At 40.7% G+C, this 144,179-nt stretch overlaps 4 protein-coding genes and 1 long non-coding RNA gene across 9 annotated transcripts in view; 1 reads left to right on the forward strand and 4 right to left on the reverse strand.

The window, feature by feature from the left end:
* The first annotated feature begins 1,244 nt into the window (after positions 1-1,244).
* On the forward strand, positions 1,245-67,878 carry ACOT12 (acyl-CoA thioesterase 12). Of its 3 annotated transcripts, XM_082621258.1 has the most exons (15): positions 1,245-1,627; positions 6,449-6,518; positions 11,423-11,483; positions 29,223-29,324; positions 34,028-34,163; positions 38,446-38,602; positions 40,378-40,497; positions 41,358-41,508; positions 42,015-42,070; positions 42,356-42,419; positions 43,088-43,171; positions 61,015-61,148; positions 62,896-63,024; positions 64,397-64,523; positions 64,787-67,878. In XM_082621258.1, exons 1-15 carry the CDS (start codon positions 1,495-1,497, stop codon positions 64,934-64,936), a joined length of 1,674 nt encoding a protein of 557 aa, XP_082477384.1. In that variant the 5' UTR covers positions 1,245-1,494; the 3' UTR covers positions 64,937-67,878. The 3 variants fall into 3 exon arrangements, with proteins under 3 accessions (XP_082477384.1, XP_082477385.1, XP_082477386.1); XM_082621259.1 differs by lacking the exon at positions 29,223-29,324; XM_082621260.1 differs by lacking the exons at positions 1,245-1,627; positions 6,449-6,518; positions 11,423-11,483 and adding an exon at positions 11,498-11,628.
* On the reverse strand, positions 40,501-67,990 carry LOC309804130. The gene is made up of 5 exons (XR_014294082.1): positions 67,872-67,990; positions 64,796-64,881; positions 60,023-60,236; positions 56,541-56,886; positions 40,501-41,452 (listed from the first exon to the last, which is right to left on the reverse strand). It is a non-coding gene; the product is annotated as an uncharacterized lncRNA (long non-coding RNA).
* A 6,009-nt stretch (positions 67,991-73,999) lies between these two features.
* On the reverse strand, positions 74,000-83,663 carry ZCCHC9 (zinc finger CCHC-type containing 9). Its single transcript, XM_082620460.1, has 6 exons — positions 83,584-83,663; positions 82,048-82,454; positions 79,006-79,156; positions 78,614-78,706; positions 76,420-76,488; positions 74,000-75,149 (listed from the first exon to the last, which is right to left on the reverse strand). The coding sequence occupies exons 2-6, from the start codon at positions 82,429-82,431 to the stop codon at positions 75,031-75,033; spliced, it is 816 nt and encodes a 271-aa protein (XP_082476586.1). The 5' UTR covers positions 82,432-82,454; positions 83,584-83,663; the 3' UTR covers positions 74,000-75,030.
* Positions 83,664-104,674: 21,011 nt separating this feature from the next.
* On the reverse strand, positions 104,675-132,399 carry CKMT2 (creatine kinase, mitochondrial 2). Its single transcript, XM_082621621.1, has 10 exons — positions 132,365-132,399; positions 117,278-117,449; positions 115,627-115,825; positions 114,100-114,195; positions 113,420-113,641; positions 111,429-111,514; positions 110,354-110,477; positions 109,185-109,319; positions 107,649-107,774; positions 104,675-104,921 (listed from the first exon to the last, which is right to left on the reverse strand). Exons 2-10 carry the CDS (start codon positions 117,427-117,429, stop codon positions 104,802-104,804), a joined length of 1,260 nt encoding a protein of 419 aa, XP_082477747.1. The 5' UTR covers positions 117,430-117,449; positions 132,365-132,399; the 3' UTR covers positions 104,675-104,801.
* Positions 132,400-138,025: 5,626 nt separating this feature from the next.
* Positions 138,026-144,179, reverse strand: part of RASGRF2 (Ras protein specific guanine nucleotide releasing factor 2) — a 245,172-nt gene continuing 239,018 nt past the window's right edge. For all 3 annotated transcript variants that reach the window (XM_082621256.1, XM_082621255.1, XM_082621257.1), the window contains 3 exons: positions 143,767-143,884; positions 143,093-143,161; positions 138,026-139,849 (listed from right to left, as the gene is read on the reverse strand). In XM_082621256.1, coding sequence (XP_082477382.1) covers positions 139,757-139,849; positions 143,093-143,161; positions 143,767-143,884 — 280 coding nt within the window. In that variant the 3' untranslated portion in view covers positions 138,026-139,756. The remainder of the gene's footprint in view (positions 139,850-143,092; positions 143,162-143,766; positions 143,885-144,179) is intronic.

The following is a 144,179-nucleotide window of genomic DNA, read 5'->3' on the forward strand; positions in this document are numbered from 1 at the left end:
TCTTAACTGCTCCTTTTACATCAGCTGCCTGCCTGACACATGGTTTTCTCTCCAGGCGTCCATTCCCTCACCCATCCCAGATGCAGCCAGCCCTCACAATATGACATCTATGGCTCTATTACATGCTGGAGGTTTTCTGGTGTCACTGTTTCCATAATGGGAACTGCTTTGTAGAATCACTGATTTCAGCTCTAGAAAGTGTAACAGCTTATATGTGCTAAAATTTGACAATGAGAACTCTTATTTAATGTTCTAGATTCTGTCTCTCATAAAGAATAAATTCTCTTGGGATTTGTTGGGCTCATTTGTCATGAGTTGACCGGTTTTTTGGTTTTGTTTAATTAGTTAATTAATTAATTAATTTATTTATTTTTGGCTGTGTTGGATCTTCGTTGCTGCACACAGGCTTTTCTCTAGTTGCGTTGAGCGGGGGCTACTCATCGTTGAGGTGCGCAGACTTCTCATTGCAGTGGCTTCTCTTGTTGCAGAGCACGGGCTCTAGGCGCGTGGGCTTCAGTAGTTGCAGCACATGGGCTCGGTAGTTGTGGCTCGCGGGCTCTAGAGCGCAGGCTCAGTACTTGTGGAACATGGGCTTAGTTGCTCCGTGGCATGTGGAATCTTCCCAGACCAGGGCTCGAACCCGCGTCCCTTGCATTGGCAGGTGGATTCTTAACCACTGTGCCACCAGGGAAGTCCAAGTTGACAGGTTTTAACTGTAAATTCTCTATATTAAAACCAAAAGATTGCCTTCCCTTATTGGGTGACTTCTGATGTGCCAGCAAAGATCAGCCCTTTTTAAATTTTTCTCTGTTTGTTTGGCAGTGGAGGTAATTTCATAACAAAAAAATGAATAACAGGGTTTTTTTTTTTTTGGAGCCATTATATTATCCTAAGACTCAGAAGGTGAATTTTGAACTAGGGATGGGAGGAGTGAGTGTCCACCCTACCTGGCAGTCTACAGCCAGAAAAAAAAGAAAATAAGAAGTTAAATACTTTAAAATCAACTTCTAAAGCAAAAGGTCTACATTTCTCTGGACAGCATTTAACTAATTAATTATTAACTCCCCATCACCTGTCAAGTTCTTCAGACGGATAATAACCTCACTATTTACTTGGCAAACACCTATGTCACCTTAGCCAGGCACACGCTATGACTTTTGTACTTTACCTCATTTAATTCTCTGCACAGTCCTCTTGAGATAAGTACTGCTATCCCCCCTTTATAGGTGAGAAACCCGGTCTGGTTCCAGCTTTGCCAACCTCGGCCTCCCGAGTCACTGTCTTCTGAGACAGAAGAGAGTTCCCTTTCGCCCTCCTCGCGGTATTCCTGGCCCCTTAAATCTCACCTCCCGGTGCACCAGCCGGCCCAGTGGCCAGCAGGGCGCGGGGTGCGGGGCCGGGGTGGCAGCGGCTCGGTGCCCTTTGGAGCGGGGGCGGGCCCAGCTGGTGGCCGGGCGGCGGCCAGGCCCGGTTGCTTCGCACTCTTGACCGGCCATGGAGCTGGAGCGGCCGGCGCCCGGCGAAGTGAGCGTGAGCCAGGCCATCCAGCCCGCGCACGCCAACCTCCGCGGAGAGCTGAGCGCCGCTCAGCTGCTCAAGTGGATCGACGCTGCCGCCTGCCTGGCGGGTAGGGGTGCTGGAAGGGGAGGGTAGGATGGAGGAGACGCAGGGTGCCGGGGGTCTGGAGTGGAGGAGCCCTGAGTGGGGGCGGGGCCTGGTGTGTGTTGCGGAGGGGTGTGTCTGGGAACTGGGAAGTGGGCTGGGATGTGGGGATGCGGGGTGGCGGGGGTCCGGACGGCAGAGGTCGCGATGCTGACACACCAGGACCCCTGATCGGTGAGGAGGGAGAAGGAAGGAGAGGAGGGTACTGACAGAGCTTTAAGCCCTGTGCAGCTGGGAAGTAATGATTGAGATTGTTCATCCAACACTGGAAATGACCTAGACCAGTGGTTCTCAAACCTTTTAGTCTTAGGACTCCTTTACCCCATAAAATAAACGAGGACCCCCAGAGAGCTTTCGTGTTGGTTCTTTTATCCATATTTACCATATGTGAAATTTTAAAAAATAATTCATTTGAAAAGAAAAACCCGTTACATATTTTTATTGTAAAATAACTATATTTTCAACAAGAACAAAAATGTACTTAGAGAAGTGGTATTGGTTTACATTTCTGCAACTCTCTTTAATGTCTAGTTTAATACATCACTCACCTCTTATATCTGCTTCTGAATTCAGTTTGTTACCTTCCACACCGTCATGTAGTCTTTGCAAAGGACCTTTGCACCTGCTGTTCTTTTTGCCTTTACACTTTTCTCTTGGCCCTTTCCATACATTCCGTCTCCACTAAATATCATTTATGCAGAGCAGTCTTTCCTAACTACCTGCTTTACATTTGCACCCTTTCATCACAACACCCTTTCCAAATTCCTCCACACCACTTAACACAATCCGTAATTACTTTGTGTACTTATATGTTCACCTTTTATTTCCTGCCTGGCCAATTAGCATGTAAACTGAAGCTTAGTAAGCACTTAATAAGTAAGCACTAAATAAAAACTTCCTGATTATATGGATGGGTAGTTGGATGGATGGGTCCAGAACTTGGAATCTCATTTCTTAAAGGAAGCCAGGCTTTGCGTAAGGCACTTAATAGACTCAGCAAATGTACATTTTAAGTAAAATATGTTAGGATAAAATATTAGAGCTGGAAGGAGCTTAAGATCGTGTATCCCAGGACTCTTATTTTATAGAGGAAAACAGTAAAGCTCAGATGATTAAAAATCTCTGTTTTCCTCAGTGAGTGTGCATAGAGTTTCTAATCCCCTGTGTGTTAACCACCCACAAAATTCAGTCATATATCTGATGCCAATCTGTTTATTTTCTGTTTGTTGATAGGTCTGTTTGGTTTCTGTCTTAACAGTTTTTATCAGGATTTGAGGTCTGTTATAATAACAATAATGGAGACATGAATATAAAAGTAATTCACATGTAAGAGAAACAAGTATAGAAATTATTCAGTTGCCATGCCTATTTCCATGGCAACTGAATTCATTATGTGAATATTGATGTGACTTTTAAAGTTACCTCACTTAGTGCTTCTGTCCTATAATGGAGAAACAATTGCCCTCCTGCAATTTTCATTAAAATTTCTATGGTTTTACACCTTTGGAAACTCGGATCACAGCAAGAATCAATTGATAACCAATTACTGTGGACCTTAATAGTTATATTACTAATAATACAATATTGAAGAAACCTTTATGATAAAGTTGGTTTGGAAACATGGTTAATGTTAATCCTTGTAGGAAAACAAGGATTAGAATTAGCCACTGACCTCGATAGAATTAGCCACCGGCCTCATCTGGAGACCAGAAGATACTGAAACAATATCTTTAATACTAAATATTATAAAAATTGTCAACCAAGAGCTTCAAGGCCCTGTGCATGGTTTATCCTCAGCCTTCCCCTCAGCCTTATCTTACCTACTCTCCTCCTTCCTTTTTGAATTTTTGCCACAAAAACCTCAGGACCTTTGTAGTCACTGTTCCTTCTGCCCAGCAAGCCCTCCCCTGCTCTCCTCCACAACACACATCTGTTTTACTCCTTCTCGTCTTTCAGATCTCACTTCAAGCATCCTCTCCACAGGGAAACGTTCCCTGACATGCCACCTAGGTGTGGTTCCTCAGTTACAGACCTTCATAAAATCCATGTTTCCTTCAGATCACATAACTCATTTTGTTCTTATGTATTCATTTAATTAATGTCTGGCTCCTCACTAGATTCCATGAGAATAGGGATAGTAGCTGTTTCATATTTCCAGCACCTTACAGAGAGGCTGGCATAGCACGAGTGTTCAACCAATATTAGTTAAAAGAAAGAATGAATGAAGTCACCGTCATTTTTATCAGTCATCATACCTGGATTACATCCACTTAGCTGTTCCTCGGCTTCTCTCAGTTTCCCCAGGAAATCAGAAATAGCTTTAGGGTTTCTCCACTTTTACTGGCATACTGCATGAAGGACAATCAAAACCAAGAACCAGAACAGACTGGTCCTGTTGAATTCATATCTGTCACACTTGTAAAAAGAAAATAAACACATGTAAAAATTGTGGTCCTGTGTTGGTTCCCCATATTTTAATTTTTCATTTTTAATTTAATGGCCCTTAAAAGTCTGTAATGTAAAACACGGCAGTTGAGCTCCTGAATCCCATATTCAGCCAAGTACTTTTCTAGGGAGCATTCCTTGGTTGGTCTTTTCTTTTCTCAGAGTTCCTGTTGCTTCTGTAGTAAAAATAACTATTTAGAACAATGTATTTGATCTTTATAAGCCAAAATTGCCTCTTTTTAAAATAGAACTAATAACAGTATCAACCTCATGTAATTGATATGCATAAATACTTAGCTCAGTGCCAGGCCAATAATAAATCATAATTATTATAATTATGTTTCTTTGTGATTCCTAATGCAATCTGGTATAGTGCTATATATACATAGAAGACACCCAATATATACAATAAAAATTTAGTCTTTTATTGGGTTTTGCACTTTAGTTATCATTTACATCATTCAAAATTTGGTAACTCGTGTTGGTGTACATGGTAACACTTTACCTATAAGAATAGTTTAATAAACTCAATATATCATTCCCTCATGTCAGGTGACCAGAATGAATGTCTATTACATACCTTTTAGTCAACACTTTACTGACTATGGCTAGATCTCTGTCACTGAGTAGACTCATTAAAAGATAGGACTGATAACAGCTCAGTGTCTGGAAATCAATGCGAATTTAACAAATGTTTGATACAGTGAATTAAATTGAACCCAACTTTCTAGAGTCTAATACTTTTATGTTTCCTTCCTCTAATTGAACTTTAGAGCTGGGAAACCCATTTCCCCCCCTCCATCACTCACACACAGAGTTCTGCTATGGTTAGTTTTCTGGTAACTCAGTTTATGTTATCTGCATATTTGGAAGAATAGTTATTTCCAACTAGTAAAACCAGAATGTCCAGTTTTCTACAGAATTAGATCATAGAGAGGAATGTTTTAAATACGTGCTCTCTGGAGTATTTTCTCATATCTCTTTACCTGGGACTATCAATATATATTGCAATTAAAGTAATCCACTACACACAAAGAATGCAAATTCAGTATAATTCACTGTCTCTTTCTTTTTCATAATAAGACAGCAGGAGTGAAGTCGCCAAAATTAAAATGGAGTTAAAATTTCTTTAAAAAGCTAATGTAGTCTGTTTGGGTTTTAACTGACTGTTCCTCAAAATGAAATTCTGGAAAAACCACATATCAAGATTTTTCCCAAAGAGGAAAACTTCTGATACTTTTACATAAAGTAAAACCAACAATCAAAAAAAAAAAAAAACTCAACAAATTAAATGCAGACAGAGGGACTTCCCTGGTGGCGCAGTGGTTAAGAATCTGCCTGCCAATGCAGGGAACACGGGTTCAAGCCCTGGTCCAGGAAGATCCCACATGCCGCAGAGCAACTAAGCCCATGCACCACAACTACTGAGCCTGCGCTCTAGAGCCTGCAAGCCACAACTACTGAGCCCATGTGCCACAACTACTGAAGCCCGTGCACCTAGAGCCTGTGCTCCTCAACAAGAGAAGCCACCGCAATGAGAAGCCCGTGCACCGCAACGAAGAGTAGCCCCCGCTCGCTGCAAATAGAGAAAGCCCAAGGGCAGCAACGAAGACCCAACACAGCGAAAAATAAACAAACAAACAAACAAATATTTAAAATAAATAAATAAATAAATGCAGGCAGGGAACGTGGAAATAACTGGAGTGCTTCCCTAATCTCTCTCACCCTACTCAATACTTTTCTCCTCCAACATAATTAATGCATAGTGAATTTCATATGAATTTGGTAGTAATAAATAATAAATATTGATTAAATACTTACTAAGTGCCCATCTCTATTTCTCTAATGCCCAGACAAGTTTCTCTCTGATTTGGGGTATGAACTTGAGGTCTTCCACACTGTTCAGTGCTTGCACTGGTTAAGTGGTTTAAATATATTCAGCTACTGGTTATGTGGGATAATAGATACAGCTTTGATGCATTGTTTTTTTTAAACGAAAGAAGGGTAGTACCTGACAAAATATTTAAATTTGACACCAACTTACTAAAGTTACTATCTGAATAGCTAGATATGCTGGGTATTGGTACTGAATTTCAAATCAAAGATAGTATAAGTTAAAACTCAGGAGAAAGTACAGTAATTTCCATGCAGTAGAAAAATAACTTATTGAGCAAAGGAACTGTTATCAATCCAGTTCATCCAGAAGTGTGGCATAGTGGTCCTATACTGCATAAGAGGATGAGTTACTAGAATAAATCCACTTGGTTTATTCCTTTTCCTGCATGCTGAAATATTTAAACATAACTATTAATGCAGCCCATTTTTAACCTATTTTTTGAAGCTGAAAAACATGCTGGGGTTTCCTGTGTTACAGCCTCAGTGGATGACATACAATTTGAGGAGACAGCTAGGTAAGTGGCATTGCTTTATCATGCCTTTCTCCTGGGTTTATTGGTTCATTTACAACATGTATTGGTGGCACCTAAGCGTACTCATTTGGAGTCAGGGTTCAAATTTGTTAATAAGTAACATTTGAACCAATGTAAATCAGTAAAACAATAATAATAATAATTTCAGGACCTACTTTTAGTAAATACTATTAAGTGTAAATTTACAGCCCTGATTTTGTTGAGAAATAGCTCTCAGCATTAAATGCATTCTGGTATAAGGCACTGCAGGATTTCTAAAAGCTGGTCTGAATGGCTCCTTCCTTTACTATTAATGATAATAAGTATCTCTATGATGGTGAATCTCATCATTACGTTGTTGGGTAAACATTAATTCATCTGAGTAGACGTGTTAAATTATGAAAAACATTTTATGTGTGGGAGTGTGTATATGTTTTACCATCTCTTATTGTAGAAAATTTCAAGATACACAAATCTTTCAACCATATACAAAAGTAGAGAGAATACTACCATGTATCCCCAAGGACCCAACACCTAACTACGACAATAATCAACTCATAAATGCTGTTGTTTTATCAATACCCTTCCATACTCCCCCACATACCTGGATTATTTTGAAGCAAATCCCAGACATCATCTCTGAATATTTCAGTATATATTTCTAAAAGATCAGGGCTCTTTTAGAAAACATAATAATGTAACTGCAATACCATTAAGAAAAATTATCATCCCCAATGGTCTCAAAAAAAATTTTTTTTAATTTAAACAATTGGTCTATGGATTGAATCAGGATCCAATATGGCTGATATGACCTTTTACATAAAAATTTCCCTTTCTTCTTTTCTCTTGCAATTTGTTTTTTAAAGAAACCTGGTCATTTGTCCTATAGCATTTACCACATTTTGTATCTGCTCATTGTATATCTGTTTAACGTGCTCACTGATGCAGGATTGGTCATTATTTCTATGCCTTTTTGGTGGACAGAATTAGGAATTATTTTTTTTAAAGAGGTTACACTAATAACTGTAATAAACTAGGGTTATATGGTTTTACTTAATTTATTTGATTTTATGTTTGTATCTCTTTTTTTGCTTTCTGAATATCTTGATCCTAAAAGAACCATCCCAGACTAGAAACAGATGATCTTCTCTCTTCCTTTTTCTTATGTTATGTTTAGAAAAAGGAAGAGAGAAGATCATCTGTTTCTAGTCTGGGATGGTTCTCAAGGACCATGGGGGAGCTGCCACCAGTTTTCAAACCCTAAGTAGTCTGTCCAGTGAGATGCCCACTTCATCTCTACAACCTCCAGCTTACATTTATCTATTTGGCACTTATTCATTTATATACAAACAAAATTAAGTTAAATAAAACGACATGCATAAAGAAGTTATATCTCCAAAGCTAACCCAAAAGAAATTTTTGGTAGGCATTAGAATCATAGATATGGAGAGACCTTTAGAACTCAACCCAATCATTTCTTTGTACTGATAAGAAACTGAAGCCTAAGGCCCAGAGCCAGCCAAAGGACAGAGGACACTTAGAGCCTGGATCTTCTTATGCTCTATCCAGTGCTTTCTCTAACCCACTTCTTCTATCTTTGTGATCAGCAACCTTTATTGAACATCTCATGATGCTTGTTCTCATAGGCAGCTGCAGTGTCAGTGAAAGAGCCCTTGACATTCTAGAGACTTGTAGATATAGATAAAGGTCTATTGGGTCTATTGACTAAGCACAGATACTAGCTATGTGATTTTTCCTGAAGAAGAGAAAGTTGACATGTGTTTGTATCTCAACACAATTACAGATTACTGAAAATCCAAACTTATTTGGGAATAGATTAAAGCACCATTATTAAACTTAGGAATGCCGACAGTATATTGCAATAAAACATCTATTATGTACTTTCCAATCCTAAATTCTGTAACTTAGACTTAACTAGTAACCTCATCATTAAAGTGTGGTTTGCCATTTGAACCATTTTGTGTTTATGTTATCAGAAAGGATTTGTGGCCACTAAAATATATGGGACCTGCACCATTAAAAAAAGAAAATTGAAAGCTACATATACAAAGCCATACAATTTGTTTAAAAGCCATATTATTTTTTTTTACTATATTGATCTTTAAAAATATTTATTTATTTATTTATTTGGTTGCATTGGGTCTTAGTTGTGGCAGGCGGGCTCCTTAGTTGTGGCATGCAAACTCTTGGTTGCAGCATGCACGTGGGATCTAGTTTCCGGACCAGGGATCGAACCCGGGCCCCCTGCGTTGGGAGCGCGGAGTCTTAACCACTGTGCCATCAGGGAAGTCCCATATTAGATACTTTTTTAATTCACAATATATATTGAATATACCAAAAGTACTGCTCTAGGCTCAATAGAATCTGTGAATGTTTATGACACAATACTGAAGTGTGGCAGTCACTCAGTCTGGTAAGAAAGTCAGACAAATACATAGTCATCAGAATAGAAAGTATGATAGGATGCATGCCTAGGGTGAGATATAAATTCTGTGGGGTAGATAAAAGGTACATTTTGACTGGAGAACCAATGAGAGTTTCATGATGGAGGTAGTATTTAATGTGGGCCTTAAATGAGGTATAGATTTTCACTGGTGAGTAGGAAAAGGACTTCACAAGATGAGGTACATGTAAGAGCCTAAGCACTGAGGTGGGAAGAAGTGGGGGGTGCTTAGGAAAAGCCTGGCATGCAGAGATGATGCCCCAGCAGCAGTGTGGGGCTGGGAACAGAAGACCTTGAATGCCATGCTATGAAATTAATTTTACTTGGGATTTTAGCAGAATGTAAAGCAGAATGTCTCCTGCTTTTAAAGGAAGGGCAGAGTTCACAAAAGAGACCAAAACGTGGCAAGGTGGACTTCCCTGGTGGTCCAGTGGTTAAGACTCAGCGCTTCCACTGTAGGGGGCGCAGGTTCGAGCCCTGGTCAGGGAAGTTACACATACTGCATGGTGTGGCCAAAAAAAAAAGTGGCAAGATGCTTCCCCTCCTCAGAGTCTGACAGGCAGAGGCGGAAGATTTTGGTAGTATATGAGTACAAAGTACTACAGTAGCTTTGAAGAGGGACTCTCTGCCTTGTGTTATCACTGTAAATCTCTGCTAGAAACTTTACCAAACAGAGCTAGGAAATCTAGGAGGAACAAATATAAGGAAAAGAGAAAATTGGTTTGGGTTTGAATGTGCTAAGTGTGGGGATTAAGTTAAATTAGGTAATGTGTGTGTAAGCAGCTATCACTCAGCCTAGTAGGGCCTCCATAACCATTAGCTGAATCTGCTGAGAGAAGTTTGAAAATATGGCTCTGTGTTTCAAGAATGAGGTTTGTGCTAAAGATTTAGATTTGAGAATCATCTCTATAAAGATGATAGGATTGTGGAAGAGAACAAGGTCTTCAGGAAGAGGCTGAAATGAGAAAAAACAAAGAATATAAATTTGGTGGATGGCTACCATTAAGGTTTAAGTAAGGGAAATCAGTGAAGAAAACTGAGAATGAAGAGAGAACAGTATTTTGGAAGCCAAGGGAAGAGAAGTTTTCCTGAAGAAAGAGGTTGATTGATGCTGTTAAATGAGAGAAGACCTTGGATTTAGCTGTTAGGAAGTGACTTCGGAGAGATCAGGAGTAAGATGGGGAAGCAACAGCTAGATTTGAGTGGCTGAGAAGTGAATGAGAGATGAAACCCCCAAACTTCTGAACCTGACAAAATCATAATCTTTTAAGACCCATCTCAGATGTTACCTCTTCTATGGCTCCTTCCCTAACTTTTCAAATTAGTCACTTCTGGGTGTTTTTGCAATACTTGATTCTTTCTTCCTTTTGAAAAATTTCATAGCGTTGCACCTCATCTGTCTGCATCCTGGTGTCCCAAGTGAAGACTAGTCTCCTTGATGTCATCAACCTTGTCTTGTTAATCACTGTATCCTGAGGTCTTAGTTTAGTGCCAGGACTAGTTGTAACTCAGTAAACATTTGTTAAATGTATGAGCTGGAAAAAGAAAAAGATTATTTTAGGAAGTTTGAATATGGAGAAATATAGAGGAGAAGAGAAAAAAATGTTGTGATAGAATAAACTTGAGAGAAAGATTTTTAGCAAGGAAAAGCCTTGAACATTTTCACAGACTGATAAGGAGTCAAGGAAGGGGCAGAGATTGAGGGTACAAAAGAGGAAAGAGCTGCCTAAGCCAGGCCATGGTGCAGGAGGAAAGGTAAGAGCAGGATGGGATCAAGGGCACGGGTAAAGAAAGAGGTCTGGAAGAGATCTATTTTTCTTCCCCTGAAACAGAAGACTGAGAAGAATAGTGAGAATGTAGTTCAAATTTTAAGTCAGGGAGAAAAATTGAGGAGGCTTATATTGGGTAGACCCTTAGGTGACTGAAGGGCCAGAACACAAAAGCTTTGAAACAACTAGGGTTACATGACCAGAGTCCCAGTAATAATGTGGAGTGAATGGACCATCTGTCAACATTGAGGGCTCCTGTAAACCTAGTGAAGGTATTCAGTTTGTTTGCTTGCTTGCTTGCTTGCTTGTATGTTTACCATTTATTTGTTAATCAACATTTTAAAGTATCAGTTGTATAGGTTTGCATGTGTGTTCGTTTTCTCTTAACCAAACAGCTGTGGTACAGTCAAGTATCTGTTGTAGATTTGGAAATCATTTTGCACACCATCTTTGCAAAGGCCGTCTTCTGTTAAAAAGAGGTAGTCAGCTAACTCTTGTGTGGTTTACAATCATCAGTATCTATTTTTAGTGCTGTCTTGTTATGTTATTGAGTTTCTCATGCATGAACATTATCAGCATAAGGTGGAACTGTTCTATGGCACACACATTTAAGTGAATCTTCAAGTCTGAAATGAGATGTGCTAGAATTACTGTTTTTTTTTTTTTTTAACTAGAGTTGGACAAGTTATAACCATCAAAGCGAAAGTTACTAGAGCGTTCAGCACAAGCATGGAGGTAAGAGGCTCCCTTTTCTTCCTTCTGCCTGTTGGTGCTCATTTCTTCATTGTTTACAGAGGAGAGAGGAGGAGGCCTGGAATAACTTGGAGTTCATATGATTCTGAATTTCAGACGGCCCTTGAATCTGTAGTCAGGCTCACAGGTAAATAATAAGCCTGTGTTTCCCTGATACTAAAATTAAATGTGATGCAATGAACTATTTTTACATAAAAGGATATACACAAAGTAAACATACAAGGGAGGCCACTCTCTTGGTTCTTTGCCAGGTATAAGTTTTCTTTTTTTTTTTCTTTTTTTTTTTTTTTTTTTTTGCTGTACGCGGGGCCTTTCACTGCTGTGGCCTCTCCCGTTGTGGAGCACAGGCTCCGGACGCGCAGGCCCAGCGGCCATGGCTCACGGGCCCAGCCGCTCCGCGGCATGTGGGATCTTCCCAGACCAGGGCACGAACCCGTGTCCCTCGCATCGGCAGGCGGACTCCCAACCACTGCGCCACCAGGGAAGCCCAAGTTTTATTTCTTAATTATTCTGACTCTATTACTATTCTAATTCTACTTGTTCTCTATCTCCTCACCTATAATGAAAACTAGCCCCCACGATTAACTAGTTTTTGAAAGGCAGAGTAATTGAAGCAAGAAGGGAAGCTTAGATTTTTCTTCTTCGTCTACCTGGTTTTCTTTTCTTTATTATAGCTATGAATACAAAATTCTTGGGAGCATTTGAAGTCTCTATCCAGGTTAAAAGAGCAGGAAAGGAGTTCGTGGATCCCATGTTGCAACTTGTAGTTTGCTCAGTAGCAGTCCCTTTGATCTCTGGGCACAAAAGACAGGTAGGGACTTACATTTGTTTCTTAGGGATTCTATGACAAAGTTTCACAGATTAGGTGCCTTAAACAACAGAAATGTATTGTCTCACTGTTCTGGAGGCTAGCAGTCCTAAATCAAGGTGTCAGTAGGGTTGGTTCCTTCCAAGGCCTATGGGAGAGAACCTGCCCCCATCCACCCTCCTAACCTCTGGTGGTTTGCCAGTGGTTTGCTTCACCCCGATCTCAGCCTTCATCTGCACATGGTGTTCTCCCTGTGTGTGTGTGTATGTGTCCAAATTTTCCCTTTTTATTAAAAAAATTTTTTAACATCTTTATTGGAGTAAAATTGCTTTACTATGGTGTGTTTCTGCTTTATAACAAAGTCAATTAGCTATACATATACATATATCCCCATATGTCCTCCCTCTTGCACCTCCCTCCCACCATCCCTATCCCACTCCTCTAGGTGGACACAAAGCACTGAGCTGATCTCCCCGTGCTATGTGGTTACTTCCCACTAGCTATCTATTTTACTTTTGGTAGTGTATACATGTCGATGCCACTCTCTCACTGCATCCCAGCTTAACCTACCCCCTCCTCGGGTGCTCAAGTCCAATCTCTTTGTCTGCGTCTTTATTCCTGTCCTGCCCCTAGGTTCTTCAGACCTCCCCCTTTTTTTTTGTTTTTAGATTCCATATATATGTGTTAGCATACGGAATTTGTTTTTCTCTTTCTGACGTACTTCACTCTGTATGACAGTCTCTAAGTCCATCCACCTCACTACAAATAACTCAATTTCATTTCTTTTTATGGCTGAGTAATATTCCATTGTATATATGTGCCACATCTTCTTTATCCATTCGTCTGTTGATGGACACCTAGGTTGCTTCCATGTCCTGGCTATTGTAAATAGAGCTGCAATGAACATTTTGGTACATGACTCTTTTTGAATTATGGTTTTCTCAGGGTATATGCCCAGTAGTGGGATTGCTGGGTCATATAGTAGTTCTATTTGTAGTTTTTTAAGGAACCTCCATACTGTTCTCCATAGTGGCTGTATCAGTATACATTCCTACCAACAGTGCAAGACGGTTCCCATTTCTCCACACCCTCTCCAGCATTTATTGTTTGTAGATTTTTTGATGATGGCCATTCTGACAGGTGTGATATGATATCTCATTGTAGTTTTGATTTGCATTTCTCTAATGATTAGTGATGTTGAACATCCTTTCATGTGTTTGTTGGCAATCTGTATATCTTCTTTGGAGAAATGTCTGTTTAGGTCTTCTGCCCATTCTTGGATTGGGTTGTTTGTTTTTTTGATATTGAGCTGCATGAGCTGCTTGTATATTTTGGAGATTAATCCTTTCTCAGTTCCTTCATTTTCAAATATTTTCTCCCATTTTGAGGGTTGTCTTTTCATCTTGTTTCTGGTTTCCTTTGCTGTGCAAAAGCTTTTAAGTTTCATTAGGTCCCATTTGTCTATTGTTTTTATTTCAATTTCTCTAGGAGGTGGGTCAAAAAGGATCTTGCTGTGATTTATGTCATGTAGTATTCTGCCTATGTTTTCCTCTAAGAGTTTTATAGTGTCCGGTCTTACATATAGGTCTCTAATCTATTTTAAGTTTATTTTTCTGTATGGTGCTAGGAAGTGTTCTAATTTCATTCTTTTACATGTAGTTGTCCAGTTTTCCCAGCACCACTTATTGAAGAGGCTGTCTTTTCTCCATTGTATATTCTTGTCTCCTTTATCAAAGATAAGGTGACCATATATGCATGGGTTTATCTCTGGGCTTTTTATCCTGTTCCATTGGGCTATATTTCTGTTTTTGTGCCAGTACCATACTGTCTTAATTACTGTGGCTTTGTAGTGTACTCTGGAGTCAGGGAGCCTGATTCCTCCAGCTCCATTTTTTTTTTCAAGATTGCTTTGCCTATTTGGGGTCTTTTGTGTTTCCATACAAATTGTGAAATTTTTTGTTCTAGTTCTGTGAAAAATGCCAGTGGTAGTTTGATAGGGATTGCATTGAATCTGTAGATTGCCTTGGGTAGTACAGTCATTTTCACAATGTTGATTCTTCCAATCCAAGAACACAGTATATCTCTCCATCTGTTTGTATCACCTTTAATTTCTTTCATCACTGTCTTATAGTTTTCTGCATACAGGTCTTTTGTCTCCATAGGCAGGTTTATTCCTAGGTATTTTATTCTTTTTGTTGCAATGGTAAATGGGAGTGTTTCCTTAATTTCTCTTTCAGATTTTTCATCATTAGTGTATAGCAATGCAAGAGATTTCTGTGCATTGATTTTGTATCCTGCTACTATACCAAATTCATTGATTAGCTCTATTAGTTTTCTGGTAGCATCTTTAGGATTCTCTATGTATAGTATCATGCCATCTGCAAACAGTAACAGTTTTACTTCTTCTTTTCCAATGTGTATTCCTTTTATTTCTTTTTCTTCTCTGATTGCTGTGGCTAAAACTTCCAAAACTATGTTGAATAATAGCGGGGACAGTGAGCAACCTTGTCTTGCTCATGATCTTAGTGGAAATGGTTTCAGTTTTTCACCACTGAGAATGATGTTGGCTGTGGGTTTGTCATATATGGCCTTTATTATGTTGAAGTAGGTTCCCTCTATGCCTACTTTCTGGAGGGTTTTTATCATAAATGGGTGTTGAATATTGTTGAAAGCTTTTTCTGCATCTATTGAGATGATCATATGGTTTTTCTCCTTCAATTTGTTAATATGGTTTATCAAATTGATTGATTTGCATATATTGAAGAACCCTTGCATTCCTGGGATAAACCCCACTTGATCATGGTGTGTGATCCTTTTAATGTGATGTTGGATTCTGTTTGCTAGTATTTTGTTGAGGATTTTTGCATCTATGTTCATCAGTGACATTGGCCTATAGTTTTCTTTCTTAGTGACATCTTCATCTGGTTTTGGTATCAGGGTGATTGTGGCCTAGTAGAATGAGTTTGGGAGTGTTCCTCCCTCTGCTATATTTTTTTAATAAATTTATTCATTTATGTATTTATGTATTTATTTATATTTTGTGGTACGTGGGCCTCTCACTGTTGTGATCTCTCCTGTTGCGGAGCACAGGCTCCGGACACTCAGGCTCAGCGGCCATGGCTCACGGGCCCAGCTGCTCCACGGCATGTGGGATCTTCCCGGACCGGGGCATGAACCCGTGTCCCCTGCATCGGCAGGCGGACTCCCAACCACTGCACCACCAGGGAAGCCCCTCTGCTATATTTTGGAAGAGTTTGAGAAGGATAGGTATTAGCTCTTCTCTAAATGTTTGACAGAATTCACCTGTGAAGCCATCTGGTCCTGGGCTTTTGTTTTTTGGAAGATTTTTAATCACAGTTTCAATTTCAGTGCTTGTGATTGGCCTGTTTGTATTTTCTATTTCTTCCTGGTTCAGTCTCGGGAGGTTGTGCTTTTCTAAGAATTTGTCCATTTCTTCCAGGTTGTGCATTTTATTGGCATATAGTTGCCTGTAGTAATCTCTCATGATCCTTTGTATTTCTGCAGTGTCAGTTGTTACTTCTCCTTTTTCATTTTTATCCTACTGATTTGAGTCTGCTCCCTTTTTTACTTGATGAATTTGGCTAATGGTTTATCAATTTTGTTTATCTTCTCAAAGAAACCACTTTTAGTTTTATTGATCTTTGCCCGTTTCCTTCATTTCTTTTTCATTTATTTCTGATCTGATCTTTATGATTTCTTTCCTTCTGCTAACTTGGGGGATTTTTTGTTCTTCTTTCTCTAATTGCTTTAGGTGTAAGGCTCGGTTGTTTATTTGAGATGTTTCTTGTTTCTTTTTTTTTTTTTCTCCCTTTTATACTTTATTTTTTTTTTAATTTTATTTTATTTTTTTGCTTTATAACAAATTTAATCAGTTATACATATACATATGTTTCCATATCCCCTCCCTTTTGCGTCTCCCTCCCACCCTCCCTATCCCACCCCTCCAGGCGGTCACAAAGTACCAAGCTGATCTCCCTGTGCTATGCGGCTGCTTCCCACTAGCTATTTACCTCACGTTTGGTAGTGTATATATGTCCATGCCGCTCTTTCACTTTGTCACAGCTTACCCTTCCCCCTCCCCATATCCTCAAGTCCATTCTCTAGTAGGTCTGTGTCTTTATTCCTGTCTTACCCCTATGTTCTTCATGACATTTTTTTTTCTTAAATTCCATATATATGTGTTAGCATACAGTATTTGTCTTTCTCTTTCTGACTTACTTCACTCTGTATGACAGACTCTAGGTCTATCCACCTCATTACAAATAGCTCAATTTCATTTCTTTTTATGGCTGAGTAATATTCCATTGTATATATGTGCCACATCTTCTTTATCCATTCATCCGATGATGGACACTTAGGTTGTTTCCATCTCCGGGCTATTGTAAATAGGGCTGCTATGAACATTTTGGTACATGTCTCTTTTTGAATTATGGTTTTCTCAGGGTATATGCCCAGTAGTGGGATTGCTGGGTCATATGGTAGTTCTATTTGTAGTTTTTTAAGGAACCTCCATACTGTTCTCCATAGTGGCTGTACCAATTCACATTCCCACCAGCAGTGCAGGTGTGTTCCCTTTTCTCCACACCCTCTCCAGCATTTATTGTTTCTAGATTTTTTGATGATGGCCATTCTGACTGGTGTGAGATGATATCTCATTGTAGTTTTGATTTGCATTTCTCTAATGAGTAAAGATGTTGAGCATCCTTTCATGTGTTTGTTGGCAGTCTGTATATCTTCTGTGGAGAAATGTCTATTTAGGTCTTCTGCCCATTTTTGGATTGGGTTGTTTGTTTTTTTGTTATTGAGCTGCATGAGCTGCTTATAAATTTTGGAGATTAATCCTTTGTCAGTTGCTTCATTTACAAATATTTTCTCCCATTCTGAGGGTTGTCTTTTGGTCTTGTTTATGATTTCCTTTGCTGTGCAAAAGCTTTTAAGTTTCATTAGGTCCCATGTGTTTATTTTTGTCTTTATTTCCATTTCTCTAGGAGGTGGGTCAAAAAGGATCTTGCTGTGATTTATGTCATAGAGTGTTCTGCCTATGTTTTCCTCTAAGAGTTTGATAGTGTCTGGCCTTACATTTAGGTCTTTAATCCATTTTGAGCTTATTTTTGTGTATGGTGTTAGGGAATGATCTAATCTCATAGTTTTACATGTCCCTATCCAGTTTTCCCAGCACCACTTATTGAAGAGACTGTCCTTTCTCCACTGTACATTCCTGCCTCCTTTATCAAAGATAAGGTGACCATATGTCCGTGGGTTTAACTCTGGGCTTTCTATCCTGTTCCATTGATCTACCTTTTTGTTTTTGTGCCAGTACCATACTGTCTTGATTACTGTAGCTTTGTAGTATAGTCTGAAGTCAGGGAGCCTGATTCCTCCAGCTCCATATTTCGTTCTCAAGATTGCTTTGGCTATTCGGGGTCTTTTGTGTTTCCATACAAATTGTGAAATTTTTTGTTCTAGTTCTGTGAAAAATGCCAGGGGTAGTTTGATAGGGATTGCATTGAACCTGTAGATTGCTTTGGGTAGTAGAGTCATTTTCACAATGTTGATTCTTCCAATCCAAGAACATGGTACATCTCTCCATCTATTTGTATCATCTTTAATTTCTTTCATCAGTGTCTTATAATTTTCTGCATACAGGTCTTTTGTCTCCTTAGGTAGGTTTATTCCTAGATATTTTATTCTTTTTGTTGCAATGGTAAATGGGAGTGTTTCCTTGATTTCTCTTTCAGATTTTTCATCATCAGTATATAGGAATGCCAGAGATTTCTGTGCATTAATTTTGTATCCTGCAACTTTACCAAATTCATTGATTAACTCTAGTAGTTTTCTGGTAGCATCTTTAGGATTCTCTATGTATAGTATCATGTCATCTGCAAACAGTGACAGCTTTACTTCTTCTTTTCCAATTTGGATTCCTTTTATTTCCTTTTCTTCTCTGATTGCTGTGGCTAAAACTTCCAAAACTAGGTTGAATAAGAGTGGTGAAAGTGGGCAACCTTGTCTAGTTCCTGATCTTAGTGGAAATGGTTTCAGTTTTTCACCATTGAGGACGATGCTGGCTGTGGGTTTGTCATATATGGCCTTTATTATGTTGAGGAAAGTTCCCTCTATGCCTACTTTCTGCAGGGTTTTTATCATAAATGGGTGTTGAATTTTGTCGAAAGCTTTCTCTGCATCTATTGAGATGATCATATGGTTTTTCTCCTTCAGTTTGTTAATATGGTGTATCACGTTGATTGATTTGCGTATATTGAAGAATCCTTGCATTCCTGGAATAAACCCCACTTGATCATGGTGTATGATCCTTTTAATGTGCTGTTGGATTCTGTTTGCTAGGATTTTGTTGAGGATTTTTGCATCTATGTTCATCAGTGATATTGGCCTGTAGTTTTCTTTCTTTGTGACATCCTTGCCTGGTTTTGGTATCAAGGTGATGGTGGCCTCGTAGAATGAGTTTGGGAGTGTTCCTCCCTCTGCTATATTTTGGAAGAGTTTCAGAAGGACAGGTGTTAGCTCTTCTCTAAATGCTTGATAGAATTCGCCTGTGAAGCCATCTGGTCCTGGGCTTTTGTTTGTTGGAAGATTTTTTATCACAGTTTCAATTTCAGTGCTTGTGATTGGTCTGTTCATATTTTCTATTTCTTCCTGATTCAGTCTCGGCAGGTTGTGCATTTCTAAGAATTTGTCCATTTCTTCCAGGTTGTCCATTTTATTGGCATAGAGTTGCTTATAGTAATCTCTCATGATCTTTTTTATTTCTGTAGTGTCAGTTGTTACTTCTCCTTTTTCATTTCTAATTCTATTGATTTGAGTCTTCTCCCTTCTTTTCTTGATGAGTCTGGCTAATGGTTTATCAATTTTGTTTATCTTCTCAAAGAACCAGCTTTTAGTTTTATTGATCTTTGCTATCGTTTCCTTCATTTCTTTTTCATTTATTTCTGATCTGATTTTTATGATTTCTTTCCTTCTGCTAACTTTGGGATGTTTTTGTTCTTCTTTCTCTAATTGCTTTAGGTGCAAGGTTAGGTTGTTTATTCGAGATGTTTCCTGTTTCTTAAGGTGGGATTGTATTGCTATAAACTTCCCTCTTAGCACTGCTTTTGCTGCATCCCATAGGTTTTGGGTCGTCGTGTCTCCATTGTCATTTGTTTCTAGGTATTTTTTAATTTCCTCTTTGATTTCTTCAATGATCACTTCGTTATTAAGTAGTGTATTGTTTAGCCTCCATGTGTTTGTATTTTTTACAGCTCTTTTCCTGTAATTGATATCTAGTCTCATAGCATTGTGGTCGGAAAAGATACTTGATACAATTTCAATTTTCTTAAATTTACCAAGGCTTGATTTGTGACCCAAGATATGATCTATCCTGGAGAATGTTCCATGAGCACTTGAGAAAAATGTGTATTCTGTTGTTTTGGGATGGAATGTCCTATAAATATCAATTAAGTCCATCTTGTTTAATGTATCATTTAAAGCTTGTGTTTCCTTATTTATTTTCATTTTGGATGATCTGTCCATTGGTGAAAGTGGGGTGTTAAAGTCCCCTACTATGAGTGTGTTACTGTCGATTTCTCCTTTTATGGCTGTTAGTATTTGCCTTATGTATTGAGGTGCTCCTATGTTGGGTGCATAAATATTTACAATTGTTATATCTTCTTCTTGGATCGATCCCTTGATCATTATGTAGTGTCCTTCTTTGTCTCTTCTAGTAGTCCTTATTTTAAAGTCTATTTTGTCTGATATGAGAATTGCTACTCCAGCTTTCTTTTGGTTTCCATTTGCATGGAATATCTTTTTCCATCCCCTTACTTTCAGTCTGTATGTGTCTCTAGGTCTGAAGTGGGTCTCTTGTAGACAGCATATAGATGGGTCTTGTTTTTGTATCCATTCAGCCACTCTGTGTCTTTTGGTGGGAGCATTTAGTCCATTTACATTTAAGGTAATTATCGATATGTATGTTCCTATTCCCATTTTCTTAATTGTTTTGGGTTCATTATTGTAGGTCTTTTACTTCTGTTGTGTTTCTTGCCTAGAGAAGTTCCTTTAGCATTTGTTGTAAAGCTGGTTTGGTGGTGCTGAACTCTCTCAGCTTTTGCTTGTCTGTAAACGTTTCAATTTCTCCATCAAATCTGAATGAGATCCTTGCTGGGTAGAGTAATCTTGGTTGCAGGTTTTTCTCCTTCATCACTTTAAGTATGTCCTGCCACTCCCTTCTGGCTTGTAGAGTTTCTGCTGAGAGATCAGCTGTTATCCTGATGGGGATTCCCTTGTGTGTTATTTGTTGTTTTTGCCTTGCTGCTTTTAATATGATTTCTTTGTGTTTAATTTTTGACAGTTTGATTAATATGTGTCTTGGCGTATTTCTCCTTGGATTTATTCTGTATGGGACTCTCTGTGCCTCCTGGACTTGATTAACTATTTCCTTTCCCATATTAGGGAAGTTTTCAACTATAATCTCTTCAAATATTTTCTCAGTCCCTTTCTTTTTCTCTTCTTCTTCTGGAACCCCTATAATTCGAATGTTGGTGCGTTTAATGTTGTCCCAGAGGTCTCTGAGACTGTCCTCTGTTCTTTTCATTCTTTTTTCTTTATTTTGCTCTGCAGCAGTTATTTCCACTATTTTATCTTCCACCTCACTTATCCGTTCTTCTGCCTCAGTTATTCTGCTATTGATCCCATCTAGAGTATTTTTTATTTCATGTATTGTGTTTTTAATCGATGCTTGATTCATCTTTAGTTCTTCTAGGTCCTTGTTAACTGTTTCTTGCATTTTGTCTATTCTATTTCCAAGATTTTGGATCTGGGAAATAGAATCTTGGATCATCTTTACCATCATTATTCTGAATTCTTTTTCAGGTAGAGTGCCTATTACCTCTTCATTTGTTAGGTCTGGTGGGTTTTTATCTTGCTCCTTCTCCTGCTGTGTGTTTTTCTGTCTTCTCATTTTGCTTATGTTACTGTGTTTGGGGTCTCCTTTTTGCAGGCTGCAGGTTCGTAGTTCCTGTTGTTTTTGGTGTCTGTCCCCAGTGGCTAAGGTTGGTTTAGTGGGTTGTGTAGGCTTCCTGGTGGAGGGGACTAGTGCCTGTGTTCTGGTGGATGAGGCTGGATCTTGTCTTTCTGGTGGGCAGGTCCACGTCTGGTGGTGTGTTTTGGGGTGTCTGTGGACTTTTTATGATTTTAGGCCACCTCTCTGCTAATGGGTGGCGTTGTGTTCCTGTCTTGCTAGTTGTTTGGCTTAGGGTGTCCAGCACTGTAGCCTGCTGGTCGTTGAGTGAAGCTGGGTGCTGGTGTTGAGATGGAGATCTCTGGAAGATTTTCGCCGTTTGATATTATGTGGAGCTGGGAGGTCTCTTGTGGACCAGTGTCCTGAAGTTGGCTCTCCCACCTCAGAGGCACAGCACTGACTCCTGGCTCCTCAATTTGGGATGATGTGTTGTCTATTCATGTATTCCACAGATGCAGGGTACATCAAGTTGATTGTCGAGCTTTAATCCGCTGCTTCTGAGGCTGCTGGGAGAGGTTTCCCTTTCTCTTCTTTGTTCTCACAGCTCCTAGGTCTCAGCTTTGGATTTGGCCCCGCCTCTGCGTGTAGGTCGCCGGAGGGCGTCTGTTCTTCGCTCAGATAGGACAGGGTTAAAGGAGCAGCCTCTTCGGGGACTCTGGCTCACTCAGGCCAGGAGGGAGGGAGGGGCACGGAGTGCGGGGCGAGCCTGCAGCGGCAGAGGTCGGCGTGACGTTGCACCAGCCCGAGGCGCGCCGTGCGTTCTCCCAGGGAAGCCGCCCCTGGATCCCGGGACTCCGGCAGTGGCGGGCTGCACAGGCTCCCGGAAGGGCGGTGTGGGCAGTGACCTGCGCTCGCACACAGGCTTCTTGGCGGCGGCAGCAGCAGCCCCAGCGTCCCACGCCTGTCACTGGGCTCCGCGCTTTCAGTCGCGACTCGCGCCCGTCCGTGGAGCCCCTTTAAGCAGCGCTCTTAATCCCCTCTCCTCACGCACCAGGAAACCAAGAGGGAAGAAAAAGTCTCTTGCCTCTTCGGCAGCTCTAGAGTTTTCCCGGACTCCCTCCCGGCTAGCTGTGGCACATTAGCCCCCTTCAGGCTGAGTTCTCGCCACCAGCCCCAGTCCTCTCCCTGCGCTCTGACCGAAGCCCGAGCCTCAGCTTCCAGCACTGCGTGCCCCGGCGGGCGAGTAGACAAGCCTCTCGGGCTGGTGAGTGCCGCTCGGCACCGATCCTCTGTGCGGGAATCTCTCCGCTTTGCCCTACCCAGGTATGTGGGGAGTTTCTTGCCTTTTGGGAGGTCTGGGGTCTTCTGCCAGCGTTCAGTAGGCGTTCTGTAGGAGTTGTTCCACGTGTAGCTGTATTTCTGGTGTATCCGTGGGGAGGAAGGTGATCTCCGCGTCTTACTCTTCCGCCATCTTACCCGGAAGTCTTTCTTGTTTCTTGAGGTAGGATTGTATTGCTATAAACTTCTCTCTTAGAACTGCTTTTGCTACATCCCATAGGTTTTGGGTCATCGTGTTTTCATCGTCATTTGCTCTTAGGTATTTTTTGATTTCCTCTTTGATGTCTTCAGTGATCTCTTGCTTATTTAGTGGCATATTGTTTAGCCTCCATGTGTTTGTATTTTTTACAGATTTTTTTCCTGTAATTGATATCTAGTCCCATAGTATTGTGATTAGAAAAGTTACTTGATACAATTTCAATTTTCTTAAATTTACCAAGGCTTGACTAGTGACCCAAGGTATGGTCTATCCTGGAGAATGTTCCAAGAGCACTTGAGAAGAAAGTGTAATCTGAGGTTTTGGGATGGAATGTCCTATAAATATCAGTTAAGTCCATCTTGTCTAATGTATCATTTAAAGCTTGTGTTTCCTTATTTATTTTCATTTTGGATGATCTGTCCATTGGTGAAAGTGGGGTGTTAAAGTCTCTTATTATTTTTGTGTTACTGTCGATTTCCCCTTTTATGGCTGTTAGCTTTTGCCTTATGTATTGAGGTACTCCTTTGTTGGGTGCATAAATATTTACGATTGTTATATCTTCTTCTTGGATTGATCTCTTGATCATTATGTAGTGTCCTTCTTTGTCTCTTGTAATAGTCTTTATTTTAAAGTCTATTTTGTCTGATATGAGAATTGCTATTCCAGCTTTCTTTTGATTTCCATTTGCATGGAATATCTTTTTCCATCCCCTCACTTTCTGTCTGTATGTGTCCCTAGGTCTGAAGTGGGTCTCTTGTAGACAGCATATGTACATGACTTGTTTTTGTGTCCATTCAGCCAGTCTATGTCTTTTCGTTGGAGCATTTAATCCATTTACATTTAAGGTAATTATCAATACATATGTTCCTATTACCATTTTCTTAATTGTTTTGGGTTTGTTATTGTAAGTCTTTTCTTTCTCTTGTGTTTCCTGCCTAGAGAAGCTCCTTTAGCATTTGTTGTAGAGCTGGTTTGGTGGTGCTGTATTCTCTTAGCTTTTGCTTGTCTGTAAAGGTTTTAATTTCTCTGTTGAATCTGAATGAGATCCTTGCTGGGTAGAGTAATCTCAGTTGTAGGTTTTTCCCTTTCATCACTTTAAATATGTCCTGCCACTCCCTTCTGGCTTGCAGTTTCGGCTGAAAAATCAGTTGTTAACCTTATGGGGATTCCCTTGTATGTTAATTGTTGCTTTTCCCTTGCTGCTTTTAATATTTTCTCTTTGTATTTAATTTTTGATAGTTTGATTAATATGTGTCTTGGTGTGTTTCTCCTTGGATTTATCCTGTATGGGACTCTCTGCGTTTCCTGGACCTGATTATTTCCTTACCCATAGTAGGGAAATTTTCAACTATAATTTCTTCAAATATTTTCTCAGTCCCTTTTTTTTTCCTCTTCTTCTTCTGAGAACCCTATCATTTGAATGTTGGTATGTTTAACGTTGTCCCAGAGGTCTCTGAGATTGTCCTCAATTCTTTTCTTTTTTTTTTTTGCTTTATTCTGCCCTGTAGTTATTTCCACTATTTTATCTTCCACGTCACTTATCCGTTCTTCTGTTATTCTGCTATTGATTCCTTCTAGAGAATTTTTAATTTCATTTATTGTGCTGTTCATCGTTTCTTTGTTCTTTAGTTCTTCTAGATCCTTGTTAAACGTTTCTTGTATTTTCTCCACTCTATTTCCAAGATTTTGGATCATCTTTACTATAATTACTCTGAATTCTTTTTTAGGTAGACTGCCTATTTCCTCTCCATTTGTTTGGTCTGGTGGGTTTTTACCTTGCTGCTTCATCTGCTGTGTATTTCTCTGTCTTCTCATTTTGCTTAACTTACAGTGTTTGGGGTCTCCGTTTTGCAGGCTGCAGGTTCGTAGTTCCCGTTGTTTTTGGTGTCTGCTCCCAGTGGGTAAGGGTGGTTCAGTGGGTTGTGTAGGCTTCCTGGTAGAAGGGACTGGTGCCTGCATTTTGGTGGATGAGACTGGACATTTTCTGGTGGGCAGGACCACGTCTGGTGATGTGTTTTGGGGTGTCTGTGAACCTACTATGATTTTAGGCAGCCTTTCTGCTAATGGGTGAGTTTGTGTTCCTGTCTTTCTAGTTGTTTGGCATAGGGTGTCCACCACCGTAGCTTGCTGGTCGTTGAGTGGAGCTGGGTCTTAGCTTTGATATGGAGATCTCTGGGAGAGTTTTTGTCATTTGATATTATGTGGGGCTTGGAGGTGTCTGGTGCACCAATGTCCTGAACTCAGCTCTCCCACCTCAGAGGCTCAGGCCTGATACCCGGCCGGAGCACCAAGACCCTGTCAGCCACATGTCTCAGAAAAAAAGGGAGAAAGAAAGGAAGGGAGGAAGGAAGGAAGAGATGGAGTGAGGGAAGGAGGGAGAGAAAAGAATAAAATAAAATAAGTTATTAAAAATAAAAAAGTAATTTAAAAAAGAGAGGAAGAAAGAAGAGAGTAATCAAACCAAAAAAGAAATCCACCAAGGATAACAAGCGCTAAAAACTATAGTTAAAAACAAACAAACAAAACAGACAGTCAGAACCCTAGGACAAATGGCAAAAGCAAAGCTATACAGACAAATCACACAAAGAAGCATACACATACACACTCACAAAAAGAGAAAAAGGAAAATTATATATATATATATATATATATATATATATATATATATATATATATATAATTAAAAAAGGAAGAGAGCAACCAAATCAGTAAAGAAATCTACCAATGATAATAAGCTCTAAATACTAAACTAAGATAAACATAAAACCAGAAACAAATTTTTGGAGAAAGCAAACTTCAGGTCTACAGCTGCTCCCAAAGTCCATCGCCTCAATTTTGGGATGATTCGTTGTCTATTCAGGTATTCCGCAGATGCAGGGTACATCAAGTTGATTGTGGAGATTTAATCTGCTGCTCCTGAGGCTGCTGGGAGAAATTTCCCTTTCTCTTCTTTGTTCGCACAGCTCCTGGGGTTCAGCTTTGGATTTGGCCCCGCCTCTGTGTGTAAGCTTCCTGAGGGCGTCTGTTCCCCACCCAGACAGGACAGGGTTAAAGGAGCGGCTGACTAGGGGGCTCCGGCTCACTCATGCTGGGGGTAGGGGGGTATGGAAGGTAGGGCAAACGTGCGGCGGCAGAGGCCAGTGTGATGTTGCAACAGCCTGAGGTGCGCCGTGTTCTCTCCTGGGGAAGTTGTCCCTGGATTATGGGACCCTGGCAGTGGTGGGCTGCACAGCCTCCTGGGAGGGGAGGTGTGGAGAGTGACCTGTGCTTGCACACAGGCTTCTTGGTGGCTGAAGCAGCAGCCTTAGCATTTCATGCCCGTCTCTGGTGTCCGCACTGATAGCCATGGCTCACACCCAACTCTGGAGTTCATTTAGGCAGTGCTCTGAATTCCCTCTCCTCACACACCCCGAAACAATGGTATCTTGCCTCTTAGGCGTCCAGACTTTTTCTTCGACTCCCTCCTAGCTAGCTGTGGCGCAATAGTCCCCTCCAGGCTGTGTTCATGCAGCCAACCCCAGTCCTCTCCCTGGGATGTGACCTCCAAAGCCCAAGTCTCAGCTCCCAGCCCCTGCCTGCCCCGGCGGGTGAGCAGACAAGCCTTTTGGCCTGGTGAGTGCTGGTCGGCACTGATCCTTTGTGTGGGAATCTCTCCACTTTGCCCTCTGCATCCCTGTTGCTCAGCTCTCCTCCATGGCTCCAAAGCTTCCCCCCCACCCCCCACCCCCATCCCTGCCAGTGAAGGAGCTTTCTAGTGTGTGGAAAATTTTCCTCCTTCACAGTTCCCTCCCCAAAGTGCAGGTCGTGTCCCTATTCTTTTGTCTGTTTTTCCTTTTTTCTTTTGCCCTACCCAGGTACCTGGGGAGTTTCTTGACTTTTTGAAGTCTGAGGTCTTCTGCCAGCGTTCAGTAGGTGTTCTGTAGGAGTTGTTCCACATGTAGATGTAATTTTGATGTATTTGTGGGGAGAAAGGTGATCTCCACATCTTACTCCTCTGCCATCTTGAAGGCGCCCCCCCCCAGATTTTCCCTTTTTATAAGGACATCAGTCATATTGGATTAGGGGTCCATCCTACTCCAGAGGGATCTCATCTCAACTAATCACACCCTATTTTCAAATAAGGTCACATTCTGAGGCACCAGATTTGGTGAGGGACACAAATCAACCCATAAAAGAACTATTTTGGCAAAAACCACACCTATGGTGATGGCTTTACCCTGATTTAGTCACTTTCCCCCAGTATGTTTATAAACAGAATAGAAAAAAACTTGAAGAAATCAGAAAGGTAATAAAAACTTGTGGATAAAATGAGCTCTGTCAGAGACAGTTTATGATGGTGCCTCTGGATCCTGTTTTCTCAGCTATGGGGCTCTTGAGCTTTGCCTCACAGTAGCCTCTGGGTCTGGCCTTTCTCCTGAGAGACAGCACTCTCCTTTATATTCAGCCCATACACAGATGAAAGTTCCTTTTCTTTTCTCCTTTCTTCCTATTCCCTGATAGCAGCTAGAATTTCCAGAGGACGTTTGACTAAAATCTAAGAATAGAACCCATTGAGTTTGAAAGCACAGATTTCTGATCTTAAGAAAAATAAATGCTAGCCCCATCTAGGGCTAATTTAGTCCCTCTACTAAGTTGTGGTCTTCTATGGCCTCTATGAATGTGTTGTGTATTCACTTAGGTCTGGCTGGAGGGAACACCAGATTCCTAGCACTGTATGAGCTCTTGGAACTGTTTACCTTACAATAACTGTTTCTTCCTCAGAAGCTGTTCTTTTCTGGCTTTGTCAGATTTCACCCTACACATGCTCAGACTGGTATTAACCTAAACACTCAACAGGAACAATATGCACATACCTGGAATTCTTTCCTTTTGTAGCTCCCTCCTTTCTGGGACAATCTCAGCTGCCTTGATCTCCTTGATTTCTGGTTCTTCAATTCAGCAAGTTTCCATTTCCCCTCCTTGGTCATAGTCTGGGAATTACATGCAGGCTGAGAACCCAGGAAATGCAACTGCTCCCTTCATTTATCTCCCTTTCCTTGGAGATCACAGGTCTGTGTTGTCTGTTGTCCTATGTGTGAAAATAGTTGCCTCCTATACTTGGTCCTATTTTCCAGTTGTTTTCATAGGATGTAATTCCAATCTGACCCACTCTGTAATGACACAAAGTGAAATTCTCCCTGGCATATGTTTTTGAGACATTTGTCCATCGTGAATAACTAAATTAACTGTTCTAATAGAAGACAATGTTTGGAACTTGTTTTAACTCTCCAGAATTGTTGCTTTGTTTTTACTATTAGTTGTCTATTCTATTTTTTATTTGCCTATTTTTCTGAAAGTAGAAAGCTATGTGGGGTTGAGAGTTATTGGGGGTTGAAAGTGGATGGTTTAAATTTGGTTAATCACCATCTAGTTAACTTATGTTTACCATGCAAATACTAATTTGGTTTCATAAGTTAAGTGAATCACCGATTGATGATTATTTTTGTGCGTGATGTGCTTGGCGAAGATGTAGAAATAGATATTATCATTGATAACACAGTGCTGAACTAAGATGCCCGAGGTTGCCCACTATTTCAAGAAGGTAGTATTATTTCTCTGAGCTATGTTCCCAAGTTTACCTACACTTCTGTAGTGTGTGATCATGAGGACCAGAGCTTCAGAGTTCTTCACATGGGGAGATCCAGTCCACTGTGGTGTCACCATAAAATGTCTCAACTACTTCTTGCTATTCCTGAAAAATAAAACTCTTGAAAGAGGAAACAAAGCTGCAAATAACATTCTGTCCATGTCAACTTGGTTATAAAACTCAGACTAAAGATTTTTTTTAAAGTTATGGTGCATCTCTCTGATGAGCTATAAGGAATTCATTAATATCTTGTTTTCAAAAGCACATTTAGTAATAGTGGGATTAGAAAATGCTTATCATATAAATGCCAAAAATTTTCATTATAATATAAAATTGTAAATACAGTATGATAATCTTTTGTGTTTGTGTGTATACACAGACACAACTATATACATATAGATACATTTCATACATATGTATATATATAAAACTGGAAGAAATTTTATATAAAGGTTAGTAACTATTAATCTGAGTGATGGAATTACTGATAATATTTACTCTTGATTGTCAGATTCCATCTTTATCATTTATCTATTTTTATACTTACCAAATTTTCCATGGTAAATATATATTTTTCTATAATCAGAAAAAAAATATTTTTCCAATTTTATAGAAAATCATTGAGAGGAGAGTATTGGTTAAAAGTAAATTGAAATGCTGGTATTATTCAAAAAACAAAACAATGGTGAAGTGCAAAAATGAATTTTTAATGCTGCAGTCTCATATGTTGTCTAGATGGCTGAAAAGTTTTGAATTTATTTTTCTTTCCTTTTTAGATCAGCATCAAGGTCACAGTACAGGACATGTTCACTGGCAGTGAGAAACTTGTTAGTGTGGCTTTCTCTACGTTTGTAGCCAAACCAGTTGGAAAAGAAAAGGTAAATTTATTTGTGAAGAGTATCTAGCATGTAATTCAGGGACATATCAACAGAAGTATAAGCATCAGAATTATTATGGAATAAGGGACATTTCTTTTTACCGTGAGATATACTTTCCCAAGATTTGGTACTCACCAATATTTATCATAATTTTCACCAATATTTATGTGGTAATATCATAGTATTAACTGCCTTAGAGAAAATGAGAGATGTAGCCAGTTTGAGAAAGAGAAAAAAAACATTGTGTTTTTTTTTTTTCGGTACGCGGGCCTCTCACTGTTGTGGCCTCTCCCATTGTGGAGCACAAGCTCCGGACGCGCAGGCTCAGCGGCCATGGCTCACGGGCTCAGCCGCTCCGCAGCATGTGGGATCTCCCCAGACTGGGGCACGAACCCGTGTCCCCTGCATCGGTAGGCGGACTCTCAACCGCTGCGCCACCAGGGAAGCCCAACATTGTGTTTTAAATGATCTGAAGGTCATGTCTGTTTCCCCACAATATTTCTTGCTGGTTTAGTTCTTTTCTTTTGTGCTTATATAACTCAAAATTGAGATAAAATATTTTTTTAAAGCAAGAGCTTTTTAGCTAGCAGTTGTGTCTTATGGTCCAATTACTTTTTCATACCTAAAGGAATAATGTCAAAGTTGCTGAGTTATTGAAGTTTAAACATAAGCTGCACGACATATAGGGTAAAAACACCCTTAAAAGAAATATGTTGGCCTGATGTGGGTGCCCAGTGGGCTTGCCTGGCTTTGGCCCAGAGCAGCATGTCCCCTTGTCTGCTGCGGACTTACTCATAATTTCTTGGCTTTTCTTTTTAGAGTCAGAGTGCCTAGGGGAGGATCCGCATTTAGTCTAAGCATTATTTTTTAAACATTTTATTTGTTTAGTTAGTTTATACAGCAAGTTCTTATTAGTTGTCTATGTTATACATACTAGTGTATATATGTCAATCCCAATCTCCCAATTCATCCCACTGCCATCCCCCCACCCACTCTTTCCACCCTTGGTGTCCATAAGTTTGTTCTCTACGTCTGTGTCTCTATTTCTGCCTTGCAAACTGTTTCATCTGTACAATTTTTCTAGATTCCACATATATGTGTTAATATATGATATTTGTTTTTCTCATTCTGACTTACTTCACTCCGTATGACAGTCTCTAGGTCCATCCACGTCTCTACAAATGACCCAATTTCATTCCTTTTTATGGCTGAGTAATATTCCATTGTATATATGTACCACACCTTCTTTATCCATTCGTCTGTTGATGGGCATTTAGGTTGCTTCCATGACCTGGCTATTGTAAATAGTGCTGTAATGAACATCGGGGTGCATGTGTCTTTTTGAATTATGGTTTTCTCTGAGTATATGCCCAGTAGTGGGATTGCTGGATCATATGGTAATTCTATTTTTAGTTTTTTAAGTTCCATACTGTTCTCCATAGTGGTTGTATCAGTTTACATTCCCACCAATAGTGCAAGAGGGTTCCCTTTCCTCCACACCCTCTCCAGCATTTGTTGTTTGTAGATTTTCTGATCATGCCCATTCTAACTGGTGTGAGGTGATAACTCATTGTAGTTGTGATTTGCAATTCCTCTAAGAATTAGTAATGTTGAGCAGCTTTACATGTGCTTCCTGGACATCTGTATGTCTTCCTTGGAGAAAAGTCTATTTAGGTGTTCTGCCCATTTTTGAATTGGGCTGTTCGTTTTTTTAATATTGAGCTGCATGAGCTATTTATATATTTTGGAGATTTATCCTTTGTCTGTTGATACGTTTGCAAATATTTTCTCCCATTCTGAGCATTGTCTTTTTGTCTTGTTTGTAGTTTCCTTTGCTGTGCAAAAGCATTTAAGTTTCATTAGGTCCCATTTGTTTATTTTTGTTTTTATTTCCATTACTCTAGGAGGTGAGTCAAAAAAGATGTTGCTGTAATTTATGGCAAAGAGTGTTCTTCCTACGTTTTCCTCTAAGAATTTTATAGTGTCCCATCTTACATTTAGGTCTCTAATCCATTTTGAGCTTAATTTTGTGTATGGTGTTAGGGAGTGTTCTAGTTTCATTCTTTTACATGTAGCAGTTCAGTTTTCCAATCACCACTTATTGTTTTTTCACCACTGTATATCCTTGCTGCCTTTGTCATAGATTAGTTGACAACAGGTGCATGGGTTTATCTCTTGGATTTCTATCCTGTTCCACTGAACTATATTTCTGTTTTTGTTCCAGTACTATATTGTCTTGATTACTGTAGCTCTGTCGTATAGTCTGAAGTCAGGGAGTCTGATTCATCCAGCTCTGTGTTTTTCCTTCAAGATTGCTTTGGTTATTCGGGATCTTTTGTGTCTCCATACAAATTTTAAGATTTTTTGTTCTAGTTCTGTAAAAAATTCCTTTGGTAATTTGATACGGATTGCATTGAATCTCTGGATTGCTTTGGGTAGTATAGTCATTTTCACAATATTGTTTCTTCCAATCCAAGAACATGGTATATCTCTCCATCTGTTTGTGAAACCTTTGATTTCTTTCATCAATGTCTTCCAGTTTTCTGAGTACAGGTCTTTTACCTCCTTAGGTAGGTTTATTCCTAAGTATTTTATTCTTTTTGTTGCAATGGTGAATAGGATTGTTTCCTTAATTTCTCTTTCTGAACTTTCATTGTTAATGTATAGGAATGCAAGAGATTTCTGTGCATTAATTTTGTATCCTGAAACTTTACCTAATTCATTGATTAGCTCTAGCTGTTTTCTGGTGGCATTTTTAGGATTATCTATGTATAGTATCATGTCATCTGCAAACAGTAACAGTTTTACTTCTTCTTTTCCAATACGTATTCCTTTCCTTTGTTTTTCCTCTCTGATTGCCATGGCTATGACTTCCAAAACTGTGTTGAATAATAGTGGTGAGAGTGTACATACTTGTCTTGTTCCTGGTTTTAGATGAAATGCTTTCAGTTTTTCACCATTAAGAGTGATGTTTTGTGGGTTTGTCGTATATGGGCTTTATTATGTTGAGGTAGGTTCCCTCTATGCCCACTTTGTGGAGAGCTTATAATAAAATGGGTGTTGAATTTTGTCAAAAGCTTTTTCTGCATCTATTGAGATTATCATATGGTTTTTATCCTTCAATTTGTTAATATGGTGTATCACATTGAATGGTTTGTGTATATTGGAGAATCCTTACATTCCTAGGATAAACCTCACTTAATCATGGTGTATGATCTGTTTAATGTGTTGTTGGATTCCGTTTGCTAGCATTTTGTTGAGGATTTCTGCATCTATATTCATCAGTGATATTGGTCTGTAATTTTTTTTGGTAGTATCTTTGTCTGGTTTTGGTATCAGGGTGATGGTGGCCTCATTGAATAAGTTTGGGAGTGTTCCTTCCTCTGCAATTTTTTGGAAGAGTTTGAGAAGGATGGGTGTTAGCTCTTCTCTAAATGTTTGATAGAATTCACCTGTGAAGCCATCTGGTCCTGGACTTTTGTTTGTTGGAAGATTTTTTTTAATAAATTAATTTATTTTTGGCTGTGTTGGGTCTTTGTTGCTGCTTGCAGGCTTTCTCTAGTTGCGGTGAGCGGGGGCTACTCTTCGTTGTGGTGTGCGGGCTTCTCATTGCAGTGGCTTCTCTTGTTGCACAGCACAAGCTCCAGGCATGTGGGTTTCAGTAGTTGTGGTGCACAGGCTTAGTTGCTCTGCGGCATGTGGGATCTTCCTGTACCAGGGCTCGAACCCGTGTCCCCTGCATTGGCAGGCGGATTCTTAACCACTGCGCCACCAGCGAAGCCCAGTTGGAAGATTTTTAATCACAGTTTCAATTTCATTACTTGTGATCAGTCTGTTCATATTTTCTATTTCTTCCTGGTTCAGTCTTGGCAGGTTATACATTTCTAAGAATTTGTCCATTTCTTCCAGGTTATCCATTTCATTGGCAGAGAGTTGCTGGTAGTAGTCTCTTAGGATGCTTTGTATTTCTGCAGTGTCTGTTGTAACTTCTCCTTTTTCATTTCTAATTTTATTGATTTGAATCCTCTCCCTCTTTTTCTTGATGAGTATGGGTAAAGGTTTATCAATTTTGTTTATCTTCTCAAAGAACTAGCTTTTCGCTTTATTGGTCTTTGCTACTGTTTTCTTTGTTTCTATTTCATTCTGTTGCATCACAGTTCCAGGTTTCTGGAGGTCAGTTAGAGCTTTATTCTGACTTATTGATTTTTTCTTTTTGCTTATTAGACAATGTTTTCACCATGTGTTGAAATTTCCAAATTGGGAATATCTCTTGGTACATGATAGCTTTCTCTAGAACATCTTTATTCTCTCCCTTTGATAGATTTATTTTGCAAAAGGTAGAAAGCATTTCTTGATAAGAATTTAGTGGAGTCAAAGTCCCTCTCCTCACTCATTAATCTGAAGAATTTTTAATTTTGTAGTTCTGTTGAAAATTTTTTAAATCAGGGAAAATTAATATTTGGAAAACTTTTTAAGACACATATTATATGAACAAATAATTAAGTCTATGTTGATTTTTTTAGTTTAAAAAATATTTTAAGAAAAAAATTAAGTCAAAATAAAATGTGTATATAAACACCCATAAATGCTCTATTTACTTTGAGTTAGAAAACAATGTAGCATATCATTTGTTTTTGCAAAATTCATGATGTGCTTTTATAGTTTAACAGGGCAACGAAAGATAACTGTTTTTCTTTCTCTAGATTCATTTAAAACCAGTCACACTTCTAACTGAACAAGATCATGTGGAACACAATCTGGCTTCTGAGAGAAGGAAAGTTCGATTACAACATGAAGATACTTTTAAAAACTTGATGAAGGAAAGTGGCAAGTTTGATGGTCAGTAAATCTACTTACAGGAACTTTAATTATATGACTGTGGCCTAGCATGTGATCTATCCTGGAGAATGTTCCATGTGCACTTGAGAAGAATGTGTATTCTGCTGCTGTGTTGATCCTTTCCAGTAATGAGAAAGAAAACCAGAGATAAAATAACCTCAATTCAGGTCAGAGTTCCTGACCAGAAAATGTGGGATAAATGTAAAATTGTCCAAGCAGAATGACACAATACTTAATGAACATCCAAAGTACAAGAAATGAAATTGACCTCCAGATGAGTGTGCCCCTATTTGGAAGCCTGTAGAAAGGGTGACATTTGTTTATTGTACTTAACATGGGTACACAGCCAGAGCTATGAGCCTAGACTGGTCTCTAAACCTGGAAGAGCCCTATTTCCCCATTGATTGGCAATTACCTCCAAATAGGCACACTTCTGCACCAAGGTCCCCTATACTCAATATATTTCTGCGTAGATGTCATAGCTGATGCTTATACATATATGACCTGCCCTAGTACCCTCCTCAATGTGTCCCAGTGTAGGCCATGTATGTCTTCATAAGAATCAAGTAGCTTTTTCTTTAATTATCCCTCAGAAAAGGAGTTGCCTTATATATGAGTCTTTACAATACAGTATAAGGTCCTCTCTTAATTTTTTATTTTATCCTGGTAACACAATATTCAAACAAGTATGCACCTTTCTTTTTTTCATTTAACAATATAGTTTACAGATAATTTATATTAATTTATTTTGAAACAAAAAAGTACCATTTGTGTAAGAGAAATTAACCTTAAAAAATCTCAATCAGTACTAGTTTTGGATGTTTATAGAAAATTATCTAACAAAATCAGTACTTAAAAAGAAGTTGGAAGGGATTTAAGACTTCATATGCTTTTTAAGGATCACTTTAGGAAGCAATCCAATTCTGATTACAGCACTATGGTGGACTTGGGAGTCTGAAAAAATCTAAAATTTCTGGATGAAATATTTACAAACATCTTTGCAAACACATCTCAGCAGGCAAAAAAATAAGAGAAAGCCCTGAAGTCCACAAATGATTAGAAACACAAATTCAGCAGTGTAAGGAGATACAAGAGTTGGCATTTACTGAGGAGGAACCTGTATGTGCCAGACCTAGAGCTGTGTTTTAATGGGCCTGCCAGGGCTCAGAAGACACAGCCAGGTGGAAGGTTGGATCAAGGAACCATACCTGGAGCTGCAACACCCCCAAAATGATACCCTCAGTGGGTCAATTGGAAAAATCCCACCCCTCAGAGAGCTCTGGTAGGGATGCTTTCCACTTAGCCCTAGGTGGAATGGAAAAAAACCTGTTTCTCTTTGAGGATTCAATCACAAATACATTCTCAAGCAGATTTGGTGTCAGAATTCACATAATTTATTTGGCCCAAAACAGACCAAGTGATACTTAGTGTGAAGTGGTACTGTGCTACGTATCCACGGGTGATCTGCAGCCACAAATGCAAATCCTCTGTGAAGAAATGACTTTAAGCCCAGCCCTTAAGAACTGTCACAGATAAAGATCCAAGGAATGTGAGCTCCTAGTCAAAAATCATAAAAGACAAAAATAAGTCACCTAAATCCAGAAAAGCACCAGACCATAGAATGAGGTCCACAAAGACTACAGATATTGAATTTACCATATAAGGAATTTGCAGTAAGAACATTAATATATTTTAAGAAAAGAATATCAAAAGTGTTATATAGGAACAAGAAAATGACCTAGCCTACTTGACAAAGAAGCAAAAGGAATTTCTATAAAAAAGAATATATAATAATTAAAATTTGAAACTCAATGAATGGGACTTCCCTGGTGGCGCAGTGCTTAAGAATCTGCCTGCCAGTACAGGGGACGTGGGTTCGATCCCTGGTCTGGGAAGTTGCAACATGCCATGGAGCAACTAAGCCTGTGTGTCACAACTACTAAGCCTGCGTTCTAGAGCCTGTGAGCCACAACTATTGAGTCCACACGCCACAACTACTGAAGCACATGTGCCTAGAGCCCACGTTCCTCAACAAGAGAAGCCACCACAATGAGAAGCCCATGAACCACAACGAAGAGTAGCCCCAGCTCGCCACAACTAGAGAAAGCCTGTGTGCAGCAATGAAGACCCAATGCAGACAAAATAAATAAATAAAAATTTTTAAAAAACCTCAATGAATGAATTAAACAGCATCTAAGACAGTAAACTGGAAAAGTAAATCTGAAGAAGTTACCTAGAATACAGATGGATAGACAAAGAAATAGGAAATATATAAGAGAGATTAGGAGATGTAGAGAATGGAGTAAGAAGTCTAACAAGCATCTAATCAAAGCTCCAGGAAGAGAGGAGAAAAAGAAAGGGAGAGAAGTAACATTTGAAGCAAACAACATTGACATTTCATTAAAGGGTAACATGAAAGTTTCATATACATATGAAAAGATGTTGGACCTCATTATTAATCAGGGAAATGCAAATTATAACCTCCATGAGACACTATTTCACATCCATGAAACTGGAAAAATTCAAGAGTCCACAATACTATTTAAGTGAAAATGGGGAGCAGTAGGAACTGTAATAAACAACAGACAGAAGTATAAATCAGTACAATCATTCTGTTACCTAAAAATATTCTGTTGTTAGTAAGAACTGTGAACGTGGAATAAATCAGCAAAGTTAAGTTTATTCATCCATTTATTCATTCAATAAATATTGACTGAGCACCCACATTCTGGAATTTTATTAGAATTTAAAAAAATCAGTCCTTGCTCAAAGGAGCTTAGGATATAGGGGGTCAGATAATCAAAGATCACACAAATAAACATAAAATTATAGCCATGAAAGAAAGGTACAAGTGGGAGCTCATAATAGTGGGGTTGCTGTGGTCAGAGAAGGCTTTCCTAAGGAAGCAGTGACTGAGATTGGCCAAGAGAGAACAGGAGGTAAGTGGAAGAAAGTGTGGGTGGCTGGTGGAACTGCCACTGACAGAGGGAGCACCATGAACAAATGCCCTGATGTTGAGGGCAACATTTAGTTACAGGAACTGAAAAAGGGCTATTGTGGCTGGAACAAAGGGAGAGAGAGTTTGAGAGGGGAAGGGGTGCTAGGAGCAAATCAGACTAGCTGGGGCTGGAGAGGTAGGCATAGGCCAGACAGGAAAGGAAGGGCGTGGGGCCATAGGAATGATTTAGGTTCTTCTAATAGGCCAAGGGAAAGTCACTGCATGTTTTTAAGCAGGGGACTGAAATGATCAGTGGAATGAAGGGGAAAAAACATAAAAGAAAAATACTATCAATTAATGAAAAATATAACAATTAGATCAGGAAATGGAGTTAAATCTCTGTAACAACTCTTCTCTGCTCACTTATATGTGACTGTGATAAGAAAGGCTCCATTCCCACTTACCAAAAACAGCCGGGCATGTCTGTGCTCTCACACTGAAAGCTCAGCTGTGCCTCTGACGGTACAACCAGGATGGTGCCCTACTCTGTAATTCTTTCTCCCACCTCCTCAACAATAGTACGTGAGATTTAAGCCTAGCTGGTGATTCCCTTGATGATGCAGGCAATACAACTGAATACATTTTACTGCTTTTGCCGCCAAAGTAATTGATTTCTCCATTGTTGAGAGTCAAAACCAATTTGTCAGCAAATGAAGCAGATATGATTCAAAGGAAGCAGAAAGACACTAAGAAGTACAATGTATTGTGTCTTTTCTGTTTGTGACTGCATTCATTACAAAACAGTAACTACAGGAGGCCATATTCCCATTCTGAAGTTTATCATACAGCAAACTATTCCAGATTTTCAGTGTCTGTGGCCCTTTAAAGCTCAAATCCCTTTCTTCTTAATAACTTTACTAACATACCATAAATGGCCCATACTTAAAGTGTACAACTTGATAGGTTTTGAGACATGTATACCCCCATGAAACCATCACCACAATCAAGATAATAATATATCCATCAATCCCCAAATTTCTTTCTGCCCTGACCTGCTCTGATCTGCCCCTCTTCTACCTGAAGCAACTCAAATTTAAACTTAAACATTCTTTTAATCAGAATTCTGGTTGACTTGTAAAACAGGTTGGAATACAATCTCTAAAATGCCCTTTCTGATCTGTGGTCTTATCCAATTCACTGTAAATAAAGCCTATTCATTTCTTCAGGAGTTTTAAGTCTTTGGTAATAATTTAATTTTTCTAAAAATCCCATGAGTTGAAGGAAAGGCTGTAGCCTCAGGTTCTGCATTTAACTCCACCATCTTTGTTCACATCCACCTTTCAGATCCCACTTGTGATGAAGAAGAAGGAACGGTTTCCACGAAGGTCACCTCTGTGCAGAGCATTGAACTTGTCCTCCCACCCCATGCAAACCATCATGGAAATACATTTGGCGGCCAGATCATGGCTTGGATGGAGACGGTGGCTACTATTTCTGCAAGGTTCTTGGTTTGGACCTTTGGCTTGTGATCTTGAGACCAGTGGGGAGAGGATAGAAGGGTCTGAGGCTCAGCTATTGGGCAGTCAAGGAAATAAGTAGAGAACAATGTTGCCTTTTATCAAAATGAGAAAATGATAAGTCATTTTCCTGTTTACCTTAGAATTATTCTGTCCTTTTTTGAAGGTGAATGTTTAAATTCTTGGTTCAAAAATAAAAATGAAATGACAGTTCTTATACTTGATTCTGAATTATGACTGTTGATCTTATGACACTGCAACTCCTTGTCACATTACTTATGACAAAGCAGATGCAGGACAGAAATAGAAGATAGCCTTTACACTTAAAAACGGTCAAGATACAAACTTTTATAAAGGCGGTTTACAATTAGGTCTGATCTCTGAAGGTGCTGGTTAGAATCATCATGGCCAAAGGATTAACTGAAAAATAAGGTAAGAAAGAGGAAAGAACTTAGAAAAGTACTTTTAAATGTTCCTCAGTTTCAAAAAGGTTTCCTTTATTCTTAATGAAGCCATGTAGGTAATTGAGCAGCTTTAAAGAACACTGTGTTCTCTGAAAATGGATTTGAACAGAATCTGCCCTTCCGAAAATTTTTGTAACCACTGAAAATTGTTAAGGTTTTATTTTCCCCAAGTTAAAGGAATTTAATTATTAATATGTCTACAGTTATGACTATAATTAGAAACCTGTGGTTATCCTTCCTATAAATTGTGCACAAATGTAAGAGCTTGTTTTTAAAATGCTATTGTCACTCTTAATGACAATAAAGCATTTGAACCTGTTCTATTGTAAAGGCTTACAATATAATTAACTATGGCAGAGTCTGTTCACTTATTGTTGGCACAATTCTTTTTTTTTTTTTTTTTTGCTGTACGCGGGCCTCTCACTGTTGTGGCCTCTCCCGTTGCGGAGCACAGGCTCCGGACGCACAGGCTCAGCGGCCATGGCTCACGGGCCCAGCCGCTCCGCGGCATATGGGATCCTCCCAGACCGGGGCACGAACCCGTATCCCCTGCATCGGCAGGCGGACTCTCAACCACTGCGCCACCAGGGAGGCCCGGCACAATTCTTTAGAGTAATTGGATGACTACAGTGGGAATCTAAAATGTAGAAAATTATGGAAGTAACTTTCTGAGATTAAATTTTCTTTATAGATTTTCAAAACTCCCCACACCACAAAATCATAAAATGTATTCTTTGTAGCCTCTCAGGCTTTGTGCAACAATCCAGGTAATTTTTCTTTGGGGAAAAAAAATTAGTCTTTGACATGCGGGTAAACTCAAGTAACAGTGAAGCCAAGGAATGCATGTGAATGGCACCAGCTGACAGTTCTCTTCATTGTGCCCCACTCCAACCTGGGAGTCACAGCTTTCTGTGACTGTAGTCATGAACTGTCAGGAGGGAAAAAAATCCCTCAAATTAGAACAAATGACAGTGGTTTGTTTTTTGGAGATACTTCCATAGGGCACAAAACAAGAGCAGGACTGTCACCACAAGAGCAGGAGCACCAGCATCTTGGTAAAGACCCCACGGCCTGGGGACGTGTGGCATTTCCTAAAATATTTGCAGGTAATGTACAGGACCACTCTCAACACACACAATCCAGTTGTTCATTTCCCTCTTGAGCTAAAAGAGATATTCATTTAGAAAGCACCCTGAACACTGGTCTATTGCATCCATTAAGCAAAGCAACAGTTCCTGAAAATATTTTGGAGAATGATCACTTTCTTCTCTCTCTCCTTCCCTTTGTTTCATCAGCCGCCTGTGTCGAGCGCATCCCCTTCTGAAGTCCGTGGACATGTTTAAGTTCCGGGGACCATCTACAGTTGGAGATCGTCTTGTCTTCAATGCCATTGTCAACAATACATTTCAGACCTGGTAAAGCATGTCTGGTGCTCTTAGGCTGCTATAAATGAATTCAAACTTGCACATAAGCAATATTTTTTGTTTTATTTCAATCTGGAAGTAAGTATAGTGACTACTTTAAAAAAATCAAGTTCCTTCTAATTTTTTTAAACTTCACTTAATCTTCGAAATCCAGAGACACACATTTTAACTCTCTGTTCCACTTCAGGCCTCCTTACACTATTATGATAAGTTGGTTTTTGTCTCATAATAAGTGTGACTGTATGTCCTACTTGATCCAGGATGGTCTTGGTTTGCACCTGTCATAATTATTAATTCTTCCTTTCACTCTCAAAAGGGTCCCAGTGACTGTGTGGTCAACCACTTCATAATGGACCCGTCATTTATCACCATGAAGTCCAAACCACTTCCCAGTTATTTTTATTATTCTTGATACACAAAGAAAAGATTTAATTTAGTATTTTTTTCTTTTTAAATGTAAAAAAGAACATCTGTGTTTCCTAACCAGTTTCAGTGTTCGATGCTTTTAAATCACAGGACTATTGTTTTTAGGAGAGAAAACTTGACTTTGGCACAATTTAACCACCCCCTCCCCCATTACCAAAATATGTTCATGAAGTTATATAGAGTTCCACTGGCCTTTTTACCACTTGAAAGTGGGAAAGTAAAGCAGAAATGCTCCCAGGAGCTTGTACATCAGATCAATCGACCTGATGAAATGGATGTTAACAGTTGCATAGATTAGCAGATGACAATGAAACAACCCAGGGTCCTCATTCTCTTCCTTCCCTGGAGGAGGTGGTGGGGCAGTGGGCAGAGTAGGCCTGGCATGCTCAGGTTCTCTGCCCACTGCCCTTGTCGCCCGTCTGCAGTGTCGAAGTGGGAGTGCGCGTGGAGGCCTTTGACTGCCAGGAGTGGTCTGGGGGCCAGGGCCGTCATATCAACAGTGCGTTTCTCATTTATAATGCTGTCGATGATAAGGAAGAACTGATCACATTTCCCAGAATCAAACCGATGTCAAAGGTCAGTTATTAGCATGTGTGGTTCAGTAAGCAGACCACTTATTCTGGGGAAGCTGTGCGTACAGAGCTCCACACAGAATCTTCTCCTGAATTGGCAACAACCTCCATGTCTATTCCCCTTTGGTTTTCTTTCTTTTCTGCATCACAAAGTAAAATGGTCTTTTTCTTCTTTTTCCAAATCACTCTAGTCATTTCTTTAAATGGTGAAGTCCCTGAAGACCTCACATCTACTCAGCCACATGCTGCTGTTGGAAGCATATCGTCTTCCGTGTCTCACTTCTGACTCTCTTCTCCCACTTTACACCCAGTTCTCTATGCTGCTCTACACTCACTGGAATTAAGTCTTTCAGAATAAGCTGCCTTACTGCCAACTCTGACCTGAAGATAGTTCACGTAGAGACTCCTTGTTCCAATTAGCCTTTTCAACTGACTTAGGAGAGAGAAACTTAAGGATTGTAGCACTAAAATATTAGAAATTTATTGATTTTACTTTGTTTTTTATTTAAGGATGATTTTAGACGGTATCGTGGAGCTCTTGCACGCAAGAGAATTCGCCTAGGCAGGTAAGGGACTTAGGTGTAAGGATTTTATGGAATCTTCTCTCATCTGACAAATTACATAGCAAAGAGCCCTCTCTGTGTCTCTATTCCTACATAATGTAAAAAGAGAAGGTCTGATGCTTTTTGACTGTGGAGACTACTGTGATGGAAATTGTTCTTTCTGATTGTTCCACCAGTAAAAGCAGCTTTTTAAAACTGCTGATTTCAGTTCAAGAAACTGTCATAGTTATTGCTGTGTGCTAAATACAGGGAAGAAAACTGTTATTTAATATTTTAATTTTTTTCCAGAAAATACATTATTTCCCACAAAGGAGAGGTTCCACTTTGCATACACTGGGATACTGGCAACCAGGTGATTTTTATGATCTGAAGTTCTTCATGTAAAATCACTTCATTACAAAAATGGAAATCCCCTCATTTAACTGACTCACGTTGTGCCTAAACAGGTTAGATGAAAAGGTGAATTATAGCAACCAGTCATCTCAAAATGAAACAAAACCAAGCTATCAGTAACTAGTTATCAGCCAGCTGCTTCACTGCCTTGTTTGAATTATATGTATAGTTCCTGAGTTACAGACTCTGGATGCTCTGCCATCAAACAAGCAACATAGGACATTGAGGATCTGGTGTTTCATCATAGCTTGTGTTGAATGACATGCCCACTGGCTTGCATTTTTATAACACAATAGCAAAGTATTAGTCATTTTAATGTTTTTGACCATAAAATGTAAAGGGAAATCCAAGTTTACTTATTACCCATTGATTACAAGTCATACTGAAGGGTGTTCTTATCTTTGTTTAGGATGCTAATTAAAATGATACTAATCTGCTAAGCATATATGACTCACATTACCTCTCTGAATTCTGCATTAAGAGTTTGAGACAGAAATTATGTTCCTGTAACTTAGTTCTAACCTCAACATCATCACTTTGGCTCTAACAGTGCCCACTTTCTAAGCAGAAAATATTTGATCACATATCTGCACTGAACTCACAGCATTTCAAATATTTGTGTTTTAGGTATCCTTGAGTAATGGCAATGTGGAGGCTCTCAAAAGCCTGGCGGCCAAAAGTGGTTGGGAGGTTACCAGTGCTGTGGAAAAGGTAGGAGGCATCCAGGTATACACACAACCCACTGCCCATCACAAATGAAAGTTGTCATGGTAGTGGTTGTTCTGCTACTTCTAATGCTGCTTTTAAGAAGGAAAAAATGGAGATCAAGATGGCAGAGTACAAGGACACTGAGCTCACCTCCCACTACGAACACATCAAAAACACATCTACATGTGGAGCAATTCACACTGAAAACCAACTGGAGAGTGGCAGAAAGACTCTTATACAACAAACAAGGCTGTAGAGAAAGATCCACATGGAGTCAGGTAGGAGGGGAAGAGAAGCAATCAGGTCAGGACCTGCATCCCTAGGAGTGGACACCTCAGCCCTGGGGTCTGATACTGGGAGAAGGAGTCCCCTTAGCTTGTTCAAAAACCAGTGGGACTAACAGGAGGGCTATAAGAAACCTAGACTCTTCTCTTAAAGAGCATACACATGCTTCCTTACTCCTGGGAACCAGGCAAAGGAAGCAGATTGAAACTTCCCAGGGCTCTGGCTGGTTTCTTGCAACGACCCCAGTGCATACCCTGGCCCATGCCAAGCATCCACTCCAGCCCCTCTAGCTCCACTGCAGCTCCCCACTAGGGTGAAGGTTGCCACTGCTGAGGAGGTTGTACAGCTGGCAGAAATGGAGCCAGCTCAGACCAGGCACTGCATCTGAACAGGGCAAGGGTGGCCATTACTGGTGCTCATGAAGGCGGTGGATCACGAGCTCTGACTGGTGTGCCAAGACTGCCTAGCTCATATCCCTGCCTACACCGGGTACCCACTCTGGGCCTTCTTGCTCCGGCACTTCTCCCCTCTGTGGTGATGATGCCACTGCTGGAATAGGGGAGAGTGCACACTTAGATGGAACAGAACTAGCTTGGACCCAACCCTCAGGGCTTCTGCGCCAGCACCTTGGGACCCCCTCACTCCCCCAGTAGGGCAGTAATGGCCACTAAGCATAGGAGAAGCCCTAGCTCACAGCTAGCTCTGGCTTTAGCCCCTCCATATCCAGCCCCCCCTCCCACCAAGGTGATAGCTGCCAGCACACCCTGGGGGAAGATGTGACTCATGCTCACATCAGATCCAGCTCTCCCACCAAAACCACTGGGCAGATATGGACTGCATATGGACGTTCCCACACAAGGATACCCTTCAAGACCAGGATAAGTAACTGTTTCACCTAATTTCATAGAGACAGAGAAAGTTAAGCAAAATGAGAAAACAGAGGGATTTGTTTTAAATGAAAGAACAAAAAAACCTGACAAAACAACTAATGAAACAGAGATAAAGAACTTACCAGATAAAGAACTCAAAGCATTAGCAATAAGAAATGCTAACTAAACTAGGGAAAAGAATAGATGAACACAGTGAGAATTTTAACAAGGAACTAGAAAATATTTTTAAAAAGAACAAGCAGGGATAAATTAGGAGTCAGGGATTAACATATACACACTACTATATATAAAAGAGATAATCAACAAGGACCTACTGTATAGCACAGGGAACTCTACTCAGTATTCTGAAATAACCTATATGGGAAAAGAATCTGAAAAAGAATGGATATATGTATATATATAACTGAATCACTTTACTGTATACCTGAAACTAACACAACATTGTTAATCAACTATACTCCAATTAAAAAAAAAAAAAGAACCAGTCAGAGCTGAAGAATACAATATCGGAAATGAAAAACACACTAGAAGGATTTAAAAGCAGACTAGGTAATAAAGAACACATAAGTAACATGGAAGATAGAATAATGGAAATCACCCAATCAGAACAGCAAAAAGAAAAATAAATTTAAAAAAATAAAACCAGTTTAAGGGACCTCTGGGACAACATCAAGCATACTAACATTCACATTATAGGGGTCCCAGAAGGAGAAGAGAGAAAGTGGTCAAAAATGTATTTGGAAAAGTTATGATTGAAAACTTCCTGAACCTGAAAGAGGAAACAGATATTGAAGTACAGGAAGCACAGAGAGACCCAAACACGATGAACCTGGAGACCCACATCAAGACATATCATAATTAAAATGGCAAAAGTTAAAGAAAAAGAGAGAATTCTAAAGACAGCAAGAGGAAAAACAGAGACACATATAAGGAAACCCCCCACTCCCCAGTAGGCTATCAGCTGATTTTTCTGCAGAAACTTTACAAGAAAGAAGGGAGTGGCATAAAATATTTAAAGTGGTGAAAGGGAAAAACCTACAACCTAGGATACTCTACCCAGCAAGATTATCATCTAGAATTGAAGGAAAGATACAGAACTTCTCAGACAAGCAAAAAATAAAGGAGTTCATCAGTACTAAACCAACCCTAAAATAAATGTTAAAGAGTCTTCCCTAAGTGGAAAAGAAAAGGCTACAACAAGAAGTAAAAAGTCATAGGAAAGGAAAAACCCCACTAGTAAAGGCTGTGGATCAACCATTTAAATAAGCTAGTGTAAATATTAAAAGACAAAAACTATAAATAAAATAAAACTACAATAAACAGTTAAGGGATAAACATCCAAAACATAAAATGTGAGGGAGGAGAGAAAAAAATGTAGATCTTTTAGAATGTGTTTGAACTTAAAGGACTATCAGTTTGAAACAAGCAGATAGTTACATGACAACATATATGAACACCATGGTAACCCCAAATCAGAAACTTAAATAGATGCAAAAAAACAAAAAGAAAGGTACTCAAGCATACTACTAAAGAAAATAATCAAACCACAAGGGAAGAAACAAACAAACAAAAAGAAATAAATAAGAAGAACTACCCAAAAAACTGGAAAACAGTAATAAGATGGCAATAATATCAATAATTATTTTAAATGTCAATGGGCTAAATGCCCCAATCAAAAGACACAGGGTGGTTGATAGATAAAAAACAAGACCCTTTTATATGCTGCCTACAAGAGACTGACTTCAGAGCTAAACACACACACTGACCAAAAATGAGGGAATGGAAAAAGATTTTATACAAACAGAAACAGCAAGAAGGCAGGGGTAGCAATAATCATATCAGACAAAATAGACTTTAAAACAAAGTCTATAACAAAAGACAAAGAAGGGCATTATATAATGATAAAGGGGAGGAAGACAAGATAGTGGAGTAGAAGGACTTGAGCTCACCTCCTCTCATGAAAACACCAAAATAACAACTGCTGAACAACCATCGATAAAAAAGATTGGAACCTACCAAAAAAGATATTCTACATCCAAAGACAAAGTAGCCACAATGAGATGGTAGTAGGGGTGCATTTGCAATACAATCAAAATCCATGCTCACCAGATAGGCAACCCACAAACTGAAAAATAATTATATCGCAGAGGTTCTGCCACAGGAGTGAGAGTTCTGAGCCCCATGTCAGGCTCCCCAGTCTGGGGGTCTGGCATTGGGAGAAGGAGCCCCCAGAGCATTTAGCTTTGAAGGCCAGTGGGCTTGACTGCAAGAATGCCACAGGACTGGGGGAAACAGAAACTCAACTCTTGGAGGGCACACACAAGATCTCATGTGCACCGGGACATAGGGAAAAAGCAGTGACTTCATAGGAGCCTGGGCCAGACCTACCTGCTGGACTTTGAGGGTCTCCTGGGGAGGCAGGAGGTGGCTGTGGCTTACTGTGGGGACAAAGACACTGGTGGCAGAGGTACCAGGAAATATTCATAGGAGTGAGTTCTCCTGGAGGACTCCATTTTGACACCAAGACCTAGCCCCACCCAACAGCCTGTAGGCTGCCAAGTCTTCCTGAGCCCACAGCCACCTCTAAACACACCCCTTGACATGGCCCTGCCCACCAGAAGGACAAGATCCAGCTCCACCCACCAGTGGGCAGGTACCAGTCCCTCCCACCAGAAAGCCTCCACAAACCTCTTAGACCAACCTCACCCACCAGGGGGCAGAAACCAGAAGCAAGAGGAGCTACAATCCTGAAACCTGCAGAACGGAGACTGCAAACACAGAAAGTTAAACAAAATGAGATGGCAGAGGAATATGTTCCAGACAAAAGAACAAGATAAAAACTCCAGAAGAACAATTAAGTGAAGTGGAGATAGGCAATCCACCTGAAAAAGAATTCAGGGTAATGATAGTAAAGATGATCCATAATCTCAGAAAAAGAATGGAGGCATAGACTGAGAAGATATAAGAAATGTTTAACAAAGTGCTAGAAGACATAAAGAACAAACAGACTTGAACAATAAAATAACTGAAATGAAAAATACACTAGAAGGAATCAATAGCAGAATAAATAAGGCAGAAAAATGGATAAGTGAGCTGGAAGACAGAATGGTAGAAATCACTGCTGTGAATAAAGAATAAAAAATGAAAAGAAAGGAGGACAGTCTAAGAGACTTCTGGGACAACATTAAATGCACCAACATTCACATTATAGGGGTCCCAGAAGCAGAAGAGAGAGAGAAAGGGCCTGAGGAAATATTTGAAGGATAATAGCTGAAAACTTCTCTAACAAGGGAAAGGAAACAGTCACCCAAGTCCAGGAAGCACAGAGAGTCCCATACAGGATAAACCCAAGGAGGAACATGCTGAGACACATATTAATCAAATTGACAAAAATTAAAGGCAAAGAGAAAATATTAAAAGCAACAAATAACATACAAGAGAATCCCCATAAGGTTATCAGCTGATTTTTCAGCACACAGTCTGCAGGCCAGAAGGGAGTGGCACGATATACTTAAAGTGATGAAAGGGAAAAACCTACAACCAAGAATACTCTACCCTGCAAGGCTCTCCTTCAGATTCGACAGAGAAATCAAAAGTTTTACAGACAAGCAGAAGGTAAGAGAATTCAGCAGCACCAAACCAGCTGTACAATAAAAGCTAAAGGAACTTCTCTAGACAGAAAAGAAAAGGCCACAACTAGAAAATTACAAATGGGAAAGCTCACCAGTAAAAGCAAACATACAGTAAAGGTAGGAAATCATCCATACACAAATATGATATCAAAACCAGCAATCATGAGAAGAGGACAATATAAATGCAGGATACTGGAAATGCATTTGAAATTAAGAGACTATGAACTTAAAACAATCTTGTATATATATAGACTGCAATATCAAAACCTCACAGTAACTGCAAACCAAAAATCTACAACAGATATACACACAAAAAAGAAAAAGAATCCAAACACAACACTGAAGATAAGTCCTCAAATCACCGGAGAAGAAAACAAAAGAGGAAAGGAAGAAAAAAGACCTACAAAAACAAATCCAAAACAAGTAACAAAATGGCAATAAGAACATACATACCGGTAATTACCATAGATGTAAATGTATTAAATGCTCAAACCAAAAGACACAGACTGGCTGAATGCATACAAAAACAACACTGGTATATATGCTGTCTATAAGAGACCCACTTCAGATCTAGGGACACATACAGAATGAAAGTGAGGGGATGGAAAAAGGTATTCCATGCAAATGGAAATCAAAAGAAAGCTGGAATAGCAATACTCATATCAGAAAAAAATAGACTTTAAAATAAAGACTGTGACAAGATACAAAGAAGAACACTACATAATGATCAAGGTATCGATCCAAGAAGAAGATATAACAATTGTAAATATATATGCACCCAACATAGGAGCACCTCAACATGGCAAATGCTAACAGCCATAAAAGGAGAAATTGACAGTAACACAATAATGGTGAGGGAGTTTAACACCCCACTTTCATCAGTGGACAGATCATCCAGACAAAAAAATCAATAAGGAAATACAGGCTTAAATGACACATTAGACCAGATGAACTTAACTGATATTTAGAGAGCATTCTTCCCACAAAAAAAGAAAATGACAGGCCAATATCGCTGATGAACACAGACGCAAAAATTCTCAATAAAACACTAGCAAACCAAATCCAACAATACATTAAAAGAATCATACACCATGATCAAGTGGGATTTATCCCAGGGATGCAAGGATTTTTCAATATCCACAAATCAATCAGTGTGATACACTACATCAACAAATTGAAGAATAAAAACCATAGGATGATATCAGTAGATGCAGAAAAAGCTTTTGACAAAATTCAACACCCATATATGATAAAAACTCTCCAGAAAGTGGGCATAGAGGGAACCTACCTCAACATACTAAAGGCCATATATGACAAACCTACAGCTAACACCATGCTTAACAGTGAAAAGCTGAGAGCATTTCCTCTCAAGACAAGGATGTCCACTCGTGCCACTTTTATTCAACATAGTTTTCAAAGTCCTAGCCATGGCAATCAGAGAAGAAAAAGAAATAAAAGGAATCCAAATTGGAAAAGAAGTATAACTGTCACTCTTTGAAGAAGACATGATACTATACATAGAAAATCCTAAAGATGCTATCAGAAAACTACTAGAGCTCATCAATGAATTCGGTCAAGTGGCAGGATAGAAAATTAATACACAGAAATCTGTTGCATTTCTATACATGAACAAGATCAGAAAGATAAATTAAGTAAAGAATCCCATTTATCAACACATCAAAAGGAATAAAATGCCTAGGAATAAACCCACCTAAGGAGGCAAAAGACCTGTACTCCAAAATCTATAATATACTGATGAAAGAAATTGAAGATGACACAAACAGATAGAAAGATATACCATGTTCTTGGATTGGAAGTATCAATATTGTTCAACTATACTACCCAAGGCAGCCTATAGATTCAATGCAATCCCTATCAAATTACCAATGGCATCTTTTACATAACTAGAACAAAAAATCTTAAAATTTGTATGGGAACACAAAAGACCCTGAATAGCCAAAGCAACCTTGAGAAAGAAAAATGGAGCTGGAGGAATCAGGCTCCCTGACTTCAGACTATACTATAAAGCTACAGTAATCAAAACAGTATGATACTGGCACAAAAACAGAAATATAGATCAGTGGAACAGGATACAAGGCCCAGAAATAAACCCACGCACCTATGGTCAATTAATCTATGACAAAGAAGGCAAGAATATATTGGGTTGGCCAAAAAGTTCATTCAGGTTTTTCTGTAAGATGTTATGGAAAAAACCAAATGAACATTTTGGCCAATCCAATATAATGGAGAAGAGACAGTCTCTTCAACAACTGTTGCTGGGAAACTGGACAGCTACATGTAAAAGAATGAAATTAGAACATTCTCTAACACCATGCACAAAAATAAACTCAAACGGATTAAAGACCTAAATGTAAGACCGGATACTATAAAACTCTTAGAGGAAAACGTAGGCAGAACACTCTTTGACATAAATCGCAGCAATATCTTTTTGGATCTATCTCCTATAGTAATGAAAAGAAAAAGAAAAAAATGGGACCTAATTAAACTTAAAAGCTTTTGCACAGCAAAGGAAACCATAAACAAAATGAAAAGAAAATACACAGAATGAGAGAAAACATTTGCAAATGATGCGACCAACAAGGGATTAATCTACAAAATATACAAACAGCTCATGCAGTTCAATATCAAAAAAAAAAACAACCCAATCAAAAAATGGGCAGAAGACCTAAACAGACATTTCTCTAGAAAAGACATACAAATGGCCAAAAATAACATGAAAAGATTCTCAACATTGCTAATTATTAGAGAAATGCAAATCAAAAAAAAAAAAAACAATGAGGTGGGCTTCCCTGGTGGCGCAGTGGTTGAGAGTCCGCCTGCTGATGCAGGGCACATGGGTTCGTGCCCCAGTCCGGGAAGATCCCACATGCCATGGAGTGGCTGGGCCCATGAGCCATGGCCGGTGAGCCTGCGCATCCGGGAGAGGCCACAACAGTGAGAGGCCCATGTACCGCAAAAAAAAAATAAATAATAATGAGGTATCACCTCACACCAGTGAGAATGTCCATCATCAAAAAGTCTACAAACAATAAATGCTGGAGAGGGTGTGGACAAAAGGGAACCCTGCTACACTGTTGGTGGGAATGTAAACTGGTACAGCCACTATGGAGAACAGTATAGAGGTTCCTTAAAAAACTAAAAATAGAGCTACCATATGACCCAGCAATCTCACTCCTGGGCAGGTATCTGGCAAAAACCATACTTCAAAAAGATACATGCACCCCAACATTTGCCGCAGCACTATTTACAGTAGCCAAGACATGGAAGCAACCTAAATGTCCATCAACAGAGAAATGGATAGAAAATGTGGTACATATATAAAATGGAATATTACTCAGCTGTAAAAAAGAACAAAATAATGCCATTTGCAGCAACATGGATGGACCTAGATATTGTCATACTGAGTGAAGTAAGTCAGAAAGAGAAAGACAAATACCATATGATATCACTTATATATATATAAAAAATGATACAAATGGACTTATTTACGAACAGATACAGACTCAGAGACTTAGAAAACAAACTCATGGTTACCAGGGGATAAGTGGGGGAGGGATAAATTAGGAGATTGGGATTGACATATACACACTACTATATATAAAATAGATAGCTAATAAGGACCTACTGTATAGCATAGGGAACTCTACTCAGTACTCCATAATAACCTATATGGGAAAAGAATCTGAAAAAGAATAGATATATGTATGTATATATATATATATATATATATGTATAACTGAATCACTTTGCTGTAAACCTGAAACTAACACAACATTGTAAATCAACTATACTCCAATATAAAATAAAAATTTTTTAAATGATAAAAGGATAAATACAAGAAGACATTACACACATTAACATATGCACCCAATACTGAAGCACCTAAATATATAAAGCAAATACTAACAGACATAAAAGGAGAAATAGACATTAAAACAATAATAGAAGGGGACTTTAACACCACACTTACATCAATGGACAGAACATCCAGACAGAAAATCAATAAGAGAACAGTGCTCTTAAATGATACAATAGACCACTTGGACTTAATAGAAATCTAGAGGACATTCCATCCCCAAACAGCAGAATACCCATTCTTTTCAAGTGCACATGGAACATTCTTCAGGATAGATCATGTGCTAGGCCACAAAACAAGTCTCAACAAATTTAAGAGGCTAAAAATCATATCAAGCATTTTTTTCAGATCACGACACCATGAAACTAGGAATCAATTACAGGAAGAGAAGAGGGAAAAACACAAACACGCGGAGACTAAACAACATGTTACTAACAAACAAAGGGTCAATGAAGAAATCCAAGAGGAAATCAGAAAATACCTCAAGACAAATGAAAATGTAAACACAACCTTCCAAAATCTGTGGGATGCAGCAGAAGCTGTTCTACAAGAGTAGTTCATAGTGATACAAGCTTACCTCAAGAAAAATCTCAAATAAACAACCTATCCTACCATCTGAAGGATTTAGAAAAAGAAGAACAAAGCTTGAAGTCAGCAGAAAGAAGGAAATAATAAAGAAGGAAAATAAATAAATAATAATAAAGAAAATAACATACAAACTAAAAAAACAATAGAAAATATCAATGAAACCAAGAGCTGGTTTTTTGAAAAGATAAACAAAATTGATAAGCCTTTAGCCAGGCTCATCAAGAAAAAAAGAGGGAGGACTCAAATAAACAAAATAAGAAATTAAAGAGAAGAAGGGACTTCCCTGGTGGAGCAGTGGATAAGACTCTGTGCTTCCAGTGCAGGGGGCCTGGGTTCGATCCCTGGTCTGGGAACTAGATCCCCCACGCATGCTGCAACTAAGAGTTTGCATGCCACAACAAAGGAGCCCATGTGCCACAACTAAGACCAGGTGCAACCAAATAAATAAATAAATATTTTTTAAAACAAGAAATTAAAGAGGAGAAATTACAACAGATATCACAGAGACACAAAAAAATCATAAGAAAATATCATGACAGTTATATGCCAACAAATTGGACAGCCTAGAAGAAATGCATAAATTTCTAGAAACACACAATCATCCAAGGCTGAATCAGGAAGAAATAGACATTCTGAACAAACAGTGAAATTGAATTAGTAATCAAAATAATTCCAGCAAACAAAAGTCCAGGACTGGACTGCTTCACAGGGGGATTCTACCAAACATATAATGAAGAGATAATACCTAGCATTCTCAAACTATTCCAAAAAACTGAAGAGGAGGGAACACTCCCAAATTCATTCTATGAGGCCACCATTACCCTGATACCAAAACCAGACAAAGACACTACAAAAAAGAAAATTACAGGCCAATATTTCTGATCAATATAGATGCAAAAATCCTCAACAAAATATTAGCAAGCTGAATCCAACAATATATAAAAAGGCTCATACATCATGATCAAGTGAGATTCATTCCAGGGATGCAAGAATGGTTTAGTATTCGCAAATTAGTCAATGTGATATACCACATTAACAAAAGGAAGGATAAAAATTATATGATCATCTCAATAAATGCAGAAAAAGCATTTGACAAAATTCAACATCCATTCATGATAATAACTCTCATCCAAATTGGCATAGAGGGAACATATCTCAATATAGTAAAGACCACATATGATAAAATCACAGCTAATATCATACTCAGCTAATATCATACTCAATAGTGAAAAGCTGAATGCTTTTCCTCTAAAATCAGCAATAAGATACCCTTTCTATTTAACATAGTATTGGAAGTTCTAGCCACAGCAATCAGACAAGAAAAAGAAATAAAAGACATCCAAATTGGAGGGGAAGAAGTAAAAGTGTCACTATTTTCAGACAACATGATACTATATAAAGAAAACCCTAATAAAGTCTCCAACAGAAAAACTATTAGAATAAATGAATTAAGGAAAAGTTGCAGGATACAAGACTAATATACAAAAATCTGTTGCTTTTCTGTACAGTAATAATGAACTATCAGAAAGAAAAAACAAGAAAACAATCATTAAAGTCACATAAAAAAGAATAAAATACCCAGGAATAAACTTAACCAAGGAGGTGAAAAATACATTCTCTGAAAACTATAAAACACTGATGAAGGAAATTGAAAATGACAGAAAGAAATGGAAAGATATTCCATGTTCATGGATTGGAAGAATTAACATTGTTAAAATGACCATACTACCAAAGCAATCTATAGATTTAATACAAACTCCACCAAAACACTCATGACATTTTTCACAGAACTAGAACAAATAATCCTAAAATGTATATGGAACCACAAAAGACCCCGAATAGCCAAAACAATCTTGAGAAAAAAAGAGCAAAGCTGGAGGTATCACACTCCCTGGCTTCAGAGTGTATTACAAAGCTACATTAATAAAAACAGTATGGTACTGGCACAAAAACAGACACATACAACAATGAGACAAAGTATAGAGCCCCCAAATAAACCTACGTACTTATGGTCAATTAATTTATGACAAGAGGGCAAAAATATACAATTGGGAAAGTCTCTTCAATAAGTGATGCTGGGAAAACTGGGCAGCTACATGTAAAAGAATGAGATTAGAACATTTTCTCACACCATATACAAAAATAAACTCAAAATAGATTAAAGACTTAAGACTGGAAACCATAAAACTCCTAGCAGAAAACAGAGATGAAAAACTCTTTGACATAAATCATAGCAATATTTTTTTGGATCTGTCTCCTAAGGCAAAGGAAACAGAAGCAAAAAAAAAAATCCAAATGGGACCTAATTAAATTTAAAAGCTTTTGCACAGCAAGGGAAACCATCAACAAAATGAAGAAACAACCTGCTGAATGGAAGAAAATATTTGCAAATGACATGACGAATAAGAGGCCATTTAAACAGCTCATACAACTCATACATATAAACAACTCATACATATAAACAGCTCATACAACTCAATATCAAAAATAAATAAACAACCCGATTAAAAAATGGGCAGAAGACCTGAATAGATATTTTTCCAAAGACATACAGATGGCTAACAGGCACATGAAAAGATGCTCAACAGTCCTAATCATCAGAGAAATACAAATTAAAACCACAATGAGTTATCACCTTACACCTGTCAGAATGGCTATCAACAAAAAGACCACAAATAACAAATACTGGTGAAGAAGTGGAGAAAAGGGAACCTTAGTACACTGTTTGTGGGAATGTAGACTGGTACAGCCACTTGGAAAACAGTATGGATGTACCTCAAAAAACTAAAAATAGAACAACCATATGATTCAGCAATTCTACTACTGGGTATATATCTAATGTATAAATATAGATATGTACATCTATATAGATTCATATATAGTCACATATATATTCATATATATAGGAGTATAAGCTATTAAGATATTAAATCACTATCTTATACACCTGAAACTAATATAATATTATAAATAAACTGTATTTCAATTTTTTTAAAGGTAAAAAAATTGGGGGGGGGAATTTTTTTAAGAGTCAAGTATCTTGGGCCTCCCTGGTGGCGCAGTGGTTGAGAGTCCGCCTGCCGATGCAGGGGATATGGGTTCGTGCCCCGGTCTGGGAGGATCCCATATGCCGCGGAGCGGCTGGGCCCGTGAGCCATGGCCGCTGAGCCTGTGCGTCCGGAGCCTGTGCTCCGCAACAGGAGAGGCCACAACAGTGAGAGGCCCGCGTACAGCAAAAAAAAAAAAAAAAAAAGAGTCAAGTATCTTTCCAGCCCTGTCTCTACTCCTCCACACTGGCTGATCTAGGGTCCTTCAAATCGCCCTACACATTCCTACCTCTGAGCTTAGTTCTCATGTTCCACCTCTCTCTCCTTCTCCTCTCTATCTACCCCAGTCCTACCTGCTCTTCATGACCCAGGACAAATGCTGAAGGAACTTATCCCTCTAGGACTGAAGGAACTTATCCCTCTAGGAACTCCTTTAACAATTACTTCTTTATGATTAACCTGTCAATTAATTATGCATTATCTCATGACATTTCTCCCACAGCTACGTTGAGTTAGTATTTGTCTTACATAGTAATTTAACTTTTTACACATGGTCTTTTTCCCTAACTAGATTATAAACGTCTTAAGAAAGAAGCCTTGTCTTGACATCTTTCTTCTCAGCACCTTTTACAATGTTTTGCATGTCATCAAATTTAAATTAATATATATATATATATATATCATTTGGATTTTAGTTTTATCTAATTTCAAAGGTATATCAGGAGACCCTTTGAGGCTGATGTCCACACTAAACAGATTATAAGCTCTTTAAGGACCATTTTGTTCATGACTATAGTCCCAGAACACAGCACTGACTAGCATTCAGGAGATGCTCAATAATGCTGACATTTTCTCTATGCTCACATTTCAGTGTGTACTGTTTTTCATCATCAATGAAACAGTAGCCTCTAAAATATGATTACCATATTTCTGGTATGGTATGGTATATTACCATATGTTCTGGTTTTCCTGGGACAGTCCTGGTTTTCCCATCATAAGTATTAACAGTGCCTAACTGTTCCACTTTGGATAATAAGTTATATGGTCACTTACCCTGAAATCAAAGCAAATTCAGATACTTCATTTATTGTTTTCAGCTCTGACTTTGACCTCCTCTGCATGTTTTGGCTTTGGTTGTTTGCTTTTATTATGTCTTGGTGCTCACTTCTGAATCCTTTCAGGGTCTTCCTTACCTTCTTTGAATCCAGTTAGGTTTCCATCTGTGTTTGGTTCAGTGATGCAGAAATACAGGTTTAACATAACTAAGTTACTTGCTTCTCTTTATCCCTCATAAAAGCTGCTTCAAGACTGTTTTCTTTTACTAATATGAAATCTGTTTCTTGCATCATTGCTGGCATCCGACCATTCATGAGCAGCGTAGCAAAGGGCAAACTCATGTCTGGAATAAAGGACGAGAACATATTTAGTGAAGTCATTAAAATTTCAATTCTTAAAGAGTTTGGTGCCAGAAACCAATCTAAACAAATAAACGTATATTTGCTAGTGTCTAAGGAGAGCCATCAAATAATTAATTCTTAAGTTTTGTACAGATACTTATTAGAGAACAGTGTATAATTAAACATTCTTATGTTATCTCTGTTGAATTTGAAGCCCTCCTTTTTTTTTAGATTGTATTTATAATAAAAATCTAATGTTTTCTTTCTGAGTTATCCCCCTCTTCTCTCCCACTTTTTAAAGCTTTTATGTGTTTTTTGTTTGTTTGTTTGTTTGTTTTTAACGGTACGTGGGACTCTCACTGTTGTGGCCTCTCCCCTTGCGGAGCACAGGCTCCGGATGCAAAGGCTCAGCGGCCACGGCTCACAGGCCCAGCCGCTCCACGGCATGTGGGATCTTCCCGGACTGGGGCACGAACCCGTGCCCCCTGCATCGGCAGGCAGACTCTCAACCACTGTGCCACCAGGGAAGCTCTATGTGGTTTTTTATAACCACATTCATTATTATATGCTTTTAATTTTAAAATACAGCTCACATTTTTTTCTGTCACCTTTTAGCTGAATAAATTCTTACAACAAAACAGTCTGTTAAGAATTATACTTACTTTGGGTTATAAAAATCTATACTTATTTTGATATAAATTTTGATAGATGGCAAAATTCTAAAATTTCTAGTATTTGTAATGAAATTGGGCAGTACTTACTGTTTTAACCCATATTTCATTTTCAATATATAGTGTTGGAATTAATAATACCAGTAATACAAGGAGCAAAAGATGAACCCCCATCTTAAAGGAGCTTATAGTCTATTTTGAAAGCATCACATATATACATATCATAGCTGAAGGATAATTTTTTTATTATTTATTTATTTTTTTTGCGATACGCAGGCCTCTCACTGCTGTGGCCTCTCCTGCTGCGGAGCACAGGCTCCGGACGCACAGGCTCAGCGGCCATGGCTCACGGGCCCAGTCGCTCCGCGGCATGTGGGATCTTCTCAGACTGGGGCACGAACCCATGTCCCCTGCATGGCAGGCGGACTCTCAACCACTGCGCCACCTGGGAAGCCCTGAAGGATAATTTTAAGGTAGTTTATAAACAAGTGAGAGATTGTAGTATTTAAACCACAAATGTCAGCTCTTAGGCAATTCAAAGTCAAGGAAGACAGTTGTTTAGAGGCAACTTTGGAGAGGAGTTGATTCTTTCCTCCTTGAAGATAGTGTAAGGGTAAATTGCTGGAGGGGTAAAGGGTGCTTTCTAGGCAGTGAGTAGCTTTGAGCCAAACCTTCCTGGTTGGAATTGGCATGGGTAAGAGACTGGCCTGACAGGAGTAGCTTTTTATTTAGGGAGTAGCTGAGAGCGTACTGGAAGACAGAATGGCAAGGATCATGTGAAAACCTTCACACAGGACAAAACCCACAGGAAACAGACCAAAGAAGAGCTATTCTCATTGAAGCTGGGGCTGGTCCCAGAGCTCCACCTGATCATGTCTCCTCCCCTTAGCTCAGGGGGTAACCTACCTCCAAGGACTCTACCCCTCTCCCCATGACTCTGTAAAAACCAGTTTTGTCCTCCTTTCCACAATATAGGCTCAATAACATATTTGTCAACAGATAGTATAAAATTCTAAAACTTTGAGTTATTTCCTCTTGTGCTATTTGTATAAGATCCAAACCCATTAAACAGAATCTTATTAGAATGAAAAAATATATTAGTAAAATGTTAACAAGCTCCAGCAGATTTTGGGCCTACTATAAGCTTCATTTCATAGACTAAAATTCTCCAGGCACCAAATGATAAAACATTTGAGATGATAAATGGAATTTAACCTGTATTCTTCCAAGCATGAAAGGGAACTCGTTTTCTTGGAGAATTTTTACACTAAGCCAAAGTTGGCTTTCCTAAAATAGTACGGTTTAAAGAGAACCAACATCAACCGCTGCCTTTCCTTGTCTGCTTTGTCTGCATCAATGTCATTAACTCTGATTGTCTGCTACTTTTAACTCTGGGGAAAGGATCAAAATATCATCCACTCATCCAATACTGTACTTGGCACTGGATAAGTCAAGTGAGTTTTATAAGGGTAGAATTTAATGATGGCTACTTAGTGTGAAGTTTGTTTTGGCTCCAGGATAGGAAGTAGCAGCATGTATCTGTAACTTGGGGAGCAGCTTCCTGGAAAAAGTGCTGTGATAGTTTCCTAGGGCTGCCATAAGAGTACCACAAACTGGGTGCCTTGCAGTTTTGGAAGCTGGAAGTCTGAGATCAAGGTGTTGGCAGTGTTGGTTCCTTCTGAGGGAGTGAGCGAGAATCTATTCCAGGTCTTTCCCCTAACTTCTGGTGCTTTGCTGGCCATCTTTGGCATTCCTTGGATTGTAGATGCACCACCTAACCTCTGCCTTCACCTTCATATGGGACTCTCCCAGTGTGTGTGCGTGTATGTGTATGTTTACGTGTCCACATTGCCCCTTTTTATGAGAACACCAGTCATATTGGGTTAGGGGCCCATTCTACTGCAGTATAACCTCATCTTAACTTATTACACCTGCAATGACCCTATTTCCAAATAAGGTCACATTCTGAGCTACTGGGGGTTAGGACTTTAATATATGAATTGGGGGAGGGGGGGACACAATTCAACCCTTAAAAAATGCTCAGTCCAGTGTTACATCCTACTCCACCCTGGTTCCACCAAGGTTGACCATGGTTGCCCCATGGCCAGAATCTGACTGAGGTGGTGGAATTCACTCTGGCCCCCTGCCCTTGCCTCCTCTGAGACTGCAGAGCCCCAACAGGCTGGCTAAGAGACACATGGACACCAGGCTTTGATAAGGTGACTTCCCTCTGGATTTACACCAATGAACCTGCTTCGACTTCTGCTGTACGGGGGGCAAAGGTAGGCATGTCTATGCTGGGGTGAGTCTCAGTCACCAACTACAGCTGCATTCATGGTTTTCTTTCTCTTTGATAAGTGCCCACAGCCTACCTCATGTCCTCCTTTGCAGGCTCAATTTAAAGACAGGCTTCGCACTGAGGTCAATTAGAGAGGTAAAATAGCATAAGCAAATAGTCACTTCTTACCTTTCTAAGCTGCTTTTAGTCAGTTTCTCATTTCTTCATTCTCTTCCTAAAGATATTTATGTTTAAATAAAGGTTTTCTCCCTCACAGCCTGATTTTTCCATCTGCTTGATTCCTGCAGTGAAATCTTAACCCTATGTTTGTTTCTCTTCTCACAGCTTGTTGCCATGGGAATGATTATAAGATGGCAAATTTCAACACTGTCTTCAAAGCACCCTGAAAGAGATGGAGAAAATGGGCAGAATAGAAATATGCTCTTAGCTGAACACATATCTCTGATTACTGGTCAAAGCACAGTAGAAGGAAAGTTCAGAGTAACAAGGGATACATGAATGTTTAAGTACACATCAAATGGATCCCCACGACAAGCCTCCTCTTATCTAAGGAATAATAAGCAATAGAAACCCAGAAATTGGCCGCCTTGAAAGATGAGCTCTTGTGATTCACAAATGAAAGAATGCTTTGTGCTGAAGAAACGCTTCAGCGGCCCTGTTGAGAGGCTGAGTTGGCTCTAGAGGCGTTGACTTACTCCCTGGGCTCCCTCAGCCCACGTGAAGGCATGCCTGACATCCTGAGAAAGTACGTTAGGCTGCAGCCTTGGCTCCAAGGTCTTAGGGGGAAATGAAGCACTGCCTTGTCCAGCAGTCTGGTTATAATTTCTGCTGTCCCTGGATAGAGGCAGGGAAATACCACAAAGAGATAAAGAAAGAAAGGCTTATGTTCTTAATTTTTCATGAGAAAAACTATTGCACAATAATAACCCACCCTCAAGTCACATATTGTTTAGATGACACAGGGGCATAGCATCCTGGTCTGCTCTCTAGACATCCAAGTATTTAAAGTGAACTTGCCATCATTTGGCTTCATTATTACCCAGGTGCCAAGATGCCTTAGCTAGTGCAATCAGCCTATGATTACGTATATATGCTTGTGGATTTAATGTAAAAACACCTATTTTTCTTTTGTAATTTTTTTTCTTGTTATTTTCTTTTAGATAAAAATATATACTCTGGAAGAGCACAATATTTTATCTGTTTGTGTTGAAAAGCATGTGGAAAGACCAGCACACTTGGCTTATCATCTCTTGTCTGACTTTACCAAGCGGCCTTTGTGGGACCCCCATTACATGTAAGAATAAATTTTAAATATTTTCTTATTCAACCCTGACATCATGTAAAAGATGACCTCTACATTGCAGTGTATCTCCACTGCCCAATGTATGACCTATTGTTTTATTAAACAGTATTTGCTAAAGCTTGCTCTGCATGGAAAACTGCATCAGGTGCTACTGAGAGACACAAAAATTATTATACTCTATTTTTCATCTATATTGAGTTGACATGCTTTACCCACATCTATTGTACTCCTATCAATAACTCTTCAAAGTTGATATTATTCCTATTTAACAAGAGAGAGATCCCAAGACTTGCCAGCATTACACAGGCAGTAAAGCAATGGAAACTGAATTGGAACCCAGGTCTGTCAGGCTCTGAATTCCACACTCTTGTACTTTAATACACAGTCTCATTGCTCTTGAGGAAGTGATTATCAAATAGTCCCTCCAACTTCCCACTCTTGATCTTTATTTGGTAGTCCCTCTTTTTCTGTGAAGCAGCACTCCCTGGTGAGAAGCTGGGAGAAGCAGCTGTGTGAGTACATTCCTTCCTGCTCTCCATGTCTGATCAGGGCCGGCTCCTGTCAGCCTACATCTCTTCTGTTACTCCTTGTCTCCCACATCCCTAATCCAATCTTCTCCACTCTCCCTCCTTCCTTGGAATGCAGAGCTGGGCATCTTGTCAACTGCACTGTTAGGGTAACACCCCCTTCTCCAAGGAGTCCAAGCTCCTGGGCTGCAGGGCTCAGGCCTCATGGACACCTTGCTTGAAGGAAAGGATTGGTAAGATTATACCCATTATATTCAGCATTACCATTTACTTCCTAATTTGGACGAATTAGAGTTTCATCTTTTAAATGTCCAAATCTCACTGTGATTAACAGCATGTAATAGACAATTTAACACCACTAAGGTGAAACATCTCTGGGCTCATGTGTTACATTTGCATAGATGCCAGAATGATACATCCTGGTTAATGTTACCATAATAAACATTCGGAGAGAAGAGGAAACACTTGATGATTTTCTTGCATCGATCTTTGTAGATACTCTATAAGTACAAAGATTTTAGCAAGAATAATGCCTAAACTTGCTGCTCTTTTCAAATGTTTCTCCCACTATTTTCTATGTCACTTGACATTCTAGCCTAATTGAACTTGAATGAATGAATGAGTGAATTCTAATTCCACTTATTTTTTTGGTGCATCTATCATGATTCAGGTACTGTGCCAGGTGTTTTCACTTGATCCTCACAATAACCCCATAGGTACTATTATCTACATTTTATAGATGAAAAAACAGTGACTTGCCTAACATAACATAGCTACTAAGCAATCTGAGACTCAAAGGCAAGTTGCTTGATTCCAAGCTTAGTGTTCTTTCCCAATATACCATATTCCTTTACCTCAGAGTCATTGGATTGTCCATATAATTCACTAGTCTTCAAAATATTATTACTTGATCCTAGAGGAAAATAATTTTGTGGAAAAAAGAAAAGTGCCTTTCTCTGCAGTGTTGAGGGCAGTGACCTTAGAGTCAGATGGCCAGCATTCTTTTCATCACATGCAGAATTATTCCTTCTGGCCAAACAACTCTAAAAATGGACTTTAAGAAATGATGCTGGCTTTGGGGGGATGGTTATGTGAGCAGAAGGGTGAATATGGACACCAATAATGAAGTTATGCAAACAAACAAAAGAAAGGAATGCCTATTCTACCAGGTAGAAAAATGCAGACTTTCTGTTACTGTTCTATTTACATAGGTCCTGTGAAGTCATAGACTGGGTAAGTGAAGATGATCAGATATATTATATCACTTGTCCTGTGGTGAATGATGACAAACCCAAAGACTTGGTAGTACTTGTTTCACGAAGAAGGCCTCTCAAAGATGGGTGAGTATATGTAATTCAAGTGTTATAGCAATGTCTTATAGTACAGAGTAGAAAGAAAAAGTTGATATGAAAACAAGGAAGTCAATGGAATAAGCATTTCTGGTCTTGAATGATGTTCATGTGAATTTTTTCTAGATGAGGCTATAGTTATCATTAAAAAACAAAGAACCAGAAAGAAACAATTATCTATTAAGTGCCAGCCATGTGCAAAACATCTGTAAGACTCGTAAAGCAGTTCCCTTTCCTTTTGCTCTATGCAGATGTAAAATGGATATTTAGCAAACCTTCAAAATATTCCGTTATTGTAAAAATGCAGTGAAAGCCAAATAAAATACCAGGAATTGGTTTTGGTTCAGAATTTACAAAGACTCAACTGTACTAGACACCCAAAATGGCTGGCTGTCAATTAGAGTATCTGTTCATGGCTTCTCCATGGGCATTGAACTTCTCAGAGAATAGTGTCTAGGTTCTAAGGGGAAGGGTCTCAAGAGCAGGTATTCAAAGGGACAAGAAGTGGAAGCTGCCAGGGCAGTTATGGTCTACCCCTGGAACTAGCCAGCATTATTTCTGATGTCAAAGCTGGCCTATAGAGATAATCCCTCCCGTGTGGGATTAATGCACATGGATGTTCAGTGTAGTATCATTTACTATGGCAAAAGATATTAGAAATAAACTGAAGCTCCATCTTATTAATTATGGTAGAACCATACTACAGAGTACTATACCAGCATTAAAAAGGATGAAGTAATCACAAAGGCATTGATACAGAAACACCTCCAAAGTTCTACCGTTAGGTGAAAAATCAAATTACAGACCAACATTTGTAAAATGATTATATTTATGTAAAAATCTACATACGTTCATTTGCTTACATAAATGTTATATATTTATAAAAAGACCTGGAGGATCACAATATAACGTGGTCATCTCTAGGATAAGTATGTATTGTGCTTATGGTGGACTGAAGGATGACTTCTATTTTCTAATGTATAGGGCTCTCTATTGTTTGAAGTTTCTTTAAAACAATGGTATTATTTTTTCATTAAAAAAAGAAGAGACTGAAATTACAACCCATTAGGGCACCAAAAAAAAAAAAAACAAACAGTTTGGAGGTTGACTGCAGCTTTGTGGAGTTACACAAAGTATATGTAATTCTTAGACAGAAAACACCTATGGCCCTTATTATTATTTGCTATACTTGAATGTATCCATAGAGAATGTTTTCCTATGTATACCACTCATATAAAAGATCTGGGTGTCTATAGTTTTACTTCTACTATATAAACAAGTTGCATTAACTGTAGGAATTTATTTTCTAACAACTATTCTTTGTTTCTCTCAAGAACTTTGAAAATGTTCTTTTATCTTTTAGTCACACTTACACGGTGGCAGTGAGGTCAGTTATTCTGCCATCAGTTCCACCTTCTCCACAGTACGTCAGAAGTGAAATCATAAGTGCCGGATTTCTCATCCGTGCTATTGACAGCAGTTCATGTACCGTAAGTTTGATGAAACATCTGCAGATTAATTTGTTCCTACAGATACAGAGGAACATTTTACCTGGATTTACTAATTAACTGTAATTCTGCAATGTGTGTCCACCCACACCCACCAGGGAATCCTAAGGTCATCCTTTCAGATCCATTCCCAAAAGATTAGGGTCATAGCCTCCCCTACACCAATAAGGTTGAGATCCCTGCTTGAAAAAGCTCCAAGTCAATAAGAAATTAAAATATTGTTTTGTTTTGTTTTTTTTAAACAGGTATCTTACTTTAACCAGATTTCTGCTAGCATCCTTCCTTACTTTGCTGGAAATCTTGGTGGCTGGTCAAAATCCATTGAAGAGACAGCAGCCTCCTGTATACAATTCATAGAGAACACTACTGATGATGGGTTGATAAGCATATTTTAAATGATAAACTTTAAATTATCTGTCATTTTATTTTCCACTTTCAATTTCAAGCACCCTTAGCTCTGACACTTGACAAGCTTCTGGGCCACAAATAATTTAATATCAGTCTAAGCAAAATGCAGTTATGAAGAGGTTAGAAAACAAAATGCATCCCAAGTCCAATACCAGTGATTTGGGTTAACATTAAAAGAGATTTAAAACTCTGTTTTAGATCACCCGTGGCTTTGCTCCCTTCCAGGGGCACAGGCAATGGAAAATTTCCCACATGCAATATTGTGTGCTCTGTAAAATGGTGGAAGTTAGGTTAAAATAATCAAAACATTTTTAGGCTACATGTTCTGTTTCAAAGTTTACAAAATTTTATAAAATCAGAAATGATAAGTTGGCTAGTTGATTAATAGTATGGGGTTGTTCCATGTACAGCAGGTATCTGTATGTCAGGAGAATCTGACATGATGTATTACATGTTTTAGAGCTTTAAATTAGGAAGACATTAAAACATAATGGAACCCAATCAATTTTAGTAATAGGAACTACTTTCCTAGTGTCATTTAACATATATCAAGTTAGCTGACCAATTTAGTATCTATTGCTCTATCTACACTCACAAAGTACCTGCAAAATGTGATATTGTAGAGAAAGCATTAACTGAGCTCTACTTTCATAATCATTACATTAGAACTTTATTCCCTAGACTTTTTAAAAATTTTTATTTATTTTATTTTTGGCTGTGTTGGGTCTTTGTTGCTGCGCATGGGCTTTCTCTAGTTGCGGCGAGCAGGTGCTACTCTTCATTGCAGTACACAGGCATCTCACTGTGGTGGCTTCTCTTGTTGTGAAGCACGGGATCTAGGGTGCGCGGGCCTCAGTAGTTGTGGTACGTGGGCTCAGTAGTTGTGGTGCACGGGCTTAGTTGCTCCGCGGCACGTGGGATCTTCCCGGACCAGGGATCAAACCCGTGTCCCCTGCATTGGCAGGCGGATTCTTAACCACTGCACCACCAAGGAAGCCCCCCTAGGTTTTAACATTTATTATTTTATGCTGTCTGTGATTTGTCTTAACTCATAAGACAAACCAGCATACGTCAAGTTAGCCTCCTCTACAGGACAACTTCTAAAAGTTAAAGGACTTCTCCGTTAAGAGTTTAAAGCACTTAAGAGATTAGTTACATCCTGCTTTAGTTTGTCAAATCTTTACTTCTGTCCAAATTTGGTTGTAATTATTTTTATTAATCTGTGCCAGCAGGTTTTCATTTATATGAACTGTGGACTGTGCCCCAATTTTATGAATTAACGTTTATATACAATAAGAAGAGTGGATATGTCGATTAAAAAATGCTTATACATTACATTCCAAAAGTAGATTTTTGAGAATATTTTTAGATTTTAAAAAGGTGAAAAAAAGGAGCAGTAAAGAGGGTTACAGTGCACTAGAGTTTTGTACGCTAAAATTCCAGCCCTCTCCTACAATTGAAACACTTCTAACTTCTGTCTCTCCTACACCTCTGAATTTTTTTTTTTTGAAACTTTTTCCTGAACAGTAACAGAAACATTGTGAGGTTGAAGGAATAGAGTAACTTTGGCTGGATCACTTTTAGAAGTAAAGCTGTTGCCCACTCTAACTTGTAACACAGGCATAGTCAAGCACTGTCCAATATGGTAGGCACTAGCCACATGTGACCATTTAAATTAATCAAACTTAAATAAAATTTAAACATCAGCCACACTAGCCCCACTTCAATATTATCAGTCACATGCGGTCATCATGGCCTATATTGAAGTGCTCACTTTCAGACTACTGAACTAAAGAGACTTTAAAAGGGCATGACACTGGAAAGGATAGCAATGCATTCAGGCTCTACATAAGGGCATCTCAAAAAGTTTAAAATCTATTGCCTCAAACCATGACACAACTGACTAGAGCATTCCTATTGCAAAATTCAACAACAGCCCTTAGGTTTACATTTCCTTTTTTTTTCTTTTTTATAAATTTATTTTATTTATTTATTTTTGGCTGCGTTGGGTCTTCATTGCTGCACGTGGGCTTTTCTCTAGTTGCAGAGAGCAGGGGCTACTCTTCGTTGCGGTGCACAGGCTTCTCATTGCAGTGGCTTCTTTTGCGGAACACGCACTCTAGGCGCAGGGGCTTCAGTGGTTGTGGCTTGTGGGCTCTAGAGCGCACGCTCAGTAGTTGTGGTGCACGACTCTTTTGTTCCACAGCATGTGGCATCTTCCTGGACCAGGGATGGAACCCATGTCCCCTGCATTGGCAGGCGGATTCTTAACCACTGCACCACCAGGGAACCCCTAATTTCCTTTTTTTTTTTTTTTTTTTTTTTGCGGTACGTGGGCCTCTCACTGTTGTGGCCTCTCCCGTTGCGGAGCACAGGCTCCGGACGTGCAGGCTCAGCTGCCATGGCGCACGGGCCCAGCCGCTCTGCGGCATGTGGGATCTTCCCGGACCGGGGCACGAACCCGTGTCCCCTGCATCGGCAGGCGGGACCCTCAACCACTGCGCCACCAGGGAAGCCCTACATTTCCTTTTTTAATGGAAATGTATTTGATTGCTCTTTCACTCATTCAATAAATATTTATTAAGAAACTACTTTGTGTTAGACACTTTCAGGCACTGTGGGTTCAGCAAGGAACAGAAGCATACTGATAACATCATAATAAAATATTGATAAATAAATAGAATATTTAGGAGATAAGTGTTAAATGGAAAAATAAAGCAGGGTAAAGGATGTGAGTGCTGGGGAGGTGTTGGAGGTAGTTGTTCATATTTTAAATAGGGTGGTCACTTGCCAGAAGCAGCAGGAAAATGCTTCTGCTGCTTCTGGGCTCCCCTCCCCAGGGCTAGGAGGCCAGCGCTATGGCTCAGTGCAGAGCCCGGGGTCCCTCAGCCCCGCTGACTTTGCAGACCACCCCCTCCTTACCTCTGCCACCCACACTCCAGCTGGGCCAGGGCTGGAGGGGCCTTATGAGGAGTTCCAGGAGTTGCCCTCGTGCCTGGGAATGCAGGCATGTGGACCAGGGGTCAGAAGTGTGAAGCTTCACATCTACTCCTTAAGGCCACTGCAAGTTAAAGACGTAAAATTTAATAACATTTTTCTGGCCATGAAACATGACTTTTGTTAAACAACAAGAAGGTGTGGGGGGGAGTTCACACTGAAAGATAGTAAATATTCTATGTAGCAATATATACATCCAGGATTTGGGCTTTTGGTTATTGATGGCCTGGTGGATAGGGTGGTCAGAGTAGGCCCCATTGAGGGATATTTCAGTGAAAACCTGAAGGCAGAGAGGGACTGAACCATGAGGATCTCTGGAGATAGCATGTTTTCCTGCAGAAGAACTAGCCCAGGCACAGCCTTTGAGATGGGAATGTGTTTCTGGCACATTCCAGGAAAAGCAGACACTGGAGAGGCTGGAATAGAGAGGTAATTAACAACAGATGAATTCACGACAGCCTTTTCTGGATTTCTTTGGTGCCCTGACTTTAAGCAAACACGACTAAACCAAGGGTAAGCAGCAAAGCTAGTTCATCAGCAGTCACCCTCAAGCTGCTGGAGACTAAGGACAGAGGGAACATAAAAATGTAGTCATGCTTATTTTCTCCTTTGGAGTGTCAAAATATCCTCCAGAAACACTGAAGATTTCATACCTTTCTTGATAGTAAGGGTTTTCAAGTGTGTCTAACAGGACTGAAAGCTTTTTGATTAAGAAAGGAAGTTCTTCCCTATTAATTCTTCCTGGTTTTAATGCAACTGAGTTTCTGATTTATATTCAGTTTTTCTATCATATTTTTAAAGAATTCTAGAGAAAAAAATGTAAAAATTGATCTATACAGTTTAGGATATAGTTTACCGTTATGGTCTAACACCTCTAGGAAATAATGAACAATTTTAATTAAACCTAGAGAAATCCAGAGTATTTTTATATATACCATCACAAGGTTTTGTTCATATTTCTTATTGCACATTTCAGAGACAACCTTGGAAATTTTTATTGGTATATTTATAGGAGTAGTTTTGAAAATATATGTTGAAAATGTGTATGTTAAGGAATAAGTTTTATGTTTCGAATAAATTATTGAAATGTAAACTATGAAGCTTGTTCAACGACTCATTTTATGCATTTGAAGGTTGTGTTAACTACTGGGACAGGCAGTTCACCATGGGCCCAGAGGGGTCCTGCATATTATTGCTGAGTGTGCCAAACTGCAAGACTTATTTATCCACAGGCAAATGCTAGTCCCATAGGCAATTAAGCAGGTCAAGGTGACCACAGCTTGACTTCAGTGTAATGGCTCACTCTCTGGGCGTAGGAAGGCTGGCTTGTTTGCTCTGTGCTACAGTGTTTGCAACTTGTTCCTCAGCTGTGACACAAACCCGCTATGTCTATAGCATCCATCTGGGCCCATCATGTCACCCTGTGGGGACTAAGGGAAAAAGGGAAGCAACAGAAATAAGTTGATACTCACGATACTCACGGTGTTTGCTGTGCCATGCATACTATCTTTTGTCTCTGAACCAGGATTCTCATGCCTTGTCCACATCCATGAAACAGTAACAGACTAGTGTATTAAGAACCTCAGACCCTTCACAGTTCTTGATAGTAACCCACCTCCAGATTCAAAAGTCAGAGAAATATTATAAAATGTCTTTCTCATTGTACACCTGAAGGTATAAAGTACCATATAAAAATTACACATCTGATGCCATCTTTCCCTTTCTCATTTTGTGACATTTTTAGGGACATTTGAAAATAGATTCAAAATTAATATTTCTATCATTTCCATAGCTCATTATCCCTCTCCATGTCCTCCCTTCTTTCCTTATCTGGCTTAGATTCCATGGTCTATCATTAATATCACACCCTGGAAAACGCCTGTACCTTTTCCTTTCATTCGACTTGTCTGGCAAACTCAAAACTGTGGTTAAAGTATTTGTAATACCTCACCCCTGCACTAAGCACCTGAAAACTGTGGACGGGTCTCACTTGAAATTTATGACCACAGATTTCAAAAGGCCTCTGATAATACTACTACATTTCCTATATGTTTGCTATTTCACACTGCCTTCTCTTCCTTCAAGTTTCTCATGTCTCCTACCCTTTCTCAGTTAATGAAATTTAGAAAATACTCCTTTGAGGAAAACATAAACCATTAGGCAGGAGTTGTCTCACCTCCCCATCTATGTACATTCCACATCTTTGCCATCCTTCCTAACACAATGAATTAAACATCTCTACCCTAGCAAAGAACCATTTCTCTAACCTTCTCCGAGGCTTCCCTCCTCCAATTCTCTTTTTTTCTCTATTTCAGGAGTCTTTCCTGGATTATTTTCATAGCCACTATTATCTCTTATCTTAAAATAAATAAAAACAAAGCAAAACAACACTTCACCTGATCCAGTTTCCTAAAGGCCACCTATCTCTACTCCAATTATCTATAAATGTGGTCTTCATATCCTTATTTACCAAACTGTACTTCTCCCTTTATTACTCCACAAAGACCTCTCTTATTGCCACAACTAATGGACCTGTTAGCTTACTTAGCCTCTGAGCAGCATTAACAAAGTTGACTAGTTCCTTCTTTTTGCAGCATTGTCTCCACTTGGCTTCCATGAGGTCACACTCTTGGATTTCCTCCTGTGTGACCAGTCACACTTTTAAATCCTCTTGAAGTTCTTCCTCCTCCACCAGACCTCTAAATTTTAGACTACCCAGGGCTCTGTTCTTGGCCTCTTCTCCTCTATCTCCATTCCTCAGTGAGTCCACCCAGCCTCTGGGTTTTAAAAGACATCTACTTGCCAATAACTCCCAAATCTGTGTCTCAAGCCCTCCCTAAACTCTCCTGAACTCCACACTTGTATATCTACTTATTTGACATTTCCACTAAGATAATCATCATCTCAAAGTCCACATTTCCAAAATAGATCTCTTAATTCTGCCACCTTTCCCTCCATAAATCCTCCTTCCTTCAGGAAATCTTATTAGCTCTATGTTAAAAATATCAACATAGGGCCTCCCTGGTGGCGCAGTGGTTGAGAGTCCGCCTGCCGATGCAGGGGATGCGGGTTCGTGCCCCGGTCTGGGGGGATCCCATGTGCCGCGGAGCGGCTGGGCCCGTGAGCCATGGCCGCTGGGCCTGCGCGTCCGGAGCCTGTGCTCCGCAACGGGAGAGGCCACAGCAGTGAGAGGCCCGCATACCGCAAAAAAAAAAAAAAAAAAAAAAAATCAACATAATCAGAACCTGACCCCTTCTAACAACTCCACGACAACCCTCATTCACACCATCTTCTCTCACCTGAATTATAACCTGTTTTTATCCTTACTACTCCCTTCACTCTGCTCTCAACTCGGCAATCAGATCATGGCACGTTTCTCCCCAAACGTGTGAAAAATTTTGCACATCACAGAGTGAAAGCCAAAGCTTTATAATGGTCTGGGGTATGTTGTGGTACGTTGGATTATTTTTCAGAAATACTCCCTCACCACCATTCCCACCTCCACGAATGGAGCGCTCTATTCTACCTCTTGTCTCTGAGCTTGATTGTGTGACTCATCAACAGACATGATGCAACCAAAGGCTTGAAAATGGTTTTCCAAGTGGACCTGCCCTCTTACATCTCCGCCACTGTCCTGAGAAAAACATGTCAGGGATAGCCTGCTGGTCCCAGGAAAAGGAAGAGAGACACATGCAATAGAGCTTCTTCATCTGAGCCTAGCTTAGATCAGCTGACCCCAAACCAACTTCTTATGGATGTGAGCAAGCCCAAATGAGATTAGCAGAGCTGTCCAGATAAGCCCAGTCTAGATCTGACTCATAGGCATGAGCTAAATAACCACTTACTAGTGTATGCTTCTGAGAGTTTGTGGTTTTTATGTGGCAGAAACTGGTAGAGGCTATAAGATATGACCCCTGTTAACTCTCTGATCTTCTACTAGTTTATCCCTCTCTTTTCCAACCATATTTGCCTCTTTGCTGTTTTTCAACTATACCAGGCAGGCTCCTTCCTCAGTATCATTGCATTTACTTATTACCTCACATCAAGATATCCAAGGCTTTCTCCCTAATACCTCCCTGTGTACTATACAATGTAACATTACAAATGAACCTCGAAAACATTATGCTAAGTGAAGGAAGCCAGTCAAAAAGGTCACATCTTCTTTCTGCCCCTCAAATATGGCAAGCTCATGGCTTTGACTATTTTTTCTCCCTTAAACGCTCTTCCTCATTATCTTCACAACAAATTTCTTCTTGTCATCAGGTTTCAGCTTAAAAGTCTTTCCCTCAGAGGCCTTCCCCTGATTATCCAACCTGAAGTAGCTACCCAGCCTCTTGCATAATCTGTGTTAATTCTATCACATATTCATTTAATTCACTCATTCATTCAACAAGTGTGAATGCTCTGTATGCGCCAAGCACTTCTGAGGATAAGACTCAAAATTCCTGCCCTCATGTAACCTATAATCCGGTGGAGAGGGGACAAATAGTGTTATGTAGGAACATAAATTATGGAGAAAATTTAGACAGCAAGAGAATGAAAAGTTATTGGGATGAGGAAAAAGCTATTTCCTATAAGGCCAGTCATAAAAGACTCTCTATTAAGCAGATTATAGGTAGACGCCTGAACGAAGTCAGAGAGGGTTGACTCTGGGGTGTGGTGGGGAGAATGTCAAGAAAAGAGTAACTTGAGATGCAAGCCTACAGGCTTGGAATATAATTGTACTGAATAAAATGGAGACAAGAAGGAATTAGTCCATTTTTTCCCCGCAGGGGAAGTGATGAGATTTAAAGCTATTATGAGTTGGAGGTGTTAGTGCAACATCCAAGTAAGACTGTCCAGCAGGCAGGTGAGAAGACAGAACCGAAACCAGGGATTTTAGGGCAAGATGGAGATTTAGGAGTCAGCCATAGCAAAGTGAAAGATAAGCTTGTAAAGAGAGATGACATTTCCAAAGGACTAAAGGAAGAAAAGAGTGCTAACCACTAAGTCTTAGGGGATTCAACAAAATATTTATAAAATGTATAAAATATCCCTATTATTTTTATTTTTTTATTTTTTATTTTTTTTGCGGTACACGGGCCTCTCACTGTTGTGACCTTTCCCGTTGTGGAGCACAGGCTCCGGACACGCAGGCCCAGCGGCCATGGCGCACAGGCCCAGCCGCTCCGCGACATGTGGGATCCTCCCAGACCGGGGCACGAACCCATGTCCCCTGCATCTGCAGGCGGACCCTCAACCACTGCGCCACCAGGGAAGCCCATCCCTATTATTTTTACTGATATTTCTGGTATGTATTTTTTGTTCCTATGTCTCCTCTCCATTCTTCAGCCCCAGCAGAACGCATGTGGCCTTGTTTGTCTTATTCACTGCCACAATCTCAAGTGCCTGAAAGAGTACCAGGAACATAGTAGGTCCTTGGGAAATATATAATGAATAAAGTAAATGTGTGCCTTCTTCTTTTGGCATTCTTAGTTAAGAAAATAACCAACATCAAGCAATACACAATCTCTCAGGATGTCAGAATTTCTGTCTCTGGTGAGTTTCTTTAACAAGGTGTCCACATAGCTTTCCAGTGTTACATTCAGCACCTGCAATTTATTTCCAATGATTTCACTGTCTACTTTATAGACCATTAAAATGTAAATAAAGTAACCCCAAGGAACACAAAATGGACATCCCTGCATTGAAGACTACATAAAAAACATTAGACTTAACTTGCAGCTGACAGGTTTTTGACTTTCCAGAGCCTTTTGCTCCTGATAGGACAGGTGAAATAAATCTGGGTGTGTTCAGACTAAATGACCAGGGCAGCACTGCTGTCCTTTTCCAGCTGCATGACTTGTACCATTCCTTTTAAATGGCACTCATTTCCTTAAGTTCTGGGATGCTGAGCCATATTGTCATGTTTTCCTCTGTCACTGAAAAAAAAAAAAAGAACAGCTCCTATTAAGATTAGAAATGTTCAGAGGTACAGACATTAAAACAGAAAAGTGTTCCTTTTCTTATTTGGTAAATATTTTGCTTTTGAAACATCAGTAACTAATCACAGCTGTTTCCTTTTATTACAAATATATCCAATCAGGTAAAGTTCCAAATGAAACACACAATCCAACAGTCATTCCATTATACAGAACAATGGGAGGCTTAAGCCTTGTGAAATATATGTATTAAGTATGCATGTATTCATCAAATCAAAGAAGTTAATGGGTCTCTGATTAGTGTTCTAACTCTGTTATGATGATGATGATGCTTGCGTCTCATTCTGACTCATCTAAAACATGTGAACAAAATGCTATTAAGTTTGATAGACAATCTGTTATGTGCCATCATCATTCTGGTTAAATAGCACAAACTGAATTTTGGCTAGAATTTCTCTCTTGAAAATCAGGGGCAAAGAAAGAGCTGCTGTTGAGATACTCTTCTATTTTAACCTCAATAATTTGTTCTTTATGTCAAAACTAAAACAAAAATTTTAAAAAATTAAGCTCATCTAGGATTCATAAAGATTGTGTTTCCAAAGGGATTGTTACATGGACATTAGTGGACAATGGCTCATTCAATCCAAAATTAGGTATTCAGAAAAATAAGTAAATAGCAAGTGAGTTTTTATTAAATGTTTTTAAAATACAGATTTTGTGGCAATTATAAATTAATTTCTAATATAATAATAAATTGATACTTTGAACCAAGAAAACAATATAACAAAAATTCATTTTCTAATGCAAAGCAGGTACCCTATTTTTAGGGATAGTTCATATTAATGCATAATTTTGTTTTTAGAAAAAGATGATTGTTACAATCAGGTATATAACCACTTAGTTACACCTAAGTTCTGTTGGTTAAAAATATATTCTTTTAGAAAATGCATTTTGAACATATTATACTTTTTTTCAGTGATTTTCTCCAAACAATGGTAGAAGTGCTCCTTGACGGACAGAACTCAGGAACCGGTTTGACCACACCTAGATTATACTGATATCTACAATACAGGACTCCAAGGGAGAGTCCAGCTCCAACTTATGAAGTAGGCCCAGTTCAGAATGTTTACCAATGAGGTGCTAACAAACGATAGCACTAATCATCAAAAATTAACAACTTTAGGTATCTTTGTTTTGGGTTTCTGTGGTTTAGGCACATCCAAAATGTCTTCATAGTCCGCACTCATTCCCTTTGCCCAGCGACCAACCGTGACCATTCGATCTGTAAAGACATAGAAAAGTCAGAATGTAAGAGAAACAGTCATCAAATACATTCACCTAGATTGGTATTGGTTTAGCAAAGGAACTAGTTTTGACATGAATAATCACAAAGAGAGAAGACTCCATCACTAAAGGAAAGTGAGCAATTCTGTAATTGATTATAACCCTTGATTTCAGAGTACCACAGGCAATTTCTCATCCCAATTAGGGAAATGCAGCAACTGCTTTGCAATGCACGAATTGATGAGAAAGCTCTTTCATTCTTTCCCAGAGTTCATCATTACAGAGTCAATGAATTCCAAGAGTCTGCAAACAGCAAGACTTATGAAGCATCAGTTTCAAATGAACAAGATTCCACCTGTGAAATTATACAACATCTGCTTGTCAGTCTTGTCATTTGGGAAGAGGCAATCCTCCCAGGAGGGAGAATTCAAATTCCACTTCATCATTTCAATCTCACTGCCTACAGTGTAGTAAAGACTATCTTCTTCTAGACAAGATTGTAAACAAGAACTCTTGGTTTTCAGATTCAAGTGCTAGGGGTAGGAAGTAAGAATGGGCAGACTTATTTGTGTGGTACTATGACTATATGATATAAAAAGAAATGTGCTTTTTCCCCAAGAAGCACTAGTGGGCTATCCTACTGTCTTGCTTTCTTTCACACAGGATTATCATCATTTTAAGCTAGGTAAACTAATGTAATAATGGTCTCCACATCCCAAAAAAATTTACCTTAGGTTTGGTGAACATTTATGAAATTTTTGATGACCAAGGGTAGTATTTCACTGGGAAGAAAATATAACTGGCCAGATGCTGTGTGGATAACACAATTTTAATATTTTTGGCAGTTTTTGCAACTAACTGAATCCTTTTGGTTTCAGAGCATACATGAGGATACTCAGTCATAAGAATACTGTAAGTTATTCTCAAATTTCTTATTTTCTCTTAGTGAATTAATACTTTTCTTCAAGTAAGAGAATTGGCTCTATTATTAAATACATGGGTTAGCAAATAAAAATATTTATGAATAAGATGCTTTATAAAATCAGGGTCCTCTGGGGCTTACTGGTCATTTTTTTTTCCCACCTGAGAACAGCAGCTGATGCTCAGTTAGTACTGCTGATAAAGAAATGATGAAGTCATCACTGCAGTAGGAAACCAGGCAGCCTTAAAATTAGTTGTACATCAACAAGATATTAATAACAAAATTCAGCAAAAACACAGAGGAATACTAATCTCACCCCTTCAAAATGGAGGCCCAGAGATCTCACCTGATTTCTGACTTTCGGGGCAATCTTTCTTAAAATGTTCTACAGAGCCACAAAGTCTGCAGCAACCACCTATAAGAAGAACAGAGTGATTGAAAACCTCTAATTTTTACATAGGGCTTTTAATGTCTCAAAGCACTTTCATATCTTATTTGGTCCTCACAACCTTGTTAGTTGTGAAGGTAGCTGGAGCCAGGAACTTACTCCTATTAAGTCCATTCTCCATTCCTCTTGACTTCAAAGAGCACTAAACTGTACCTACCCACCATTTCTTGCCCCTGGCCTTCAGGTCAGATGTGGGAAAGAGAAGTGAGATATGACAGAAGATACATGTCCTCTGGAGTGTCCAAGAGCCACTGCACAGAAGCCTGGATCTTAACCACAGTTAGAAAGGGAAGGGTTTGTGAACTCTGAAAAATCTGTGTGCAGATGCATTTTTTGAGGAGAATGCCCGCAGTTTTTAATCAGATTCTTTAATGAGCAGAATGTTTAACCATGAGGTGCTATGAGGTCCCCAAAGGGTTAGGAACCACTGCTCTGCTGTACAGGTCAGATGGGGGTGAGCAATTACAAAAGGAATGAAATTAACTTTTGTTTCAGTGCCTTCTATCTGCCAGGCATCCTAACTCGAGTAAAAATGCCTATTGGTCTTCTTTAAGCAACATTCCAGGACTGTGAATTAAAACACATTTGGTTTCTAAAATGAGTCTTCACTGAATGGTCGAACACTATTGCTTAACGGTCAAGCATTATCACGATCATGCTCATAATGTTAAGTGACTCACTCAGAAAAATGACCCTAATAGGATGAATTCTCACTTCTATGTGACCTACTCCCCTGGCTGCACTTTTTTATATCTAGTCATTTTGGTTGACCATACAAAGGCATCTTTGCTCACTAGTCATATTATATGACCTGTTTCTTTTTTTTTTTTTTTTTTTTTTTGCGGTACACAGGCCTCTCACTGTTGTGGCCTCTCCCGTTGCGGAGCACAGGCTCCGGATGCGCAGGCTCAGCGGCCATGGCTCACGGGCCCAGCCGCTCCGTGGCATGTGGGATCTTCCCGGACTGGGGCACGAACCCGTGTCCCCTGCATCGGCAGGCAGACTCTCAACCACTGCGCCACCAGGGAAGCCCTGACCTGTTTCTTAAGTTCAAAACTGTAAGGCACTTTTGAGCATCTTCCAGGTCCAGGACTCTTTACTATTGTAGATGCCATAGTGAAATAGAAGAGGCACTTGAATAATATATTTTAATCCTTATAACTCTTCAAGGTAAAATATCATAATTCATCAAATCTAAGACACCACTGATTATAAAATGTATCATTATTTTACATTGCTCTCTGGAAAAAAAAAACTTCCAATTATGTGACACCTCCCAATAGTAAGATACATTGAGTTCAGAGATACTAAAATATGAAAAAAATGTGTATTTTAGAATCAATGAAATACAATTTTCTCATCTCCATTTTACAGGTAAGGAAACTGAGAAGAGAGACGTTAACTTGGCCAAAGTCCCACAGTTAGTGAGTGGTAGTGCTGAGGCTATAACTGGTCTAACTCTAAAGCTATGCTTTTTCACTGGACTTCTGCAAGGGGACCCAGTCACAACACAAGTGGTTTCTAGAACCTGATGGTACCAGCATCACATTAACAGATGACAACCTCCTCCTTAAAGCTTTAAACATCACAGACTTTATTGTGGGCACCTTAAGCCATTAGTTGAGCTAAAGGTAAGAAAGTTACTTGATTCCCATGCCAGACAACTAAGGAAAACATTCAGAAACAAAAGTTATTACAAATATGAATAGTGTGTACCAACCCTTCTACCCAAAATGGTATGCCAGACTGATATTAAATTCACAACACTATTTTTTAAATCTTATCCTAGTTTGAGAAATTATCCCTTTGCTTCTTTTATGTTTAAAAGTAGATACTTATACTCTCACAAATGATGCTGAAGCAAGCACAGATATTTTGAAGTATACACGTCAGTTTTTTCTGATTTGATGTATTAAAAATAATACCAAGTTACATTACACAAAAAGTCTAGTACATAGAATAGTGCTTGATAATGAATTCTCAAGATTTTGCTACTTACTCAAGAATTTATTTTAAAACTGTTTAAGTATAAACTAAATCACAACTGCATGATGACTCACCATTTTCGACATATAAGAGTAAAAGTACTCACCATCAGCATAGAGTCCTTTGGGATTATCAGGACAAGATCTGGACAGATGTCCCATTTCCCCACAAACAAAACATTTTGCAAAAGGAAATTCACCTGTAACAATCAACAGTTCCTGTTGTTAGTTTTATATATAAATATATATATATATACATATATATATACATTATGTCATTCATATTATTTTAAAACACTGTATTCTCAGAGTGTTTTCAGAGTGTTTAAAACACATATTTGTTTTTACATGATTTAAAGTTTAATCTCATTTGATTTCAAAATAGTAAGTGACACACTCATAACAAACTCTGTCAACAAAAAAAACAAGTTGGCTATTTACTGGCCACTTTCCCCATTAACCAAATAAAAAATTGATAGTAAAAAAGATACATTAATACCAAAAGCTGGGTCTACTTTAGCCTTGCACTTGGTTATTTCATGCTCTGTGGATCCACACCGGTAACATATTCCAGTGCCCATTTCTTGATTCTCAAGGGCAGCTGGGCAATCTGCAATCCCATGGCCAGGTTTTCTACAATGGAAACATACCTAGGAAAACAAAAATGTGAGTTTCCACACTGCAACACTACACTGGCTTTATTAATTCTAGTCATCAAAAATGTCTTTAAAACATTCCTCATTTTAAAGTTATCTAGTTCTTTTTTTTGAAATCTCAGTATTTTATCTGTAGAAAAAAGTGTTTCACATATTCCTAAACCATAAGAAATGTCATTTCCATCAGAGAGTTTCAGTGCCTTTGAAAACCCTCAATCCATAAATCTCTCAGTCTCAGACACAAGTTATAAATGTCTTTGTAGGAGGTAATTGCTTAAATGAATTAAGCAAACATGGACTATTCATTTCATTAATGGGGATGTCTGTACCTAGAAACACTGAGTTTTCTGGAGGAGATGGACAATGACCATAAAAATTATCACTCAAAATTAATACTTTCACTTTTAAGGTTCACATAATTGAATGAATTTGGGTCAAGTGATTCCATTTAAATTATGATTCGAATCATAAGATATATTTCATACCAAAATGTATACTTAAATTTTTATATCTTTCATACATATTCCTTAATATTCATAAATAGATAGAGGTTTCATTTTAGAATATATGCACATTTTCAAGGTATAATTCTAAGATGAATTATTTGGCTCCAGCCTAACATTGAACAATGGTTTGGTGTCTTTACATACTACGTAGCAATTTGCAGGATATTTTTCGCTGCAATGAATGAGAGTATCAGTCATAATCAAAGATGGTAGATAGCTAAAGTATTTTATTTAAACTGGAAAAAGGTATATTTTTTGGATAACAAATAATTCATCATTTAATTTTTTTTGAAATAAGCACAAGGTTTTTTTTTTTTTTTTTTTTTTTTGCTGTACGCGGGCCTCTCACTGTTGTGGCCTCTCCCGTTGCGGAGCACAGGCTCCGGACGCACAGGCTCAGCAGCCATGGCTCACGGGCCCAGCCGCTCCGCGGCATATGGGATCCTCCCAGACCGGGGCACGAACCCGTATCCCCTGCATCGGCAGGCGGACTCTCAACCACTGCGCCACCAGGGAGGCCCAAGCACAAGGTTTTTAAAAAGCAAATTCAGTAGGCAAAATAATATTTTGCAACTATGCCCTCACTTTCTTTTTCTCCTGTTTAATAACATACTGGAAAAGAAAGAGTCCCTTTAGTCTTTATTAACTTTTACTTTTAAAATGAGCTAGTGCAAACAAAGAAAATTCATTTATTCTACAACTGCAGGAAAAGTTACTACCCAAAACTGGATCACCAACATAAAAAGTCTTGGATTCTTGGTGAAGTCAAGGTTGTCTCTAGTAACCTGACAGCTTACTGACTAGGGTTTTATCTGTAAAAACCTAATCTTCACCAAATACAAACCTTTTGAATGATCCTTAAATTTAATGTAGATGGGATTGTGGAGAGTAGACTGGTAAATTTCTAGATGTCAACTTATTAACAATAGAACTGATGCTTAGTCTGCTTAGTCTGAGGTATTAAAAAGAAAAACAAGAAAATGAATTGAAGGGTCTCAACAAGCCATATACTATTTAAAGCACGTGCTTTAATATAAAGAATTCCTTTTTTTTTTTTTGGAAAAACAATGTCCTTCCCCTTAATTAAAAACATAAAACTTCTCTTAAAAGGTCACAATACTAAACTTTTTCAAAAAGTATGCAATTCACCACATCGCCTATGTCAATGAAATTATCTTTACATTATCTTTACATTAAATTAACTTGATTTTAAAATATTTAAAAATTGTATAATTTAAACAAAACTATCTTGATCCAAATAGAAATGATTATCTTTTCTATCCCAATTTATCCATAAGGAACATTTTATCAGTACTGTCTCCACAAAAGAATCTTTAAATATGACCCTGCATAAAACTAATCCTGCAAATAGTCAGAAGCCACATTTATAGAGGCTGTAACATTTCAAGTCTACACTGGTGCAAACAGTGCTCTACATGTAGTAATTCTAATAAAAAATAAAACTGTAAAATAGCAACAAGTCCTGATTCTTACGTAGTATCCTGCTAGAAGAATCCCTTGCTAGAGAAGGGAAAGAATTATACCAACTATTTCATTTCCTGTGTCTGACACAGTTTAAAATCCAGGTCTTGGCACCACGGAAATAAACCTGTAGCCCCCAGCACCCCTCTCAGTGTAACATGGGGAAGGAGGGAGCAATGACTAGGGAGAGTCTCAAGGAGTTTTAACTCTGCTATTACTCTGTTACTAACCAGTATGATTCTTATTAGATCTCCTTCCTGTGCAATCAGTTTTTCATGGATAAAGATAAAAGGAGACATCCTTTCCAACTAACGGGAACCACACATATCTAACCTGTTGTACTTAACCTTCCCCCTTATTTTGATCTTTCTAAAAAATGGCTGTTTGAAAAAGGGCTACTGGAAGGGGTGAGAACATAGGTCTTAAAGTCAGACTCTGGGTTTAAATATCTTCTTTTTTTCTTTTGGCTGAACTACATAGAGTTAGCAGCTCATTTAGGTTCACATTTATTTAATAACGCATATACTTATAAAGTGCCGACCACAATTCTAAGTAATCAAATATTAACACCTTTTCCTGGGTTTGAATTTCTCCTCTGCTATTGGCTAAGTGGCTTTCAGCAAGATACTTAACCTAGCTGCACACCAGTGTTTTCTACCCAAAATATGGAAATAATGCCACCATCTTTGTATGTTGTGATAATTAATCAGTACATCAACTGTCTAGCATAGAGAAGGTGTTCAAAAAAAGTCCTAGTGCCATTACTAGCCCTCAAAAAGATGCCGTATAAGTCTAGTACATAACCACAATCAGACTCTGCTAAAATACATATCTGAGTGTATGAATAATAGTTTCTAGCCATACAAAGTAACATTTTAGTAGAAGTGATAATCTTACCATTGCATTTTTCTTTGCTGCTTGTCTTTTTAATCGTCTTCCTTCCCGGCGACTATCTTTCTTTAAAGCAACTGCAATTTCTTCCCTGACTTCCTGACTGTCTGCTGCTATCATCTCCCCACTGCAAACCATCTGTGAGTTTTGCCTTAGATATTCCATGAATCCATTCACATCTTCATTTAAATACTCCTTTTTCTTTTTATTCTTTTTGTGTTTTGCTTGGGGTGCATGATTTTTAAAGGACAGACTATCGGCTTCAAGTTGTTTACTCTTTGGTAGGTTTTGGCTTTTTCCCTCAAAGGACCCCTTCTTCATGTCCTCCCATGATGTTGCAGGGAAGGGTCTTTTGTTCTGTGTGGTAGTAACTCGTGCCCACCTGGTCATGGCTTCATCAGATGTTTATCAGTCTTTAAGACAAGCATAGCCAGTTAGTCACCATCTCAAATAAAAAAATGAAACTAAAGATACATGATATATCACTATATCACCTGTAACCATATGTTAGAGTTTTAATTATTAAAACACTTTTTAACTTAGATATCTGTATATTTAATTCTATAACATGCTGCAGAGATATGCCTGTAATGTAAATCTAGCCCTTGCTATCACACCAGTAAGAAAACAAACAGCAACAACAAAAAACACACGGATATAAATACTTGCTTCAAACTGGAAAACAATTCATTAAGAAACCAAATTATTTCCAAAATTAAATCACATAGTAATAGTCAATGAAGTTACTTTTCCCAAATTCTGCAGTTTTCTTAGCGGTTTATTTTCCTATCTCTAAGTCCCAGGTCTACTTTCTTCCAATCTTCTTGCTTAGTCTGCCATTTCATCGCAAATAATTTGCACAGCAAATTAGTAAGTATACACAACTCCTGTCCTTTGACCTGAAGTCTGTCATTACAACTCTTTCCGGCAGATTGATAAGCAAAATATGTGTTTGCAGTCACGTGATAATACCGAGTCTCCCTTTTATTAATCAGAGCGTAAGCTACTTCCAGCCCAGCTGTTTCAAATAATTTTCAGTTATTAAGACGCCCCTCTTTTAGGGGAGCATCCCGTGCGGAAAACCTCAGTTCCTGCCACGACATCCCTTCAGCACAAGCTGCGGGGCGGAGCCAATGAACAGGTGTGGGGCTGTGCACGCCACTTTACACTACGCGCGCGCACTCGTCGCTGCAGATCCTGTGACTGTCACAGTGGGGACTGGAGCTGTTCAAGAGGAGAAAGGTTATCCTTCCCCTGAGTACATGGAACAGGGGAAGCTCTGAGTACCCGGTCGGCCGGATCCATTCGACCCGACGGGTCCCAGTGGGGTTGGCCCGCGCCGGCCCAAGCGGCCAGCCTCCTACAGCTGAGGAGGATCCCGTCACCGGCGGCCTGGGCCCGCCGCGGTGCCCGGTGCTTCAGCCCCACCTGGCGCTGGGGGCCCTCGGGGACGTAGCCGCCACTCCCTCCACCCTCCCACCGCGTCCCAGGGAACGAAAGAGGGGTTCCCACCACCTTACTCCCCAACGCGCAGCTTCTTACCACGCACGAATCCTCCAGAGCAACAGAGTTGGCAGGCCAGAGAAACCCGTCCGGCTGCGGCGGCGGGGGCGACAGTCGGGAGCGGAAGCGCGTCGCTCCTGACAGCGCGTCACTTCCGGGGAGCAATTGGTTCACACGCTGAGGTGCGGCTGCCAGGCGCTATGGTGCCTCTCGGCATCAGTAAATGTGGCTAATTAGAAAATGTGCAGCTCGCAGTGTTTGAGGGGCCCCGCTCTGGACCCTGGAGACGCGAAGTTGAGAGTGCGCAATCTGTGCTGTGTGGAACGCACAACATAGTGGGCGAGATGGATGGAAGTATCCGTGGGGTGGGAAAGGCCCGAAAGACTTCCCTGAGAAATGATCTTTGTACAGGACTTCGAAAGATAAAGCAAATATTTCTTGGGATTGGCGGCGGGAGTTACGTTTTTCTATCCGAAGTAAAGTAAAATTATTAGCGCAGTGGGAATGGATCACTGTGATAGAAGTGTAAAAAGGACATTTGGGGCCCTACTGGGTGAAGGGCGGTGCCCCATAGTCCTGCCCAATGCTAGTTCAGCGTTCAACTGAAATACCACCCTGTGGAGCCAAAAACGTTCTCCTTTAAGAGAGAAATTGTAGTCTCCTGAGCAACTCTTTATCTCAGCTAGCCACCCCTCCCCCCGCGCCCCCCAACAACAAAACTTGGCTACCACCAGCATTTGTGCTTGGTGGAAAAATTGGCAATCCAGCAATCCACTCAGTTCACCAGGACACCTGCTCCCATCCCCATCATCATGCTCGATCCCTTTTACCTCTTAAATATCTGTCCACTTTATCGCTACTGCTACCTCCCTTGTTCCAGCTTTCATCATGTCCCGCCTGGATTACTGGCAGCTGATCTGGGCATCCTTTCTTGTTGCACTCCCTCAAATCCATTTTCCGTGCCTTAGCGAAGCAAACTTTTGAAATGTAAATCAGATTGTTGCTCCCCTGCTTTAAAACCTTCCATAGTTTCCCATTGTTATTAGGATGAAGTTCAAACTCATTAACAAGATAAGTCCCTGCCTATTTCTCTAGCCTCACTCTGCACAAGTTCCGTCTCTTCTTTGAGCTCCATGCATAGGAGTCTCCTCAGTTTGTCAAATGCCACATGTATCTTGCTATCTCCAAGCCCTTATATATGCTCTTCTCTTTGTATGGTACTCCTCCTTCTCTTCTTCCAATTAATTTCTACTCACCCTTCAAGGCTTTTAACGTTTTATTCTCAAGTAAGCCTTCCAAAGCCCCCTCCTCAAACTAGATCAATCCCTAGTATACAGTCATGGCACTCTATACTTCTTTGTGGCGCTTTTCAAATGCGTAATTGCATAATGAATTGTGTAATAAGTTGTTTGTTGTACCCCCATTGCCTGGTACATAGTTGATGCTCAGTATGGCTTGTTAACTAAATGAAGAATAAGTATTTTGCAATGCTTGTTAAAGTAAGCTAGAAAATGACTCTATTTTAAGAGGAAAGATTAAAGTCAATGCTATAGGAATATTGGAATTTGGTATAGTAAATATCACAAATATCCTAGGTCTTATGGTGGGGAAAATTTAAAAAGATTTTTTAAAAAAATCCTCCAGCTCTGGAAGAGAGGGAGCTTCCTAAAAGATGTGAGAGTGCCACTCATACCATCATGTTCTTAACCAGCTGGCTTCAGGCTCTAAGTGCCGACCTAAAACCTGACATTTCATAAAGAGGTTTTCTTTGGCAGATGCCAGGTTCTTGAACATAATGTATGCCACTAGAGGGTGCATTCAACTAAAACTCGTCTTTAGTATTGTGCTGAATTTTAATCTGTAGAAGGTTGTATATTCCTGGAAGTGAAGGAACATGATCTCAATTTGCTTTTGTGGAAATGCATCAAATAAAAATTAGAAATTGAGCAAATCAGCCATAGAAATCCTTTGGGATTCAGAAGAAAGTATTAGTACTAATTATAGCTAACTCCCACTGAACATTTTATGGGTACCTAGCACTCTGTGCCTAATGCTTTCCATTCATTAACTCATTAATCCACCCAGTATCCTGAGAGGTAGAAACTATTATTTTCTCCACTTTACGATGAAGAAACAAGCTCAGAGAGCTAAAGTAACTTATCCAAGGTCACACATTTAGTAAGAGGCAGAGTCAGGATTTGAACCATAAGCTCAGTCCAAAGGTGTGAGCTCCACTATGTTGAAATACTATAGGGGATTGTTTGCCAGCTTGAACCCACTTTAAAATAGACTTACTCAGTTAGCCTTGCCCATATGAGACTTTATTTATTTATTTTTAGAATGTATTCACTTTTACAGTTCAATGGATTGTCTTTTTATTAAATTTTTCATTCAGATATCATTAAAATACTGTAAATGTGTTATTTTCAAAACAGTATGATCCAGAGGATAAACGTTAAGTGAGGAACTGAAGTTCTGGTTATGAAGGGCTGAAGTACCTCATTTTTAGGAAATTGTGAAGTGTATGATGCATACAGAAAAGTATATAAGACATATGAAGTAATCATAAAGCACATGTTCACGTAAACACTGCCCAGTTTAAGAAGCTTACAATTGCCAGATATTGTTTCAAATCATATTAATTTTTTTTTGCAGAGGTAGTACATTTTAATGTTTCAAACAAAAGTAGTTTGTTATAATGGTATAAGCTTTCTACAAACCATCTCTTATCCTGATGACTATATATTCTGGATAAAATACAAAAAACAATTACCTGAGGATTCTGAAGAGTAAGTAAAAGCAGACATTTGTGGAGGGGAGTCAAAATATGAAGAAGCAATTAGCACATGATTGTGTGTCCCTTTGTGTGTTTGTGTCTTTGCCATGAGAGTGGGCCACAGTCACAAACTACATGAACAGCTAAAACTGCAATGGAAACCCCACCATCAACTTTCTGGTTGGAGGAACCAGGGGAAGAAGCATGCAACAGCCATCCCTGGAGAGTGAGGGGAGAAGATCCTGGAAGGAAGAGTGCCACACGAAGCTCTTTTTGTATTCGTATGCATATGTATATGAAGATGTAGATGTAGGTGTAGGTGTATGTATACGTATCCCTCACAAATCCCAAGCTGGTCCCTGAACCCACATGCACAAGACAAACTTGGAGGCTAAAAGAATAAACTGAGATTTGAATTTCCACTGACAAAAAGTGAGGCAAACCTGTAACCCAAGTCTACACAAGTTAATTGCCTGCTTAAAAAATTTTTCCCTAAGGAATAAAACAGAACTCAGAGTATATACAAAATAACATCCATAATGTCCAGGATAAAATGCAGAATGTAAATTTAGCACTGATTCAGTGGTACTTTGAATTCTGATCTTCCCTAATTTGCCTGCTACTATTTTTCAGAGTGCTCAAATAGCTGATGTATGCATTATCTTTTATAGTTGGATTCACTGGGAGACAGGGTGGAGGCGTGCTTATTCCATCTTACCTGGAATTGGAACCACTACCATTAGAATTTTAAATCCTCATTCTTGCCTGGATCCCCTCAGAGTAAGAAGCACTTGTCAGCCTGGCTAAAGTCACCAGTAGGTGCTGTAGGGCTAGGAGTGTCCAAGACCCACACTGGATGAGCCAGCCCTCAAGTTGAGTCACATAGCACGAGCAGCTTCGAACACCTATTTAGCTGTAATTTGGAATGAAGGGTTAGTGCATCTAAAAAGGTGGGCTGGCACCAGATTTTACTAAATTAAAGGGTTTTTTTAAAATACCAAATCAAAGTGTTTGTATTTTATCCTTTAGAGCTTAAGCAATGAAGACCTATACATAAGAGGGTTGTATGTAGAAAAATGTACTTTATGCAGTGCTCAGGACCCTCTGGACACTTGCTGAACTTCATTAAATATACAGAAAAATAGCGCAGGAGAGAAAAAGAATTAGTGATTCTACTGTTGGAAATAAAAATGAGATCCAGACCAGTGACATTCTAACAGCTTCTTTATTAAAAATCTGTCAGTGATTTTTTTTTTAAATCTGCTTTAGGGCCCTTACAATAAGACCAATGGGTAATAGAATTATGAGTTCCTTTTTTCTTCTTTAAATATTATTTTTACAAATGTTCCTTAATGAGCATAAGTTACCTTTAAAATCATTATTAAAGAGCTTTTTAAATCCATGGATATTTTGAGACAGCACATGAGAATTTCCAATTACATATAGATTTGTAGAAATACATACCTTTAAAAATCTTGTTTTACAGGTCAGAGAAGTTAAGTGATTGCCATAGGACACAGAATTTTATTACCTGATATGCACATAGAGATGGTCTTATATTTTTAGTTTTTTATTTGATTGTTGGTTTTCTCACTCAATAATAGAGTTACAAGCAGGATCTGAAGTGCCCAACAGGAGAAACCTGTTAGTGGAAGTTGCTTGAGGTTGCTAAGGACTAAGGAATAGAAATAATATGAAGTTTGTGTTCTTCCATTTGAATCTTTTTCATATTCTTTGCTTAAACATGAGAAAAGAGTAGCACTGGAAACATTAATCACAAAAATGATGTGGTCTTCTGACTCTCATCTCACCCTCTTCTGGTGTGTCTCTCAAGTTTGAGTTCCTAATCAAGCATTTTAGTGGTTAGAGTGTCAAGTGCTTCAAATGAATACTTAAACCTAAATTACAAGTAAGTGGTAAGATTTGCAAGCTCTCTTCTCTGAAGTGAGTACTTCTCCCTTCCTCCTTAGGCCTGAGGAAATGCTACCTGATATGGGCCTTAGATTGTCCCTTCCAAGGGAAAAGTGAGAGGTCTGTATTTACAAATGGAATTCTATAAAATGGGGTGGGTGAGGAAAAAGCATTTTTTTATATCTACTGTTTGCCAATACCTTGTTAAAGACTAGATATAATATATAAAAATGACAGTCCTTGCCTTTAAGCAGCCAACAGCCTGTGAGGGTAACACATGCAGACTCATAAACCACTAGTAAGGTGGTAAGTGAAGGAACTACACTGGCAGTACAGATTACAGATAAAGTCATTCTTCCTGGGAGATTTTTGGAAAACCTCACAATAGAATGTGTTGCAGACAACTGGAAAGAGGGATTTGGGAGGTTATGGGGAGGAATCAATAAAAAAGAAAAAATCTAACCATCCTCTTCAATAAGCTGAAATGCTTCATGTAAATAAGGTGCGATCACACACACACACATATACGCACGAATTTAAGGTAATACTTTATAAAAGACCAAAGTGAACACAACCAGATGGCCAAAATATTTAGTACAGATTTAGTGACTACTACAAGTAATCTACCTATAAGTCTCTGGGTAAAAAAATAATAATAATTAATTTAAGAATACCACATAGTAGGAAAAATTAGCCCTCTAAAAATTATGGCATAGCAAATAAATGATCATGGGAAAAGAGGTCCCATAACTATATTAAGAAACGTTTATGGACCAGTAAAATGTACAGTCATATTGCATTTATTTTGGAAAATGTGAGTATATGATGGTGAGCTCTATGAAGATGAATTGGGCACCATCCATACCCCCAGAAGAATCTGTAATCTAGTGGAGGATTCAGGAAAGTAAGCCAATAATACCCCCAAGGAGTAAATGAAGGAAGGCAAATGTAGAGGTGTGCCCAGGTATGCCCAAGGCAGCACAATATGGAAATCACCAGCAAGTTTTCAAATAGAAATTGCCTATATTGGGTGTATGTTGCTTTAGATATCTAAACCATGTCCTGGAGTAGGACAGCAAACCAAACAGAGGGATTTCTTTCAAGAACTCATCCGAATGTATAGTGATGGGGTTCAGGGCAGGTTGCTCCAAGATGTGTCACTCTGGCATGCTGATTATTTTCAGCTGAAAACAAGCAAGCCCCAGAATACTCGAGAAGACCATTTGAACATCCCCCATACTGCCTAAAAGAATTTAAGATAGGAAGCTTGTCCCAGGAAGGAGTTATCACCATAAATAACAACTATTTTAAATATGAACTAAGAGTGGTAGACAGGAAGAAACCGAGCAAGGCCCATTTGATCAAAGTCCTCTCTGTGCCCCATTGTCTCTGGATGGCCCAGCAAACATTTGTTTACCAAACGTTAACTCTTTTTTACCATCCTGTGCATTACCTTACTTCCCTTTGAAGTCCTAGAGCCTTACCTACTTCTCTTTAGTCCAGAATAACAGATATACCTCATCTTGCCATCTTCAGAATTCTTCATGTTTATGAGGATTTTCCCATGCATATGTAATACATTTGATATTTTCCTATTAATTTGCCTTATGTCTGCCTTTTAATTACCATTGTAAACAAAGAGTGTTTTTATTCACCACTCAATTCTACAAGGATTAAGTCGTAACCTGCTGCAGTCACTGACTGACACTGCACTCTGAGAGGAAATTAAGACCATAACAGGATGCTCTGTGCTTTGGACAAGCAGGCCCCATACATAGTTAGATGTATATCTCAGGAAGAATTTTAATGAACCCAGATTCTTGCATCTTCCCATACATAGAGAAACTCTGAAATCATTAACTTGAGATACCTGTTCTTTGTGAATAGCAGTAATCTTTTACCAAGATATATGCACAGATTCCCTCGCCAAGCATCATATATATATATACACATACACACACACACACACACACACACACACACACACACACACATATATATATACATATACACTGACTTCTTTCCGTACATCTTCAGAGCAGTTCCTCAGAGCTACTGAGAGGCTGTCTCTTGGGCTGTAGTCCTCAGTAAAAATCCCTGAATGAAACAAACTCACAACTCTTACTTTGTGTGTTTTTAAGTTGATACCAGCCAAAAGAACTAAGAGGAGAAACGGGAAAATCGCTCTCCCACGCAACAGTCTTCAGTCTATAGGTGTTGCTGTTTTTCCTGTACTGGGTATTTGTTTTAAAAATATATTTAAGATAGTGGTGATGATTACACAGCAGGGGAAGTGTGCTCAGTGCCACTGAACTGTACACTTAATGGTAAATTTTATGTACATTTTACCACAATTTAAAAAATAGAAAAAATGATATTTTACATTTTTATTAGTAGTATTTTTCATCTTGATTCTCTTGAAGCTTACTTTTTACAACTTTACTTACTATTTAAGAAGCTGTTCTTAAATGTAAGAAGCAAGTTGTTATCCATGTATTATTTCCCTTTCTTATCACAAAATCACTCATCAGTTTGAATTTAGAAAGCGCTATTTGTGGAGCACATTTTAAAAATAATTATAGCCACTATTAGTAATCATCTTAAGTTCTAAAGCTTCCCAAATAGTCATGAATGATAATATTCATGATATAGTCATGAACAGTAATACTCATTAACACCTGGGGAAAACTAAGATACAGAAAGTTTAACATTAAATTTGTCAAAACTGTATCCAGGCTTTGAAATGTCTGTTCCCTTTCCGGCACTCAGAGATATGGCCATGTCACCTTCCTGTGGTTGCCTAACATTTCATTCTGTTATTTGCCAGGCTAATATTAAAATAAGCATTGATACTTAGCAAACATTCATCTTTCCTTCCCAATTTCATATTCTGCTGAATCTCATAGTGAAGTCCTATTTGAAGGTGGCTGGGCTCCCCCCCGGCCCCGACTCATGATGAATACATTCCTAGAAAAGATTAAAAAAACAGGGGCTGCATTGGCTTATAAAAGTGCTAGCAGCTTAAAAGAGAGAAAAATGACATCTCAGCAATATAATGAGAAAATTTGGAATCTGAGAGAGAACAATTATTTAGTTTCTATTAAAAAAAAACAGGACAGCAAAAGACAGATAACTCAGCTGCTGTTTTAATTAAGCTAAACCTATAACCCATTTAAATGAATGTTGAAGAGATGTGGCAGGGAGTATGTTGAACATAATGTGTTACTTAAAACCTTTAATAACCAAAATTTTTTACCTGTCTTCCAGAGAGAGATGTGATTGCACTGTGAACCAAATTGTTGTCATGTGAATAAAATGCATAAAAGACTTTAAAACCAACCCTCTTTTACTCATTAAAGTCTTCTAGTGCTTCATTAATTTTAATGGTATAATCTAGTTCTGATTGAAGTGCACCTGAATGCAGTTAGTGCCTCATCAGTACTGATGAGTTCCAAGTAATTCAGGCCATGTCTGCAGAGTGATCACAAATTATGTCTTTATTTACATCTACTCTATGCCTGTTTGCCCATGTCTTCAACAGCACAGCATTTACATTCCAGGAGCCCAGCATCTTCCTCTTTGACCTTACCTACATTATTTTAAAGAGATTTCTATTTTCAGAGCTGCTTTTATACTAACAACCGAGTTCTGTGCAAACAAAAAACAAGATTTTGTGGAGATGCCAAGATATGACATTTCTTCCTCAGATCTTCAGACTGAATATAGATATAGAATATAGATATGAGTCAAATGCATTTTTGAAAAGTAGGGAGTCTGATGTATATGTTAGAAAGTAAATGAATATCAGTTTTGCATTTCCACTGTAACTGTTTCATAAAACTAATTTTTTAAGAAAAACCTCTTCTTAAATCCTCTTAGAATTGCATAATTACATCTCTCAAACTAGATTTACTCATTGTCAAATACAGGTTTAGCTTACAGATTGAAAGCACAATTAATTATGGGGCACCTCTAATCATTGACCTCTAGTACGAGTATTTTAGCGGTACTAGAGTAAGCGACTCTGAATATATAGACCCAAAGCAAGAAGATCAAACAATCTAACCCCATCCTCACCATAGGAACTAACTAAAGAGGATTTGGACATTAGTAGCACCTGAGTGGGGCTTTCTCTAATGATGCTAAAGGCGCTTTCACTAAATGTGGTCTCTTCATCCCCCTTTTCTAAGTTCCATGATAACAATTTGCCTTCTCTTCACATAGGCTTTTTGCAGAAAGGGTAAAATGTACTTAATTTGGCTTCCTTTTCTGAATCATCTGATTCCAGTCTTGTAGTTCTTTGGTTTAGTCTTAGATCCCAGGCAGTTCTTTGATTTAGTCTTCCAGGTGGCTAATCTCCGTTATGTGCAAATTTTTCTAGTTGTCAGATGGCAGTTTAATTTACTTTTTTTCTTTTTTTGAGGGTTTTGAGGCTCCCTCAGATACGTGTTATTCCCCCAATAAAATTCTAAAGCCTTGTATAGTTCCCTACACAGATGAGAAAAAGAGTGAATATTTTTAATGTAGAGAGATGGTGATTATTTCATTTCTACCTTGATTATTGGATAAAATACAGTAGATATTGCATAATTTGTACCAAAGTTTTTCTCCAGTAATATTAATAGCAACTGTGTATCCTTTCACATTAAAAAAATTAGGCATGATTAAATGTCAAATTTTTAAAAGTTGTTATGAAATATATTTGACATTCAAAAAGCAATAAAAGACTTCTATGTCTGGGGTCCAGCAGATGAGGATTCATCATTGTGAAAAGGGTAATCACCAAATACCATGGAAATCAGAAGGTTAGTGGAACAAAATATTTAGAACTGAAAGAAGGAGGGGTGGGGAAGGAGAGAATTTAATGTTTATTGAGTCAGGTAACTAGGTCTGTGTCTTTGAAAATGTGAATTTCATCCCATAAATGTGACATCAGTTTAGAGGATCACAATCAGCTTTTTTTTAAAACTGAAAGAGAATAAGTTAATATAGAATAGAAAAGCATCAAGTGCATCTCACATAGTAAGGATAACTATTATTACCTGAAACTTTTATTTGGGTTTTACATACATACACATACACACTCACTTGCTTACTCATACATGTGGGTACCAGATTCTAATGTAAAATATATTTCTTCCCAGAGGTTACAGTGAAAGAAAAAAATGCAAGTCACTGCCTTATATTATTTAATCATCATAAAAACTTTGTAAGGCAAATTATCTCCATTTTACAAATGAAATCAAGACTCTATTAAGTTAAATCATTTGCCCTTGGTTATACACCTGGTTAGTGGCTGAGCTTGAATTTAAGGCAAATCTTTTGACCTCAAAACAATTTCTTGATCCAAATCAGGACACTTGTGAAAGAGTTGCTGATAGAGATTGGTTCAAGATGGCAGAGTAGAAGGCCATGCTCTCACTGCCTCTTGCAAGAGCACCGGAATCACAACTAACTGCTGAACAACCACCAACAGGAAGACACTGGAACTCACCAAAAAGAGACCCCATATCCAAAGACAAAGGAGAAGCCACAATGAGATGGTAGGAGGAACACAATCACAATAAAATCAAATCCCATAACAGCTGGGTGGGTGACTCACAGACTGCAGAACACTTATACCACAGAAGTCCACCCACTGGAGTGAAGGTTCTGAGCCCCACATCAGGCTTCCCAACCTGGGGGTCCAGCAATGGGAGGAGGAATTCCTAGAGAATCAGACTTTGAAGCCTAGTGGGATTTGATTGCAGGACTTCAACAGGACTGGGGGAAACAGAGACTCCAGTCTTGGAGGGCACACACAAAGTAGTGTGTGCATCGGAACCCAGGGAAAGGAGCAGTGACCCCAGGGGAGACTGAACCAGACCTACCTGCTAGTGTTGGAGGGTCTCCTGCAGAGGCGGGGGGTGGCTGTGGCTCACCGTGGGGACAAGGACACTGGCAGTAGAAGTTCTGGGAAGTACTCCTTGGCGTGAGCCCTCCCAGAGTCCGCCATTAGGCCCACCAATAAGCCCAGGTAGGCTCCAGTGTTCGGTTGCCTCAGGCCAAACAACCAACAGGGAGGGAACCCAGCCCCACCCATCAGCAGTCAAGTGGATTAAAGTTTTACTCAGCTCTGCCCACCAGAGAAACAGTCAGCTCTACCCACCACCACAACCTCCCATCAGGAAGCCTGCACAAGCCTCTTGGATAGCCTCATCCACCAGAGGGAAGACAGCAGAAACAAGAAGAACTATAATCCTGTAGCCTGTGGAACAAAAACCACATTCACAGAAAGATAGACAAGATGAAAAGTCAGAGGGCTATGTACCAGATGAAGGAACAAGATAAAACTGCAGAAAAACAACTAAATGAAGTGGAGCTAGGCAACCTTCCAGAAAAAGAATTCAGAATAATTATAGTGAAGAGATCCAGGACCTCAGAAAAAGAATGGAGGCAAACATCGAGAAGATGCAAGAAATGTTTAACAAACACCTAGAAGAATTAAAGAACAAACACCTAGAAGAATTAAAGAACAAACAGAGATGAACAATACAATAACTGAAATGAAAAATACACTAGAAGGAAACAGTAGCAGAATAACTGAGGCAGAAGAACGGATAAGTGACCTGGAAGACAGAATGGTGGAATTCACTGCCACAGAACAGAGTAAAGAAAAAAGAATGAAAAGAAATGAAGACAGGCTAAGAGACCTCTGAGAAAACATTAAACACACCAACGTTCGCATTATAGTGGTCCCAGAAGGAGAAGAGAGAGAAAAAGGACCCGAGAAAATATTTGAAGAGATTACAGTCAAAAACTTCCATAACATGGGAAAGGAAATAGCCACCCAAGTCCAGGAAGTGCAGAGAGTCCCAGGAAGCATGAACCCATGGAGAAACATGCCGAGACACATAGTAATCAAACTGACAAAAATTAAAGACAAAGAAAAATTATTGAAAGCAACAAGGGAAAAAAGACAAATAACATAGAAGGAACTCCCATAAAGTTAACAGCTGATTTCCCAGCAGAAACACTACAAGCCAGTAGGGAGTGACATGATATATTCAAAGTGATTAAAAGGAAGAACCTACAACCAAGATTACCCGACAAGGAGCTCATTCAGATTTGACAGATAAATCAAAAGCTTTACAGACAAGCAAAAGCTAAGAGAATTCAGCACCACCAAACCAGCTCCAAAACAAATGCTAAAGGAACTTCTCTAAGTGGGAAACACAAGAGAAGAAAAGGACCTAAAAAAACAAACCCATAACAATTAAGAAAATGGTAATAGGAACATACATATCGATAATTACCTTCAATGTGAATGGATTAAATGCTCCAACCAAAAGACACAGGCTCGCTGAATGGATACAAAAACAAGACCCATCTATATGCTGTCCACAAGAGACCCACTTCAGACCTAAGGACACATACAGACTGAAAGTGAGGGGATGGAAAAAGATATTCCATGCAAATGGAAATCAAAAGAAAGCTGGAGTAGCAATACTCATATCAGATAAAATAGAATTTAAATTAAAGAATGTTACAAGAGACAAGGAAGGACACTACACAGTGATCAAGGGATCAATCCAAAAAGAAGATATAACAATTATAAATATATATGCACCCAACATAGGAGCACCTCAATACATAAGGTATCAACTAACAGCTATAAAAGAGGAAATCAACAGTAATACAGTAATAGTGGGGGACTTTAACACCTCACTTACACCAATGGACAGAGCATCCAGACAGAAAATTAATAAGGAAACACAAGCTTTAAATGACACAATAGACCAGATTGATTTAATTGATATTTATAGGACATTCCATCCAAAAATAGCAGATTACACTTTCTTCTCAAGTGCACATGGAACATTCTCCAGGATAGATCAAATCTTGGGTCACAAATCAAGCCTCAGGAAATTTAAGAAAATTGAAATCATATCAAGCATCTTTTCTGACCACAATGCTATGAGATTAGAAATCAATTACAGGGGAAAAAAACCTAAAAACACAAACACATGGAGGCTAAACAATACATTACTAAATAACCAGAGATCACTGAAGAAATCAAAGAGGAAATCAGAAAATACCTAGACACAAATGACAATGAAAACACGACGATCCAAAACCTATGGGATGCAGCAAATCAGTTCTAAGAGGGAAGTTTATAGCAGTACAAGCCTACCTCAAGTAACAAGAAAAATCTCAAATGAGAAATTAAACCTTACACCTGAAGTAACTAGAGAAAGAAGAACAAACAAAACCCAAAGTTAGTACAAGGAAAGAAATCATAAAGATCAGAGCAGAAATAAATGAAATAGAAACAAAGAAAGCAATAGCAAAGATCAATAAAACTAAAAGCTGGTTCTTTGAGAAAATAAACAAAATTGATACATCATTAGCCAGAGTCATCAAGAAAAAGAGGAAGAAGACTCAAACCAATAAAATTAGAAATGAAAAAGGGGAAGTTACAACAGACACCACAGAAACATAAAGCATCCTAAGAGACTACTACAAGCAACTAACTCTATGCCAATAAAATGGACAACCTGGAAGAAACGGACAAATTCTTAGAAAGGTATAACCTTCCAAGACTGAACCAGGAAGAAATAGAAAATATGAACAGACCAATCACAAGTAATGAAATTGAAACTGTGATTAAAAATTTTCCAACAAACAAGAGTCCAGGACCAGGTGGCTTCACAGGTGATCTCTATCGAACATTTAGAGACGAGCTAACACCCATCCTTCTCAAACTCTTCCAAAAAATTGCAGAGGAAGGAACAACTCCCACACTCTTTCTATGAGGCCACCATCACCCTGATGCCAAAACCAGACAAAGATACTACAAAAAAAGAAGATTACAGACCAATATCACTGGTGAATATAGATGCAAAAATCCTAAAACAAATACTAGCAAACAGAATCCAACAACACATTAAAAGGATCAAACACCATGATCAAGTGGGATTTATCCCAGGGATGCAAGGATTCTTCAATATACACAAATCAATCAGTGTGACACACCACATTAACAAATTAAGGAATAAAAACCATAGAATCATCTCAGTAGATGCAGAAAAAGCTTTCGACAAAATTCAACAACTATTTATAATAAAAACTCTCCAGAAAGTGGGCACAGAGCGAACTACCTCAACATAATAAAGGCCATATATGACAAACCCACAGCAAACATCATTCTCAATGGTGAAAAACTGAAAGTATTTCCTCTAAGATCAGGGACAAGACAAGGATGTCCACTCTCGCCACTATTATTCAACATAGTTTTGGAAGTCCTAGCCACGGCAATCAGAGAATAAAAAGAAATAAAAGGAATACAAATCGGAAAAGAAGTAAAACTGTCACTGTTTGCAGATGACACGATACTATACATAGAGTATCCTAAAAATGCCACCATAAAACTACTAGAGCTAATCAATGAATTTGGTAAAGTTGCAGGATACAAAATAAATGCACAGAAATCTCTTGCATTCCTATACACTAATGATGAAAAATCTGAAAGAGAAATTAAGGAAACATCCCATTTACCATTGCAACAAAAAGAATAAAATACCTAGGAATAAACCTACCTAGGGAGACAAAAGACTTGTATGCAGAAAACTATAAGACACTGACGAAAGAAATTAAAGATGATACCAACAGATGGAGAGATATACCATGTTCTTGGATTGGAAGAAACAATATTGTGAAAATGACTATACTATCCAAAGCAATCTACAGACTCAATGCAATCCCCATCAAATTACCAATGGCATTTTTCACAGAACTAGAACAAAAAATCTTAAAATTTGTATGGAGACACAAAAGACCCCAAATAGCCAAAGCAGTCTTGAGGGAAAAAAACGGAGCTGGAGGAATCAGACTCCCTGACTTCAGACTATACTACAAAGCTACAGTAATCAAGACAATATGGTACCAGCACAAAAACAGACATATAGATCAATGGAACAGGATAGAAAGCCCAGAGATAAACCCACACACCTATGGTCAACTAATCTATGACAAAGGAGGTAAGGATATACAATGGAGAAAAGACAGTCTCTTCAATAACTTGTGCTGGGAAAACTGGACAGCTACATGTAAAGGGATGAAATTAGAACACTCCTAACACCATACACAAAAATAAACTCAAAATGCATTAGAGACCTAAATGTAAGACCAGACACTATAAAACTCTTAGAGGAAAACTTAGGAAGAACACGCTTTGACATAAATCACAGCAAGATCTTTTTTGATCCACCTCCTAGAGTAATGGAAATAAAAACAAAAATAAACAAATGGGACCTAATGAAACTTCAAAGCTTTTGCACAGCAAAGAAACCATAAACAAGATGAAAAGACAACCCTCAGAATGGGAGAAAATATTTGCAAATGAATCAACGGACAAAGTATTAATCTCCAAAATATAGAAACAGCTCATGCAGCTCAATATTAAAAAAACAAACAACGCAATCCAAAAATGGGCAGAAGACCTATATAGATATTTCTCCAAAGAAGATATACAGATTGTCAACAAACACATGAAAGGATGCTCAACATCACTAATTATTAGAGAAATGCAAATCAAAAGTACAATGAGGTATCACCTCATACCAGTTAGAATGGGCATTATCAGAAAATCTACAAACAACAAATGCTGGAGAGGGTGTGGAGAAAAGGGAACCCTCTTGCACTGTTGGTGGGAATGTAAACTGATAGAGCCACTATGGAGAACAGTACGGAGGTTCCTTAAAAAACTAAAAATAGAATTACCATATGACCTAGCAATCCCATTACTGGGCATATACCCAGAGAAAACCATAATTCAAAAAGACACATGCACCCCAAAGTTCATTGCAGCACTATTTACAATAGCCATGTCATGGAAGCAACCTAAATGCCCATCAACAGACAAATGGATAAAGAAGTGGTACATTTATACAATGGAATATTACACAGCCATAAAAAGGAACGAAATTGGGTCATTTCTAGAGACGTGGATGGATCTAGAGGCTGTCATACAGAGTGAAGTAAGTCAGAATGAGAAAAACAAATACCATATATTAACGCACATATGTGGAACCTAGAAAAATGGTACAGATGAACTGGTTTGCAGGGCAGAAATAGAGACACAGATGTAAAGATCAAATGTATGGACACCAAGGTGGGAAAGTGGCAGGGCAGGGGTGGTGGTGTGATGAATTGGGATATTGGGATTGACATATATACACTAATATGTATAAAATGGATAACTAATAAGAACCTGCTGTATAAAAAAATAAGATAAAATTTAAAAAATAATAAAGACAGGAAAAAAAACCCAAAACCAAAAAGAAACCAATTTCTTCTGGCTGCTTTCACAATATGCTCTTTTATATACTTTGGCCTGAAGAAGAATAGCCAGTTCCACATAAGCAGACATACTGTGGCAGCACAGAAGTCAAAGAGAAGGACCCAAGGAAGATAGCCAGAATGGTTTCCTAGCCATCAAAGCCTAATCTAGCTGTATTCTTCCCCAGATACAAGGAATATTGCAAATTTTAAGTCTTGTGACACAAAACCATGCTTTGTTCACATCATTGCTCGATGAATATTGACTGAAGGAGACCTTAGTTAACAGGAACTCTTTGCATGCTGTGACTACTTTGGCTGAAAGATATGGCATTCAATTAGAATTTAACTAATAGTTAAGTCTTTTTATCTCTTTCAATTGACCCTTCTGTTACATAAAAGACCTCTTATTTTCACTGTAACATCACCAATGTGCTTGTTTCTTGTAGCAAAAGAAATCACAACTTCTGCAAAGAGGATCACATCATTCAAATATCCGGCAATGTTTGAGGAGAAAGAATATCCTTGTATCCAATTTAAGTGCTATTCCATGCTCTGAAAATTGAAGAGCTGTCAGGGAAGGATATTTGATGAATATGGAAGGTTTTAACAAAACCTGAGGTGCCAGATTAAGTATTTAGGAATCCCTTGCAGACTTTGTTTAAATGATTGCATTTAGTTATGAATATCTTGCTCTGAAAGAGTAAAGTCACACATGAGTACATTCCAAGTAATACAATAAAGCAGTGGTCCCCAACCTTTTTGGCACCAGGGACCAGTTTCATGGAAGACAATTTTTCCACAGACCGGGGAGGGAGGGGAATGGTTTCGGGATGATTCAAGTGCATTACATGTATTGTGCACTTTACTTCTATTATTATTACATTGTAATAAATAATGAAATAATTATACAACTCACCATAATGCAGAATCAGTGGGAGCCCTGAGCTTGTTTTCCTGCAACTAGATGGTCCCATCTGGGGGTGATGGGAGACAGTGACCCAAAGTGTGTTGCTTATGTCCAGTCTCCTCCGTGATCTCGTTTTGGTCACTGTCACTGCAGAAAACCCTGCTTCACAAAGATTGGATGTTGGAAATGGAAGCAGGCGTTTCACTGCCTTTGTGGCAATCTCAGGATATTCTGCCTTGACTTTAATCCAGAACGTATGGAGATTTGACATTGTCTCAAGCATACTTTTAAGGCCACCGTCATTTGCGATCTCAAGCAGTTGATCGTCTTCTAGCTCGGACAAAGTCAATTCACCTGGCTTATTCACAAATGGGTCGCGGATCCATTCCTTCCCAGTTTGGGGGTCTTTTGTGGTTGGGAAGTAATGCTCAATCTCTTTTGAAAGCTGAGATGAGTGATCATGCACCAGCTGGGAGAAAGAAGGCCCTGGCTCAGTCTCTTTCAAAATCTCTGCTAATGTTTGAAACATGTCAAAAATCCTAATGTTCACTTGTCGCCCCCACAATTCCAGTTTGGCTTTGAATGCAGCCACTTTATCTGCCGACTTGAACACAGTTGTCATTCTCCCCTGAACTGACAGATTGATTTCATTGAGCAGGTTGAATGTGTCACACAAATAAGCAAGTTTTGTGACCCATTCTGTGTCACCGAAATGTGCTGCCAGTGGTGACTTTTTCTAAAACTCTCTGGAGCAGCTCTCATGACTCAAAAACTCTGGCCAGAGATCTACCCTTAGAAAGCCATCTCACTTCTGTGTACAAGAGAAGACGTGTGTGCTCTGCGTCCATCTCCTCACAGAGCAGCATGAATAGATGTGAGTTAAGGGCATGTACTTTAACGTGGTTGATAATTTTAATCACATCCTGCAAACGTTGTTAAGTTCAGGTGACGTTTTTCGGCTAGCCGGCATTTCTCTAGGGATGACACAATGCTCAGACTCACATTCAGAAGCGACCTCTTTGACCCGAGTAGTGAAATCAGAAAGCTGTCCAGTCATGGCAGCAGCTCCGTCCATGCATATACCAACACAAAATGACCAATTCAGTTTTCCTGATGTGTAATCGTTCAAAAACTTCAATAGTTCTGCAGTTGTGGTGTTGGTTGGCAACAAAAGTGCACATAACATATCCTCATGCACATCCTCCTGAAAAATATATTGCACAGAAACAAGCACTGTTGCCTTGCTGTCAATATCGGTAGACTCGTCAACCTGGATTGTGTACCACGGTGACTCATTAATCCTCTCTGACAATTGTGCCTCAATATCCTCTGCTATTTCATCAATTCGTCTAGTTATGGTGCTAGCCAAAAGAGGAACACATGCCACCTTTTGAACTGCAGCCTCTCCTAAAAGTTCACAACAAATGCCCTTAGCAGCAGGCAGGATCAACTCTTCACCAGTAGTAAAGGGCTTCTTAGCTTTAGTAATGCCGTTAACCACTAAGAATGATGCTTTCAGTGCAGACAAATTTGATGAAGTGGTGGCCTTCAATAATTGCTTCTGTTCTTCGTGTTCACGTTTTTTTCTTTTGAAAAAGTCCAAAGGCTTCTCCTTTAAGGCAGGGTGCTTGGTCTCCATGTGGTGAAGCAGTTTTGAAGGTTTCACAGCTTTGTTGGATAGCCAGTCGCCACATATTATACAGAGCAGGCTTGGAGAACGTGAATCACCTGTTGCAATGAAACCATAATTTAAGTAGGACTCTTGGTATCTTCTTTTAAATGCAGCTTTCTTCTTGCTGGCAGTCTTAGAGTCTTCTGCTGTCTCATCATTGGGTCTTTCCTCCTTTTCAAAGAAGCTCTCCAACAACGTTTGTTTTTTACTCATTTTGGCCAGGGTTAGCTTGCGGGCTTACCAAAACTGTGACTGAGACAAGTGTGCAGTGCGGGGAAAGAGGCGTGGACGGAAGTGGTAAATAAAACAATGGGTGGGCCACGTGCGAACAAAAATAAGTGTCAGATTCTGACTTAAAACATACCACCAGATGCAGCTGTACAATTGAAGTACATCAACTCACTTGCCAATATAAAGCCTGCTACCAGATGCAGCTTGTCACTTGCCACTCACTGATAGGGTTTTGATATGAGTCTGCAAGCAATTGATTATGTTCTCTGTGCAGTCAAACCTCTCTGCTAATGATAATCTGTATTTGCAGCCACACCCCAGTGCCAGCATCACTGCCTCAGCTCCACCTCAGATCATCAGGCATTAGATTCTCATAAGGAGTGCACAACCTAGATCCCTCGCATGCACAGTTCACAGTAGGGTTCGCACTCCTATGAGAATCTCATGCCACTGCTGATCTGACACGAGGCGGAGCTCAGGCGGTAATGAGAGTGATGGGGAGCGGCTGTAAATACAGATGAAGCTTCGCTGGCTCACCTGCCGCTCACCTCCTGCTGTGCGGCCCAGTTCCTGACAGGCCATGGACCGGTATCATTCCGATACTGGTGGCCTGTTACGGACCAACACCAGTCCATGGCCTGGTGGTTAGGGACCCCTGCCCTAAAGGATGGTTTTAAGGGATATGCAAAGACAGATTATTATCATAATAATGATTCTTTTTTTTATTATTTAACATGCAAACCCTTACATAGTACTTAAAATGTGTTGAGCACTTCTAAGTGAACTTTACAAATATTAATTTTATCCTCCAAACAGCCCTATGAGAGAGGCATTATCATCGTTCTCATTTTATACAAAGGAACTTCAGGAACTTAGAGACTAAGTCAATCACTTAACGTCATATAGTGGGAGAGTTGGGACGTGTACTCAAGCAGTGTGGCTGTAGAGTCAACATGCTTGGCCATGATGCCAGTCCTCTCAACCCTCCATCCCTCATCCCCAGAATGCCAGTCACTGCACGAGGTTCTGCTTCCTCTTTTGTTTACAGGCATTGGTTGGTAGAACGGCCGTCCACCCCATCCCATTCAGGGTGTTTAGCACAATGTCCTGAATTATTTGGGTGTGGCTTCCTCTTCTATATTTCAAAGACATTAATTTGTCACTCAAAAGTTAGTATGGTGCCTATTAGCACCAGCACAAGTGTATTCTTTTTATACTTTATTTTTCTCAATATAGTAGGAGGGAAGACAATTGCTTATATTATAGCTGTGATGTATTTTCACAGTGGCATCTACAGTACTCATTTACTCACAAAATGTGGAACTTGATCTCACTCCTATTATTCAAATAACAGTATTTTTCTTGTTATGTGGAACACTTTTAGAGTTACAGAATTAGCTGCGGCCACCTCTTCTGTCATATGCCCCTTCAGGCTACAGACACCACAGGATGGATGGAAGAGGATAACAAGATTCGAGAGATAACTATCTGTGCGCTGAGGGAAGAATTTGGCTTTCAAATTATACTAAATACGTTTTCAGTGTTTGAGACATCACATTTTGGATTGCTTTTGAGAGACTGAATGTACAAATACACAATGGCCAGACCATACATGACAACAGAACTCTGACCCACAACCTCTGCAGCAACCAGTTCAAGAAGCCAAACCACAGTCTCTGAAGCAATCAGCCCAGAGATTGGGCTTTGGTCAGGGATGCCCAGTTCCCCTCATTTTTGCCCCTGCTTCCAATTCAGGACCAGCCAGAGAAAGCCAAATATGCTTCCCAAACCACTTACCTAGGATACCCCGCTTCTAGTTAGTCTGCCTCCAATTTCCCCATGCCTACCACCCGGTCAGATCACACCCTAGTGTACCCATTTTTTCACCAGAAAGCTTTCCTATGCCTGCCTTTGAGTTTCTGCCAGATTCAAGGAGGTGGTGGTGGCTGATTCCCTTGCTATAGCAAGCCCTAAATAGCCTCTGCTATAGTCTCTGTCCTCATTTGTATAGTCTTTATTTCCACACTTTCAAGAGAAATGAATCTCCTCTTGCTCTACTTGCCAGAAAATTGATTATATTAGTTCCTCTTTTCCAATGGTGTCTGTAGGAATTGGTTGAAGGGTTGACTATAGTAGCATCTAGATAGTTGGAGGGTTTCTACATTTGTGTGAAAGTCGCCTTACAAATATTAGTTTTATCATTGTCTTAAAATATTTTTACTTCCTACTACTTGTAATTGGATGTGTTTGCCCATCTCAGTAGCATTAAAAAAAAATCAGAGAAACAAACTGAAGATACTAAGGAGAGTTTTATTGTAAAGATAGACAGGACCTACAGTTTTACATTTTTCCAAGTCTACAAAAACTCTCAGAGTAGAAATTTCTTTATGTCTGTCATACCAGCAGACAGATTATTTATAAATTAGGGAAGGGAAAGTTCACTTCTTGCTAAACTGAGGTAGAGGAGGTGGCACCTTAATATCTTGGCCTCTCTCCAACTTCTTTTCACAATCCACCAGGTAATTGACTCCATCGATGACTATCTGAACAAGCTCAACCTTTGACAGTGAAAAAGATGAAAGATTAATTTGCATAGAAGACACATGCAAGGCTTTGATCGATAGGAACAATACTGGGACAAATGAGAACTTACCCTGTTACATGGACTTTAACAATTTCTTCTCTTTATTTCCCTAACGTTTTATGGGAGGAGAGGTGTCTGATGGTTATCACCAGGGACGGGGAGCGGAGATATTACAGGGTTTCTCTCAATCTTTCTGTAGTTAAGATGGAGTTACTACTTTGTGTGTAAGGACTTTTTAAAAATATGAAAACCATTAGTTTGCATCTCAGACACTTCTTCCCCCATCAATCTCTGTTATAACAGTTTGTCTAAAAGTAAAACTACACAGTGACACCCTTGTGATGTTCTCTGACCCGGATCTGAATTCTGACCTTCCACTAAGCTACCTAAGTACTAAACATGCTATAGTTCAGATATTATCATTTACACAATGAAGGGCTTTCTGAAAATTGTTTAAACCCAAATGTTTGGCAATTACATAATGCTTGTATTGTACCAGGCAAGTGTGCTACTTAAAGGAAACTGTGAATTTTACTAAGATATACTTTTTAAAATTCCTGCTTTAAAAAAATATATGTTAGAACTTTTGTTTACAAATATTGTTTTTTCTTAAACTAGAGGACATCTACCTATGAATTTTCCCCTGGGAATCACCTCCCAAATTATTTGCACTGCTCCTAAAGGGACCCAAACTAAGACAGAAAGGAATTACTAGTTAATTTTAGACAGCATTAAATTACATGATAAAACTCAAGAATGCACAGCAATAATGGAAGAGATGGTTAAGTGTTACAGCTGAACATACTTTAGGCATGACAGAGTCTAGTACACTCCCCACTTCTTTTCATGCATAAGGAAACTGAAGCCCTATGAAAGGGTTGGGCCAGAAAGCTAGTCATTACTAATAAAAGAAACACTGATTTTCTACTTAGCCAACTGACCTATCTCAGTGTTGATGAGGGTGTGGTGATGGGTCTCTCATTCACTGCCTGTGGAACTCTCTTGGTGTAAATCTTCTGGTAGGAAACTTGGTCATAAATAAGGGACCCTCATCCTTAACCCAGGAATCCCTTTCCTAGAAATATATCCTAACTAACTAATGAGAGTTGTGATTAGAGTTATGTATAGAGATGGTCATGCAGTTATGTACAGAGATAGTCAAACAAAATCTCAAATAATCAGGGAGATATTAAGAGATAATGGACCACCTTTACTATGCTGTCATTAAACAATACGTTTTGAAGAATTATAAAAATTCTTTTATAAGAATTTATAAAATATTTATATATATATCTTTTATTTAAATATTTATATTTTATTTATAAAATATTTATATATATCTTATTTATAAAATAAGAATTTTATATTCTTTGAAGAATTATAAAATTATAGGAAAATGCTCATGTTATAATACACTGGGAAAAGCTGTGTTATATCAAATATGTTGTAATACTAAATTCTGTACAAAAAGTTTTTTGAATAATTGTAAGAATGGAAGGCAATTTAGAATAATGTTCACAATGGTTGTCTCAGGGTTGTTAGGTTGAACAAGTGGTTTTATTTTTTTTTTTAACACTTTTGGGAATTTTTCTAGCTCCTATAGATGATCACTTATTGACTTACAGTTTTCTAAAAATGATGAGTACTTTGCTTTCCAGTATGAAAAATCTAGTTAATATTAGAAGCCGACAGGGCTAGGACCCAGATTTTCTTTATTCACTACACCATATTCAGCAAATTTCAGAAGGTGTAGTATTTATATCTGCTTCTTCCTCAAGTATCAATACTTTACCAGAGCTGGTAGCACTCACGCTGATTTCATTGTTTTGAGTGTTTTCTCCTTTCCTTTCCTTAGTTTACTGGTAGGAGTACCAACTGGCAATGAAATATGCAAAAGATGGCAGGGAAGTAGAAAGAGCACCAATAATCCACAGATTTAATAACCAGCCACTGAGTTATTAAGAGTTTTATCAGCGGCTTTTAAATTTAATGATGGGCACAACACGTTCAATAGGACCGCATTCAGATAAGTTGGGATGACTTACTGAGGTCAGGGTTTGCTTAGGATTCTGCTGCATGTTCATTAAATGCGCTCTTTGTGCTTTTTCTCATGCATCACTCCAGGCCTACCTATAGTTTATGAATCCCATTTATCCTATGTATTCACAGAATCCTAAGGATCATTTGATGAGCACAATCTCACACATACCTCATGCATACCTTATTTGCCATCTTTAGCCCTAAACATACAATTTTACAAACTATCAAGTATCTAAAAATGTCAACGTGAAGATGATAGTATGTGACCTTCACCAAAGGAAATTCGGAATCAAGAGAAAATCCACTATTTCACCCCCCTCAGAGAGAGCACAGTGTTCTCTGACTCAGTGATGAAAGACTGTCATCCTTTAGCATAACAGAACTCCCGCTGCTCAGGATTGCTGGAACAGCTCTGGGGGCAGGCAGGTGACATCAGTCCCACTGTGAATTCCTTCATTTGCTTATACATTCTCAGCTTACATTGTGCTTACCTTTATGCGTGGAGGACAAGTTCTACAGAATGAAATGCTAACATGACTCAGGACTCAATGGGCAAAGAGGAGGCCTCGAATTTTGTGAATAAGGAAAGGCTGTTGAGTTTGCTTCTTTTCCTCCAGGCTGATTTTGTTAGTTCATGTTCGGAAAGTTAGAGAGATGTTACCTCTGATCGGCCAATTCGATCTATGTTGGAAATGTCATACACATCCGCCACTGCTTCCGTGTCCACACCACCTGTGCCACGCTTCTGGAGTCTCAGGTTCTCCAGGATCTTAGAAAATCGTGGATCCTGGGACAAAGGATAATACTTAGTGTCCTAAGAATCAAACTTGATTTGTCATCCTTGGCACACTTAGAAAAGACATATAATGAGAAGTAATAACAGTTAATATTTATTAAGCATATATTTACTATGTACCAGGGCCCTGTGCTGGAACTTACAACAATCCCATGAAGAAGGTATTGCTTTTACCCCCATTTCACAGATGAGGAAAATAAGGCTCAGAGGAATTAACTTGCCTAAAAGTACACACAGGTAGAAGGTAGCAGAGCTGTCATTAACTTCTATACTGCTATACTGGCATCTGGATGCCAGCTTTGGTGAGTTTATTATTCATCTATATAACACTTGTTACAGCTATAATTAAAATCATAGCAAATAATTTTCTTATTGTAAAGCAACTATACTCCGATAAAAATTTAAAAAAATAATTTTCTTAGCATTGGAATTTTGAATAACAAATATTACCATACTTTTTTTGGCCGAAAGCACATTTTCTAAAACTGTTTTAAAGTATTTGATTCACTCGGTGTGCTGTGGCAGAACTCTTAGTTGCCCACCAGAATCCTTTTTCCTTTCTTCCACAGGAGAGCTGAGGAAGTAACCACTGGCTAGGTTCTTGCTAATGGGACAAGCAGAAGTGAAGGGTGCCACTGCCAGGCCTAGACCTTAAATCTTTACATGGACACTCGCACGCACTCTCTCGCCTTCCCGCAGGCTAGAGCGTGAGGCCTGACTGTGACCACGCTAAGGGGACAATGCTCTAAGGCAGTGACCCTCCAAGTGCAGTTCCCTGACCGGCAGCATCAGCATCACCGGGAAACCTGTGAGAAGTGCAAGTGCTGCAGGTGTTGTCACAAGCCTCCAGGTGACTTTGCTGCAGGCCCGAGTCTGAGAACCTCTGTACTGGGGGAGAGAGAGAGCAGAGTGGAGCAGCCGGCTTAACTATCCCGACTTGTTCTATGAAGGAGAATTTAAAGTTCTTGTTCTTGGGACTTCCCTGGTGGTCCAGTGGTTAAGACTTTGCCTTCCAACGCAGGGGGTGTGGGTTTGATCTCTGGTCAGAGAGCTAGGATCCCACATGGCTCGGGGCCAAAAACCCAAAAAACATAAAACAGAAGCAATATTGTAACAAATTCAATAAAGACTTTAAAAATGGTCCACATAAAAAAAAAATCTTAAAAAAAAAGAATAAAGTTCTTGTTCTTGAAGCCACTTCCCTTTTTTACAGCCCGTTAACCTCTTATCCTATGGATACAAGTGTTTTTGAGACAAACAACCTTTTCTTGTCATTTTCTTTCATTAGTGCAGAAACTAAGGGTTAAGGAATTGGGCTGTGACATTTTTCCCTCCACAAAGCAGTCCCAGGTGAGCCGATCCTGGTGAAACCCAACAGGGCCACTGGCTACATGACATTACCTTGCTGAGCTTTGGGATCTTAAGGTGAACACCAGCCCGTAATCCTGTGCCGAGGTTCGAAGGGCAGGTCAGAATGTATCCCAGGCGCTCGTTCCACATGAACTCCCAGCCTCGTTCTTGGATTAGGCGTTCTACCTAAGACAGGGAACAAATGACGAAGTTCTCAGATATCCGTTCACTCAGCACATCCCAAACACCAGGGAAAGATGTGTGTACTGCATGTTTGCCGTGAATAAAACTTAGGTCAATTTATAGTATTACTTCTTTTTTTGGAAAGGAAAAAGCAAAGCTATCTGCAGTTTTTTTTTAATTCATTTTTATCGAATGAAAGATTCTTTAAATGCTATAGTTCTTTACAATTTGCAAAAGTTTCACTCACATGATTTCATATAATCCCGTAATAACCCTTTTTCCCCCACCGCTATACTGCCCCTCCTCACTTCCCTCTTCCCAGTGGTAACCACTAGTTCTCTATAGCTGTGAGGCTACTTCTTTTTTGTTTGATTCACTAGTTTGTTGTATGTTTTAGATTCCACATATAAGCGAAATTTGTCTTTCTCTGTCAGATATTTCTCTTAGCATAATGCCCTCCAAGTCCATTCATGTTGCTGCATATGGCAAAATTTCATTCTTTCATTCTGCAGTACTTCTTTAATAGAAAATTAAACTTCTTCTATCACAATATTAAAATGGTCCAATTAAATTAGATGAACCATGTAAAGCACTGAACACAGTACCTAGCACATACTAAACACTCAATAAATGTCAGTTGTTATTCTTTTCCACATGAGCATAGTAGGAGAATATAGGAATTCTCATCAAGTACGGCTGTGGTCAGGTCACATATGAACATAGGTGCATCCTATACTGTCTCTATGCTTAGAACAGCCAAGATCTCTGTTAAAGAAATCAGAAAATAACTAATGATCCACAGACTTCTCTAAACCATCCTGCATTGGGAAGGGAAGCATAGGAGCTTGCTAATAACAACAAAAAAAAGTCATCTATTTTTTGAAGCACTGCCCTGGAAGTCCCACCCCAAAAGCGTGTCATGATCCCTAGAAAAAAATAGCCCCATCTTGGAAGTCACCATAGTATCTTTTTTCAAGAATGAAAAACAAAGAGATTTTAGTTTAGTGACTATTCAGAATTCTCTGATGACATCTTACCTCTTTTAGTCCACGACAGAATCGCTCAAATACTCTTTTCATATTGCCTCCTTTCTCCATAGAGATTACCCTGGTGTGGTCTTCCTCATTAATCCAGATGAGAAATGTCTTCTCATTATTATGCCTAATGAAGAGAGAAATACAGTGTTGAGTGTTAATTACATTTGTTTCAACACATGAAAATTCCCATTACCTCTGTAGCTTGATTGCTTCATTTCACCTTCCTCATTTCCTTAGATGGTCCTAATCTCTTAACTGTGCCTGAACAAGTACTGCAAAATAATGTTACCTTGACAGAATGAAGAGTAAGACCAACTCCAACCCTCAAGGATGTCATGTTTTCGCCCAACAAGAACATAATCTCCCTCATTCCTCAGGCTAGTATGACAATAATTCAGCCATGATAACATTTGGCTTTGATGCCAACAAGAGTGTTTTGCCTCCTATTAGATACAACCAAAATCTTGTGTCACTTAAAAAAAGATTTTACCTGCAGCTCAACACGTTTGGGGTGCAGAAGATTTCACATATGTTTGCTGTATAGATCCTGCCTATCTACCCCCACTGAGCAGCTGCTCCCAAACACTTTGATCTGGGTTCCTTTGGATAGTGTCATAATAACTTACCAAGGTTTAGGAATCAAAGTGGCCTGAGGACTGTTGGCCAAGACAAAATATGTGTACACTCAATAGCCACTCTTCCTTGTAGAGTTTTGCTTAAATCCTCAATATTTACTTTTCGTTTTCTGCTCTTTTGTTTTAATGTCATGAAACAGATTCTCTGGGAGGTCAAATAATATGAAGCTAATTTTTTCTTAAAAAGAAAGTCTTTTTTCTCATGCACAATTCATGCAAAACAGCTAACATTCCTGCACATTTGGAAACATCATTATACTCATATATTACACACACACACAGACACACACACCCCAATTTCTAAGTACTCTATCTTCTCCATTTAGCTCAAGCTGGGCATGCTGTCAAGCGCAGGTCACAGCAACTTCAGGTTAGGACAAGCAGTGATCTGAAGGAGAACGTCTGCACACAATGCAAATGTGAAAATGCTATGTCCATACCAGATTCCCCTGGCATCTGGCCAGTCACGGGCCATCCCAGCACAAGTTAGTAAAGGGGATACTGGCTTATCAAATAGAAAGTGGTCCTGCAGGCCCAAAGGGACAAAGCAAAAAGAAGAAACTGATGAGATCACACACGATGGCAAACGTCAGGTGGTCAACTCTCAACTCACTAATAATGGCTGAGGTCTCTCAGGCAGTGCTTCTCAGCACTGGCTGCCCACTATAATAACCTGAGAGCTTAAAATATTCTAATGCCCAGTTCCCATCTCTCAGAGATTCCGACTTGTTATTGGGTGCAGCCTGGACATGAGTTATTTTCAGGTGATTCTAGTGTACAGCTAAGGTTGAAAACCGCTGGCTTAGCCCAGATGGAGATCCTTAATCACTATGGAGTGTGTCTACCCCACCAGCACCAACCCCATGTAATGGCAGAGTGGGCAGTGAGTGAGGGGTGCTATCCTGAAAAGTGTTCTATACAGCTGCATTCTCCATGTTACTAGCATTGTTGGTTTATTATTATCATTCCTTCCATTAAAAAATATTAGAGATGTAAAATAATGATCTGTAAATAAAAATAGTCACCATTCATTTAATGTTCACCACGTGCCACGCTCTATGCTATGTACTTTTTTTTTTTTTTTTTTTGCAGTATGCGGGCCTCTCACTGCTGTGGCCTCTCCCGTTGTGGAGCACAGGCTCCGGACACGCAGGCTCAGCGGCCATGGCTCACGGGCCCAGCCGCTCCATGGCATGCAGGATCCTCCCAGACTGGGGCACGAACCCGTGTCCGCTGCATCGGCAGGCGGACTCTCAACCACTGTGCCACCAGGGAAGCCCTATGCTATGTACTTTTATTTCCTTTAATCCTCACAACAACACTCTGAGGTAAATGTAGTCATTCTATTTGGTAGGAAAAGAAAACAGATTCAGAGAGAGGAAACCTATCACAGCTAGAAAGTGGCAGAGCCTAGATGCAAACCTAGACCTGTATGACTCCCAAGTATGCCTCTAACTACAATATGCTACTGTGCAGATCAAAATCAGATCAAAATACTGTGTGTACACAGTAAGAATATGAATATGGATACCATATATTACATTGAAGTCAGAAATAAAGAGGACACGAAGATCTACAATCTCTAAGTGGAAGGGGTTGGAGACCTGAGCCAGGCCAGGCTTATGGGCTTTCATTGCCCAGGAAACAGCATGCCCTTTAACCTGGAAACCAGAATTGGCTACTTGAGGCAGAGGAGGGCTTGTTCTGTACCAGGACAAGAGGAGGGGACCAGGAGACTGAGGCCTCTGGACCATACAGTTGCCCACCTGGTTTGGAAATGGGGCATATTTTGTGGCATCACACCTTCTGAAATGACAGAAATTTGTTTCCACTTTTCCTTGAAGTTTAAAGTTACTTTTGAAAATGCCATTGTTTCAACTTTGCTACAGGGAGAAAAGGAAGGGACTTGAGTTTTGTCTACCCTAGTGTTAGAGGGAAGCCATGGAGACCCTGTGGAGGCAGCAGGAATCCCAGAGGCCAGCTCCAATGTGAGTCAGGGCAGGCCTTCCATCTGGATAACTCCCTTTCCAGAAGCTCCTAGCTTCCTGGACTTTGAGTGCGGTAATGGAGACCATCCTCCAGGCACAGACTGGATTTTCCACACCCAGTTGTTTCTATTTATCAACAAGCCCAGGGATCCTCCACTCACTCCCACACACCAATGGCAACCCACCATCCCACTGTTTCCTCGGCAGACTTTATCCATAGACCATCTCCACTTTTTCTTTTTTTTTCTTTTTTTTTTTCATCTCCACTTTTGACCTAAGCTTTTAAGGCCTGCTTTTCCTTCCTTAGACTGACCAGCCTGAAGCCCCAGCGAGCTCCCAACCAGAGCAGGGGCCTGAGCTCCGGGGGAGACCGCCCCGCGCGGGTCAGGGCTCTCTCGGCACAGCCCCGCCCCGGGCAGCCCACGTGTTTCGGGGTCACTCACATCGATGAGCCGCTGCTGGTCCTGCTCCGTCATCTCGGACAGCTGGTAGTAGCGGCCGGCCAGGTCCCCCTTGAGGCCCTTCAGGGCCATGACGGTCACATTCTCCACCTCCCTCCGCTCGGCCCGGGTGCAGGCGGGCGGCAGGCTCAGCCCGCGGATGCTGCGGCCCGTGCGCACCCGAGACGACAGCACGTAGCGCTCGTCGAGCTGCCCCTGTGTGATCTGCGGAGCAGAGTGCGGGGTTACCGCAGCGCCACGGCCACGGTGGCCTCCAACCCGCTGACCAGGGGACCCCCGGGCACTGAGCGCTTGTGCATGCTGGACACATCCGGCAACTCTGGGGGCAGGGGTCTTAGAGGGAAGTCAAGGAAGGAGCTACTTTACACAGCGCTGTTTGCAATCCTTTACCCTGGCTAGCTAGGTTTGGGGTGAAAAAAGGAATTGTTTTGGGAAAGGCGAAAGTCTTCAGCGACCACCACTACGCTGGTGGTAGGTGGTAAGAAAAATAGACTTCGGGACCTTCCTGATTGTCTCAGTGGCCCTCTAGGGAGCATGGTGTGGGAGGGCCATCACAGAGCTTTCAAGGGCATCTGACCCAGGGGCCCTTCTCTCCAGTGGTCCTCACCTTGGACTCTGGAGTGCTGGCTTCATGGGAAGGTACAGAGGTGGCTGCAGCCTACCTTGGATTCGTCCAGATCCGTGGGGTGCTTCATCACCCTGGGGTCATAGCCATTGTGCCTCAGCTTGATGACAGGGTCAAAAAGGTCGGCAAACACCTGCAGGAGGGATGATGCTCCTGTTTCCTCTTGAATGGGTTCATCTATCAATACTTGAATTGGTTCATCACTTGTCCCTATTTATCTGAAGGGCCAAAGCTGATGCCCTCCTCTGAAATTCTCAGAGCAATGATGCAGGAAATAGGTGTGAGACCGGATCGATGGTTAATGATAACGATAATAATTATAGTAGTGGTACTAGTAGGTTGCGTATACCAGAGGAAACCTCTTCGAGGCACCTTGCCCCTTGCGAGAGGGCAGGGCTACGGAACCCTGTCATAGTAACCTCCTCCCTAGCGATTCTGCCAAGTTCACCGCCATCAGATGGAGCAAGAAAATCCTGTGTTTCAGAATTTGAGGGTTCTCTCCAGAAGCTCTTGCTTTTGTGGGATAAAAGCTGCCAGCTCAGAAGCTAAGCAGTCTTGTGGTCAAAAGGGATGGTCGGGTTCTAGAGTCTAAACAATATGATAAATTTGTGGAAAACCAGCTGCATAGAAAGAAAAGTGCACAGCAGCAATTAAGGCAAAGCAGGGACCTGTTACCCTGTGAGGACCTTCCCCAGCACAAACTATCTCAAGTGAAATCGACTTTTTAAAAAACCAAAAACTGCAGGAACATCCTTTAGGTAAAATAAGGTTCAGAGAAGTCAAACAGAGCACCCTGCCGCCTTTGGGAGCTGTGGGGAGTGGGTCCTGGGAGCCAGCTCTAGTCTGGGACTCTGGGAGCCCAGAGGTGGGCACTGCTGTCCCTGAGTGAGCTGCTAGCCTAGTCTATGCAAGGTGGCCCTCTCCCTCCTCTTGACGGCTGCCTTTCCAGGGAATCACCTTCACTCCCTGCAACAGAAGGTGCAAAAGGGACACACCTGAGGGAGATGGGCTGGAGGTTTTTTACCGTAATTTAGAAGCTGCTCTGGCGGCTGAGCTCGAGCAGCAAACCATCCTGTGCTTCTGACCCAGGATGAGGATGCGGAGATCATGGGATTTCTCCAAGAGACTCAGTGAACTCAGTAAGGCTACAGGGGGCTGTGTAATCAGTAATTCCCAAACTAAACACATACGGAACCATCCTCCAGCCTCAATAAAGTTCAGCCACAAACACATCATCTCCTAATGCCTTATCGGTGAATACACAAACAATAAAAACATTAAAAGACTTTATTTTTTCTGTACTAATTCATCCCCTTGACAAGCTCTGAGAGCTGGGTCATGCAACTCATTCCTCGGTGGGGAGGGATACTAGAGCAGCAGCAAAGGAAACCCTGTCCCTGGGAAGCTGTAGACCTCACTGTTCCAGAGAGCACTGCAGCTGTTCTGTTGAAGCTGGCTTCCCTTTATGGGTGCCCTTCCTGAGAAAACAGCAAGTTGGTCCCAAAGAGAGAACCCAAAGCACGCCTCGCACACACACTACAGAACCGGCAGCCAAGAGTTTTACCTCATAGGACTCCTCGTCACCAGCCACCATGCCCACGGTCTTTATGAAGGGGTGGCCGGGGTTATCCACTCCAGTCTGGATACACTGGTCCAGGGTATAGCCATTGGGCGTCACCTTGTTGCGGAGCTTGGCGTAGATGGCTGGCGTGAGGCACTCGGCCATGCAGTTGTTGTGTTTGCGCAGATCAGGGTAGTCTGCACTGCATGAGGAGGAGAGGGGTATTCAGTGAGCAGCCCCTGAGGCAAGGGGTCTATGCAAGAGCTTTGTTCCTGGCCAGCCATCCTTCCACCAGGCTCTCTTCAGCCAGTGGGCAGAGGAAAATTGGCTAGGTCATGATTTAAGTAAGCCAGATTTTAAAGACTAGTTCCCTGAACTGCCAGAGGAATGGACCTGGCCCTGCCTAAGGAGTCCATTATGCTGGTTGCAGGAGCCCACAGACTGTGGCTTATGTTTATGTAGAGGAAATAGAGTGAAACGATTAAAAAAGAAATTGAAATCGTATGTAGACTTTTTTTTTACACATCCAGAAGTTTTGGTAAATTACAACAACTACATTTTGGTCCCTTAGGTCTGTGATAGAGGCTAAAAACCCTGTGGGTAGAACTACATAGAAATTCATTGATTTATCTGTCCTCTGTCTATGATGCAAACTCTATGACTATCTGCTTTGTTGAGAACAGAGCCTGCCTATAGAAACAGGCATTCAGTAAATATTTGTTGAAATAATACATAGAAAGAATTCAAATGGGGGGTGCCATCTTACCCTGGGATATGTACTGATTGAAGAATAGAGGATTCAAGACCACCACAGGCTCAAACACAGGTAATGTCACATAAGGAATTCCTGAGGTATATGGTAGGTGCCAGTAATTCCCTCAGAATTCCCAATTCTCATGAAAGCCAGTAAATGTTTTAAATCACTTAAAGTCAGCATCCACTCCAGCTCTATCCAGTGTGGGACATCTCAGCCATGACAAGGTCCCCAGTGTGGATAAAACAGTCCATCTTCAGGCCATTTCTCTACTTCCCTTATGCAAGGTCCTTTAAAGCTGATACTTAGGGACTTCCCTGGCGGTCCAATGGTTAAGACTCTGCGCTTCCACTGCAGGAGGCACAGGTTTGAGCCCTGGTAGGGGAACTAGGATCCCACATGCTGCACAGTGTGGCCGGAAAAAAAATAAAATAAAAAGCAAAAAAGCTGATACTTAAAATCAGTGCTGTCTCATCACGTTTTCCAGAAGGCAGTACAGCAGGAGTGAGGCATGAGTCTGGAATCAAGGTCCCTGGGTTCACATTTGGCTGCACCAGCTGTGTGAACTTGGGCACTATTTAATTTTCCTAAGCCTCCGTTTCATCACAAAGGGACGCTAAGGGGAACAAAATACTCTGTGTAAAGTGCTCAACATGCCTACACATATTCAACAATATGTGTAGCTCCGACTGTTATTCCTATTCCACTAGAGCTCAAGCTCTGGGCAGGAATGATGACACTACACATCCCTGGATTTGCCACAGGTCACTGTGCTTAAGGAGTCAATTTGATTTAGTCACCCTCAGAGGCAAAAAGAGGGGCCTCTGCTGACAGTTTCAGCAGAGGAAAGCATATTTCTGGCTGGCATTTTGGTGTCGTTTTAAAGCCAAGAGGACTTACCTTGGAGGGAATAGCCTGTGCTGTTCCCGGGCCTCAGCACACACGTTCTGCCGTTTCAGCAGGTACCCAGTAGTCAGGGCACTGGTGCCCAAGGTAGCAAATAACAGAGAGGCATTGCGGCCAGTTAGAAACTTCGAGAAGGTACTGGCCATCCTTCCTCTTGGATGAGTGTCTGGAAAGCAGAGAAGCTAAAGATTATTTTTTATTAAAAAAAAATTTTTGGCCACATCACACAGCTTGCAGGATCTTAGTTCCCCAACCAGGGATTGAACCCGGGCCCCTGCAGTGAAAGTGCCTATTCCTAACCTCTGAACCACCAGGGAACTCCAGAGAAGCTGAGAATCAGCCTCACAGGATGGCCCTGAACCACAGTACAGAGAACAACAGGCAAGAGAAAAACTGCAGGCGACTTAGCCTGTTTCATTGTTTTGTTTTTCTCTTTCTTCCTTTCTCCCCAGCCCCCTTCACACTGCTTAGGAAAACCTGGGTAGTTTTTAAGACACTGAGAACGTCAAACTGCTGCAGTCCTTGCCATTTTCTCCAGTAATATGATATAGGGGGGAAAACCCACAGGATTTCTACATCTGGCTGCTTGACAGCCCAGGTGCTCTTTTGGACTCTGCCGCTACACAACTAGACCCTGAATAGAATGCACTGCTGGGCCTGTAAGACATAGAGGAAGTTGTTACCAAACGAGCTTCATTTTGCCCAACGCACAGCAAGCCAAAACGCTGAAACACTAAGGTTTGCAGCAAAGAGACAGTTTATTCACAAGGCAGCCAAGGGAGAAGATGAGAGAACAAATCTCACAACCACTTCCCTGAAAGCAATGGGCTTGGGGTATTTATGGGATAACAAAGAAGCAGGGTGGTCTGGGAGTGTGGGGAAAGATGACTGGGAAAAGTAATTGTTGTTTTACACAGAGGTGTAATAAAGCTACACACCTCTGCAGGTTGTGAGGGTGGAGTTTTCAGCCCTCCTATGTCAAAAGGTCACTGACATCCATGTATGCCCAATTGGAGGGTTGCTGGTCCTATCCAGTTATAACCAGCTCAGCTTAAACTAGACACAGCTGAGTCCACATTCCTGGAAAATAACTCAGGCAAACATCTTACTGTTTAGGCTAGGAGCTGCTTGGTGGAGATGCTAGTCTTAAGACAACCTTGATTGGTGAAGGCCAGTGGAATGGATTTGACTAATCATTACTCGCAGTTGCAAAGTCTCTAAGGACCATTCTCCTACTTTGCTCACCCCAAATGAGTTGGTGTTGGAGCTCAGGTTTGGGTTATCTTGAGAGTGGATGTCCATTTGAATACTAAGGTCTGGATACCAGCAGGGAGGTGGGGAATTGAGTCTAAGACTCCCTAGTTGAGCTAGGACCCTTGAAAGGGGCTAAAGTGGTCCAAGGTCAGGAGCCCTCCAGCAGAAATGCACTCAAATCTGCTCTGAGGAAGGTATACTCAGTTTAGGCCCTGCTTTCCTACAGAGTAAGATCAAGCAATAGGCTCTTGGTCAAAGATAACCAAGCACACAAGGAGGCACCATGAATGGGAGTCAGCAGAAGAAATGGCCACAGATTCAGACCTCCAATGACTGAAGATACTGGAATTGTCAGACAAGAATATAGATTAGCTCTATGTGGAATGTTTAAAGAAATAAGTGATGGAATCACAATGATGAGCAAGCAACAAGAGACTATTAAGAATAATAAACCTGATTTGAAAGAGAACCAGAATGAACTACGGATATAATACAGCTGAAGACAGGATAAATGAATTGGAAGATATATCTTAAGAAATTATCCAGAATGTTGCACAGGTAAATAATAAAATGGAAAATATGAGATATAAGAGATATAAAGGATAGAATGACAAGATCAAATACACATCTAATAGAAGCCTCAGAAGGGAGAATGGAGAAAACAGAGAAGCCATATCTCAAGGAAAATAGCTGAGAATTTTCCACAATTGATGAAAGACAAAAATCCATGATTCAAGAGGCATGACATAAGTCAAGCAAAATTAAAATAATCCACACACACATAAATAACAGTCAACTGCAGAATATCAGCAACAAAGATATCAAAAGCAGTCAGAGAGAAAAGACAGTTCATCTACAAAGAAAAAACATCAGCTGATTTTTCAACAATGAATAATGGAAGCCAGAGAAATGGTGTCCTTAAGGGGCTAAGACAATAATTATCAACCAGACTTGGGGACATAGTCAAACTATCTTTCAAAACTGAGAACATGTATAAATCAAGATAACTATTTATGGGACTTCCCTGGTGGTGCAGTGGTTAATAATCCACCTGCCAATGCAGGGGACATGGGTTCGAACCCCGGTCCGGGAAGATCCCACATGCCGTGGAGCAACTAAGCCCGTGCACCACAACTACTGAGCCTGTGCTCTAGAGCCCACGAGTCACAACTACTGAAGCCGGTGCACCTAGAGCCCAGGCTCCGCAACAAGAGAAGCCACTGCAATGAAAAGCTCGTGCACCGCAACAAAGAGTAGCCCCCATTCGCCGCAACTAGAGAAAGCCCGCGTGCAGCAGCAAAGACCCAATGCAACCAAAAATAAATAAATATTTTTTAAAAGATAAATATTTATATAATATCACCAGGGATGAAAATCAGATACCCTGCTGTGTCTGCTACTGCCCAGAGATCAGAATGGACAATTAATCCACAGCATCACCCAGTGGGGAGAATTTATCATAGGTTGTTGAGTGGAGAACAATAGAGCAGGTAACTCTTAGTACTCTCTCATTATATTGGTCTCTGTGATGCCCAAATAAAGGAAGGGTGGAATTTTTTTCCCCTTGTATTTAGAAGATTACCAAGGCTCTGCTACAAAATTCTCCAAGCACAGGTGGGTTGGATGACTGCAATGAGCCTGTTGAGAGTATGGTTGTGGGATGAAAACCTGGGCTATCCAGCAGACGATAAACTCCTCTAATAAGGCGAGGTTGACATGGCCTTACGCACAATTCTAAGAGTAGCCTTCTGAGGTCCACTTTCTTCCCTGATTGCATTTTGGGAACTGGGATGGGTCCATCAACTTTGTGCTTCCAGGATCCCCACCTGGAAGTCTTTACTTAACATTTTTTGAGCTAGGGAGAAATACAAACATCTCAACTAAAAGCATCAGAGTCCTTGAAAAAAGATTAGGAAGTTATTTTTCTACGTTCACCCAGGAAATCAGATTATCAGACAGCCTTTCCTCTGTGTCATTTCTAAAAACAATTCCCTCAATCGTAAAGACAACAGGAATTACTTTAGTAATCAGCAGGCAAGATAAATGGGCCATTTCTCAAAGTCGTTCTAGGGACATGTAATGGCCCAACATTCATCTCATCACATGTACTTCTTTGCTCCCTACTAGACTTTGGGCTGTTGTCCACCTCCTTCCAAGAGTAGGTCAGTGTTCCTCAAAGGACAGCACCCAGGCTTCCTGGCTCTCATATGCAGCAAGTGACACTAACTTACATCTTTCAGACCTGTCTTATCTGCTTCCAGACCCTCCAATCTGCTTTTCAAGCAGAGGGGCAATACTGTCTTCTATCAGTTTTACCACAGAACTCACCAAAGTAAAGGAAGTGTTGCCTGAATTCTTTCCAGACTATATATGGGTCAAAATTTAAGCCAGCCCTAAGTTAACAAGAAGTGCGTTGGTTTCTGAGTTTGGCTCAAATAGCTTGACTTTTATTTTTCTTTCTTTAATTGGCTTTAGCGCTGATAGGTGTTCACATCAGCATATTTAAGAAGATAAATCCAAAGAGGTAGAGTCAGGAGGAAGAGGAGGGTGTGTGTCTATGTGCAGCCCACTGACCACTGGTGGTCTTTAAAGGTCTTCCTCTCTGTGAGGGTGATCTGTGGGTAGGTGCCTGACTCAGAATATTAATGTTTGAAATGTCATCATATCCATATTTTAGTTTCTGGAAATAGTAATATTAATTAACACCCAAGAGTTCTAACATCGTGCTGGTGTCTGGGCAGTGATGCATGATTCATGGTAATAATCCGTGGAGGCTTTGGTGGCAGCAAGCCAAACAATCTTAGAGCTGAAATTCAGAGTACCCCTGCTTTGATTCCTTGTAGAGAATTGACACAGACTCAAAGCTTTGGTGAAGAATTCCTGTTTCTTTGACTATGTTTTTCTCTCTCCAAGATACAATGAGACATAGAATTTCTCTACTGAGGTCCCAATCGATAAACTTGGGTATGAGACTGAAACAAGGGTCTCATTGAACAGGGTAGTAATTTGGCAACGGCTGAGCCATGCTCCCCAAAGACCCAAAGCCAGGCTTGCAATGAAATCACTTTTCCTCATGATTAAACTAACTCTCTCTTGGATGTTAAAAGTTAGTCTTTGAAAAGCTGCACAGGCAGGACATTGTTTTGTCTTACAGATTCCTCTATTACCCAGGAGGCCCCAATCTTACATAAGCACCATCTACAGCTAAAATTACTGCTCAGGAGAGACTTGATTTGTTATTTGCACAGATGGTAACATGTGGCATAAACAAGTGGAGCTGGAAAGAGGTATGTAAGAGGTAATCTGTGTCCACCGAAGGGGTCGGTATTTGGCTTTGCCTAGTTCCCACAAGTGGTAGTTCTATAAATCAGTATATTGTGTGAAACCACTGGAACAAAAGTTTGGAGCATAAGAGATCTGAAGCTCCCTTACAAGCTTTTTAATTGTTTTCATTCCCTCTATGCCCCTAGTATTAGCATAACACACTGAACTGTTTTGTCAAGAGATCACTGGAGAGAGGAGATGAGGGGCTGGAGCAGCTGTGGTGTTTCTCCAGGGACAAAAGCTTCAGCATCCAGACACCCTCACTGTGGGCTCCACGTCAAGGCTTTGGCGTTTGCTCCTCTTTGCCAGGATCTACGTGGGAGAGCAGGTGTCAACTGAGTGGGTGATGTGAGGCCAGAAAACGGGGCTAATCAGAGAGCTGAGCAGCTGGGGGAGCAGAGGGCTGGGGGAGAGGAACACGGGCAACAGAGAAGTAGAGAAGCCAGCTTCCCTCAGCCTTGTGAGACCAGCAGCCAGTGTTCCCTGGGAGAGGAATCCTGATCTATTTTGGGGGGAAGAGGCAAATGTCAACTAAAGAAGCTCATATTCAGAATTTCGTGAAGGCTCACACAAGCACATGTGCACATACATTCAGGGACTGTCATGGGGGCCCAGAACACCTAGGACCCAGTGGGCTGGCCTGACATTCGGATTGACAGCTCTAGAGCCTGTACAATCTCAACTTGAAAAAATATATATATATATATATTCTAATATAGATATTACTTTTTAAGATATCAGTTTTCTGTCCGTACCTTTGTGCTAATTCAATAAACCACACTAATTTGTTCTAGTAAAATTATTATTACTGTTTTAGTAAAAGTATTGCTTCTTACTGCCCCTCAACTAGGACTCTGCCGTCCATTTTCCCCTGTCTGACTGGACTACAGCCTGGTGCCTTGTCCCCACAAAATCTCCCTGTGCCCTTCTAGCCTCAGGTGATGGCTTTCTCTCTGAGTTCCCAAAGCATTCACGGGCTGCTCACTCACTTGCACTTGAGCTGCATAGTTTTTTGACATTTGTTGGTGAACTCAATTGTCCTGTATCTCCTGTCATGTTAGGGAACTCCCCACTACGTTTGGATTGTCTTCCCAGCTGATGAGTAAAATCTTCAAGGACAGGAACTCATCTGCCACAGATCCTTGCACATAGTAGCTGCTCAGTAAACACTTCTTCCCAGGCTTTACATAATTATTTGTGAGCAGTGCTCTGTCTGATTTCCAGAAGAAGGACATCATACCAGCCTCCTGTGTATCTCCTTTTAAATGCATGTAGGTCTAAGGGAATGGGTCCTTTTCCCTGGGCTATTCTTCAAGGCACCTTACTAATCTGGCTCCTTTACTCCCAAGTACTTCTCACTTTTAATCTGCTATGAAGCCCCAGGCCTGGTATCCAAGCCAATATAGAAACAATTTTGTGAGCTAGCTTCCTGGATCAAATCTTGAGAAAAAAATCTACTTACATAACACTAAACACGTCCCTTTCAGCTACTGATTTTGAAATCCTATCATAAAAGCAACTGAGTGAGGCTGGTAGGCAGGTCTTCAGCATTTCCCTGCTCAGGCTCCTGGTCTCTATGAGCTGCCCCTGAGCCAGGGTAGCCCAGCACAGGCTCCTGACCTCTCAGCCATGACAGGCTGGCTGGCCCGCTGGGAGCCCACTGAGCCCATCCTCGGCAGTTTCCAGGGGTGATCCAGCGGATGCTACCCCACAGATAACAGACGAAGCATCACTGCATGCGCTTCCTTCCTCCAGGGATCCTTCTCGGGCTGAGCAGTAGGTGGGGAAGGAGGGGTCAGATGAGGAGAAAGTGCTAGGTGTTGGGGAAACGTTAAGTCTCCCGACACCCAGAAATTTCTCTCCAAAAGACAGAGGAGAGAAAGAAAACAGCTTTATTATTATTGACTGAGCATGAAACCAGAATGTGATGCACATCAGCTAAAGAGACTGGAAAGACAGAACAAAATCTCACCCTCTTAAAGAGCCGTGCAGATAGGACCCTCCTACGCATGTTCTTCAGGTAACTCAAGTAAGAGGACATGACAGCACCATTTGTCACACAGAGTTCACTCTAAATTCACCTGATCACTGGGGTGGCCACCTGTGTTAGTTAACTGCCTTTATCCAAAGGGACAATGAGCTGTTCCCATCTCTCTGACAGCAGGTCTTTACCACTGAGCCTGGGAGATTGGGGTGCTATCTTCCTGGTGTTTACATTTCAAAGAGATGGCTCCCAGGCCTTGGAGAAGGACAGTCCTGGGTTGTTAAGCTGGCTGGAAGCTCACTTAGCTTTGAAAAACATTTAAATACATCTCAAAGGGGCAGAGACAGAATTTACAAGTTTTCTAAAGGAAATGCTCTAAGAAAAGGGAAGGGAGCATTCATTTTGTTATCTCCCTCTCCCACACACTGGGGAGGACGGTGTCAGGAGCTCAGCAGGGCTCAGGTCAAGAATGGACATCACTCAGAGCTGACCTGGCACTTGGCACATGTAAGAGAAAAGACCCAAAGACCACAGGACTGGGTCACAGTTTTTCTTCGTTCTCAAGCCCACTGGCCCACACGTGGTAGGTTCTCAGAAAATGCTGGATGAGTGAGTGAACGAACAGTCATAGAGACACTGGGGTGGGAAAGGACTTTAGAGGTCATTTAGCTCAGCCCGAATGCAGGAATCCCTTTCCTTTCAGCCCTCCTTAAATAGCAACAGTGCTGGGGATCTCACCACTTCTTAGAGCAACCCATTTCACTGTAGAATAAGTGGAATTATTAAAAATCCTTTTCATATCTTAATAAGGGGGGAAATTAGTACTTTCAAGTGCCAAGTACTTTCTCTACAACAACCCCAAGGAGCAGATATCTTGCCCCAAGTCAAAGATGAGGGACCTCAAAAACAGAGAGGTTAACTGACAGCCAAAGGTCACACAGCTAAAGAGAAATCACATGTATTGAGTTTCAGTAGTAGTTTCTTATTTAAATGAAGATCCTGTTTTTACTTATCAGGTTTAATAACAAACCACATTACAGTAGGTTTGGATGGAGTTGCCAGACATTTCTAGCTGCCTCTGGTTCTTTATGCTCTCTCAGGGATACTGGATCATTTCTCTCAAGGTTTCCAGAGAAGGCTCGAGAGAGGATAACTGCGGGGCCAAACTGCCACCCAGCACACAGGCCTCGTTTTGGGCAGCTCTGAGGGGCAGAGGAACCAGAGGGTGTGCCCTCGGGGCTTCCTCCCCCCTCCAGGAACACCAGTGACCACAGACTTCCAGAGGTCATCAGGCAGTGTGGGTCACAGTCACCGTGAATGACACTGATGTGCTCTGGTGGGGAGGGGTCACAGTGGGCAGTGATGGAGGGAGAGGCAAGACAGGATGATAAGATGGTGAAGATAGGTATCTTTTTACTTATTTGTCTGATAAATATTTAAGTGCCTACTATGTGGCAGCTTTTACAGAGCTCACAGTCTGAGTGGAAAATTCTCGTGTAGCATTTACTTTATGCTGGGCACATGGTTCTGTTAGCTTTATGGTTATTACCTCATTAAATCCTCACAACAGACCCATGAGGTTGATACTCTTATTAGCCCCATTTTACAGATGAGCAAATGGAGGTAAGGAAAGGTAAAATAACTTGTCCAAAAGCACACAGTTTGTGAGTGGCAATACTGGGATTCAAGACCAGTGGTCTCTTTTCCTAGTCCATGCTCTTAACCAGCACCCGACCTGGGCAACTACCAGACAAAGGGTAAGTGTTCTTCGAGGGGAACCAGAGTCCCATGGGAGTCCCTGGGAGGACCTGGAGCTGGCCCAGCTCACTCAGTTATACTGTTTGAGGGAGCTTGCCTGGTCTTAATCAGACTGAGGTATTACTCACTTCCGCCTGCCCTGGGACTAGTACCCGGACACAAACTGCAAAAGATCAGAGCAGAAACAATGACTAGACACCGCACACCCATATGCATAAACAGATGACTATAGAGGCCTGGTGCATCACCTCTCTATGGCCGGCTGCCTTCCAGCCATCCTCCAGGTGGGAGAATGGCCATTGCCCTCAGTCCACACCACACTTAATCTACTTTGGAATGCTGCAGAAAGGAAGAGAGGAAGAAAGGCTAACTGTATCCCCTGTTCTATGCCTAGGTCCAGAATCTTCTGGATGAGGACACAGCATCCTGGACCACTGTCACTTATCCAAATTTGGCTCTGGGGAGATTCTATAGCAGATAATCCCCCTGAAATTTAGAGTTGAATCACACTGGGACTGAATCTGCCTAGGATGTGTAGTGGCTGCCTGTCCCCAAAGGTCCAGAGAAAACCCATGATGTGGGGACAACCTTGACTGATTCTAGATTCCAGAACGCCTGCAGCTACTAGGGGCAAATCCGAACGGGGCCTGGCACTTATGAAGGGCTGAACATCTGCTCACATCTGTTACCGTCACTGTGTACTCCTTTGGAGAGGTCACCTCTACAGGCTGACCACAGCATGTTTGAGAACATTCTCCCTTCACCTCAGCAGCAGGGAACTCGGCTTTGTTCAAGGGCAGGGGGGCTGAGGGCTCCCTCGCTCCTTCTGACAGAAGGAGGGTTACCTACTGAACACATTGAGAGCATCTGCCAGAGACTCAGGAAGGCCGCGCCTCCTGGGTGTGGGGCAATTGCAGAGCCTGCCTGGATCCACAGCAGGCTTCTTCCTTGGGATGCTTCTGCCTGAGACCCTCTGTCTTGCACCTTAATCAGGCCACTTCCTGGGCCAGGCCGTCTCCTAGTGCCTCTCTGGGTCTGCTCAGCCAAGACAGAGCCTTTTCCCTCAGCCCCCCTCTCTCCTGAGGATGCAGGTGCCCCCTAGTCCAGAGTGGGGTACTCAGCCAAGCAGGGGTGCCTGGTCCTGCAGGGATGTGTATCCCTGATAGGCCAGCCCTGGTTCTCTTCTCCAGCTCACAGCCCTGCTGTGCCTGCAGCCTGCTCCCAGGCACCCTCCCTTCCTTCAGCCCTGATGTCTTCTAAGAGCCTTTCTGCAGGACAAGTTACACTTAGCTGCTCCAAGTCAGGAATTCTGCTCTTGGGGAGACAGGTAAATAAAGGCCCAAGCTAGAGGGCAAGGTGGGGTCTTCTTTTGGTCCTAAAAGGCTCCTGCTGAGTAGTGCTGGGAGAGTTAGGGGCAGGAGGTGAGGGGGGAGCAGCTCTGCATGGCCCTCTCCTCTCTCCCTGTTTGTGATCAGAATCACCTGGACTGCTCTGTGAGCTACCGCAACCATTTTGGAAAGTGAACCAGGAAACAACAATTAACATAAAAATGTGCATACCCACTGGCCGGCATCACACTTTGGAAATCTGTTCTGCAGAAATAGAGCTGCCAGGGCTTCCCGGGTGGCGAAGTGGTTAAGAATCTACCTGCCAATGCAGGGGACACAGGTTCGAGCCCTGGTCTGGGAAGATCCCACATGCCACGGAGCAACTAAGCCCGTGCACCACAACTACTGAGCCTGCGAGCCACAACTACTGAAGCCCGCGCTCCCAGAGCCTGTGCTCTGCAACAAGAGAAACCACCACAATGAGAAGCCCGTGCACTGCAGTGAAGAGTAGCTCCCACTCGCCTCAAATGGAGAAAGCCAGCACGCAGCAATGAAGACCCAATGCAGCCAAAACTAAAATAAATAAATTTAAATTTTAGAAAAAGGCTAAATTTCTAAAAAAAGTAGAGCTGCCAGTATACAAGGAGAGAGGCACAAGGATATTTAGTGAAGCACTATGTGTAGTGGCAAAAGAAACCTAGAAGAAACCTGTCTATCAGAGGGAGAAGGGTTGTATTAAATGTGACACATTCAGACAATGGAATATTCCACAACTATTAAAGAATCAGTTAAAACTGCCTCCACTTAACCTGGATGCATGTCTTGCCATAGTCTTAGGTTAAAAGGGAAAAAAACTTGCAGAGTAATGAATATGAGTGGTTCCAATTTTGTAACAATGATATAAGTATATATGTATTTGCATATATTTATAAGAACATCAAGAAAAGTACTAAAGGTGATTCTTCAAACTGCAAAAAGCATTACTTCAGAGCAATAGACTTGGAGTAGGCAGATTATTAATTTTCTCTTAATAGAATTCTGTATCGCATCATTTGTAAAAATCAACATGGGTTGCCTTTATGATCAAAAATAAATTAATTAGGGCCTCCCTGGTGGCGCAGTGGTTGAGAGTCCGCCTGCCGATGCAGGGGATACGGGTTCGTGCCCCGGTCTGGGAGGATCCCATATGCCGCGGAGCGGCTGGGTCCGTGAGCCATGGCCGCTGAGCCTGTGCGTCCGGAGCCTGTGCTCCGCAACGGGAGAGGCCACAACAGTGAGAGGCCCGCGTACAGCAAAAAAAAAAAAAAAAAAAAAAAAAAAAAAAAATAAATTAATTAAAAGCTAAAAAAATCAACTGTGAAGTGTGCTAAAAATCCAGATTTCCAGGCTCCATCTTTTGAATGAGTGTCAAGAATGGGACCATCCCATGTATGTTGTATAAACTGCACAGGCAATTCCCAAGCCCTGCTAGGTCTGGGAAGCCCATGAACTGCCTACCTGAGCCTCAGCAACTCCCTCTCTATAATGGGCTTGAGGAGACCTCTCCCTGAGCTGTTGTGAGGACTAAGTGACAGGCCACAGTAGGCACTGAATAAAATGTGAGTCCCTTCCCCCTAGTGACCCTAAGCCTATGGGACAGCTATCACTCTCTCCCCACAGCCACCCCTGGTCATCCCAGACTGGTCTGCCCCTTCTCTGAATGTTGATTTTAGTTTACATGTTTAGCATTTAAAGTGTTTCAACTAATTGTTCTATTTTGTAATCTGAGGACAAGACTTGATTCCAGAAGGAGCCCATCATGTACTTTCCGATCCACTGCTCATCCTCTGAAAACCAGCATCAGGGTTCACAAAATGGATTTACTCAGTTGGGCTCCCAAGTTCTTCTTCCAGACTCTGACCCTTTACCCCGGCTTTTCCTTCCGCCTGGAATGTCCTTTCCATCCCTGCATGCCCAGTCAAACCTTACTGTCTTTTTTTCTTTTTAACTATCATTTACTAAACTCCTACCATGAGCCATGCATCATGCAAGAGGCCCTTACAAACACTGTTTTCAGTCTCTGAAACAATCCTTCCAAGTAGGCATTATTTTGTAGATGGGAAAAACAGAGAGAGGTTAAGGGACCTGCCCCAGGTCTTGGGGTCAGCACCTTGATAAAGCTGGCATTTGAACCTAGGCTTGTCTTTGGCCCTGGATGCAGGTTCCTTGCAGACCCCAGCACCTCACAGGTAGCCCTGCACAGACCAGCAATTGGAGAGAAACCACCTTTGTGGTTTAGGACCTGGGAGTGACACATCCCTCCACTCAGGCTCCCAAGACCGCAGACATGCACTTACCACAGCAGCTTCTAGACACAGGATCATCACCTCGGGGCATGTGACTCCCCCAGAGTCCCAGAAGTTATAAGCCTGTTCTCTTTCCTGTCCTCAGGCTTCTGCTGAAGTGGCCCAGATCCCAGGTGCTCCTTCACCCTCTCCACTCTGATGCCAGGTGCCCAAAGCGCCTGCCAGCCATGCTGGGGCTGCTGTGCCAGCCTGCCTTTCTCTGAGGAGATGGGGCATGGACTTTTCTTCTCTCTCCTCCCCTCCTCTCTCCTCTCTCCTACAGAAGTAGGGCTTGCAGGGGTGAGGAGGGAGGTAGTCTCTAGCCCTCACCCCATAGAAGCTGTCTGCCTCAGCTTCCCTAACTTGGAATACCTCATGACTCTTGATTTGAAAAGCACTGTTTACAGCAATAGGGCTAAAATCTGGCAGATCTGCTGGGCTCCAAGCCAGGGAGATTTCTATATGGGATGCAAGATCACAGCCAAAAGCAATAGTGTTGTGGTATTCCTACACTTGCCCTCTCTACTAAAAAACAAGAACCACCACATTAAGCCCCTTTGTCATTGTGCCTAAGAGCTCTATATCTCTGTCTCAGGCAGGCATACTGGGAGTCTGGGTCCTGGTTTAAGGGTTTTGTCTGGTTCTGTGACATCCTAAGATGTGGAGGCCTTAGATTCTGTCATTGCCTCAATTCTGAGCCTCCTGGTCGTCCTGAGTATCCTGGATGGAGATGCCATAGGTACCATTCTGCTGACTCAGAGTTATTTTTGGTCCAGCTGTAAATAGCGTCCATGTGTTTGAGCTCCTTGGAGGGCAAAGGAAGACCAGGGGGAGGACCACATGTCAGCTTTCCCTCAAGAGAGAGTCACCCCAAAACAGAAGATGTCCTTGGGGTTGGACCAGCTCCACAGAACACTCTGAACAAATTCTTATGATGCCGTTCGTGGCCAGCAGAGAATGGCTTTCCTTCCCAGTTCTAAGGGAGCAAAGAGTTCAAGTTACTTCACCACGACCGGCTATACTGGTACCCTAAGAGGCACCCTTGGGCACTCCTGTTCTATTCAACAAGTAGAAAGTCATAAGCAGAGCGCTTTATGGTCCTTCCCTGTAAAACAGAGGTCTTTCCTAGGCCTCCTGCTGATGAAGACATACAACCATCCCCGGGTTCGCCTCTCAAGGGTAAGTTGTTTTCTAGAAAGTAGGAAGCTAGGAACCATCTAGTCCTTTGAAATGCTGTAAAGGAGTGGGACCCTCCTTCCCTACCCAAGGAAAGGAGCCCTTGTGGCTTCCCAGGCAGGAATGGGTGTGACCTCCAGCAGTCACCTTCAGACAGGCTCCCTGCGGGATTCCTGGCTCAGGGGCAGGAACTCCCAGAATGCTGACGCAGGGTCCCACAGTGATTCCCTCTGGGAAGACAAATGGCTCCTTCTCTAAGCTGTGGCAGAGATGGAGACCCAGTGTCTCTGAGCCAGGGGCAAAGTGTGTCTCAGAAGCAATCCTCCTCTTGCCTCTGAACACCCAGGACTCTCCATTCCTTATCTCACCCTCACCCCACACTTCCTGTACTTGCCTCATCCTCCCGTTTAGGAAAACTGACCTGGCCTCTGGCCCATTGTCTAAGGCTAAGATTTGGTCATGAAGCTGGCGGAGTCCATGGGTGCACGTGACACTCGTGCCCCTTGCTGGAACAGTGCCTTAACCCACAGAAGGGTTAGCTCTAAAGGCTGGGGTTTTGGAAAAGGTGCCTACAAAAGCAGAAGAGAAGGGCTTCCCTGGTGGCGCAGTGGTTGAGAGTCCGCCTGCCGATGCAGGGGACACGGGTTTGTGCCCCGGTTCGGCAAGATCCCACATGCCGCGGAGCGGCTACGCCCGTGAGCCATGGCCGCTGAGACTGCGCATCCGGAGCTTGTGCTCCGCAACGGGAGAGGCCACAACAGTGAGAGGCCCGCGTACCGCAAAAAAAAAAAAAGCAGAAGAGGAAGTGGAGCGCTCACACAGCCTAAAAACACCCAGATATCCTGTAAGAGCCTGCTTGGGAGGCTCAAGAAGCCCCTTTGCCAAGTTCTGGTGGTGGTCATGTTCTTTTCCATGAGCACAGAGAGAACAGACCAAGGACACTAGCTCAGAAACTGAGGAAGCATGATTGCTGCAGATAGGAAAAGTGGCACTTCTGGAAACAGCCCACCAGGTGAACTATCGTAGCCTTGTCGTGAGGCCATTAACTGCCACCTCTAGTGATTTCACCTGACCCTGTGTGGGTCAGAGACAGGGCAATGCTCAAGGGAAGGTCTAAAGGGCAGCACGGAGGAGGGCCGAAGGGTTTTGCCTTGTTCTGGTGAATGTCACTCTGCACACCCAGCAGAGTATTTGAAGGCAGAGATGTCACCCACTCAAGGGACAGGAACAGGGCTGACGGTAACCCAAGCAAGCAAGCAAAGAACAGTCCTTTGCCAGAGATGAAACACATGTAGGTCAATTCTATGGCATTTTTACCTCCAGTGGGGGGAAAACAGTTCCTTGGCTCATTTTTAATGGGTTAGTGATTTCAAAAATCAATCTCTAGCAATAACATTAACCAATTTAAATCAGGTCTAGCTACTGGGCCAATCAGTTATTAGCTCCTTTCCAGGGCTCCAGAATGTTCATTTTTAAGTTAGCTTATCCCAAGTCACTGATTTGCACCTCTTTTGATGCTGCTGAGGGAAACCATTCCCAAAACTAATGAACTAGTTTCTACAAATTACAAGGGAAAGGAAGTTGAAGGCCAAAGTCCTCAATTCAGTGGCATTTAGATTTTTTTTTTTTTCCATCAAGAAAAAGTCCTGATTCACTATGAAAAACAGGCACCGCAAGCAGGGTGCTGACACGGTTCCAGCACCTCGAGCGCAGCTGTCCCACGGAATGGCCAACTGCGCCTGGGTGCAGGATGGCCCAGCCAAGGACAGACGCTCTGCCGGCTTCTTTAGAGAGTTACCTTGAAGTCTTCACACAGGAGCAGTGCCCAGTTTCCGGCCTACAGCCCTGGGCCCACTGCTCACAAGGCCCCACCCTGGCTCTAGCAGTAACCCCGCTTTGGAGGAATAAAGCCGAGTTTCACAGCCTCACTGACCTTGGCGCCGGGAGTCTCCCACGTCCTGCCGCTCGCGAACAGCCCAGGACTGTAGGGGGAGGGGCGGGGGCCCGGCCTTGAAAGGGCTCCCGGGCGGGGCGGGGCTGGGAGGGGCAGGGCGGGGCCCGTCTCGGCCAATCCCGTCTGAGGCCTCGGGACGCACTTAGTCCCGGAGCCTTGCCCTTGAAGGCCGGACCCTGACTCTTCCGCCGTTTTCTAGCATCTGCCCTTTCTCTGAAACGTTTCCCTCCCCTAAATCCGGTGCTGGAGGCTGCCTCTCCCCGAACTCTGCGAGGGGTTCCTGGGCCCGCAGCCGGGCTGACTGGCTGCCCAGGCCTGCCGGCCCCGGTCTCGCGGTGGAGGGACCGTCGGGAAACTGCTGCACCTGTTAGGGAATTTGTTCCTATCTTCCTTCAAGAGCCCACACCTGGGGCCCCGGTTAGCTGTGGTGGATGGTCCCTTCTTCCCGGGGCCCTCCCCTTTTCCCTCTCCCCTCTCCCCTCCAAGCTAAGGAAGACGTCTAAAGCTCCCTCTCTCCAGTTTTTAATCATGCTCTGAACCAGGGACCAGAACATCTTCCAGCTCGTTGTCTGGGGCCTGGATTCAGGGACAATCACCTGTCTCTTCTAGATCAGGCCATCTGAAGTAGATTGCTAGACAATCTCACTTTATATCCACACCAGCTTAATTTACTACCCAGAAGGTCCTGCAGGCCATCACCCTGCTTAAAAATAGCCCTCCTTGGAACATACACCACAAACCAGAAAGGTTGACTGTAAATAGCAATGACCCCCCAGGACTTTGGACTGCAGCCCTGTATTTCAGAGGGAGCTGCCCAGGCGTCTGGTGATGGTCACGTACCCAGCTTCTATGGCCACGTGCACATCACCAGCTGTTTCCTTTCCCTTCCTTCTCAGGACCCAATCCATGTACAGAGGGGATGATGGAGCCCAGGAATAACCTCCCACCTAGAGAAGTTCTCTTTCAGAGTCTCCACCTCTTTTAAATATGACCCAAAGCAAAAAACAAATATTTTACCTTTGCATGGGGGTACTGACTGGGAGAGTGCATGAGAGGGCCTTCTGGGGTTGGAAAGTTTCCTGATTTGGGAGTGGTCATATGGGGGTACACACAGGTAAAAATTCCTCAAGCTGTACACCTAAGATTCTAGCACTTTACTGTGTATTGGTCTTACCTCAGTTTTAATATATATGCCATCATTATAACCTAGCTTACAATGAATTGAAATTTTTACAAAGTGATACCCTTTCTGCATATGATATACTCAGGTATTTTCTAGGCTCTCCTATGTTCTTTCATTAAACAATTGCAGATTGGGACCAACCAAACTGCTCCTCTAAAGAGTTGAGTTCCCAGCGTGCACATGATCCTCTAAAGAGTTGAGTTCCCAGTGTGCACATGCTGTCCTAATGGACCATGGTCCCTCCGGCTCCCCTGGCAGAACAGGCAGCTAGCTAGAGGTCTGTGGGGCTCACCAGCTGCTGTTTCGCTGTTTCATGGCAGTTCAGGCATCAGGTGAAATAAATCCAGTGAGCCTGAAATAGCCCAGATCCCAGATCCAGAGAACGGTGAGGCTTTTGAAGAGCACGGAGATGTAGAATTTAAAGGATGGCAGTTGCAGTGAGAAACCACTCTCTTTTCCCAATTCCTTACTAATGGAAAATTAGGCCCCCCCCACCTCCCACACCTTACCTCAACCCCTCATCTTTTACAGTGTAATTTTACATAAGTTAGTAAGTAAGGTCAGAAGAGAAGTTGGGATCTTATTGAGAAAAGGGGTGTGGTATCTTCTTTTGGGGGCCTAGTCATCCTCATGCTTACGATAAATGTGGTGTGATGGGATGGCAGCCTCCACAGGTGACTCAACAGAAATTCCAGATTTCCGAAAATCCTTCAGATGTGATCTCTGTCATAGGACACATACTCCTTTCTTATCATTGCCAACTCCCTTCAGAGGGTGGAGGCTCTTTCCACACCTAGTGGCCAGGGTGGCCATGTGGCTTGGTCTTGCCATAGGGACAGGAACAGAAGTGAAGTGTGTAACTGCCCTATCACTTGCTCTAAAGGAGATCTCCTGTCATGGGCTTATTCTCTTTTCTGTTACCGGATCCAGCTGGAGCCTGGATTTAGCAGGACCCAGATTTGACCAGTAGGCAAAGGCAATGCCGTAAGGAATGACCAAGTAACAAGAGGAAAGGAACCTGGGTTCCTGAATCCCCACCAGGCTGATTGCTCATTTCAGAAATGGAAAAGGAAACCAATTTGACAGGAGGGACCTACATTCTTCCTTTCCTCAGTTCTCTCTCGTGCTCAACAGCTGTGTCATGTTTCCTTCAGCTCTAAATGTTAGGACAACTTCATCTACTTGAAAAAAGTTTAAGTATTTTCATATGTATTATTCCACGTAACTATTGCAGTAATTCTAGATGGCTCAGGGGCTCATCCAGGGTTGGAGCCAGTGATGGCTGGGCCAGGCCTCAGCACCTTTTCTCTCCACAGCCTGTGTGTCAGCTGCCTTTAGGTGAACAGAGATGTTTGGACAGTAATGAGTTCTGTGCCTGGAGGTGGTCAAACCTGGGCTGACGATGGCACAGGAAAGACGTAAGCCCTGGAAAGACAGTAGAACTAGATGACCCTTAATATTTTTTTGAGGTCCTCCAAATTCTCTAATATTTTAGTACCTGCAGCATGGCTTCCTCTAAACCGTTTCCCCCACCGAACTTCAGAAATATAACAAAAGAATATCTGAAGGAGCCCATTGTGATGAAAGAGACAAGATAGAAAAATGCTAAAAGAATCAAATGAAGAGACTAAAGAGATTTTGGAGAATTCGAGAAAGGCAAAGTTTAATTTGCATACAGGCATAACCCACACCTCACCCGGCAAGTGTTAGGCCACAGCACAAACCCCTCTGGCGGAGTCACAAATGTCCATAGATTTGCAAAGCAACTGGACACAAACAATATAATTCTCAAAGTAACACATGGGTTTGTCCATCACACACACATACAAATCACAAAGAAATACACTTAAATCCTCTGCAGAAGAGAGATGAGGATGGTAGTCAAGTTACCTCACATTTGGACAGCACTTTACAGTTTACAGTCTAATCCATTTTGTCCTCATGACAGCCCTGTGAGGTAGGCAGCACAGGAATCACTATTAACTCCATTTCACAGATGAAGAAACTGAGGATCAGAGAAGTTGCAGCACTGGCCTAAGGCTTTAGATGTAGATCTGAGCCTAGGACTCAGGGCTAGGATGCCTAGTCCAGTGCTCTTTCACAACTGCCTTTCCATGGAAAACTCAACGGTGGTGTCAAAGACAGTGGTTCAACATCATTTATTGATGAACTATTATTTTTCTTGAGCAAGTGAGATCAAGTACAATCAAATCAACCCTAATATTAACGTCATGTGGTGTGGTAGCCAAGATGAATAATTTTCTGAATCATTCATGTGTTTATACCTACAACAAAATGGTTGTTTTCTACTTTAGCTCTGCCCTGCCTTAATTTTAAGTCACTGACAGACATGGAGAAATGACACTCTGATTAGATTTCATTGACTCAAGTCTTATTACCAGGATTCACACAGTGGTGTCTGTAATCAAGTCATTATTTAAAGCTACAATCTGTTGTCTTTCTGAAATGAAAATGAATCCTATTCACTTACTCCTTCTGGCTGTGGACATTAGCCTAGCTCTATCCTTTAGCCATAAATAATATGTTATCTTTTATACCATTTCAACAGCAGTAAAAATGATAAACTTCACAGGCTGGTTTTTAAAAAAATCTTATAAAGTGAAGGGAAAGGTTTTTTTTTTTCTTTTTTTCCCATCCAGGGGGAATAAAATAAAACTTTGAAAAGCTAAATAAAATCCTTTATTTTAAAATAAAAGTTAATTTTATTAGGAACAACCCCTCTATTGCATTACTCTTTTTAGTTAAGAATTTAAAAGTGGCCCAATCATTGCTGACCCACGGTCTTGTCTGTTATAGCACTGTGAGAAAAAAAAAAAAAGAGGGGCAGGTCCATCATCACCCACACTCCAAATTGGAACATAAGGGAGTTTTCTCTGCAAAGGTATTCAGTATCTGTACTGAAATTTAGCAAACAGTAATGGGGACTTGGTGTCAAAGCCAGTTGAAAATATTGCAACAGTTGTTTAAAATTCCCTCTTTAAATTCCTTCAGAGAAACACTAAGGAAAAGCGACAACATTCTACTTCATGCCTGAATCTGTATAATATATTGGCTTATGTAAGAGATTTGTCTCTGTAGCAAAACTGGATGTCTTAGTTAATAACCAAAGGCATCCCCTAAAGTCCTCAAGATAATTTCATTGACAGTACAAAATGTGGGTATTCATCTGAAAGCAAGAAACTGGATTTTACTTCTGATTTTCTGGGTTCATTTTGCAAGAATATAAGTGTTCCCTACTTGGCTGTTAGGGGCTGACCTCCCATCTACTCATAGAAATGGGTCTCATATAATAGAATATAAGCAGACACAGCCAGGGGTGCACGCTCCAACAGTCACACAAAGCTTGCAAGGCAGAAGAGTATGGGTGCTTTAAACAATCAAAAAGAAACCACAAATTGCTCTTGTGGACTTTAAATGTGACCAAATTGAAAAATGCACTTTCCTCTCCCAGCTGGCCCCCAAATAGTGCAGGTCATCAAAAGCAACTCCCTTGGAGGTGGAGTTCTCTCTCTTGCAGCTCCAGCAAGGCTTCAGACTCTACGAAGCAGAAGGAGGGGTTTGTGACTCTCAATAAAATGCAAAGGTCAGCATAGACTACTGACAGTGCCCAAAGTTGACCACTGGGGGGCGCTTCCAACATTCTGCAGGAAATAGGCCTGAAAGCTTTGTCACTAGTTGAGGAAAACCTGTATGCCAAAAGGGGAGAAGTATTTGGAAATTCCTCTAGTTCCTATTTTTCTCTAATAAGAATGGCTGCGGGCTTCCCTGGTGGCGCAGTGGTTGAGAGTCCGCCTGCCGATGCAGGGGACACGGGTTCGTGTCCCAGTCTGGGAAGATCCCACATGCCGCGGAGCAGCTGGGCCCGTGAGCCATGGCCGCTGAGCCTGTGCATCCGGAGCCTGTGCTCCGCAACGGGAGAGGCCACAACAGTGAGAGGCCCGCGTACCGCAAAAAAAAAAAAAAAAAAAAAAAAGAATGGCTGCATTGGCTCTGGAACATTTGGGTCAGAGAATTGAGGGTCCAAACTTCCAGGGACAGTGCCCACAGAACCAAACCCTCCCTTCTGGAAGACTTTGGGGACTCTAAGGGCAGAGTCCGATGCATCAACCTTTCTGTGTGTTGCTCTGCCTGAAACTACCATGTGTGTGGTCCTTTCACTGATTTGTCCTGATTTTAGTTCACCTTCAAAACTATGTTTTTGCACCAAGAAAGTTAACCTTTACTTTCTTTTGCAAGACTTTGAGGTGCTTGGTGCAACTGACATATATTAGTTCAAACTGTGTTTCTGAACATTGAGAAACAAATTTTAAGTTATGCATTGTTAGGATCCAAACAACCCATGCTTCTTATCATGCATCAAGATGCATCAACCTCTTATTTGAAATTAAAGAGAAAAAACAAGCAACTTTTTTTTAAAAAAGAAAAATAAAGCATCCATAAGTCACCCTCCTTGGGTTTAGTGCTATCCTGTTGGCTAATATGAGCTATTGAAAATATTTTTGGAATGGTCTTCAAATATTATAAGTATTTTCTTTTACTTACTTGATATTTCACTATATAGTTATGTACAGACATGGCCCTTACCATGCAGGAAAAATGTACATTCTCCACCTCTGTGGGACATTATCAGTTCCCTGGGTCTTATGAGCCAGCAAGTTGAATTTATTAGTCAGCTGTCAGCTCTAACAACATAATTAAAGTGCAAAGAAAGAGAGAAAGCAGCCAGGTCAATATTTTTTCATTGTCTGCATCAATATGCTTCATGCCTGCCAGATGCAATAGGCTCAGGTAACAATAACTCTATATCTTTTCTCTTCTTTGAAAGCAGAGGTCTCCCTGAGAAGAGAAGAGGGAGGTAAACATGAGATAGCCCTATTTCTTCAACAACCAACAATCCTGGGAGAAGCAAGGTTGCTTTCCCAGCCTAGGGTAGGAGGACTAACCCCTGCATTTGGTTTTCTGACACAAGGGCTGTTGAGTGGTTGGGTCCATTTCCCATATACTTACAATATTTGCACTCAGAAATGTCTCAAAATTTAAAGACTGGGGAAGAACCGTCTACCAACAGCACACGGAAGGGTGGGTTTTAAAAAGAAAATCCCACTAAACAGCTTTAAAAAAAATACAATCAACGTTCATAGGCTAAAAATGGTTTGTGTAAATCAGAATAGATTCCCACATTACCAATGGCGGGGGGCGGGGGTGGGGTGGAATAACAAGCACAGCAAGGTGCAGAGATGATTTTTAAGTATATCTTTTCACTTAGCATTGAAACCCACTCTTCCCCGTAGCACTTTGTGGCCTTTTGTCGTATTCCACAGTTTTGCCGGTGAGGTGCGTGGGCATCGTTTTGCAAAGCCTGCACCTGTCTCTCCAAGGGCATTGGCTTCCTGGTCTCCACAGCCTCAGGAAGAAGCCCCCCACTCCTCCACCTCGAGAGAGCCACTGGCTGGGCTCCGCAGGGGCACAGCTACTGAGTTTTTAATTATGGAAATGTTAGGTACAAATCCACTTGACTTTCAACCTGTCTTTCCTGTCCTGTTGCCTAAAGACTGAAAGAGCAGTTTCAGAACATGCCATTCTTCCAATATAAATATTTATGATGCACTGAGGACCATGCACATGCTGAGGACTGAAATTGCTTATGTGTCGGCCCATCCCTACAGAGGCAGCCTCGGCTCTTCTGGAAGCCTGTGACAAAGGAAATGTAACAGAAGCAGTTAAACCCTAGGAGAAGACTGGGAGGTGCACTGGGCCAGTAAAGTGCCAGCGAAACATCACAAGCCTTTTCCATGGACCCTCGTCCCCGAGTTCTAATAGAACATGCAGCAGAGTTTCAAATTCCCCCTCTTACCTGCTTCATTAAAATGGCTACCAGCACCTCCCATCTTATATTCCCTCATGCAAATGTGCCCTCAGCTTTACCAAATATCAATCTCTTCACCTTCCCACCCAAGTCTGAAGCATCTGTCTTCGACTCCAACCAACCGGGCTTCCCTGGCTGGAGACAGAATTCCCGTTTGGTTCCATCATCTTCGGGGGACAAAGGAGACTGGCTTCGTCTCCATCACCCCCGTCCTCCTTGCACTGTGGGAGGCGTGGCATGCACAGTTCTGTCCCTTCTGCTTTCCACGAAAATTCCACGGACTCGGGGCAAGGCTGGATCGTCAAGCAGGGAGCCGAGGTTCAATTTTTAGAGACAGCTCATACAGTGTATCTTCATCTATGATGAGGGCTTTGTCAAGCAAGTACTGAGTGACCTGGAGAAAAAAGGGGGATCCCCACTTTGAGTTTTTTTCACAACACCAGTACGTACATTTTCTGGATGGAACCCGACACAATTCAATGTTTTCTCCTAAGCATTGAAATACTTTAGGTAACTAAAAAAATTATGAATATATTCTTTTTTTTTTTTTTTTTTTTGCGGTACACGGGCCTCTCACTGTTGTGGCCTCTCCCGTTGCGGAGCACAGGCTCCGGACGCGCAGGCTCAGCAGCCATGGCTCACGGGCCCAGCCGCTCCGCGGCATGTGGGATCTTCCCGGACCGGGGCACAAACCCGTGTCCCCTGCATCAGCAGGTGGACTCTCAACCACTGCGCCACCAGGGAAGCCCATGAATATATTCTTACTATAAAAAAAAAAAAATCACACCTCTCTAGTCCTCTGTCAGCTCCCACCCCCAGGCACTGCCCTCAAGAACTGTCACTGTTATCAGTTGGCTTGTATTCTCCCAGACGTTTTTCTGTATCTTTCTAGACATTACCATGCACTTACAGAAATCATTTTTCCCCTTATAAGTGGTATCAAAGCGATACATTTTATTCTGCTTTTGTCAAACTAGAAGTCGTGGAGAGCTCCCCATGTCAGTACAAAGAGCTCTAACTGCTGTGCACCATTAACAGTGTGACATATCAGAGTTTATTTAATGATCTCCTATCGAGGGGTGTTTGATGGCTGTCAATGTTTCACTATGACACAAAGTTACAGTGAAGTCCTTGTTAGCCTGTTTCCTAGTGCTCACATGTGAATGGTCCTCTAGACACTGGAAATGAAAGGAAAGGAAAGGATATGGAAATGAACATCTTGGAACATGGGGTAGCTCCATGAAAATATTTCTGTATTTTTACTGAGATATAACAGACATAAGTAAAATTAATAGCTTGATTAGTTTTGACAAATGTAAACACCCATGTAACTTACATATATAGCATGCTAGAGAATAACTCCATCACCCCAGAAAGTTCCCTCATGAAGCTTCCCAATTAACCTGCTGCCAGAAGCAATCACTGCTCAGATTCTATCACCACACGTTCTGTCTGCTCTAGAACTTCATGTAAATGGAGTCACACAGTATGTACTCTTTTGTGTCTGGCTTCTTTCACTCAGCATAATGTTTTGAGATTCATCTATACTGTGGTGTGTTTCAGTGGTTTGTCCTCTTCCATTGCTGAGTGGTGGGTCCAATGTATAGATGTTCCACAATTTGTTTATCCATTCATCTATTTATGGACACCTGGGCTGTTTCCAGTTTTTGGCTATTATTAAGAAATGCTATAAACATTTTATACAAGACTTTTAATGGCATGTTTTCACTTCCCTCTTGGATAAATACCTGGGTCATAAGTTAGATGCATATTTAACATTTCAAGAAACCTCCAAATGACACAGTTTTCCAAAGAGGTTGTACCGTGTTACTCTCACCAGCAGTGTATAAAAATTCCGGTTACTTGGTATATCAATTTTTAATTTTAAAACATAACATAAAATGACCTCCAAAACTGTTGTACCTATAGTACATAAGAGCACCTGTTATCCCATACCCTAACTAATGTTTGCTGTTACCAATATTTTAAAAATTTGTCTTTCTGATAGCTGATAATGATGCTTCATAATTTGCATTTTTTCTTATTAATGAAGTTGAACATTTTCCAAATATTTATTTGTTTCTTCTTGAGTTACCTGCTTATAGCTTTGTCAATTTTCCTATTGAGTTGTTTATGCTTTTCTTATAGATTTATAGGAATACTTTTATTCTGTCTCTTTGTTTTACATGTTACAAATATTGTCTCCTAGTCTACTGCTTGTATTTTGACTTTTTAAACAATTGCCCTTTGTCATATAGAAGTTTTAGATTTGATTCAGCAAACTTTATCAAGCTCGTCTTTTACAGATTTTGCATTCTGTGTTTAGGGTCTTTCAAACCCAAAGGTCATGAAATTTTGTCCTATATTTTATTTAAATAATTTAATATTTATTTTTATATTTAAGTAGTGAATTCATGTGGAATTTATTTTTGTGAATGGTATAAGATAGAGAGCCAAAATTCCTATTCCATTTACACAATGGTCAGTTTCTTTCTGGCGCTTTCTTTAAACATCTCCTTTATCCCATATTAGATTTTCATATAGACAAAATCTGCATCTGGACTTTATCCTGCTCCATTGAGTTTGTATTCCTGTGCCAATATAGTCCTGTTTTATTCACTACAGTTTTAGTGTCTGTATCTAGTAGGGAAAGCTCTCCCTTACTCTTCTTATTTTTCAAAAAGTCCTTATTTTTTTTGGCCTATTAAAGCTTCCTTATGAGTTTCATAATAAGTATGTCAGGTTCTATGAACTAATAGGGATAATTGGCTGTGAGTTATATGGGAATCTTCTGTCTTACCTTCTCAATTTTTCTGTAAAGCTAAAATGATTCTAAAAAATAACGTCTATTAAAAAATGAAAAGACGGGTTTCCCTGGTGGTGCAGTGGTTGAGAGTCTGCCTGCCACTGCAGGGGACACGGGTTCGTGCCCCGGTCCTGGAAGATCCCACATGCCGCGGAGCGGCTGGGCCCGTGAGCCATGGCCGCTGAGCCTGTGCGTCTGGAGCCTGTGCTCCGCAACGGGAGAGGCCACAAAAAAAAAAAAAAAAGAAAGAAAAAAGAAAGGAAGGGAGGGAGGGAGGGATGGAGGGAGGGAGGAAGGAAGGAACAAAAGTAAAGAAAGAAGAAAGAAAGAGGTAATAAATACCAGTTATGGTTGGAATGGAGAGAGGAAGGGGGTATAAGACATGAGATGAATCTTGAAAGATGAGTAGGGACCACATAATGCAAGACTTTTTGGACATATCAAGATTTATTTCTTTCCTTATCCTAAGAGCAAAGGGAAGCCAATAAAGCAAACAACTTCCACTGTGTGTTTCAGAGAGTTCTATCTGCTGTAAATTTGTAGAATGGATTTGCATTCTGTAGACCAGGTAACAGATATTGGTAGTTTGGACCAGGGGTGGTTCCAGCTTCACAAGAAATACAGGATGTAAAACAGAATTTAATGATGAATTGATATTCTTTTTGCTTTCTTTCTTGTTTTTCTTACTCAGAGTTACCAAAGGTTTGTCTGTTTTATTGGTCTTTTCTTTGAGTCAGCTTTTGGTATTATTAATCTACTCTACTGCTGTTTCCAATTAATTAATTTCCAACTTTTTCTTCATTAAATTCTCTTACAACCACATAATATTACCTTTGGCTGATGGTCTATTCGATAGGAAGTCTGCTGGAACTGGCGTATCTCTCTGATGATGTGTGATATCTGACAGAGACACAACAAAAGCAAAGCCTAAGTACTGCCCTGTGCTGCAGCAATTCTTCTGGGAGCCCGTCCTAGAGTAGTCAGTCCCTTCCTCCAGTGAGGTATCTGGAGCCCTGTCCGATCATGCTCCAGGCCCCAGGGCTTTCTTGCCCTTTAATGAGCCACACAAAATGTTAACAGCAAGGAAATACTGAATTCATCATCAGGGAAACAGCTGGCATGGGGTGGCCTCAGGTTCAGGAGTGGCAAGCCCTGGGTGCTAGTGTCCATGGGCTCCTTGCTTCTAACTTGGTGCTTAGAACCCAGCTGTCCAGCAAGAAGCCTCAGCATCTGTCTATCACTGGTCAGTCCTAGAAAGTCATCCCTGGAGCTTTATTCCCTACCCTCTTTGTCCAGACTGCAAGCTGAAATGGACCTGCGAAAATCTCCTGAATCAGCCAACATCAGGTGTCCACCACCAGTGTCCACTACCTCTTCACCTCGAGCGTAAAAAGCAGCGATCTTCACCTCGAGCGTAAAAAGCAGTGACCTTCCATGATGTTGCCTCTTCTCTATAAGCCACTGATGTCACTGAGACAGCCTGACTGTATGAAATTCTCACCTACCATTCTCATCTTGGAGAAATTGACAAGGCCTTCCTCAGTAAAGTTTGGTGTTCCTTCTTCAATAAATGCCAGGTCTGTCAGGTACATCCCCAGATAAGGAACAGCAGGGGGGTTACAACTGCAAGACCAAGAAGTACTGTTGTCATGCTCATTCCCACAAGTGTCCACTTACCTCCCCATTTAAAATAAATAGGAAGTAAATGTGCTGCTCCCACCCTGAAGAATAAAGTCTTTTAATTCCATTTTCAGAAGCACACTTACGATATGCAGAGTTTTAAATATGCCTCACAATAGAATATGATACAATATTACCGCCCATGCTTTACTATGTGTTTGAGACAATGGTATTTCAAACAACAGGATGTCTTACAGACAAATACTAACGTTTGCTAGCGAGACTTGCTTGCAGTATT

The sequence above is a fragment of the Mesoplodon mirus genome (assembly GCF_964341445.2).
Source record: "Mesoplodon mirus genome assembly, chromosome: 5".
In the NCBI taxonomy this organism is placed as follows: Eukaryota; Metazoa; Chordata; class Mammalia; order Artiodactyla; family Ziphiidae; genus Mesoplodon; species Mesoplodon mirus.

Excerpts from the sequence above, each read along its gene's own strand:
- CKMT2 (XM_082621621.1), bottom strand. The coding sequence starts at position 117,429 with ATGGCCAGTACCTTCTCGAAGTTTCTAACTGGCCGCAATGCCTCTCTG. Across the intron at positions 113,642-114,099 it reads CGGATCTGGACGAATCCAAG|ATCACACAGGGGCAGCTCGA; the intron begins GTAGGCTGCAGC and ends TCTGCTCCGCAG. Across the intron at positions 104,922-107,648 it reads ATCGAATTGGCCGATCAGAG|GTTGAGCTTGTTCAGATAGT; the intron begins GTAACATCTCTC and ends TCACTGTCAAAG.
- ZCCHC9 (XM_082620460.1), bottom strand. The coding sequence starts at position 82,431 with ATGACCAGGTGGGCACGAGTTACTACCACACAGAACAAAAGACCCTTC. Across the intron at positions 78,707-79,005 it reads TAAAGTAGACCCAGCTTTTG|GTGAATTTCCTTTTGCAAAA; the intron begins GTATTAATGTAT and ends TGATTGTTACAG. Across the intron at positions 76,489-78,613 it reads CAAAGGACTCTATGCTGATG|GTGGTTGCTGCAGACTTTGT; the intron begins GTGAGTACTTTT and ends TTCTTCTTATAG.
- ACOT12 (XM_082621258.1), top strand. The coding sequence starts at position 1,495 with ATGGAGCTGGAGCGGCCGGCGCCCGGCGAAGTGAGCGTGAGCCAGGCC. Across the intron at positions 38,603-40,377 it reads GTGGCTACTATTTCTGCAAG|CCGCCTGTGTCGAGCGCATC; the intron begins GTTCTTGGTTTG and ends TTGTTTCATCAG. Across the intron at positions 61,149-62,895 it reads TTGTGGGACCCCCATTACAT|GTCCTGTGAAGTCATAGACT; the intron begins GTAAGAATAAAT and ends CTATTTACATAG.